Source organism: Xenopus laevis, chromosome 6S, assembly GCF_017654675.1.
Source record: "Xenopus laevis strain J_2021 chromosome 6S, Xenopus_laevis_v10.1, whole genome shotgun sequence".
In the NCBI taxonomy this organism is placed as follows: domain Eukaryota; kingdom Metazoa; phylum Chordata; class Amphibia; order Anura; family Pipidae; genus Xenopus; species Xenopus laevis.
The window spans coordinates 72,155,024-72,299,202 of NC_054382.1; the positions used below are offsets into that span (position 1 = coordinate 72,155,024).

The window sequence follows — 144,179 nt, forward strand, 5'->3', positions numbered from 1 at the left end:
TCTGTGCAGCATAGGAGATGCACACACAAACAAATTATGTCTAATAGAAGCTTATTAGCAAGATCTTGAGATATGTAGGATACCTCTACATTTTCTCCTGAACTGTTTAGTAAAAGGGAGTACACTTTAAATTACAAGTAAAAAATCCTATATTTTTTGAGTGTGAATTGTAGTAAACCTGTTTAGACAGCATCTACCCATTCGTGGGCTGGAAAGCAAATTGCTTTAGTCTTCATCCACTGTGTTTTGATGTAAGGTGCCTATTTGGCACTCTGACAAGCTTTACAAATTATTTATAATTGTGGGATACTACTTGTTAAAATCCTAGGGGGTGGCAATATGTTGGGCATCCACCAGCGAAGCAAATTGATAACTTTTCACATAACCTTGCACCTGCCTGGGGTACTTTCTCCTGGAGCTCACTGCTGCCAGGTTTTGACTTTTTGTCCAGGCATCCCCTGTGCCACTTTAATCCGGGCATATGCACAGAATCTTACCAAAAGTACTATACAGTGTATGCAGCTATCTAATGAAGTGCAGGAGAAGCAGCAGAGCCAGAAACATGACATTTCATTCTCCTTTCATCCTTTCCATGCGAATAACACATTTTTTTTGGGGGGGGGGGGGGGGGTTATACACACACACACACAAACAATTACTTGTGCATAATCTTTTTAATAAATGTTTTAATTTGTATTGGATCAAAAAAAAAAGACAATAGAAAGAAAAGAATAAAAAGTAAAATAATGTGCAGTCACTTCAGTGAAAATATTTTATTATTTTAAAGACAGCACATAAAATTACTGACACCACACATGAAATATCAGAATCCATAACCACCATAAACCGGTTACTTTAAAAAACAAAACCCAACACACACTATTTGTGGAGCAGAGGTACAAGATTAACAGGTATTTGAATAACTGAAGGAATAATTTAGGTATGGGTATTTCTTAGTTTCTAATCTGCAGTCATTTTGAAGTTGGAAAAAAAACATCATCATACTTATGATGATAATAATAATAATGAAGGCTCTCTCTGCATTTCCCTGTGCACCCGAGTGATCTTGTGACCTATGATTGTTAATGACTGCCTATTAATTATCTGATTATTTCCATTTAGATGTGGAGATGCAAATTGGAGGAATCAAGGGGCAATGACTCCCTCGCTAAGCTTCTGTTTTTAAAATACTGGTATTCTCTTAATAACCTACTCAAAGCTGGAATGTCTATGGATTCTAGACTTTCAAGCCAATATGCAAACAAGGCAACAAAACAAGGAAGATTTAGGAAAACATCGGATTTTGTATATCAAAGTCTACGTTTTTTTATTTTTTTATTTACAAGGCACAAAGTCAATTCTGGAAGTGTGGTAAAATACATTCAATGACACTAAGGAATCTATAAATACGTTCAATATTGTTTTTTTTTTTTTTGCTCTTTTTGCATTTACAATGTAAAAGACAAGGACTAAAACATCTGCAGTGCTATAAGATAGATTTCAGCTGTTCTCCCTCTTGCTTTGTTATATATATATATATATATATATATATATATATATATATATATATATATATATATATATATATATATATATATATATATTATATATTGATATTATATTTGCATGTGTGATTGGCAGACTTATAAATGCAAAAGTAAACTTTTCTCAAACAGTATGTAACGTATGTAACATATGTACATAATAAAAAATACAATTGGGAGATTTGTGGTACCCGATTTGGAAGAAAAGAACTACTCAATATAATTTATTTAAAAAAGGGGTTTTTATTACACGCTATATAACAATGTATTATTTTTACTTCCAGAATGCAGGAGAAAGCAACTGAACACCAGTTATGTCACTGTAGATCCCAACATTTAGAATATTTACTGTAGGTTTCAAGATACTGTTCAGACCATCAGGCCTCAAGTGATCTGGAGGCCTGCAGAATTACCAGCAATTCATACTTTTAGAAAGCAAACATTTTAGTCAAATTCCATAGAATAGTGTATTATTGCTAATAATTCTCACTTTGACATGGAAAATCCTAGCGATATATTCATGTCATACTGCACATTGTAGTGATATTGACAGTAAGTACTAGCAGAAATCTATGGTTTGTGGAAATTACAAGAGCTGTGAAAAAAAGGCATTTACATACACATTACTTGAGATATGCAATATTGGCAATGATTTGGTGTGCCATCTATACTGAGGCAAGAATGCCTAAGCAACAGAAGGAATTCTCATCAAAATTGCCCTGCATGGTTTTTGCTTTTTATCCTTCCTGTCCAAAGTCTTCTGTAAATTTCTTTAATTTTGTAAGGTCTTCATCATTCACAGTTGGTTTTGTGTGAGCCAGTGACTTTAACATGTCAGACTGTAATGAGAAGCAAATAAGCAATAAAGAACAGAAAAACTCATACTGGGTGAGACATTAGGAAAACTGCTCTAAACAAGTAGAAAAGCTAACAGTATGGAGACTGAGCAAATTATGTATAGCTTCTAGTTTAATTTTATCATACTGGGGTCACTACAGAAGGCTGTGCACTCATCCACTGGATATTTATGCAGTTTGTACACAGTACACTCAGCAGAAGGAAAAGCAATTAAGTAAATGCTTGTCACTGCTTGTACAGGCATTCCACCCCATTTAGGCTTTGATCCACTGCCAGGAATTAGTACAGTCCAATTACCTGCTCTTTTGACAGAGGACTCAGAGCAGCATTACCTTGAGGTTTTACGAATGTATTCATATAGACCTTTCTGATAAAGTTTACTTAGTTTTAACCATACCTTCTCCTTTAAGAACAATTACTAGATGCAATGTATTCTCTGCAATCTTAAAATATAATTTCCTAAACTGAACTGGGCAATAACAGATAAATAGTAAATCCTAAATAGCTTTTAAAAGAAGGATTACTCCATTCTGCCAATTTAATCTTACACATTATTTGAAATGAATACAGAAGGGTAAATTTTTGCATCTCACCATGCATACAACTGGCTCGAATAACTTGTCCCCAGGAACATCCATCCAGGTCATTTCAACAGCATTTGGATCACCAGGTGAGCATGGGGTAAGCAGATCATCCCGTGTAACATTTGGATCAAGAGGAGATTTCCCTTTTACCTAGATATTTGGCACAAAAACGTATGTTATTTGTAGAAAGCGAATGTCTTAGCGTTGACATGTAGAAAAATATGTAGGGAAAATAAAAGCTAAATTATAAAAAAGATAAATTATGCAGCAATGTAGGTAAAAATACCAACACCCAAGTGAACAAAAACCTTTTACAACAGGGTACTGCAGCTCACAATTGAGTGTCTTATTTTAAAGGATCACAATTTTTCCAGGTTTCCTTAGGCTATAGGCACACAGGCTATTGGCTCCGGCTGTTGTTTTTTGCAGGCTGAAAGTAGCGGATCTTCTCAGTGCCCTGCTCTATTGATTTGAATCCGATCGGCCTGTGTGCAGTCACACACAGGCTGAGGTCAGCCTCAGCTTTGCGGAGTGTAAGTGCACACTGGCTGATCGAATTCAAATCAATAGAGCAGGGCACTGAGCAGATCTGCTAATCTTTGCCCTCACAACAGCCAGAGCCAACAGCATTTGTGCCCAAGGCTTTATTGTTTAATTTCCTTGTTGCCAGTGCAACGTTGGCTTTTCAATAGTGCATTACAGTCTCTGCGAATAGTTATGGCCATATTTACACACACACACACACACCTCATTTTGACTCAAATGTTATTTTAATCATAGCAAGTGCTGTGTAACAAAACCATATATATGTGGGAACATACCCTTTTGAAATGTGTGGCTGATTGAACTTTCCTGACGGGTTGCATCAGGGCATCTCTGACTATTATGCTAATATCAGCCCCAGAATATCCATTAGTCTTCTTCCCAAGGTCTCTGAAGTCTGGTTCTGAAAGGCTATGTGGTGTTGTCCCGAGGTGGAGTTTAAACATAGCTGCTCTTGCATGCTCTTCAGGCAGAGGAATGTAAATTCGTTTCTCAAACCTTTAAAAAAAAGAAAGGCACAGCTGTAGAAAGCTTATTAGGAAAATCACAACTAACAAATGACAGATAAGCATTCACAATTGTGCGCACTGAAGAAATGGTGTATTACAGCACATATACCAAGTAACTCTGCACTTTATTATGTCTTTTAGTTGGAAGGTACAGTTTGGACAATATGAATCTAGGATCTACCTAAAACTAAAGGGAATGGATAAAAATGTCTTTAAAATTTAAAATGAGTCTCTAGGAGATGTTTTTTTTTTTCAATATCAAGTTTTTACCAGAGCACACTATTGGTTAAACCAAGAGTTAAAAGCATGGTAAGCCTCCAGCTACATAAGCTGAACTGGATAAAACAGATATTTGACATATTTTGAAAGAGAAAGGAGATGTAACATTTAATAAATGACTAGCTACAAGTGTTTAAAGAAAGAGGTCATGTGCTACAATTAATTTGTTTACATCAGGGACTTCAAACCTGAGCAAGCCTTTAGTCACATGTAAGGTCCATAGCTGCATAACAGTGCATAATTAAACATTGGTTTGTACATTACAAGACTATTCTTTAAGGTGGTGGAAAAGAAAAATTATTCTGTATGTTTAACCTGTGAAGGCACAGCAATTACAAATTTGCTATCTAATATCTCCAATGAGATGAATGTATAACACCTAGGATTTTCATGCATGGCAGTAAAATGGAGACCAGAATGGTTCAAAAATAGAGAAGGGGGGGGGCAGAGAGAACAGAGGACAACAAAAGACAACTATGAGCATCCAAAAAAACAAAACAAAAACACAACAAACCCCTCCCCCCCAATAAATAAAGCAGTAAAGTCTTTGTTCATACCGTCTGCGGATGGCAGAGTCTAGAACCCATGGTATATTTGTAGCACCCAAAACCAAAATGCCTTCATTATCCACTCCAACACCTACAACAAAAGAGCAAACTGAGATACTGTAGAGGATTTTAAAGTAAAATGAAGTTTAAAGGAGAAGGAAAGGCTTGCAGCACTTGGGGGTGCCAAATGTTACGTACCCCCAAGTGATTGCATCGACTTACCTGAAACCCTGGGCCGGTGCTCCTATCAGCAGAAAACTGCACCAGCCCGGGGTTATACCAGTGAGCACCATGGAGCGATCCACTTCCGACTTCCTCCTTCTTTGCGCGGCTGCACATGTGCAGTAGAACGAAAAGCCAAACTTTTACTAAAAAGTAGGCTATTTCGCTCAACTGCGCATGCGTTTGCCCCAGGAAATTCGAAGAAAGAAGAAGACGGAAGTGGACCGATCCGTGGTGCTCACTGGTATAACCCCGGGCTGGTGCAGTTTTCTGCTGATAGCAGCATCGGCCCGGAGTTTCAGGTAAGATGATACAATCACTTGGGGGTGGCCAACATTTGGATTGTGCTTAAAAAAAAGTAGTGTTTCAGGCAGATTTATTGAATATTTCTGCAAAAACCCTAATAATCCCTCCCTTCTCTTCCACTTCCTACTCCCTGAATTCGCAGGCTGTGCAGGGGAGCCGCCGGTACTCAGCTCACTGCACTGTAGTATAGGAACCAATCAGCAGCTAGCAGGACCGAACAGGGAACTGAAGCCTGTCTTTGCTTGTGTGACTGCACGGCTGTGATTGGCTGTCCCCCTCCTACTGTGCTTCTGGCCGGGACCGTTAGGACACGCCCACCCCTCATTTGAAATAGGGACAGGGACCAGTGAACATCTATAGGGAGCTTTAATAAAGAGACTAAATTTAAAGATAATAATGTTTAATATATGGTGTTGCTTTTACATGGTGCTACTCATAATTGCCTACAAAATGTATCATTTATCTTATATGTCTCCTTTAATGAAACTTCGGAATTTCTGCCAATCAGGGGCAAAGATAAAAAATTTATCAATTAAGAACAGTTTCTAGAGTCTGTGACTCCCCTCTAACCCCCCCCCCCAGCAGAAAGACATAAGAAAATTAAACTTTAATCTTCAATATTAGAAAAATCAGTTACAGTTTTTCCAAAATCTAAGTTTAAAGTTTAATGTTCCGGTCTCTGATATTTCAGTCTGGCAGCTCAGTAATTCAGGTGCAGACTCTCATTAAGGGAGGGGCGTGGGTACAAAACGTTTTTTGGAGTTATGTGTGACCCCCCCCCTCCACACACATAGGCAGGTGAGCATGTGCTTTGGCATGAGGTGAAGTTTTATGTATTCAACCTAGAGCAGCCTAAGGGTCAGGGCACACAGGCAGATTAGGGGAGATTAGTCGCCCCGGGGCGACTAATCTCTACGAACTGCCTCCCCTGCTAAAATGTAAATTGCCGGCGGGATGCACAGACATAGCCGATTACACAGTTTTAAAGGAAGCCATGATACTCCTAAGGACTATTGCTCTAAGTAATGTACCCCAACCCTCACTTTGTTGCATTGTGATGGAGTGTGGGACAAAGTTCCTCTGCCTTTCTATAGTGGGTGGTGCACATTCTCTGGAAAGCAGAGAGACTTAATAGATACCATTACTTTTAAAAGGAATACAGAATAAAAAGAGAGGGGTTGGATCACTCTTTGAACCTAAGGAGGGAGGGAAGGTAGAAATGTTCTCTGTAGAGCAGGCAGATTAATATAGTTTCTGTGGAATCAAATATATCTGCATGAGCATTTCTAAAAAGTTTGATTTATATTTGAAATTTCAGACAGTGTTTATGCACCTATTCTAAACAAGCCCAACTGAACAGGTTTGTGTAAAAAAGGGAAACAATTACCGTTTATACATTTGTCATCAAAAGGTTAAAAAAAATGTATTTCCTACCTTGCATCTGAACCAAAAACTCTGTTTTAATCCGTCGAGCAGCCTCACTTTCATTCTCACTTCTTGACCCACAAAGGGAGTCAATTTCATCAATGAAGATAATTGATGGCTTGTGTTCCCTGGCAAGCTGAAATAAGTTTTTCACCAATCTGAAAGACGCAATTGTAATTATTTGTTTATATTTTGCCAATAATAACATGCACAGAAAGTTTCTGGGAACCACAGCAGTGTGTTTTTTTGGCTTAGGCATCAAAACTTATTTTGGTACCTTTTTGCAAGTGCATTTGTTTTAAAAACTATTATTTGCATAATAAAAGAAAACCTTATTCTAAGCAACTTTGCAATATTCATGAATAACAAATTTTCTAAGGTTTTAATTTCTTTGTATATGTATTGCTATTGAAAGCAGGAATTGTCTGTCCCTTTCTATTCTCTGCCCTGGTGGCACTGGCTTTTCAACAATGTTAAACAATCCAATGGACTGACAGACCTGTCTTGCCGGAGGAGAATAGCTTTTGTCAACATTGTTTAAAAAGTAACAACCACGAGTTAAGCAAGTACTTTGTACTTTTGTGTACAGCGCTGTGTATCCTAACAGCTCAATATAAATACAGTTAAAGATACAATGCTGAGCAAGAGAAAAAAAAATTTAAAAAATTTGCATGGTGATGCGGTCATGCCATATACCTTTAAACCTGTTTTCTAGCATATAACACAACAGAGCCTCTGCTGGACTTCTCAACAACCTCAAGCCAATTACTTATATGTAACCTGGTCTAGCCCTCAGATTGAGTGCTTTTGACTCAACATCTTGACATATTCAAATGATAACCTGCCTTTACAACTCAGATAAGTTGTTTCCTCAATTACAAACCAAGATTCTATTTAGAACGGTTTTATGCTAAAAAAGGCTATACGCTGGTTGTAGCATAAGCCCCCCCCCATACACACACTATATCTTATTGGCTAAACCTTGTTAATAAGATGTTACCTATGATTAAACTTTCCTATGAAGCTAGAAGGGTAGCTGGGAAATTTCAGAGGATTTGGTGTATTTAGGGTGATTGTTATTCTATTTATTTGGATTAACCAATTGTACCGACTGTGCAACTATGCTCACATATACAATCTTTGGAGCTTTAATCTGTTTAAAATACACTTGCTCTATGTCAATGGAACATATTATGTGACTGTTGGGGAATTTAGCAACTCAATGTCTTTCTATTATAATTTTATTTACTTTTGTTATCAAAATTAATATAGACATACTATTAAAAAATACTCCTTTAGCTAGCATGGAACACCTGGCATTCAACTCCTCCTGGTGACACTGGGCTCTAAGAACTAACAGATGTAAATCTCAACAGGTAAACATATACAGAAGCCTAATTATGCTGGATCACAGCAAAGGAAACAATTACCTTTTAAAGCATTGTTTTCTTCCAGTGTATGCTTTTGTATACCCACACAATAAGGAAAGGATACCCAATAAGTGGAATAAGCTGCTGTTGGGTCATCCTCATGTATTTGTTCCTGGTTTTAATTTCACTGCAGTGATCAAGGATTTATTGCAGTCACTGCCAAGTACTGTGCAGCTAGTTGTTTGAAGTAGGACTATAAAAAAACCTTTGTATGCCTTTCAAGAAAACTAGAATTGGGAAACACATTCCAGTCTCGTGTGAACATATGGGCACACTATATTTTTCATGACTATGACAATGCAGTGATAAAACAGCTGTGGCTTTCCAACTGCAAAACCCTAATCTGTCCACACAGTGAAAAAATAGCTGGGTTTGGCCCAAATCCCCCCCCCCCCCGATTTAATGATCTGTAATGAGGTGTATAAAATATATGTTAACAAGGATTTAACATACATTAGGAAAGGCAAAAAACACATTTCTGAAACAGTGCTGCTTTTTAATAAAAACACTCACTTCTCACTTTCTCCTAACCATTTTGAAACGAGGTCAGACGAGGATATTGAGAAGAATGTGGAATTATTTGCCTCTGTTGCTACAGCCTTGGCTAGATAGGATTTCCCTGTCCCTGGAGGTCCAAACAAAAGTATTCCTCTCCAAGGAGTCCTCTTGCCTAAGAAGAAATATAAATTGCAAGAGAAAGCAGTATGACCATTACATATGCTCAGCATGCATTCACATATCATGTGTTTTAACAGATTTCTATTAAGTGAAAATTTGCTAAATAAAAAATGAATAAATAAAGGGAAGTGCTGTAATATAACAATAATGATCGCAAAATGATACAAATAAATGGAACCAATGTAAATTACAATCCTTTACAGGGACATTGTCCGTCACAAAATATCACAGTGCCCCTAAAACAGAGGTTTCAAGATGAACACAATAATCACCTTGTTGTGTGTTTGTGTATACAGCAGAAAAGATAAGTATTGAACAAGTCAACATTTTTCTCAGTAAATATATTTCTAATGGGGCTATTTACATGAAATTTACACCAGATGTCAGTAAAAACCCAAGGAATCCACTCATACAAAGAATTTAAAACAAACAAGTCCATAAATGAAGTTATATGTAGTTAAGTGGAATGACACATGGAATAAGTATTGCGCATGCTTACTGAAATTTATTCAATATTTAATAGAAAAGTCTTTGTTGGTAATGACAGCCCCAAGACTCCTCCTTTATGAAGAAACTAGTGACATGCATTGCTCAGGTGTGATTTTGGCCCATTCTTCCACAAAAATGGTCTTCAAATCTTGAAGGTTCCGGGGGCCTGTCTATGAACTCTATGATCTTTCCATAGATTTTCAATTGGATTCAAGTCGGGTGATTGACTGGGCCATTTTAGTTGCTTTATAGTCTCTCTCTGAAATCAGATGAAAGCTTCCTTGGCGGTGTGTTTGGGAATATTCCTTGGAGGAAACCCATGTTCATATGAGAACTGATAAGTTATTTGATTATTTTTGAAGAAGGCACCCTTCTTCTTAAAGGACATGTCAACCCCTACAACAAAAATGTTATCAGTGAAATGCCTCATAACATTGTTCACATACCAAGAATTCCAGTCCTTGAAAAGAGATCCGCTAAGCAGCTCTGTTGATTTCGGCTTCCTGCTTCTTTCCTGCACTATCTGCGTCTCTCCCCCTCCCTTTGGAATACGCGCTGTAGTTTGGCGATACGCACATGCGCACTTGTGTAAAATAATCTAGCACATGCGCAGTTGAGCTGAATAAGCTTCGGCAAAATCATCAAACCGCATCATCATTGACCTCTGAAGACACGCCTGTGTCTTCAATCCGCCAATAGAAAAATAGCGTTGGTGGTTGCTATAGGGACTTGATTCTGGCAAGCTTTAACTATCCCCTCCAGCGCTTCTAGCACATATTTCTTCATGCTGACTGCAGCGAGTGAGCAGGAGCGGAGACATTAACTATCACACTGCCACCAGGATAACTATGTAAGTTATCAGCAAGTCCAAAACAGCATAATTAGCTTAATGAAATCCTCCTTTTATTTTTGTACAAAGTTGGTATAAAGTTTTATTCAATCTGAAACCTCAGTGTAGAGGTCAGACGGGTGGGACTAATGGCACATGCGCAATGCTAACAGGAAGAGCGCAACCCAGAAAAAATGGCCGCCGGGTTAATGAATGCGCAGGGAGGCGAACATTGCATCAGTGCAGGGAAGTGGAAGCGTTTTTTGAAGCGAAAATAATGCGGTTGAGCTGGGGTTAAGGTAGGCTACACAGGCATGATAAAAGTGAAAAACGGCTTGACATTTCCTTTAAGGAAGGGGATATGTGATGGGGTGAATTTAGCTTTTCTTGTTAATGTTAATTAACTTTACTGGACAGTAATCTGTGCAAATAGATGTGTATAATTTATGTAAATAGTTTGTTTGTGTTGGTGTTAAAAGTGGAAACTAGTTTTGGTTAACAAACTGAGGTCTACTTTGAAGCATGTGTGCATATTTAAAAGGTGCTAAAACAATTATATATTGAAAGCTGTGTTTGCTGCATGTTAATACACAAGAGTGTGCATGGAAAGTTTTATATTATAGTGCAATTGATTGTACAAAGTTTCATGAAGCACTTACCTACAGCTTTCAGAGAAGCCACTTCCTAAAGGGGAGGGAGCCTCTCTTAATTAATATTTATAGGGTAGATGCTGATCACATGGCATAGAGCAGTATGGAAGCTATAAAAGGCTGCAGACTGAATTCATTGGGAGTCTGTGTTAAGCCTTTGTGAGAGGTAGTTCTGGAGCTTCAGGTGTGTGTGCTTGCAGGGTTACTGCTGGCCCCATTGCACATTCTTTCTGCATTTGATTAAAAAATAAAGCACAAATTTTCCACTGAAGATCTGCCTGGCTACTGGACTTGCGCCATGTGACATATGGTGTCAGATTTGAACCCACGCCCCAGAGTCTCCTATGGTAGCAGTAACTATGAGGACACAAGCAAAGCAAGATGTTGCCAGTGAGGAAACCTGAAATAAACTTTTCTCCTTTTCTTCAGATTTGTTTGAAGGACAAGGTAAGCCTGGTAAGGCCAAAAGAGAAAAGAGACTTTTAAAAGGAGAAGGAAAGCTACAGAGGCATTTTATTGCCAATAGATTAGCTGCAATAGTGCAAGCTAGAATGCTATATTTATTCTGTAGAATGTTTTACCATACCTGAGTAAAATGCTCTAGAAACTCTCTGTTTGTTTAGGATAGGAGTTGCAGTATTATCTTGGTGTGACATCACTTCCTGCCTGAGTCTCTCCCTGCTCTTGGCTCAGATTAGAGCAGAGAAGGGAGGGGTGGGGGGAGAGGAGCAAATTGAGCATGCTCTTGCCCAGGGCAATGAGGTTTAAGCTGAAGGCAGTCTGATACAGAAGCCCATGAGTACACAATAGAAGGAAAGAAATGGTGTTTCTTTTGATAGGGGGCTCAGATCAGCATTACTTTGGAGGTTTACTGGTATATTTAGATGGACCTTTCTGATAAGGCTAACTTTGATTTAACCTTTCCTTCTCCTTTAAGGGTAAGGCCACACGAGGAGATTCGGGGAGATTTTGTCACCTGGCGACCAATCGCCTCGTATTTTGAGCGACTATCTCCCCGAACTGCCTCAGCGTTTTTCCCCATGGGCTAGAATGAAAAGTCGCCTGCGCTAATGCACACGCGGCAATGCATTTTCTATAGTTGCCCAAAGTTGCCTCACTGTGCGTTACTTATTGTTTTCTTTGAAACCACTGTAACGGTTAATTCAAGGTCTTTCTGATGTTCTCCGCAACTGATCCTTGGCTCTTGGACAACTCTTCTGATTATTCATTTGACTCCTCTGTCATGGCCGGTTTAGGGTGAAATAGTGTTCTTTCCATTTCTGGATTATGGCCCCAACAGTGCTGATTGGATCATTTAGAAGCTTAGAAATACATCTGTATACAATGTCATCAGTATATTTTGCAACAATAAGGTTGCAAAGGTCTCGAGAGAATGTTTTTCTTTTTCCCATCAGGAGTCATACCTTGGTAATGAGAGTCATACCTTGGTTAATGAGAGTCATACTTGGTAATGAGAAACCTTTTTATAGGCCATCAATTTGGACAAAACCAGCTGATATTAATTTGCACTGATAGGGGCAGGATTGCTTTCTAAATATGGACAGTTTTCAGCAGGTTTCTTCATTTTTTCAATACTTATTCCCTGTGTCATTCCACTTTATTACACATAAATTATTGATTTATTTGTTTTGAGTTTTTTGTATGCGTGGCTTACTTCTGTTGTCACCGACATCTGGTGTACATTTCATGTCAATAGCCTGATTACTCAGTTGATAAAACCGAAGTCAATAAATAGATAATATATAATTTCAGGGAGTGAGCAACCATAAAATCCAATTCCTTCCAGGTAGCTTGAGTTAAAATAGTTTGAGGAGGGTGTAACTAGTGCAGTAGAAGAAAGGCAAATGCAAGTTGCACTGGAAGTGAAAACAACAAATGTATCATGAAGACGCTAAACAAACATGGACCTGTATGTATGCAATACACTCAGGGGCAGATGTAGCAAAGTGTGAGGTTAGAACTTGAAACAATAAAACTCACTAAATTTCTATTCATTCCTATGTGATTTTTGAAAGCATTTTTTCAAATAGATATCCATTGATAAATACAATTCTAAAATCCCATAGGATTGAATCTCACATTTTGATAAATCTCCCCCTAAATATAGTTCACTGCATTCACTGAAGAGTACATAATTCTACCACTAACCTTAGAATTTGTGCTGTAAGTGTAAGATCAAAACGGACTTCCTATGCTAGCAAAAAGCCAAGGTATAGCACAATGCCAGACAGGTACAGAATAAGATCTAGTGAAAGGGATCCCTTTGCTACTTAATAGGGGAAGTGAAGAAAGTAAATATAAATGATGTAAATGGAAAAGTGGCTTATGAGAGATCACACCAGCAAAACATTATATTTTACCTGTGAACAGATGTGGAAATTTTATTGGTAAGATTACAGCCTCCTTAAGAGCTTCCTTTGCTCCTTCTAACCCAGCAACATCACTCCATTTCACGTTTGGTTTCTCCATCACAATGGCACCTTTGCAAGACAAATGCTAAATTTCAGCCACATTTACATGTCTCCTTGAATCTAAATACTTGTATGTCTCTGTGAATCCTAAAATACTAAGAGGGCTCCAAATAAAACAATCATAAAAAATCTAATCTAATATAAGTTGTACCAGCCCATATATGCATACATCCAATATGCTAATACTTTTAAGAATCTTTTCACAGAGAAAACATCTGTTAAAAAACAAAAAGCTTTATGTAAATGCCACTTTGTTGTTTCATGAAACAATACCTTGCAGCTGACTCTGTAATTTCTTTTTTTCAGGATCTTCTGAATCTTCATCACTCTCATTTCTAAGAGCAAAATAAATAATGATATATTTTACTGTAACCTGCAGAATTATGTAGCAATTAATATTAGAATATTAATTGCAATTAAAAGCAGCATCTTTAAATGTGTTTCTTGCCCTGCATGCAGCATTAGGTTACAATTTTAGTGGCTTTAAAGATTTTTGAAACCACTGAATTTATAATAAGATCTGAATATGAAAAGCGTGTACAAAATGTACTAGGTCGGAAGTTTTTGTGGGAGACAAGGTGACAGATATCGGTAAAAAGCCTTGGATATTGTTCATCTTGCTGTTTGGGCAGGACTGAAAATTTTGATTGGACACCTTTGAAGGTTCCTGAACATTGTAACGTTAATGCTGAATCAGATAGAACTAAATAATTATTTTTGTTTTTACCTGCATATCCGACGGTTCAGATAGATTAGTAGAGTGGACGAAAGATCTTTTGTACTACCAATGGTCATGGTAATTGTAGCATGTATGACCACCTTTTATAGGTGCAAAAAAAATAAATAAAAAAAAGTACATGCTTGCTGTAATCTTAATCTAGGCGGATTCCCCTAACATGGCCTCCATACAACTTGATAGTACAACATTGTAATATAAAGTCTGCTCAAGAAGAAATACATGGAGTAAGAGAATATGTATTCTTGGATATTCTGTAAATATGCTTGGAAATAGCACAATAAATTTGTCCCTCTGGCTCTAGGAATATTTTCAGTCTAATCACACTGGATAGGCAAAAAAGCTCTCCTGAACGGTATACAAATATAGTACTTTTTTACCTTAGAGCTATTATAGCTTTAAAAGTTGGCTCTACAAAATATTAAATACCAATGGAAACAGTATATTTCAGGTATACATATATAAAGATATAATTTATTAAAAGTATATTGTAGTCAAGATTGTAGTATAATCTAAAATTTGCACAGTAATTGTACATGTGTTAATGCATATATAATTTATTCCATTTGTGGTTTGCCACTACCAATATTTACATTTATAAGGTCAATTCCAAAAAAACAAGGAATAAAACTTAAAGGAACAGTTCAGTGTAAAAATAAAAACTGGGTAAATAGATGGCCCCCCTTCAAGTTGTTGACTAACTCAGAGTTAGTGAGTTGAAAAGCAGGAAGTAGTGTTCTGGCTATTATATTAGACATCCAGTCACTCCAGCATTTATACATTACATTTTTGGCCAACTAACCATATTACAAACATTTTTTTATTTTGCACAGCAAGCAATCTATTTACCCAGTTTTTATTTTTACACTGAACTGTTCCTTTAATCTTCACTTCTCAAAAACACCTACCCTTTGTCATCAGCAGATCTAGGTGCTCCTTCTTTGACTGGCTTTGCAGGAGCTTTTTCTTTTTTCTTTAGGTATGCTTTCAGCTGCTCTGCTCTGTCCAGGTATTCTATGCACTTTGCTCTGATGCTCGCTTTAGCCTTTTCTCCTTGTGCATCATCTAAAAACAATTTAGGATATATACATAGTTTAAAAGCTCGAGCTGCAACATCGAATATAAATTATAACTAAGCTAACACACTTACTAAGTTACTCTGTTTATTGGTGCATAAATGACCTATGATGTCTACTACATATTTGATCTTTACCTTTGTGTTTTTTGAAATCAAGGAGAATCTTCACACAGGCTATGTTCGTATAAGTGAAGGTACAGGACCAGTTATCCCAGATGCTTGGAACATGGAGTTTTTTTTACATAAATTGCATTATCATACCTTAAGTAGTATTTAAGAATTTAATAAACCCAATAGGTTTGTTTGTGTTTTCTGGAGAACATATTTCCATATAAGGGATCCCATACCTGTACTGTCATTTGTTTTTTTTATACAAACGTATTAATTTTATAACATGTTAAATACGGAGTACACAAAAAAAAACAAAAAACCTTACATTTAACCACATGGAGAAAATACTGCACAGAATGCTGGTATAAACGAAGAGCTTCTTCATAGTTCTTTGCTTTGTCTTCTTGAGATGCCTTGCTGGCAAGGTCAATAGCTTTCTGTAACACAAAAGACAAATATTCAAAATTATAACATAAAAGATAAACATCAAATCCCCAGAATGGCCTTTACATTAGTGTTGTCACATGTTTAGACTTTATCCTTATTTGAAGGATAAAAATTCTTAGCCATTTTAATGTATGGTTACAGGTTCACATCTAATAAATGCACGTTCCATTTAAATTAAATTACATTCAGTGCATACTGTGTAGCTGAATTTTTTAGATGTGTCCCTCATTTTTCATGTGATCTGTTAACTCTGAAATGCCTAAGTTAACACAAATATGCTATACAGTGATTGGTAATATTTTACAAAATTTTTTTCACTTTACTGTATAATTTTTGCTGCACTATAAAACTCATAAGAAACGTATGGCATATGGCTTAACAGATCCATTCATAGAATGTCACCTTACAGAAACATTTCCCAAAGTGTTGGGATGCCTTCACTAAAGTGACAACATATGCGTTACATTTGGTCTCTAAACAAAAAAAAAATTTAAGCAACCTAAAAAATAAATAAAAAAAAAAAACAAAAATAAAAAATCCATTGCGTTATACATTTAAATTAATTACATTATTCTGGGATTACTTTAAAATGCAGTGTATTGTTTTTCTAAATAGGAAATTAGAACTAATAACCGTGGACCTTATACCATAAAGTCTAATCAACCAGTAGATGTCCTTTAACCACTTAAATTCTGCAGATTATAGCTTTCTCCATCTGCAGAACTGCTGGGTGCAGAGGCGGATCAATTGGTGATATGCTTCTTTCCCTGCACCCAAGCACCTTGCAGGGTATGTAATAAGTGTTTTGGTTTTAAATACTTTCTGTATATTACCAACCCCCATTTCCCTTTCTTGTGGTATACAGATGGACAAAATCCCATTATACAGGGATTCTACTGGTCGCAGCTACTTGTCACAACTTCAAAATAGATAATAGTAATAACTATTACATGTATTTTAGTAGAAGCAATTCTCAGTATGGTCTATGGCAGGGTATTTTCTTGCCATTCCTGTATATCATCACCCTTAAGCATGATGTACCTAGCCTTATTCTAATTCTTTGTCTAGCTTTTGAAAAAAACAATACGAAAAAAGCAATTCTAAAGCTAACCTAATATTAAATCCACTTTTCTTCACTAGCCCTAGTAAAGAGTTTTAACGAGTTGAAGGGAAACTTTAAAGGAAAACTACACCACCGATTAATGCAAGTCTCTATAAAAATATATTCCATAAAACTGCTCATATGTAAAACCCTGATTCATGTAAATAAATAACTTTCATAATAATATACTTTAGTAGTATGCGTCATTAGGAAATCCTAAATAGAAAATTGGTATTTTAAGAAAATACCATGGTGCACACAAACAAAGGATACATGTTAGGTCACATGAGCCAATTAACAGACAAAGTTCTGTCTTTTGCTTTCACACATCTTCCTGTTACAGTTTGAGCTGCAGTATTTCTGGTCAAGTTATGTCTGAGGCAAGGCTGCAACTCGGGGTAGGCAGACGTTGCACATGCCTAGGGCCCAAAATTACTCTAGTTCTTCCTTTTTCTGCCGCCTTCCCGTGGATGCAGGCGCATATTCGGAGCATGTGCTCTTGTGCTCGCGAGGAGGGGCGACGTGGTAAGCTAGGATGCCTAGGGAAGGCACACGGACGACTCAGCCAGGCACTGCTCTGAGGCAGCACAGAGAATATTATAAAATGGGGGCTCAAGGTAAAAGAGCAATATTTACGCTATGTATATATTCCCATTTGGGAAGATTCTTTAATATGCCACTTAATATTTGTTGCTTAGGTATTCATTTTGCGTGTATAGTTTTTCTTTAAATTAATATGGCATCTATTTACCAGTTACAATAATGTTTAGATCAGCTGTTGTCCAGCTGGGGGTTGTGGGAACATGTAAAAAACCAAGAAGGGTGGGGTGTGCAAGTCCTGGCAATAAGAACACGCTACAGATAATGGAAACATCTTCTGCCACGTGTCCAGACAGCACGCAACTCTCCCTCCTGCTTGTATGAAACATCTGGGAACTGACTTGAATATAACATCACATATCCACTCAGTGAGCGGCTATTCTTCTTAACAGTTTTAACAGCATAAGTAAGCCAACAGGTAAGAAATATAGAAAAGAAGACAAGTTTAATGTTAAAGGGATCCTGTCATCGGAAAACATGTTTTTTTCAAAATGCATCAGTTAATAGTGCTACTCCAGCAGAATTCTGCGCTGAAATCCATTTCTCAAAAGAGCAAACAGATTTTTTTATATTCAATTTTGAAATCGGACATGGGGCTAGACGTTTTGTCAATTTCCCAGCTGCCCCAGGTCATGTGACTTGTGCCTGCACTTTAGGAGAGAAATGCTTTCTGGCAGTCTGCTGTTTTTCCTTCTCAATGTAACTGAAGGAGTCTCAGTGGGACATGGGTTTTTACTATTGAGTGTTGCTCTTAGATCTACCAGGCAGCTGTTATCTTGTGTTAGGGAGCTGCTATCTGGTTACCTTCCCATTGTTCTTTTGTTTGGCTCCTGGCGGGGGGGGGAAGGGAGAGGGGTAATATCACTCCAATTTGCAGTACAGCAGTAAAGAGTGATTGAAGTTTATCAGAGCACAAGTCACATGACTTGGGGAAGCTGGAAAATTGACAATATGTCTTGCCCCATGTCAGATTTCAAAATTGAATATAAAAAAAATATGTTTGCTCTTTTGAGAAATGGATTTCAGTGCAGAATTCTGCTGGAGCAGCACTATTAACTGATTCATTTTGAAAAAAATGTTTTTCCCGTGACAGTATCCCTTTAAGAGTATTCAAAGGAGAAGTGGGAATGGGAAAGCAGATTAGGCAAGCAATGAAGAGGTAAGCAAATGTGATTTTCCAGTGTGTTCTTTCTCCTAAAGTAGGCATTTGGTGAAAATGACAACCAGCATGGAGAATGGTTGTGGTATCATCACAGGTGAGTACAACCTGCTGGTACTATAATTAGTGTTGCAAACCTCCCCATAAAAACAAACTAAAGCACCATGATTTTAGTTGCCTTTACAATAGACAGCAGGTTAAGCCTTATGATTAAGAGTGAAAGGAAACCATAATTCAACCATTTCCCAAAGTCTTTTAGATTCACAGTGTTATGCAAACCCTTTCCTCTCCGTGTTCCATTGTGAAGTGATGGATTCTGGACTTGATTTCTCTCTACTTTCTAGAGAATCTGTGCACAATTCACTATAAAAAGCAGAGACTTCAAGTCCCAGAATTCATCACTTCAAATAGGAATTGGAAATTAGTTCTTACCAGGATCATGATTTACTTTCAATCTGTGGACACGAGTATTTCAGCATAAAATTTAAAAAAGTCATACCTATTTTTGGAATAAATATTAGTGTATATGCACCTTTTCTACATGAACTGAATATCATGTAAAAAAAGGGGGTATTTTGTTTTCCCACCTTTAACAGTAAACTGAATCCACATGGATTATTAAAGGGGTTGGTTACATTTAAATAAACTTTCAGTATGATGTAGAAAGCAATGAACTGAGACAATTGGTTTTAATTTTTTATTATTTGTGGTTTCTGAGCTATTTGCTTTTTATTCAGCAGCTCTCCAGTTTGCAATGTCAGCAGTCTGGTTGCTACCCTAGATTACCCTAGTAACTATGCATCAGTTGAAAAAGAGAATGGGGTATGAATAGTAGAGGGACTAAAAAGAGTAATACATAACAATTACAATACATTTGTTTATAAATGGGTCAGTGACTACCATTAGAAAGATGGAAAGAGGCCAAAGAGCAAGGCAAATAACTCAAACTAAAATGTAAATAATGAAGCCCAATTGCAATGTTGCTAGTATCTGGACATTCTAGAACATATAGAGTGAATCTGGGCCCACATTTGTTTGTTTTTTGTTGTTCAAACACACACACAGGTTTCGCCACACCCAGTTAACCGAGGAAAAAGATGAACAACTCGAAAAAGAGTGTGTAGGTGTATGCGCTGCTAGGAAACCCAAGAGCATTTACGACAATCATCTACCGTAAATAAATGTACTGACACAAGTGTCAGTGTAAAGTGTTCGAGTACGATGTGAACCTTACGGCAGCCCTATGTTCAAGCGTACGCTACACTTCAATATATAACAGAATAAGACTTGATATAATCAACAAAATATCACATTTCCTTGTTACCTGTAGATTGTTCCCGTTGGCAGCCATCACTCACAGGGGTTTCACCCGGAAAACGCGGGCGTTTCTCTATGTCAGCCTGTCTAGCTCCGTCTTTCAAGCTGTCTATAAACAAAGTTTACACGGTAAACCAGGTATCATACGATCTTCCGGTTACTCTAAATGTTCGGGAGCCGTCTTACTTCCGTATTACGGACATGCTTCCGGGTTACGTCACAAAAAACAGCCAATCAGCTAACCAGTAGCGGCTTAATGCCGCACCTCGATTGATTTAGGTACCTACTCAGTAAGTTTCGAGCGGAGGGATGCTGCTGCGCAAGCGCAGAAATAGAGAGGTTGCTAATGCTGTTTCTACAGATCACTAGCAAATGTAGTCACGGTATTTGTGACTCACCGGCACCTGACCTTCCTTTATTGGATTCTAGTTGGTATAGGTTGGTTGTGAGGAACTGACACAACATTGAAAGGGCTAATACCCATTATAAGAGTACAACATTCTCAAAAGACGTTTCGGACATTTCGGCAGGGTCGGGACTGGAACTTATATTTCGTTCCTAGTGATGTAGTAAGGTATAAGGTGTATAAACATGTAGGGTACTAGTCCCTTATCTCTGTGCAATCAGAAGCTGGAGTACGTGTTACGCGCCAGGACTCTACTGTTAGTGACATGAAAGACTCTTGTCCCGCTGTCAAACTCTATGGTACAGGTGTAACTAAGGGAGACCGGTATTAGCTCAGGCTGCAATCTCAGCACGTGCCCAATGCAATGGCAAAGCAGTGATTAGTAAGTAACTGCATTACTGATTTCCTGTTCTTACGCGATGGAGTTATGAGGAAAACGTGATGCGGCTGCCTGAGTGCCTCCATCCATCTCCAGGAGACGAGACGAGTAGCTGAGGAAATGTCCCCGAGCCATTGGGCCGAATGACAGGAAGTAGCACTTAATTATTTCACTAATTGCACTTGTTGCGCTGAGTTAGCCTGGTAGGGTATCGGCAATAGATGCAGACACTGGCAGTGGCCTCACTACTTCCCCAGGAGACTCTATGAAAAGTTAGTACCGGGCTCCCCTCACGCAAAAAGCTCACCCCCCCTGGGCCAGCTAACCCCGCCCCCCGTATCGTCTCTCCCCTCTATTCCCTTATTATACTTGAGTTACGGCCGGGACTTACATTTGGGTTGTGTTATCTGAGGTCAGCCACCTGTATTGCTGTCCTGTCAGTGTGGCTAAACTGTACCGTGAGCTGCTGGAAAGGGGGGTTGGCATGACAACCATTGGAGGATATTTTTTTAACCCCCTGAAAGATTCATGTCAAATATTCTGTCATTCCCATAAAGCTATACCAGGATTATTAAAAAAAACCGAGCGGCCGTCAGGGAGTGCAGCCGGGAGTTGTGACGTGGTCAAAGATCGTGGGGCCAAATTATCATTATTGCTGAACAATATCTGAAGTTTTTAATAATGTATGTGCAAATGTATTATTATTATTATTAGTCAATATGGTGTGAGCTGCAGGAAGGGGGGAAGCCCGAGGGAAACACAACTCGCTAGACTCAGGGCTAAAATGTATTTACTAAGACTTTTTAACCTGCTGATTAAAAAAAATATCCAAGTATTTAAACTCTAGAGAAACACACACATAGCCATGATCACATAATCCATGGTCACATGACCCAGATAACTGCCGTTTTTTTGTCAGTTAGGCGAGCCGATCAGCCGAAGAACAGGTGATTTTCTGTGCAGTTTTGGACCTGACACGACACGTCAAAAATTGGAAGAAGGAGATGAAAGAGAGAAGATGACAAAGGTAGGGAACAAGGGGAAAACACTGGGTAGAAAAGAGAGGTCTCTGTAAAAAAAATCATGAAAGCAGACGAGCAGGCAGGAGAGGGAAGCAGGTAAGATTTTTAAATGCTGATTTCATGCATATGGTGATTTTTTTTGTTTGTTTTTAAATCTCGTTAATTAACTCTATTGTGAGTTTGCAGCAGCTTTTTTGACAACATATGTTTTGAGAATAGTTTTTTTTCCATTTTCTGGTGTAAATCTTGATTTAGCAGAAGGGTTGTTTAATTAACTAAATTCATAAAGCATATAAACCATAGAGTTCTTGCTGCTACACCATTAAATTTGTCAGAGAAATGTGGGAATCCAGCAAATAGGCAAATTTCCAATTATGTATGCTAGTAAATATGTCCATGCGTTGTTATCATGGGATGTTGTATGCAAAGTCTAGTGACAGTTTATAACTGCCACAGAGCTGCCATATTGAGTAGGTGAGTGAACAGTGTAAGAGAGACTCCTCACAAACAGAATTGTTTTAGCTAATTTGGGCCCATGGCCTAAATCCTTGCTAAAAGAGATGGAAAAGAAAGGAAATAAAAGGTTTTGTAAGAAGAGCAAGATATTTTGCAAACGTCTAGAAGATATGAATGGGCAGGGGTGTGAAGCAAATAAGTTGCAACTTTAAAAAGCAGGTTTTTTTGCATTTGGTAATTTTTTTTTGCTTCTTGTTAATTAACTTTATTGTGTATTGTGAAAATCCAGCGAATAGGCAAATTTCCAAATATGTATGCTGGTAAATATGTCCATGCGTTGTTATCATGTTATGTTGTATGCAAAGTCTAGTGACAGTTTATAACTGCCACAGAGCTGCCATATTGAGTAGGCGAGTGAACAGTGTAAGAGAGACTCCTCGCAAGCAAAATTGTTTTAGCTAATTTGGGCTCATGGCCTCAAACCTTGCTAAAAGAGATGGAAATAAAAGGTTTTGTAAGAAGAGCAAGATATTTTGCAAACGTCTAGAAGATATGAATGGGCAGGCGTGTGAAGCAAGTAAGTTGCAACTTTAAAAAGCATATTTTCTTGCCTTTGGTAATTTTTTTTAGCTTCTTATTAATTAACTTTATTGTGTATTGTGAAAATCCAGCAAATAGGCAAATTTCCAATTATGTATGCTAGTAAATATGTCCATGCGTTGTTATCAAGGGATGTTGTATGCAAAGTCTAGTGACAGTTTATAACTGCCACAGAGCTGCCATATTGAGTAGGTGAGTGAACAGTGTAAGAGAGACTCCTCGCAAACAAAATTGTTTTAGCTAATTTGGGCCCATGGTCTCAAACCTTGCTAAAAGAGATTGAAAAGAATGGAAAAAAAGGTTTTGTAAGAAAAGCAAGATATTTTGCAAACTTGAAGATATGAATGGGCAGAGGTGTAAAGCAAGTAAGTTGCAATTTTAAAAAGCAGATTTTTTTGCATTTGGTAATTTTTTTTCCCTTCTTTTTAATTAACTTTATTGTGTATTGTGAAAATCCAGCAAATTGACACATTTTCAATTATGTATGCTTGTACATATGTCCATGCGTTGTTATCATGGGATATTGTATGCAGAGTCTAGTGACAGTTTATAACTGCCACAGAGCTGCCATATTGAGTAGGTGAGTGAACAGTGTAAGAGAGACTCCTCGCAAACAAAATTGTTTTAGCTAATTTGGGCCCATGCCCTCAAACCTTGCTAAAAGAGATAGAAAAGGAAGGAAATAAAATAACGTTTTGTAAAGAGAAGAACAAGATATTTTGCAAACTTATAGAAGATATGAATGGGCAGGGGTGTGAAGCAAGTAAGTTTCATTTTTAAAAAGCTGATTTTATGCATTTGGTAAAATGTTTTTATGCTTCTTCTTAATTAACTATATTGTGATTTTGCAGCAGCGTTGGTTTTGAAAACACATGAGAATAGAGATGTAAATAGATTTTCTATTTTATGAACCAAGATTTAATTTGTCAGTGAATAGGAGGGTTATATATTCATCCATCTATATATACTCTACAGATATATATATATATATATATATATATATATATATATATATATATATATATATATTCATCCATCTATATACACTCTATAGATATATATATATATTTATATTCATCCATCTATATACACTCTACAGATATATATATTCATCCATCTATATACACTCTACAGATATATATATTCATCCATCTATATACACTCTACAGATATATATTCATCCATCTATATACACTCTACAGATATATCCATCCATCTATATACACTCTACAGATATATATTCATCCATCTATATACACTCTACAGATATATCCATCCATCTATATACACTCTACAGATATATATATATATATATATATATATATATATATATATATATATATATATTCATCCATCTATATACACTCTACACAACTAGATATATATGTATATATATATATATATATATATATATATATATATATATATATTTATCCATCTATATACATTCTACAGATATATATTCATCCATCAATATACACTCTACAGATATATATATATATATATATATATATATATATATATATATATATATATATATTCATCCATCTATATACATTCTACAGAGATATATTCATCCATCTATATACACTCTACAGATATATATATTCATCCATCTATATATACTCTACAGATATATATATTCATCCATCTATATATACTCTACAGATATATATATATTTTCATCCATCTATATACACTCTATAGGTATATATATATTCATCCATCTATATACATTCTACAGGTATATATATATTCATCCATCTATATACATTCTACAGGTGTATATATTTTCATCCATCTATATACACTCTACAGATATATATATTCATCCATCTATATACACTCTACAGATATATATTCATCCATCTATATACACTCTACAGATATATATTCATCGACCAATATACACTCTACAGATATATATATATATTCATCCATCTATATACATTCTACAGATATATATTCATCCATCTATATACACTCTACAGATATATATTCACCCATCTATATAAACTCTACAGATCTATATATATTCATCCATCTATATACACGCTACAGATATATATATTCTTCCATCTATATACACTCTACAGATATATATATATATTTTAATCCATCTATATACACTCTACAGATATATATATATATATCCATCTAAATACACTCTGCAGATATATATTCATCCATCTATATACACTCTGCAGATATATATTCATCCATCTATATACACTCTACAGATATATATATTCATCCATCTATATACACTCTACAGATATATATATTCATCCATCTATATACACTCTACAGATATATATTCATCCATCTATATACACTCTACAGATATAAATATTCATCCATCTATATACACTCTACAGATAGATATATATATATATTCATCCATCTATATACATTCTACAAATAAATATTCATCCATCTATATACATTCTACAGATAAATATTCATCCATCTATATACATTCTACAGATATATATTCATCCATCTATATACACTCTACAGATATATATATTCATCCATCTAAATACACTCTACAGATATATATTCATCCATCTATACACACTCTACAGATATATATATATATATATATATATATATATATATATTCATCCATCTATATACACTCTACACAACTAGATATATATATATATGTATATATATATATATATATATATATATATATATATATATATATATATATATATTTATCCATCAATATACACTCTACAGATGTGTATATATATATATATATATATATATATATATTCATCCATCTATATACATTCTACAGATATATATTCACCCATCTATATAAACTCTACAGATCTGTATATATTCATCCATCTATATACACGCTACAGATATATATATTCTTCCATCTATATACACTCTACAGATATATATATATATATATATATTTTAATCCATCTATATACACTCTACAGATATATATATATATATATATATATATCCATCTAAATACACTCTACAGATATATATTCATCCATCTATATACACTCTGCAGATATATATTCATCCATCTATATACACTCTACAGATATATATTCATCCATCTATATACACATTACAGATATATTTTCATCCATCTATATACACTCTACAGATATATATTCATCCATCTTTATACACTCTACAGATATATATTCATCCATCTATATACACTCTACAGATATATATTCATCCATCTATATACACATTACAGATATATTTTCATCCATCTATACACACTCTACAGATATATTTTCATCCATCTATACACACTCTACAGATATATATTCATCCATCTATATACACTCTACAGATATATATTCATCCATCTATATACACTCTACAGATATATATTCATCCATCTATATACACTCTACAGATATATATATTCATCCATCTATATACACTCTACAGATATATATATATTTATCTATATACACTCTACAGATCTATATATATATATATATATATATATATATATTCATCCATCTATATAGACTCTACAGATATATATATATATATATTCATCCATCCATATACAATCTACAAATATATATATATATATATATATTCATCCATCTATATACACTCTACAGATATATATATTCATCCATCTATATACACTCTACAGATATATTCATCCATCTATATACACTCTACAGATATATATTCATCCATCTATATACACTCTACAGATATATATTCATCCATCTATATACAATCTACATATTTAAATATTCATCCATCTATATACACTCTACAGATATATCTGTATATATATATGGGCATGGTCAGTAAATTTCACTCAACAGCCGCTACTCCTAAAGAGAAGTGTCTCATTTGCATGTGCACAAACTGTGAGATAGTGTATTATTCATTAATCCCTCCCTTTGTGTGCTATTTACATACTCAGATGTGATGTGATGTGATACAGCCCAGGAGTCGTGATCCAATGAAAAGCGCCGGTAACCCCTTCTTACTCCTTCAACCTCGCAACTTGGCTATGTTAGGTGCAAGCTCACTGCCGGTATACACCGACCTCCACATCAGTCCCCATCACAGGCCACGCCCTCAAGTTTAGGTTTAGGTATCGCTCACGTCGTCCGTGAGCCCTGCAGCGTCTATATGTCATTTCTTAGCTCTCTACAACCGCTAGTCCAACATTCTCATAGTCCTTTGCGCCAAGGTGCTAGAGACAGAGTATGGTAAATCACCCACCCCACTCACATCTATTTGCGCATATATGTGTTTCTTACTCAACATCTGGTCTCTGGATGGACATAATAGCAGTGTAGTCAATTCCAATTAGACACGCTGTTCGAACCGCACACTGACCTGAACTGGGACCAAGGAGGGAGCAACCGCCTTCATACATATTATTAACTAGTGTTTACTATGGGGTATTCAGCATCTGGATACATCTTCCCTGTCATATGTGTAGGTTCTGCTGCTCCTCCAGTACCTCCAGGTGATCAGAGCCTAACAAGAAAATACATAAGCTCTTGTTTGCTGTGTGCGATCTGATACTGTGAAATAAAAACAAAAACAACCATGCGTTATCAGCCCGCTTGAAACAATGTAACATTTTAACTTTCTTGGTTACGAGATAGTATCCTTATGACACAATGTTGCTATTATATACACAGTAGCAAACCTATCTCAATATAACTATTGTTCTGGTCTTTATGAAATGGTAACTCTTACACAGGTGAATAGACTACCGTTTTAGAAAAAGTCTCTATTACTAAACAAAAGTCTCTATATACTGCCTTCAAATCCCTGGATTTTAATAAAAAGGGGACATGGGTAGAGTCTCATTTATCCCCTTCGGGGCTAGTGTGTCCAAAGTGAAAATCAACATACTCTCTCTCCTCAATAATAGGAGTTCCCTATTGCCTCCTCTCTTAGGGGCAGGCACGTGATCTATTATCATATGCCTAAATTGGGGGAGCGTGTGTCTCATCTTGAGCCAATGTCTGGGAACTGGTTGTTCCGCCTTTCCTGTAGCTAGTGCACTTCTAATCGCACTACGATGATTATTCATTCGCTCCCGGTTTGTAGTAGAAACTTTGCCTATGTAATATAGTCCAGAAGGACACCAAGCCATATAAACAATGTGATCAGTGGTGCAGGTCACTCTATGGTGTATCCTATACTTAACACCAGTTCTTGGGTGTGTAAAATGGGTGCCTTGTGACATTCCTCCACAGGTCAAACAACTGCCACATTTGTAACATCCAGGCTTCAACGGTCGGTCTAGCCAAGTGGTGCCTGTCTTAGAGGCCTTAGTCAAGTTCTTAACCACAAGCATATCACTTAAATTCTGTCCTCTTTTGTAGGCTACCATAGGTTCCTTCTTCCCATAAAAGGGTAGATCCACATCAGTCTTGACTATTTCCCATCGATCCTTCAGAGCCTTTTTGATCAGTGGACTAGCATCCGTCCATTCAGTTACAAACCCTCCTTGGGTGGTTTCGCCTGTTTTTGCAGTAAGTCATCCTGACTATGAAGTCGAGCCCTATCCAATTGTTCCTTTATGAGGGCATCAGAGTAGCCCCTAGAGGCGAACTGTCTTGCTAGTACGGTAAGTTCTGCCGTATCCCTGTTGGAATTATTCCTAATAACTCTTAGGAATTGTGAATGCAGCACCCCCCGGGACATGTGAGGTGGATGATGGGACTGCTTGGATCAGACTATTTTTTATCTCTTGGCTTTCTATATAATGTAGTATATAACTTATTGTCTTCTATGTAAATACTCACATCAAGATAGTCTATCCTTTGTCCATCGTGTGTCATCGTCAATTTAATAGAAGAGTCTATGTCATTTAGGGTTTTATGGAATTCAATGAGCTCTCCCTCCGTCCCCTGCCACAGTAATAGCAGATCATCAATGTAGCGTTTGTAAAAAAGATCTTAGTTCCACCCATGGGGAGTAAGTTTTGCTCTTCATATGTTTGCATAAAAAGGTTGGCGAATGACGGAGCTACATTTGAACCCATTGCTGTCCCTGACACTTGTAAGAAAAAAGCATCATTGAAGGAAAAATAGTTATGTGTAAGGACCAGGTCGAGTAGAGCTATCAAGAATTCAGTGGGAGGTGGTTCCTGGTGGAATCTTCGCAAGGCCTCTCTACAAACAGCTATCCCACTATTATGTGGAATGATAGTGTACAAGCTCGAAACGTCCATTGTCACTAAAAGGCAACCCACTGGGAGATTCACCTCCTTGAATAAAGATAGTAAATGTGTGGTGTCTTTTACATAGGAGCTCATCTTTTGTACCAGGGGTTATAAAAAAGAATCTAGATATTGTGCCACCGGCTAGAATAGAGAACCTATTGCTGAAATAATAGGTCGCCGGGAGGTGCACACAAAGATTTATACATTTTAGGCAAAGTGTAAATGAACTGAGTTTTTGGATAATCGGTAGTTAAAAAATGACTTGTATTAGCATCAATCCACCACGCTGTTAGGCCCGCCTTTATCAAAGAATCCTATTTATTTTTGTATAGTATAGTGGGGTCTCCTCTTAGGGGGGTGTAGGTTTTGATATCAGACAATTGCTCACTAAGTTCCCTTATATAGTACGCTTTGTCCAATAGAACAATAGCACCTCCTTTGTCTGCTTGTCTTAGGATGAGTCCATTAGCCTCTTTCAGTTTTGAAAGGGCTTTCCTTTCAATAGTGGACAGGTTTGAAAAAAAACTTTCTCTTTTTGTGATATATTTCCCTGGAGACATTGGCCAATAACTGGGTAAAGATAGAGATGGCAGGGGCTGTATTGGGGAGTTCAAAGGTGCTCTTACCCCTAAAGGGTGAAGGTTTTCCAAATTCCTTGTCTTTATAATAGTCTTGCAATTTGAGCTGCCTCATAAACTTATGGATGTCCTTATGGACCTCAAAAGGTGTTGAATAGGTTATATACAGTATCCTGGTTACTATGGACGTTAAAAGCCTCTATACCGTCATCCCACATGCACAGGGTATCCAGGGCTGCCTGCGGGCTTTATCCATTACACCCGCAGAGGGGTACCAGTCAATTTTCTCATTCACTTATTGAAATTAACCCTATCCAGGAACTTCTTTAGGTTTGAGAAACGATTCTATCTACAGGTCTCCGGCACAGCAATGGGAAGTGCGCTGGCACCATCTTATGCCAACATTTTTATGCTTGAATATGAGACGACTAACATTCTTCCCTTTCTTGGGCATCAGATATTGTGTTATTTCCACTACATAGACGATCTGTTTATGATATGGACGGATACTGAAGAGGCTCTCCTTGCCTTTCACCAACAACTTAACAACCATGACAGTCCCATTAGACTGTCATTGTGTCATAGTACAAGGGACATTGACTTGATCTTAATATTTTCATAAGTAACTCCACATTGGGGACCCGTCTCTTCAGGAAATCAACAGATCACAATTCAAATACTGCATGCATCAAGCTTCCATCCACCAGCTACGACCTGTGGGATACCATACTCACAGTTTCCACAAAGCCAGAAAATCCATTATGGGCTACAGAAGGGGCAAGAATTTGAGGGATTTAATTGTCAAGACAGACTTTCTGGGGCTGCCTGATTCAGAACCAAACTGGCTATCTAAACAGAGTAAACTAGGATGCTAGAAGTGTCCAGACTGTGTGACATGTAGGTGCCTGCTGACGGGCCCAGATTTCCCCCATACACACACGGGGAAGAGGTACAAAATCCTTCATAGACTTGGTTGTACCTCAATGTTTGTTATATACATCATCACATGCCCATGTGGCATGTACTATGTGAGGAAAACATGCACCACACTCAAAGAACGGAAAAGTAATCACAGGTCAGCAATCTGCTCTGAAAGAAGGCAAAGCCAAACATTTCCTCCAGAATGGGCACCTACCACACTAGCCTCTGAATCTCATTTCTGCACAACCACAGGGAAGCAGGTACAAGTGCAACAATAACTGGAGGGTCGCACACGCCCCGGTCAGGTGACAGGAAATGCCTGCAGGGTTGCTCGGCCCTGTAAGTGAGGGAGGATCGGGCCTGCAAGTGAGGGAGGATCGGGCCTGCAAGTGAGGGTGGATCGGGCCTGCTACCGCCACACTCCTTTAAGCTGCTCCCTGTCCCCAGTCGCAGGCCTTTGCTGCGCGCCTGCTCTTACCTGGGTTTGATCCGGGCGGCGCTCTGTTCGTAGGCCCAGGCAACGGGGAACGCAGGAGCCAGCGGGTCAGTAAAGGTGGGGGTGGGGTATTTTCCGTCCATCCTCCCGGATACTGGGAGCCTGCAATTTCTCACCTCCTGCCAGCCCCTCACATCGTCTCAGGGAGGCGGCGGCGGTGTTGGTGGTGACGCGGGCGGAGGGAGGGATGGTTACCTCAGAGTATATAAGGTACTTGTTGGTGGTTTGTATTCCCTGATGAAAGTTCCAGATAGGAACTGAAACATTGGATTCTAATAAACCTGCTCTTTCTTCACCTTTAAACTTTGTTTAAAATCCTTTAAGTGCTTTAAGTACTGCCGTTTTTTGCCTATATATCCTCATTTTGGTTCAAGCACCCAGGTTTTGGCTCATGGTGTGTGCTCCATTTGTATTTTATATATATATATATATATATATATATATATATATATATATATATATATATATATATATATATATATATATATATATATATATATATATAGTCAATTTGTAGCAACCACACTCTAATCCGAATATATTCATCTAAATTCGGGTGCAGGGTCCAAAGTATTGTATATAGGATTGAAAAGATCCGCACTCCATTTTGTGAAAAAATTCAAATGCCTTTTATTCTGTACATAAACACAGTAAAAGGCATTTGAATTTTTTCACAAAATGGAGTGCGGATCTTTTCAGTAATCCTATATATATATTCATACATCTATACACACTCTACAGACATTTTATGCATACTGCTACTGAAAAATGCCTTACCCTTTAAACAAAGCAGGGATTGTTTGTCCATATATTGCAATATATTTAAGCTGGCCAACTACGTCAAAGTCATCCCATATCTGGCCAGTCCTATGCTCAATTTTATCTGATTCATTAAGAATTCTATTGCTTCATTATACATTTTACAAAGGGACTAAGTTTTACCTGCAACTTACTAGCTGCTTTCAAAGTAAAACTCCCAAACTTGGCTGCCCTTTTATTAGACACCAGTGGGATCACCTGACTATAGTTGGAGAGGGTGGGAGCTACAACATGGAGCTGGTCACTGCTCCTGTATAACTATAACAAACAAGGGAAAGTTGTGCTCACCACTAGTTTTTAAAATCATTAGGCGGGGGTGCAATGAGGGTGTGACCACAAAATACATATAGACAAATACAAGATTCCTCTGCACTCAACCCATTATCAATATATTTAAGACAGAGACATTTTGTGCATACTGCTACTGAAAAATGCCTTACCCTTTAAACAAAACAGGGATTGTTTGTCCATATATTGCAATATATTTAAGCTGGCCAACTACGTCAAAGTCATCCCATATCTGGCCAGTCCTATGCTCAATATTCATCTGAATCATTAAGAATTCTATGGTTTCATTATACATTTTATAAAAGGGACGAATACGTTTTACCTGCAACTTACTAGCTGCTTTCAAAGTAAAACTCCCAATATATAAAGTAAAACTGCCCAATATATAAAGTAAAACTGCCCAATATATGGACAAACATTGCACCCCGCCTAATGATTTTAAAAACTAGTGGTGAGCACAACTTTCCCTTGTTATATATATATATATATATATATATATATATATATATATATATATCCATCTATATACACTCTACATATATATATATATATATTCAATCATCTATATACACGCTACAGATATATAATATATTCATACATCTATATACACTCTACAGATATATATATATATATTCATCCATCTATATATATATATATATATATATCTATATATATATATATCTCCCATCGGTGACGGCACGCCACAAATAATCAGGATACACAGGTCATCTAGTCATTCAGAGATTTATTAGTGGACCAACGTTTTGATTCCGTACTGGAATCTTCGTCAGGGTGAGAACAGTGCCAGAACACAAACAGCCAGTTTAAATGTACAAAATGGCGCCAAAACCCTTGTTGCTAGGGTGCCTAGCAACCACCATAAGGGTAAAAAGAAATGTGCAGTGAGAAAAAGAAAAAGACACGCATAGCCTTACAGAGCCCCCTTACCTTGTGGGGAAGTGTGCCAGTTAATGCGATGAGTCTTAGCAGTAAAACCTGGCAAGATAGTGGGTTAACTCTGATCTGCCCCATCCTTCAGGCTAGCAGCAAGGAGTCGGCAACCTGGAAGTTGCTAACAGGGTCAGTGACACTGAGCGATGTTACCGTTGCTAGGCAACCCGTGCGGCTTACATGGAGAGAAGCGCTTTGCTAAGGCAGAGAAGTAGCCGGAAGCTGCGTCCCTGCGAAATATCGCAAGCAGCTTCAACCGGTACCTGCCAATTCTGACTTGTCTGACTTGTGTGCGCAAAAGAATCTGTTAGTGGTAGCCTAGTTTGATACGAGCCCATATTTACATATTCATCCTAGGGATGCACCGAATCAAGGATTCGGTTCGGGATTCATAGTTACATAGTTAAATTGGGTTGAAAAAGGTCCATCAAGTTCAACCCCTCCAAATGAAAACCCAGCATCCATACACACACCCCTCTCTCTACTTTTAATTAAATTCTATATACCCATACCTATACTAACTATAGAGCTTAGTATCACAATAGCCTTTGATATTATGTCTGTCCAGGATTCAGTCTTTTTCAGGAGGATTCTGATTCAGCCTAATCCTTCTACCTGGCCGAACTGAATCCTAATCCTAAAACAATATACAACAAATGTGGAATTAGTTAGCCATTTAGAATGTCTCTCTCCTGTCGTTCTTTTTCAGTCTCTTAGCTGCATACAAAAATGTCGCAAAAAAGAAAAATATTGCTAATAAAAATATATAACAATACTTTCTTGTGGAACAGTGCCTAAAGGAAACGGAGAAAGCAAAAAACAGGGGTAGAATATGGTGTAGTATTTTTGATTATTCTTATAACACCCTGTGCTGGAAAAACAGAAAAAAAATTCAAAAAAGTATTTTGCTAGTATGAGTTCCCCTTTAATGAGACTTTTTCTTTTTGTCCCAGAATGTGCGCAATTAAGTTTGGTGTTTTCTGGATCCTTCACCAAATTTTAGTAGAAATGCCTACTTACAAGTTAATGGTGGTTATATTGCAGGTAGTAATAATTCCCAGTATCCTCCTCTCCTCTGCCAACCACTGTTAGGCTTCAAGGTAAGGATACAAAATTTGCCGCCGGTTACACGTCATCTCTATTGAAGCTGTTTCCCTGCCAGTATGTAGTTAAAAGGCATATTCTAATGTGTATGTGTAATTTTGAGGAAGGCCTCAAGGGGGCCGAAACGTCAGTCAGTAGCTTGCATTAATAATAAAAAAATTTTACTTTTAAGTTCTGAGAGTGAGGACTCTATTCGAAGTTTGTGTTATATTTACTTGATTCTGCACCCAGGCATATATATAAAATGTGTTTTCATATTACACTATATAACCAGAAAAAAATCAATAAACATGATATAAAAACTCAAATGAAATGAAAATAAAAATGTTTGCACTTATTGTGATATCTTGATAAAGGCCCGTGAGGGTATATAGGCTTCTCACCCCCCCATATGAGACCCACATAATCATCAAGAGATGGTAGCAGCCCAATTCAACCGCCCTATCCACCAATTGTGACTATCAAGTGATAAGTGAGAAGAAAAAGAAAAAAAAAATTTGACCCTACCCTATTGATCCAGGAAGAAATATATTTGCCTCTTTTAAATCACTAAGGCACTTACTCATTCCTTCTGGTTAAGTTCACTTTGGCTTTGATATTTTTCTGTTATTATAAATACTAATGTAAACAAGAACACTGGAAAGGGATTGGTTGGCACAGAGACTCTTAAGGGGCCCAGGGGATGATTTGGAAAACCCTTCAAGGGTGTCAGATGGGGGGGGGGGGTTGGAGTACTTATGTACTGGAGTACTTACTGTATGTACTGGAGTACTTATGAGTGGTCCCTAATAGTGAATAAATCTTATCTGATTTCTTTATCTTGTGTGTCCAGGTGGCATTCTTGAATGGGACCTTTTTTTTTTTTTTAAAAGGTGTTCTTTTTATTGTTTTAAAGTGTAACCGGGAAAGGGTACAGAAAGAAAGAGGGAAGGGAAGGGGGGGGGAAAAGGTACACCAGCAGCGAAAACAACATAAGTATGAGCAAAACATACGACAGTGCATTTCTCAAAACATACAGTATCATCATGGTAATGACAACAAATGTGCTTCTAACCAAACACCCCATATTCTCTCAAATTTTTTGGGGTGACCCCTAGCTTCATATGTCAATTTAATTAACGGGAGCATCTTGTTCACATACCCAATCCAGCCCGGTCTTTGGGGAGGGTGGGGGGCCATCCAGTGAATGATCATTAGTTTCTTGGCATAAAAAAGTAGGGATCTTAGTAATATTCTGGTACTACTGAGTGGCACCATATCGTCAACTACACCCAGTAGGCAGATTTCGGGGGTTCGCAGCGGGGGGAGGGACAGGACCTCAACAATATACAGTGTGATATCAGACCAATATCTGGAAATAACCGGGCACGCCCAAACCATGTGCCAAAAGGTTCCATCCGCCACCCCACATCTTTTACACGTGGGACGGGGTAGTCTTCCCATTTTGTGGAGCCTATTAGGGGTGAGATATATCCGCATCAGAAATTTGTATTGTATCAACCTGTCTCTCGAGCTAATCAAGAATTGGTAGAGCCTGCCCGTTGTCTCATCCCACTGGTCCTCACTCAGACCGGGCATGTCTACCTGCCATTGCTTATAGGCTGACTGAAAGGGCGAGGCAGTGGATGCCAGGAGGAGTGAATATAAACTCGAGACCATTTTAGCCGTTTCCTCCTTACTTAGTTGTGCTAGGACTGTTGGCACCACCATTTCTAGATCTCCTGAGCCAAATTGTGCCGCAAATATGTGCCGTAACTGAAGATACCGAAACATGGGTAAATTGGGAGTAGCAATCTTATCCCTCAACGCTACCATGTCCATAAACCTCGAGTTGACTACAATGTCCCCCAAATATTTGATGTTCTTTGAGGTCCAGTAGCTCATGGCCTCCACATTATCAAACTGCTGTAACTGGGAGTTCCTCCATAAGGGCAACAGAGGAGAAAGTATTGGCTGTTTGGTTTTAGTTAGTCTGACCATATGCATCCAGGCCGTATAAGGGGCTTTCATACAAGGGGGTAATGTTGGATAATCCCTAGACTTTCTATACACATAGTTCCTTAGGGCCTCCAGTGAGCCCAAGAGCCTGGCCTGCAATATAACATTGGGGTTATCTAAGTCCTGAGTCAGCCACCAATTGACATAGCTAAGCTGGGCCGCAATATAGTAGAGGAAAAAATTGGGGAGACTCAGGCCCCCCTTGGCATACGGGGCCATCAATCTAGCAGAAGAGATTCTGGCTCCTTTGTTGTTCCACAGGAAAGGTGTTATCATTGCTTGAACAGAGGTGCAGACTTGCTTGGATAATGGGGTCGGAGAGTTGTGGAACAGGTACAGATATTTCGGCAGGAATACCATTTTTATGATATTTATTCTACCCCACAGCGTTAGCGGGAGGGGCCCCCACGCCTGTATAGATTTAGATAGTTGCTGATTAATTGGGATTATATTTAAGGGAACAAACTGTTCGGGGTCAAGGTGAATATTAATCCCAAGATACCTAAAGCTTGTAACCCACTTTAAGCGGGGGTCCACTGTCTGAGTCTGCTCAAGGGAGGGTTCTAGGGGAAAAATGACTGACTTAGACCAATTTATGCGAAGGCCAGCATAGCTCGAAAAGTTGGAAAAAATATTTAGCACCTCTGCCAAGGAGGGGCCCGGGTCCGCCAAATAAAGGAGGACATCATCCGCATAGAGGGATATCCTTTCCTCCACAGGGCCATATTTTAAGCCTGAGAGATGCGGCGACAAGCGGATTTTGGTGGCCAGTGGTTCTATTGCCAAGGCAAATAGGAGCGGAGACAGTGGGCAACCTTGGCGAGTCCCCCTACTCAGCGGAAAGGTGGAGGAGGTAGTGTCATTTACCCGAACTTGTGCCGTGGGATTGCTATAAAGCAACTGGATCCACTTAATGAATTGCTTGCCAAACCCATACCGCTCCAAAACCGCCCATAAGTAAGGCCACTCTATCGAGTCAAATGCTTTTTCTGAGTCCAGGGAGACCACCACCCTGGACCCCGAGTTGTCATGTGGTACCTGCATGTTATAGTACAAGCGCCTTAGATTAACATCAGTGGACCTCTTAGGCATGAACCCAGTCTGGTCAGGATGGATCAAATGTGTGATTATTCGTTGTAGTCGAACCGCCAATACCTTGGCCAGAACTTTTGCATCCACATTTATCAGGGAGATAGGGCGGTAAGACCCACAGAGAGCAGGGTCCTTTCCTTCCTTATGAATTAGTACAATTAGGGCATTGGCAAAGGATGGAGGGAGCCTACCGTCCTGATTTGACTGTGACAGAATGTCACTCATCGTACCTGCCATTTTAACCCCCAGCGTACGGTACCACTCTATGGGAAGGCCATCAGGGCCCGGAGATTTAGAAGGGGTCATGGTCGCTATCGCCTCACTTATCTCCGCCGCCGTGATGGGGCTATCAAGTAGAGTGGCATGCGAGGCATGCAGCTTAGGAAGGGGAATATCTCCAAGGTAGTCTGTCAGTTGGGCATGGGTATATTCCACCCTAGAGTGGTACAGGGTGGTGTAATAGTCTGCAAATAAGTCCGCCATCTGTTTCGGATCAGTTATGGAGTCCCCTGAGTCTGAGGTAAGTCTATGTATAATTGTTTGTGACATCGAGGCTTTGGATAGATAAGCCAGCAATTTCCCGGATTTTTCCCCTTGTTCAAACCCTCTCTGGGAGGCATACAATAGCTTTTTTTGTGTGGCTTCTGTTAGTTTACATTTCAACTTGGTCTGCGCTAGGACCATTTGGTCATATGTTACATCCGAAGGCGACTCTACATGGGCCCTCTCTGACTCCTCAGCTTCCTCTGTTGCTAGTTTAACTTCAGATTGGGTCCTAGCTCGCACTGTATTAATAGCCTGTATCAGAGCACCCCTAGACACTGCTTTAAAGGCGTCCCACAGTATCGGAGAGGATACAGTGCCTTGATTCTCAGCCCAGTATTGATCTGCGGTCAGTTGCACTTTGTCAGAGATTTCCTCTTGAGCAAGCCATATGGGACTAAGCCTCCATCTCCTGGGAGCTGAATAATCACAGGGCTGTAGGGAGATAATTAGAGGGGAGTGATCCGATATAGAGCGAGGCCCGTATTGAATATGACTAATCTTAGCAGCCGCCTCAGGTGTTACTAGGGCTAGATCAATTCTAGAAAGTGTCTGGTGGGTGGCAGAATGACAGGAGTAAGTTTGGGTCGTGGGGTACCGAGCTCGCCAGAGGTCATGAAGGCCCATAGACTCCGCCCAAAGATACAGTTTGCTAGGTTTGTCATCCGTGGACTTAAATTTGTCAAGCACTGGGTTCATACCACAATTAAAGTCTCCCACCCAACACTGTGGAAGAGGGGGTAGTGCAGCTACTTTAGCCAAGACAGTACTCAGGAGCTCAGTTGAAAAAGGAGGGGGCAGGTATACATTGATTAACACAAATTCAAACGTGATAAGAGTACAGTGCAAAATGAGAAATCTACCATAGTGGTCAGTATGGATTTGGTGCAGGGTAAAGCGGATGCCCTTTTTCACTAGGATCGAAACCCCTCGTGCATGAGTGGAGAAGGTGGCATGATAGGCCTGCGCCACCCACCCTCTCCTAAGTGCTAAGACTTTCTGACCTGTAAGGTGGGTCTCTTGGAGGCACACTATTGCTGGGGACCATTGCTTAAGGGCCTTGAACAGGAGGGCTCTTTTGAATTTGTCATTGAGACCCCTGACGTTCCATGACACTAAGTTTACATTAGCCATTATCCTTTATGAGATTTCGTGACTGTTTAGTTGCCTCACTGCTGCATAGGTGAGGGGGAACCTGGGGGAGGGATATGAGGAAAAAGTGGGGGAACCCGAAACTCCCTAACCCGCCCTGTCCACCCTGAAACCGTGGGTGGGCCTTTACCCTTAACAAAACTTTTGCATCGTCCGCTTGGGACATGGCAACCCAACTGTAAAGCATTCAAACGTTATAAACTATAATTAGGGTGCAATAAGCCCCTCTGGAATCCGGGTGTATACACAACCCCCCCATAAGTTCACAGTCATATGAAGGTGCATCCATGGAAATAGTGGGAGACAAATGCCTCATCAGTCCAGATAGATGGTATTGTGGAGAATCATACTCACAGACCCTTCAGATAATTGAAAAGGATTTCTGCTTGACGGAGTCAGTCAGCAACACTGGGAGTAGGGACCAGATATAGAGCTAGCGTCTCTCCAGCCAGTCCAATGCATCTTGAGGTGTCGTGAAGAACTTGGCAGACCCGCCGTCGACCACTCTCAATTTAGCAGGGAAGACCGTCGAGTAGGCAATTCCTTTATCTCGCAGCTTTTTCCTGACGTCGGCATATTTAGCTCTTTGCTTCTGCACCTCCATGGTGTAGTCAGGGAAGAAGAGGACTTGCGCATCTCCCAGGATTAGGTCCCCTTTAGAGCGCATCTGACGCAGTATGACATCACGATCTCTGTAGTTCAGTATCTTCGCTATCATTGTGCGGGGGGGGGGCACCGGGGGGAGGCTGCCGCATCGGTATTCTGTGTGCGCGCTCAATCAGGAACATTTGAGACAGATGCGTTGCACCCAAGTGATTCCTAATAATATTCTCAAGGAACAGCTCTGGCGCAGTACCTTCCTGCCCCTCCGGGACCCCCACGATCCTGATATTGTTCCGTCTTTGCCTCCCTTCCAGGTCATCAGCGTGTGCTTTGCACTGTTTCAGTTGTTCACGGAGATCATTAATAGTTTGCGGGAGGCTTCTTGTATTATCCTCCAGGTCGGATATCCTGCGCTCCGATTCCACTGTGCGTTCCCGCAGTCTCTGGAGGTCTTGTCGGAGAAGTGCCAGGTCGACTTTTACCTCCTCCACTCTCGTATCTATTTTTACCTCCACCGCCACTCTCGTATCCCGGATTGCATTAAGCACTTCATGGAGCGTAGGTTCCGGCTCAGATTGGGAAGCTGGTGGCGCGGGATCCAGGGCCTGCGATGGCGGCGTGTCGGATCTGCTTGATCGGGCGCCATCTTGGTTTTGCAGCCGCACAAATTTGTCGAGCTTGTTGGCAGCCGGCTCGCTCGCTTTCTTGTGTCCCCCCATCATAAGTTGAAGGGTAAGGGAATAGGCACCTTTTGAAGCTGGTTTGGGTCAGCAGGTTGCACAGGATCAATAGTGTCGGATCGATTGTCCCCGGAGCACTAGAGAAGCGCGTCTCACTACATTGGTGGTTAGGCCACGCCCTGAATGGGACCTTTTTTAATATTTTTCTGTCAACCTTTGCTGCTCTATAACAGCCACCAGGACTCCTGTAAGGTACTTGTGTGCCAGAGTAGAGATCTTATTGGTGGCCCACACTGCTTAATACACATACACAGGGCCAGATTTCTGTGGCGGGCACCCCATAGGCCACATGTTCCAAAACCGCAATTTCCCCCCACCCGCGAGCGTGCATGCACACATGCGCACAAGTACCGGCGAAGTGTGGATGCACATGAAGCAGCTGTGCAGCATGCCACCCCTATTTTTTTGCCGCCCTAGGCCCGTGCCTTTGTGGCTTTGCAAGAAATCTGGGCCTGCACATACATATTTGTTATTCAAATGCTAGAGATGGTTGTATATACAAGGACTTATAAAAAAAATAAGGTGTGAAAAGGAATAACCACACTTTGCAGAATATTCAATCTGTACTATTTTAGTAAATTTATTATTATTATGAATGATTATTATTATAGTTTTATCTTTATAATTTGTAACAAAATACAGGCGCGGTGTGCTCAAGGGAGAAAAGGCAGTCTTCCCACCTCAGGACTGTTAATACTTGGTTCCTGTATCCCTACAAAGATTGCACTGTAGGATTATTGAAGAGATTTTAAAGTGATACTGACACTAAAAAACTACTTTTCAAAATATTAGGGTACATTAAAAGTTGCCTATAGATCATGTCGATGATTTATTGCTAGTAGGGCTGCTACAAGAATTTGTACATTAGGTTCAACAAAGGACTGTATATATATATTTAACAACTGCTAACATCAAGATTACTGGTGCTAAAAGAAAGGGTGGATCCAGGAACTAGTCTAACTGCTACTTTTTTGAAGGAAAATATGTGGCATGTATCTGTAGGAACATGGGATATGGCTTGAAGCAGGTTGTCAGGGGCAATTCATAGCCTGTGCAAAGAGATACCATAAAGCTATGCCAGCATAGATATTCCCTTGTACTATGCAAGAATATTTTAGAGAAAACTGTAGATATTGTAAAAACTCATATGAACACATCTTTGTTCCATATGAGAACTATTCATTTTATTTATACAGGTTTCGGTAGTCATATCACATTAATTTTCAGTTAAAAGACTATCCATGTATAATTTTCTTCTCAATTAATTAAACTCATTAGGTTTGCTTCATTAAATAAGAATATAATACAGTATAACTCTTTTAGATATTATACTTAGTAAATGCTTCAGTTTCTAATTGAATTGACTCCTTGGTTAAAATCACAATAATAACTTTACTGTAATTACTTTCTCACACCCGTCCCCTTTTGCTCATATATTTTAATTAACATACTCACAGTTTAGCACTATAAAAAGCCTTTGACATTGTTCTTTATAATATGCTTTCATACAAAGTACATTCACAGATTTTGCCTTGGTTTGTTAATCTAAACTCTGGCTGTGAGATGAAAGTTTATATACTGTACTTACTTTAGATTACAGCGCACAAAAGCTATAATTATCTTCCTTATACATTTGGCTGAGAATTAGTTATCAATCTGAATTATGTGCATTTCCAATTTGTTACTTATCTGTTAAATGGATATTGCACTATAGAAAATGTAATTCTACGCAACTTTCCAGTACATTCATTACAAATGTCTACTGGTTTTCAAATAATTTGTAACTATAACTGATATAACTGGCATTACTTGCTACAACTAAGGTGCCTATTTATTATGCTGTGTAAAATTAAATTTACCAAAAAAACAGGTGTAAAAAGCTGTGCAAATTAAATTTTTATTTATCAATGTGTGTCTTTTTTACGCCATGTGAATTCCAGATTTTCTGCCATTTTTTTACACTGCTTCAAACCTTTGTAAGTAAGTTCCAGGGGAAGTTGCTAAAAGAAAAAGCATGTAAAAAATTAACCATTTTTTTTTTACCAGGCCGTTTTTTTTAAATAAATAAATCTGCCCCTTAGTCTATTGTCCACAAGAAAGCCTGGGTCCTTTTCCGTCAAAGAATTTCTAATGCAAGGATGACAATTTGCCTTCTATACAGCATTGTACCTTAATCTGTCTGGGTCCCCTTCAGATGGAACACTTATAGAGTATTGTATGCAGATTGCAGAAGACTAGAGGAAGGTATTGAGACAACGTCATAGTCAAGTAACTCACCAGTGTTATAATGTGGTCCGTGTTAGTTAGATAGGCCTATGATTAAGTGCCCTCTGGTCACAAAATGTGTAAGGTTGTAGTGATCATGGCATAAATAATGTTTTTTACAACTTTTTCACTACTTTATTTTTGATGCTCTGTTTTTGAGGATATTCAATATATCCTATATTCAGTTTCGGGCCACCCAGGCTTGATAAAAGGCCCAGGTGGCCTGAAACTTTACCTTTTTTTGTATGTTTTTGGGGTGAATAAACCTTGCAATTTTCAGTGTGTATTTTTCTCATTGTAACTTGCTGACCCCTGTGGCAGGTGTGTGTCTCCCAATGTAGTAACTGGTACCACAAAAGATATATGTTCAGGGATGTAAGCACTCTGCCATTGCTTTTGAATTTGATTCATGACATGAGTGGTACTGAATGCAGGGATCAGGATATGTAGCACCCAAGACATTTACTCATTTCTGAGTAACTATTTTTTTGTTTTTCTCATCAGATCCAGAAGCTCCCTATTTGTCCTCATTTCTTTTGACCTGCAAGATTTAAGCACAAATAAAAACATGACTGGATATATTTTCACAAATAGTATAGTCATAGTCTATGAAAAATTATCCATTTACATGTTCTTTGATTGTCAAAAAAAAGTTCAGTTATATTATGCCCTTCGAGAAAAAACCCAAAAAGAAAGTCAAATTTTATCTGAAGACATTTCATTTTCCAGTATGTTTTGGGCTGTTGCCAACAGCAATTCAATTTAAACAGTAACCTAGAAATTAGAAACTAAAAGCAAATATTTGATTGCATGCTACGGGCAATATCTCTGGTGATATTTATCTCCAATGTTAGTAACACTCCCAAATGATTATATATCTTTGCCTGATTGTGTCCCAAATGGGTTGCTGCAATCATTTAGACCTGAGCCATCAATCTGATCAGAATGTGTGCTTATGCAGACCACTTAGGAAAGGACCACATACAGTAAATAGGACATTGTGGTCCTCATTCAATGAGATTCTGTAACCAGTCAAATATTGGTTAGGCATGCCATCAGACAGGTCCCATACTCTGGCCAATAAGGTGTGAAATTGTCAGCTCATATCAGTACATGTTTGGTTAGCTTAACTGGATGGTATTTTTATTGTGGTCTCCTATATGCCACAAAACACGACTTGGACCCAAGAAACATGTAAAATCAAGTCTATCAAATCAAAGATTTAACAGAAAAGCAGGCTGTCCGCCAGATGTAATAAAAGGAAAAAGAAGTATGGCCAGGTGCAGCAACTTTTAGCAACCTAAGATATGTTTGCTTTTAAACAGGTGACCAGTAAATGTGTCCAGATAAATTGTAGCTCTGGGTTACCGCACTAGGGTAAACATGGTGCCTTACATGAGCCTATGTATTAATTACCATAAAACATTCTTCATTTTGTTTTTTGTTACTGGCCTCTTTTAGAAAGCTATGGCTAAACTACTTAGTCTGGTGTCAAACAATAAACCCGGATAACCATGAAAATAGATACATGTAATTAAATCTAATAATCTTGGTTTGAAAAATTCTCCTACAATTTCCCTACCCTTGTTACTTTATAAAACAGTTTTAAAGCAGAGATTTGTGAAATACAGGAATTGTACTGCAATCCATTACAATTAATCACCAATGTTACTTAAAAGTAGCCCAAATCTGAATTTAATATGTTGTGTGATATAGGAGCAAGGGCTCAAAGTGACTCCAGAATCTTGTAGAGGATCTGTTACAGGAAACATGATAAACTGTATCACAAAATGCATTTAGACATGTCAAGGAATAGGTAAAGCTGGGACAGACAGGAAAAGGGCAGGAACAGGTTGACAAGGGCAATGAGTCAGACTGGAACAGGTGCAGAGCAGAACAGGATGGAGGGCATAGATCAGGACTGGACTAAACAGGAAGAAGAGGGTGAAGGTCAGGACTGGAAAAGACTGGATGGGACAGGACGGTCAGGGCGTAGGTTGGGAGCAGACTGAAAGGATGGGACAGGACGGTGTGGGCCTAGATTGGGGGCAGACTGAAAGGATGGGTCAGGAAACAGGAATCAAGAACAGGCAGGGTCAGGTCAAGGCAGGGAAAGGTACTAGGTAGGGTAAGCAAGGCAAGACAAGTCAGGGAAAGACGAGGCAGATCAAGGCAAGGTTAGAATCAAGGGAAAAGGGCTAGATCTGCAACCCTTAGCTAGGGGCTGATGCCACAATGCTAGTTTGGGAACCAATGCTCAGGCAAGAAGTGTTTTGAGGGCCTTAAATAGGGCAGATTCAGCCTCATTGGCTGACTGCAAACCAATCAGGCTGCTGCTGGGCTGGGGCTGCAAAGGCCAGGTAATATAATGTGAGTGAGCAATCCTGCAGGTTGCTCACCTGGCCCAGTGGTTAAGACATTGAGCCAGAAACCCAAAGGTTCCTGGCTTGAATACCAGCAGAGCCTGACAGTATCCCCCCCCCCCCTCACAAGGCGACTTCCAGGCTCCACAGGGACCAATATTTTCATACGCCTGGGGAATTGGCAATGCTATGGGCAGAACCACTTTTGTGGGTGACTAGGGTTCTGGCTGTGATACAGGTAAAACTACCCTTGCTGGGGCCCAACTATAAGGAAATACTATGGTCAGAGCCACCCTGGAATGTTGCCTGGGTCTCGGCAGAGCCACCCTGGAAGGTGCCCTGGAGCTCCGCCGAGCCACCCTAGTAGGTGCCCTGGGACTTGGCAGAGCCACCATCGCGTGTGCCCTTGGACTTCGCAGAGCAAGCCTTGCGGGTGCCCTGGGACTCGGCAGAGCCACTCTTGCGGGTGCTCTGGGACTCGCCAGCAGTATAGGCAACTCCACCCTCATTGGTGCCTGGGGTATTTACAGCTGTACAGGCATCTCCACCATTGCGGGTGCCCTCCACATGGGTGCCTGGGGTACTGGCAGTGGTACAGGCAACTTCACCCTTGCGGGAGCCCCCCTCGTGGGTGCCTGGGGTATTGGCAGCTGTACAGGCAACTCCACCCTTGCAGGTGCCCCCCACATCGGTGCCTGGGTTTTGGAGGTTATTTTTGGAGTGGTTACAGTCACAGTGTTAACACATGGCAGAACCCCCACTCCTGGGGGCTCAGGACACGGCAGAATCCCCACTCCTGAGGGTACAGGACACAGCAAAAGCCCCACTCTTGGGGGCACAGGACTCGGCAGAAGCCACTTTCCTGGGGGCACTAGACTCGGCAGAAGGCCCCCCTGGAGCTGTGGACAGCGGATGCTGTGGGGAAGGCCCCTCTGAGGCTGTGAGCAGCAGATGCTGCGGGGAAGGCCCCTCTGGAGCTGTGAGCACCGGATGCGGTGGGAAAGGCCCCTCTGGAGCTGTGAGCAGCGGATGTTGTGGGGAAGGCCCCTCTGAAGCTGTGAGCAGGGGGTGCTGCGGGGAATGAACCTCTGGAGCTGTGAGCAACGGATGCTACGGGAAAGGCCCCTCTGGAGCTGTGAGCAGTGGATGCTATTGGGAAGGCCCCTCTGGATCTGTGGGCAGTGGACACTGCCTAAAAATCCCCTTTGGAGCTGTAGGTAGTGGAGGCTACTGGGGAACCCCCTTTGGAGCTATAGAGAGTGGAGGCTGCTGGGGAACCCCTTTGGAGCTGTAGACAGCAGATGCTGCTGGGGAAGCTCCACTAGAGTTGTAGGCAGCGGCTGCTGCTGAGGAACCAGTTGCTGAGGGGTAAAAGGCCTGGGAACTAATGCAAATAGCTGAAGGGTAGCTGGCCCGGAAACTGAGGCAGACAGCTGAGGGGTAGCTGGCCCAGAAACTGAGGCAGACTGCTGAGGGCCGGCCCGGGAACTGAGGCATACAGCTGAGGGCCAGCCCGGGACCTGAGGTAGACTGTTGGGAGATAGCCGGCCTTGGAACTGGAGCAGGCTGCTGGCGGATAGCTAGCCCTGAAACTGGAACAAATTCATCTAGAAATGCCAGCAGAAACTGAGCAGTATTGAAGATTAAAGGGGATCTACTGCACAGTAAGTTCTCTGCACAGGAACAAGCTTTACCTACTAGCAGGAAGAAAATGATCTCAGAAACTTGCTTCACTGGAGGAGCACTCAAATAGTGTTCTTTCTCTGAGAGGAGCAGAACTTGCTCTAGGAAGATTGGAATTTTACTTGGGGAGCCATCACAGTATCTGCGGGTCAAAATAGAGTACAACGTCTTCTTGGAAATCAGGTCAGAAGGCACAGGAACAGCCTTTGCAGACTCTGGCGCTGAAGCATTCTGTCACGGATTAGGTAGGGGTACTATGGAGGCAGCAGGAGGAAAGTGAGTCTTTTAGGCAAGAGCTGGCTGAACCCAAAAGACACTCAAGCAATCATCCAGCACTTTAGTAATAGGTGCTTACTTACAAGGGGTGCATGCAGAACAATGTGTTCACCTTCACATCCTGGAACAGGGTGACGAGGGCAATGAGTCAGACTGGAACAGGTGCAGAACAGGACGGAGAGGGCAAAGATCATGGCTGGACTAGACAGGATGAAGAGGGTGAAGGTCAGGACAGGAACAGACTGGATGTTACAGGACGGTGTGAGCAAAGGTTAGGAGCAGACTGAAAGGATGGGACAGGACGGTGTAGGCACAGATTGGGAGCAGACTGAAAGTATGAGACAGGAAGCAGGAATCAAGAACAAGCAAGGCAGCATCAGGTCAAGGTCAAGGCAGGGAAAGGTACTAGGTAGGGTAAGCAAGGTAAGACAAGGCAGATCAAGGCAAGGTAGAATCAAGGGAAAAAGGCTAGAGTTGGACCTTTAGCTAGGGACGATGCCGCACTGCTAGTTTGGGAACCAATGCTCAGGCAAGGAGTGTTTTGAGCTCGGGCCTTAAATAGGGCAGATTCAGCCCTGATTGGCTGACTGCAAACCAATCAGACTGCTGCTGGGCTGGGGCTGCAAAGGCCAAGTAATGTAAAGTTAGCAACCCTGCAGGCTGCTCACCTGGCCGAGTGGTTAAGTCATTGAGCCAGAAACCCAAAGGGCCCTGGCTTGAATCCCAGCAGAGCCTATCAAGACAGCATTCAGAACGTAAATTTTATTATGGGAGCACTAAGCTGTAAGACATTGTTTTAAGGGGAATCAGTTTGTGTGGTAAAAGAAGTAAAAAGAAAATGGTATGCTATATGTATAAAATATAATATTGTGTATAAAATAAGTCTTAACTGTAACTGTAGTTATACGTATAATGTATGTAAACAAACTTGCAGAGATACTATAGAAATGCTGTTCTATTGCAAAGAGAACTTTTTGTTACTGCTCAATCGGTTAATCATCACAACAAAATCCAATGAATAAAATCTAACCATCTGGATTAACGTGTCTGGTACTCTACAATGTATGCATACATATATGTGTAACAGTTCTTTTTTGTTATTGCATTGCTTATAGTTTTTAATGTGCCCAATAAATTCACTATAATACAATTTTGACTCTTAAAGGAATTGTTCAGTGTAAAGATAAAAAAAAATGTTTCTAATATAGTTAGTTAGCCAAACATTTCATGTATAAAGGCTGGAGTGTCTGGATGTCTAACAGGACAGAACACTACTTCCTACTTTGTCTTTATAGATTACATTTTTGGCTAACGAAATATATTAGAAAAATTTTTTTATTTTGCACAGCCTATCTGTTTACCCAGTTTTTTTTTTTTACATTGAACTATTCATTTAAATACTTTCCTAATGAAGTATAAAGCAGTATTTATGGTTCAAACATCAAACGAAAATAATAAAAAAAAGCCTGTTATTTCCAGTCATATCAATGGAATACCTAGAACTGGGCAGGTCTGGACTGGGATTCAAGATAGGCCCTGGCATATCAAGAACATAAAGAACAAAACAGGTTCCACAGACCTAATAAATAGTGGCTTTCTATGGGCCTCTTGCCAGAATCCTTTTGTCAGCCCAGGCCTGGAGCTGGGAATGCCCTTAGTGGTTTTAAAGAAGAAGCAAAGCTTAACATTATACCAAGCCCACTTCTACAGCCATAAAAACCACTGTACAATCACTTAATTGTATACGTCCAGGATCCTGCTCTCTTAAGAAAGCTTTTGGCCTGATGTAACTTCTGCTACTATTGCTCCACCCTTAACATAGAGCATGCACAAGACTCCACTCTGAAATCACATTAAGACATTCTTTCTCCTCAGCTATGGAAATGATCCCGGATAATGTGGCTGGACTGTACATGACTGATGATATGGCTTTCTCAAGATGGCAGCAAAGGTGAGAAACAGGGTGGGAAAAGGGTCGAGCAAGAGTAAAAGCTTTATAAGGGATTTTGGAGAGGGGTAGTGCCACAACATATAGCATGGCAAAACAGTTTGACATCCCTCAAAGATGAACCTACCACATTGCAATGAAATTGGTATCTTTACCAAACCCAATGGATTTAGCAGACATTGTACACAGAATATTTAGATATAATTTAACAAACAAAAGCATATGTGGCCGGACATAAAAATATGTATCAGAACATGCTTTTTTTTCTTTCTGGCAGTGCCAGCTCACAGAGCTCTACTTACATTTCATGAATTTATTAGAACGGAAAAGGAGCCTTGAAAGAGTCTTGAAACATGTCTGATTTTCTTTTCTAAGCTGTTCAATCATGTGTATATAATATGTGCCCTAGACCTGTACCTAGACCTTCTCTGCACAAACATCCTTTCAGTCTAGTATACACACACATTATCAGTTATTTAAAATCCATGTGGGCCACTGCAATTTAAGGGTAAAGGCATACGGGCAGATTCGGGGAGTTTAGTAGCCCCGGCAACAAAACACCTCTACTTCGGGGCGACTATCTCCTCAAACTGCCTTCCCCTACCTTCCCACCGGCTATAGTGAAAGATCGCCAGTGGGATGGCACTCGCGTGCTTTGTTTTCTGAAGTCCCAAAGTTTCCTCGTGAGGCAACTTCAGGCGACTTCGGAAAATGAAGTGCCAGGCCATCACACATGATTGAAATCATCTTGAGTATTTGATTATACCTCTATGAGCCAGCCTATAAATCATTTTAACTAAGTGTAGTCAACCATAGCTTTTCTCAATCTATGCCAACATAGGCATTACTAGTTAAACACAATTGTTCTGGATATATGAAGGCATAATAAAAGCATTTATATGAAAGGAAACCTGTACCTTTCACAAGAGTATTTCTCCAGCCAAATGTTGCTCTAATACAACTAATTTTTCAGTATATTATCTAACGTTAAAGAATGATAGGAGGCATAATCTGGCAACCACATAGATGTATTCTTAAATTAACACTGCACAATATTTTTTTTCAAATTCATGCAAGGATACTTTCCAATGCAAATTCTGCCTGCTCTGTATACATTTGACCATCTGTTTTTGGTTTTATGTAATCTTTGTCATAGAAATTAAAATGCATGTTTTCTAGATAAACATATTCAAACATCTCTATATATGCTAACAGTGTAATGTTGGCAATATATCTTTATATATAGATAAGCATCTATAACTAACTTTGTGATGCTTAGCTGCTAAGGGGAGCAGAAGAGTCCATTTTAGGGAAGGTATATGTGCCTTTACTTACAACAAAATTGATATAGGATTGTAGTAAATACTAATCTGTCCCTGTCACCAATAACCCTCATTCCCTGCATGTAGGATTGCGAGTCTGCCCTTTCATACAATAGTTTTTTTATGTGATAGAAGTCATAAATATGTTTGTTGATGTGTTCCCATTAAGGCTCAGTGAACTCAGGGCCCTGTGATATAATGTGGGGCACATTTACTTAGCTCGAGTGAAGGATTAGAAGGAAAAAATTGAATTTCAACCATCAAATTGGCTACTTTGACCTTCGACTACGACTTAGAATCGAACGATTCGAACTAAAAATCGTTCGACGATTCGATAGTCGAAGTACTGTCTCTTTAAAAAAAACTTTGACCAACTACTTCGCCACCTAAAACCTACCGAGCACCAATGTTAGCCTATGGGGAAGGTCCCCTTAGGCTTTCTAGGCAATATGTGATCGAAGGATTTAATCGTTCGATCGTAGGAATTGCGGTAAATCCTTCTACTTCGATATTCGAAGTCAAAGGATTTAACTTTGATAGTTGAATATCAAGGGTTAATTAACCCTCGATATTCAACCCATAGTAAATGTGCCCCAATGTGTGTCACTTTTTTATTTACCCAATTTATTTAAAACTTCATTGAAAAAAAGATAACACTATATAATGAAGAAGTGCTATCTATGTGTGATTTGTAGATGCACTGTAATAAGTATTTGTATCTAGAATTCTCCTGTTTATTCACAAACACAATTTAGTCTATATTAATATGGGAGGTGTATGTTTCCTATTAATAAAATACTAAAACAAAATCCTCAACAGTTAAAAAAAACCTGCCAGTTATCACAGGCAAGAGGAGTCACCCAAAGCAATTTGTTATATTTTAGCCTATGAAAGAATACTCACTTTCATAGTCTATTATTACATATCATTATTATAGATTTGGCAACAAAAACACAGACATATGGCCATATTGCAGTACTGAACTATGAACTATAATCATAAAAAGATAAGGTAATTTAAAAGAGTGAAATATTGTAAAAATATTTTAAACAATCAAAATAATACATCTATAATGCAGCAACCTAACCTAAAGAAACTGCTTCCAAGTCCAGAACTGAAATTATAGCATCCAAACAGGGGTGTCTGCCCTACCCCTTTAGAGGAACATTGATATATTAAGAAAATTAATCTTGTGGAAGGTGTGGAATTATGCTAAAAATAAAACTTATTCTGTGAAGTTTGAGCACAGAACTCTGAAATACCTAAATAAGTCTGCAATGGTATCACACAATAAACCTTAGGTATTATGCCCTCTTGCCTTACTGTAAGATGAGAGAATGCTGTAGAAGCAGAGACATAACTACAGATGAAGTAGACCCTGCGCCCACAGGGGGGGTCTGCGAGTAACATGGGGTGGGCATGAGTAACATGCGGTTCATGAGCAATCGCAGGTTAGTCACGATTTTTTCACAGGTCACATGCAATTTCACCCAAGGGGAAAAAATTTAGCCTTGGGGCCTCAACCCCCATAGTTACACTACTGTATATCAGGGCTAAGTGAGCCAGTAAAGAAGACTGTGGGCACTTGTATGATGAAGCATATGCTTATTTACTAAGCTCTATATTTCATTGTGCTTTTCAACAGATAATTTAATGCTATTTTTTGCTCAAGTAATTCCTTATTCTTGGAACAATTTCTTTTAGAAACACAGCTGTCAAATAATATATTATATTCCCACTATGTACAGTAATTATATTTTACTGTAATATTACTACAGCTGAAATAAGGCTGAGAATCTCAGTTTCCTTTATTATTCTTAAAGTATAGTATAATCACTGGGAATTTACATGCCACCATTATATATTAATTTTAGATAATCTATGTAATAATAGGATAATACAGCCAGAATTTAACAGAACAAATCTGCACATAATAGGTAGAGGACTGTTAAAACTACAACTTCAGCAACATAACACACAGCTATCCAGCATAAGCATTTGACTCATTCTACTGGCCTGACTTCCCTCAAGTGGAAGGAGGGTGTTTTTTGTTTAGGAACTAGGTGGCTACCTTTGAAATTGTTTCCATTGATAGCTTAGCTATCAATGGATCTGCTAACCATTTCAAAGGTAGCCACCCCAGTTCCCAAACAAAAAACACCCTCCTTCCACATAATATATTTATTATGTATTTATTATAAGCCACCACTTAGTTTCAAAGACAAAAAACCAAATCTCTGGCTGCTATATTTAAAGGGGACCCGTCACCCAAAAAATTATTCAAAATCCTATTTTATTACATTAGTCAAGCAAAATGAACTTTAATTACACAATATAAATTATTTGAATCTTCTTTCTTCAGTCTGGGAATTCATAATTATAACAAGCAGGCAGAAGCCAATTTGTTATTAAAAAACGCCTTGCATCATCTCAGAATCTTGTTTGTGCACCAGAATGGGGGACCCGATGTCCATCCCCATGCCCTGGCTACATAATTAAATGGTGAAGAGAACAGGAGAGTGCAGTGACATCTAGGAAGTGTTGAATGGAAAGTGAAAGTAATTGCTTGCCCCGCCTCTATGCCTAAGGCATAGAGGATGAGCAGACAATATTTGATTGACAGCTGAGATTTTTAAATTAGTTTACAACAGCTATGAATGCTTTAATAAAAATAGAAATTGGATTTTATGTTTAATTTGAAAAGGACTTTTATTATACAGATTTTTGAGTCTGGGTGACAGGTCAACTTTAATGAAAACTTTTAATACTATGGTGCAGTTTAGAACTAACACAGGAGATGAACTGTAGTGTATTAAATCACCAAGTAGCTTTAATTGACTAACTTGCAAAAGTGTAATCAAAGCTAGCTTCTATGAGTTACTGCAACAGTGTACCGTAGAACCTATATTACAAAATGAGTTGTAAGCATACCAATAGATCACATAGCATTTGCACGTTAACATGGTTTTAATACATTTTGTGTTTACAGTTGTTACCCACTCCAGTCACTAGATGGCACCATGGGTCAGGGAGTTTCCCTACTGGAAAGTTCTTTTAGAATGTGTCCCTCAATGTCAATCAGGAGGGAGAATATTCACTTCATATAAGGAAATGAGTAGTCGGCCCACCCTTCTGTGGCTAATGAATGGCTCACCTTAGTTGATGAGAAATAGGAATATGTCAGCTAGTTTAGCAAGTGAGGGTCTACTTCACTCCACTCAGGAGGAAAAAAGTGGCTAGCACTTCAACAGTACCATTTTAGGGGCAACGGGTGAAAAGGTTCCTTGATCCACATTGAGGGGTACCTCTATGACATGAGAGTCGGCAGCTTGCACGGGAACCTACTGTGATACGATTGAATCAGATCAATATCTGCCAAAACAAGATGGCCATATCGTGCAAAAATCTGCTCATTTAGCAACCTTGATAAACAAGCAAATGTTTAGGTGTATGGCCAGCTTAATACATGTAAACAGCTGGCCACATTTAACAGAAAGAGCATGGTCTTAATTTTGGAGACTGTTTTTTTTTTTTTTATGTTGACTGAAGTCCAAAAAAATAGGGGTCATTTAATTAAAAGAAGCCAGTACACAAAGACAAAAAATGTTCACTTTTCATGCTAACTTTTTGAGTCCCTAAATTGCCACAAGTAAAGTCTCTGTACTATAAATACATTTCTGCCTGCATACTGAAGCACTATATTCATAAGAGGAAAGGAGGAGGTAAGCACATAGACACCACTACAGGACACGGGCTGAAACAAGTCCCTGTGGTCTTGCGCCCCCATGAGGCTGCGCTGTGCATCTTGCATCAAATTATTTTTCTGGAGCATGGTGCCCAGCACAGCCATTCCCCCAGGCAGAAGTGTGGTGGCATAACCATGGCATACCTCCTAACTGTCCCGTTTTTAGAGGGACAGTCCCTCTTTTGACAGATCAACCTGAGGCCCTCTTTTGTACTGGAAATTCCTGTTTTTCTCTGCACTGAACAGCCAGAAAAAGAAACAAAGTTTCTAACTCAATTGGCTTTTGGCAGAGAGCCCAGAACAGCCACAGCAGGAGATAAGATAATGTTGTAACAATTTTGAGATACGGAAATAAGTAATTGTAACAAGATAAGATAACCGGTACCTTGGGAAAAGTTAGACTGACGGCTTAAAGGGCAATTCACCTTCATTGGCAAAAGTAAAAACTGAAAAAAAAAAAAAAAACACAGAGATATGTTTAAACTTTCATAACCTGCCAAATGTTGTAAAATGAACATGGCAATTAGGGGGTGTGGCCACAAAATGGGCGTGGTCAATTTCAGCACTTTTGTCCCTCTTTTTATTTCCAACATTTTTGGAGGTATGGTTTTTCTGCCATTGATTTTCCTCCATCGGCAGAAAACTGCTGATTTGACCCTCTAGCTCCCTTTCTATGTGTGCAGTTACAGATATGCAATCCTCCTGTCACTGCACTCACAGGGCAGATCTCAGCCAGAAAATGCATACTTGCTGCATGCAACATTATCCTAAGGGCAAGGGCACACAGAGTGTTGCCTCCACTGCTCTCAGCCTGCATTTTTAGGTAGACAGAGAGAAGCAGATCCGCTCTCTTCTATAGCTCTGTGTATCTCCATTGACAAGTACTAAGAATGCACTGAATTTGTCTAGATCCAGTGCTGGGATTCAGCCGAATCCCAAATCAAATACGCAAAGCTGTACATTCTTATAAAATACTAAGGGTTAATTTTTGCAGGGCATCATATACTTGCCCTTGCCACACAAAGCTTGATGACTGCTTAGGCAGAGCATTCTTTAGGCAGGCGGAAAGAAGCAGATCCACTCTCTTCCACAGCTCCACATATCTGCACTGACAAGTACAGCAGGTAAACTGAGCAGAGTTTAGCCCTAAAAATATTCTCTATGTATCTGCACTGACAGATACACGTAGCAGAGATCAGCCTGAAAAAACACAAAAGCAGGCATTTTTGGGCCGATCTCATGTACCTGCAGATTTGGTTCTGTTGAAAACTTAAATTCATGTGCCTTTAAAGCTCTGAACAACTGAATAAAACAGCTTATGTTTCAGATGATGGATTCAGTGCATTCTTATTTCTTTTCTTTATAGCTATTTATAGCTATATATTTTTAGGTATCTTTAGGTATTTGTTTGTTCTGTGGCTCTACATTCCCTTTGGTAGGTGGAGTATAGAGATTTTATAAGCACTTTTATAAATAAATGTTTTACAGCTTTTTAGTCCATCTCAGAGAACACATAGTGCTGGTTGTGCCATGTTTTTATTGTATTGTTTAGCTGTCATTTACTAACTGTGACATGCCACTGGCCTGCACATGCACTTTTATGGGGGAATTAGCGTTTGGTAGACAGGTAGCGTAGGATTTTTGAGCTTAGAGACAGGGACACCAAGGCTTCAGACAAAAAACACAGGTTTATTAAGCACTGGACATTCCAACGAAAAGGCAACAGAAAAATGTTCAGGTTACAGTTCAACTTCACTGTAGAACATGCAGGGTACAGTTCAGTAAATACACTGCAAAACATTCAGGGTTTTCCCACCTCTGGTCGCTCACCATCAAGGGAAACTCTCACCCTCTTGCACCTTGAAGTATTTGGGCTTCACACTCAGCCCTGCTGGCTTACCCTCCTGAGACTCAGACTCACCAGCCTCTGCCAGTCCTTTTCTCTTTCTTTCCCCACAAGGGATTTAGGCTCCAAGCTCTGGAACTCTCTTGCTGGCAGCAAAGCTGCTTCTGCCCAGCTCTGTCTCTCACAGCCCCTCACTTCCCTGGAGAGCCCTGAACTGTGCTCACACAGCCCTTTTACATTGCCAGGTAGATCCTCTCTCAGCTGCCACTTAATTACCTGGCTGATAGGGAATATTAACCCTACCTGAGCCAAATATTCCTTTGCAGCACATACAATGCAGTTTAAATGCACTCTTTTGTGTGTCTTTTGCTCTAAGACAGTGGTGTTTCCCAAACACCCTGTCACATAACCTAGATGCAAATTTGTACAAAGCAACCAAACAACAATGAGTTTTTATTGTTATTTGCATTTCCAACTATAGAGATTTTATAAGCACTTTTAGAAATAAATGTTGTTACAGCTTTTTAGTCCATCTCAGAGAACACACAGTTGCTGGTTGTACCATGCTTTTATTGTATTGTTTAGCTACATTTACTAACCTTGATGCAAATTTGTACATAGCAACTGAACAACAATGAGTTTTTATTGTTATTTGCATTTCCCACTACAATTATATTGTTCTTTCTCTTTGAAGTCACCAGTTAGGTTGAGGTCTCCAGGTGAGCAGCTCTGGGACTCATGTTACCACCCACATTCTGGTTCAAACTGTACCGATCAGTTCATTGGCCCTGTAGTACTGAATTTTGGATAGTCAACAATAACCCATACACGCAATGGGTTAACAGATATCTGCCTTTCCATCAATGGCAACTGTGAAGGTGCAAGCCTGGACAACAGTCATCCTGCCATAAAACAATCCTTGCAGCTACAATAATGTCCATATCAAAGAGATGCAAATACCTGGACATACTCGTGTGGGTGCAGGGATAGCAAGAGTTCCCAAGGGAATGACACTCTGCTGGATCAACAAAGGGACACCTGGAGCATTGGATTATGGGATTTCTTTCACAGTGCATCCTTGACTTGATTTCAGTCCCTTGTCTATCTAAGAAGAGATGAACCATCTTCAAGAACAGCTAACATCGACCTGATTGGCTGGGACTGTCTTTTGGGTGTGGCTGTTTTGGGAAAAGGGTAGTATGTTTGTTTGAATGGTCTTCCTTATGTGTATATAAAGAGCATTGTAAATACCTTGTTAGTTAGTCACTTTCCACTCCCCTCCATTGCATCTTTCTCTATCCCTTTCTACCTCCCTCCATCTTAGTTAGTTTCCTTTTTATGTTATACCTTTTAGTTCCTTTGTAAATAAATACCACTTATTTAAAGATCAGTCTGTGTGAAGTCATTATCCTGGCACCCTAAAATAGAGCAGATCCAACAGGCCCCTAGGGCCAACATTCTACACATACAGAGGGGCAGGGCCAGAACTAGGAGTAGGCAGAAGAGACACCTGCCTAGGGCGCAGGGCAGGTACCTTTTGAAAGGGTCTTCTGCCTACTCGTAGTCCAGCTTTGCTTACTCCCCCCCCACAACGTCATTGAGCATGCAAATGTACGCTCGTACAGGGGCTGATTAGGGTGCCGGTCTGCTTGATCCACCCCTGCAGAGGAGCCTATGGATAATCAGACAAGGACAGAATCAATGTGCTGGATGTACTCCTGCCTGATTGATATCCGGTCAAAAATCAGTCTGCAGGCACATTGGTGGGCACCATACATGGGGCAATAAAATGCCAAATCAGGTACTGATTAATCATCAAAAATGGATTGCAATGTGCATAAATGTTATGAAATTACCCATGTTTTACCCATAATCCAAAAACATAATAATGTATGCAGTGTATAGATATATGCAAGTAAGAGTAAGCACATTATGTAAGGCAGTTTAATAGTTGTAGGTGAATTTCTACCTATATGATCCCTATAATTCTACAGATGTAAATTCCTAAAAAAACTCACAATGGTACTACAGCAGAATATTTCTCATACAAGTTTTAGTAATATATTGCAGGAGTAAACACTCTATATACCTGTTCTATCTATTACAGTTATACCTTAAAGGGAAAATATAAACCAAAAACAGCACGAAAACAAGATTTATTTTGCCATTTTTCTCCAGGAGCATTTGTTCATGAAATGAGTATCAGTCTTGTCACGTTCTTCCATAGCTGCTAGAATGATTTCTTTTTACATGGAACCTCATCTGAATTATCAGACTGTACTTATTGATCATCTTTATAGTGCCAATACTCGATAACCTTTGATTTAACCCTTTGGTTTTATTATACTGTTTTCCTCCTTGGGGGCCACTCTTTTATCATGCTCCTTCCGCCTTATACTCCAGCTGTTTATAAAGCTATTCATATAATGTGTTGTCTATTCAGTATAAGTTTAAAAATGCAAATTAAAATCATTGAAAAGAAACAATCATCAGTCATTCAATCATAGCTTTTAGAATATCTAGGACTGAAAATAAAGGAAACAATTTCCCTCTAAATAATCTTCAGGCTGGGCTTTCACGTTTATCTAGAAGAGCAAATAGGCATTCTCCTCAAATCTTACCCTAACTGGACTTCAGGCTAATTAGCTACTACCCCTGGGGGTGCGGGCTGCAAGTAATTCCAGTTAAACCGCACTTACTTTTTTTAGCCCACAGTCTTTTTGGGTGCATGTCATTAAGCCTGTTCACAAGGGCTCCGTCCTCCATAATACACGAATATATATCCATAGACAGCACTCCAATTTCATTAAAACCTGCTTTAATGTGGGCTGCAATACAGTTTGGGAACCAATGTCATAGATCAATGCTTGCACCACTGTTAATCACTTCCTAATCATACAGTCTAATTACCCTAGCACCAGCAGTTTTCCCAAGTGATAATTAACCTGCATATTTTTTTGGCATTCTTGTCTTAAAAGATTATGAATAATATTATAAACTCTGTGCATTTAACATTATTGGAGAAATATAATAAAAGTTGGTAATGTAGGAACAAATTGCAATTTGTAAATGTTTGTTTTTGTGTGAATTTAACATAGCTTTTGCGAACACGCAAACTGTTTAGTGCTCACTTTCGACAGTGGAAGAAAGACTTTTAATTTCATCTTTTACACCAGTGCACAGTGTATGTAATAACACGTCTAACAGGAAAAGTTATGTTTGCTCCAAAAGATTAGGACTGTAAGATGTGCCAGGAGATCTCTTCGTTCCCATACCTCCCTGGGCGCGTCTCCTCTCGGGTCCTTGTGCACAGGCGCGCACTTCCGGGTTGTGCGCATTAGGACTCCTTGACGATGGGCGTTATGACGTCATCCGAAGGCGCTAAATTCAAACTTGGCGCCAAATCCTCCTTAAAGAGCCTGCTCGCCATTTTGTATGTGCCCAAGCTAGGATTCAGTTTACATGTACCTGCTCAAGCATTTATTTGGAATCTTGGATTCCTGGTTTTGACTTCTGCCTGATTTTTGTCTACGTTTATTGCCGCCTGCCTTGAACTCTTCGCCTGACTCTGATTATGCCTTCTCTTCATCCCTGCCAGTACCCCACTTACGTTCCTGCTAGGCACTTCCTTGTTGGCTTCCGCAGCAGAAAGCCCGGGGCCCCAAAAGGGCGTTGGTGAACACTGGAACCCACAGGGTTCACCTGTGCATCCGTGGTAACTTTCGCTGGACAAGGTTCCTGATAACGTGGTCGTTACAAGGACCCACTTTGGACACCAAGCACTTCTTAAAACTGTACAGTGTGCAATTAAAATTTTCTGTGCAATAAGAGACTAATGAGAGTATTACAATATGAAATGCAAATTTTTATTTATGTGAATTGTTTTTCTCTTTGCGACTTTTATCACATTTCCCCGTATGTTTCTGCAACCATATTCCATACTTAACAACTTTTATTGCTAGACCATTTTTGAACATTTTGCAAATTTCCAAAGCACCGCTCCACAAAATGGCATACTTCTGATTTCAAGGCCAAACATTCCAGTAACAGTAGGTTCACCCCAGAAAACCATATATTTTCAGAAAGTACACATTCCCCCGAATCTAAATTGTATTGGTATGCATGTCTTTCTACCCCAAAGTACAAAGCCGCAAATCTTTCCTAAATTTGGCAATTTTGGGGACATTTCCAAAAATCAGCTCAAAACTTCCACCCTGCAGCATCTTATATCGAACATACCATTAGTAATCAAGACAAATGACCCCAAATATGAAAGCCTGGGGTCTGCTGAACAGTTAGATGTCCAATATTTATAGGTGTACCTAAGCCCGTGGAATGTAGGGGCCTCAAATGGAAGACCCCCCATTTGATCTATCATTTCGGGTACTGCAAAATCAACACATTTACATCATTTTGGGGTGGGCAAAGGTAGAAAAAAGTACGTTCACCCCAGAAAACCATATATTTTTTAGAAAATACACATTCCCCCAAATCTAAATTGGGTATGCATGTCTTTCTCCCCCAAAGTACCAAGTCGCAAATCTTTTGGCAATTTTGGGGATATTTCCAAAAATCACCTCAAAACTTCCACCCTGCAGCAACTTATATTGAACATACCATTAGTTATCAAGACAAATTACCACAAATATGAAAGCCTGGGGTCTGCTGAACAGTTGATGTCCAATATGTATAGGTGTACCTAAGCACGTGGCATATAGGGGCCTCAAAAGGAAGACCCCCCATATAATTTCGGGTACTGCAAAATCAACACATTTACATCATTTTGGGGTGGACAAAGGTATAAAAAAGTATGTTCACCACAGAAAACCATATATTTTCAGAAAGTACACATTCCCCGAATCTAAATTGGGTATGCATGGCTTTCTACCCCAAAACACCAAGCCGCAAATCTTTGACAAATCAAAGACAAATGACCCCAAATATGAAAGCCTGGGGTCTGCTGAACAGTTTGATGTCCAATATGTATAGGTGTACCTAAGCCCGTGGCATATAGGGGCCTCAAAATGATGCATGTCTTTCTACCCCAAAGCACCAAGCTGCATATCTTTCCTAAATTTGGCAATGTTAGTGACATTTCCAAAAATCACCTCAAAACTTCCACCGTGCAGCACCTTATTTCGTACATACTATTAGGTATCAAGATAAATCACCCCAAATATGAAAGCCTGGGGTCCTCTGAACAGTTTGATGCCCAATGTACATAGGATTATCGAAGTACATGGCATGTAAAGACCCCAGAATCTACCTTGTGCATACTTAATTGATGCCTTACATTTACACAAATTTCCAAACATTACCAGTTTTATATGGGATAAAAGCTGCAAAAAGTTATGGTGACCCCTAAAAGCCATATATTTTTGGAAAGTACACATTCTGACGAATCTTAAATGGGTAATTATGTCTTTCTACTCCAAACTAACTTACTGCAAAGCTACGCTAAAGGCAGCGGTTTTTATGATATTTCTGAAAATTGTCTAAAAATATTGCAATTGGCCACATTTATCTCACCCAATTTCTTACATACAATTGTAAAACACACTAAATATTGACACCAGGGTTCTACTTAGCACTTTGATGCCCAATGTGCATAGATATACCATAGCAGCTGGCATGTGCGGACCCCCAAAAAATTTGTGTATTTGAATTTTCTCCGCTGTCTTTTTGCCTTCTGTGAAGAATGACCCATGACTGCGTATTATTTGCCAAAAGACCCTCCTAACAGCACATAGACCCCCAAAACCAAATATTTTTGGGAAGTACACATTCTGACAAATCTAAAATGGGTAATTATGTCTTTCTACTCCAAACTACCTTACTGCAAAGCTTCACTTAAGGCAGCGGTAAAAATATTGCAATTGGCCTCATTTATTTCACCCAATTTCTTATATACAATTGTAAAACACCCTAAATATTGATGCCAAGGGTCTACTGAACAGTTTGATGCCCAATGTGCATAGATATACCAAAGCAGCTGGCATGTGCAGACCCCCAAAAAATTAGTGTAATTGAATTTTCTCCACTGTCTTTTTGCCTTCTGTGAACATAGACCAGTGACTGTGTATTGTGCCACAAGACCCTCCCAAAACCATATCTTTTTATAAAGTACACATTCTGACAAATATAAAATTGCAAAAAAAAGCCTGAAAAGAAAAAGAATAAAGCTAACTTGGTAAAATGTGTATTGTGTACATGGATGTTTATGTAAATGAGTGTATAAGTGTTACATAAAGGCCACCTACCATTCTGAAGTCCAGGAGGGTCCTGGGCAGCCAAGGGGGGTCCTATAGCAAAGTCCATGCAGCAGGAAGTCGCAGGCTGGCTGGAACAGGCAGAGGAGACGCAGCACAAGGAGCAGACACGTGTCTGCATAATGGAAGGCGGATCCTGCGACGATCGCGTCGCAGGACCCACGTGACCACCCTCTGCTGAAGCGGCAATCCTCTGCCGCTGATGTAGAGAGGAGCCCTTTACAGCCAAGAACGTAGGTACTACGTGCTTGGCAGTTAGGGCTTTTCCCTGCACGAACGTAGTACCTACGTTCTTGGCAGGTAAAAGGTTAATGATTAAAACCATAAATTCACTGGGCCATGCCCACACAGCAAACCAGACTAAGTCAAATACAGACTCATTGCTATTAACCAATGTTGACAGTGCAGGACTTTTGCCTTAAAAACATACATTTAAAAACTGACAATAGGTGGAAGATGAGGGATTGTTGGCACCGCTAAATCTTGCGAACTGCCTAAGTACTGATGCGCAATTGCATAGTTAAATACGGTAAATTCCGTGACAACCCACTCCCTTTTACCAAGCCTGCTCCCCTGTGCCTAATTCTACCTGTCTACGCGGGGAACGGATGGGAGCTAGATCCCCCACCATCCACCTATGCTGCCCTACGCATTTCACTGCAAATACGGCTTCTTCAGGGGCATAGGTGCTTACAGCATAGGTGGACGGGGGGTGATCTAGCTCCCATCAGTTCCCCACGTAGACAGGTAGAATTGGGCACAGGGCAGCGGGCTTGGTAAAAGGGAGTGGGTTGTCACGGAATTTACCGTATTTAACTATGCAATTGCGCATCACTGCATCGGCAGTTTGCAAGATTTAGCGGTGTCAACAATCCCTCATCTTCCACCTATTGTCAGTTTTTAAATGTATGTTGATAAGGCAAAAGTCGTGCACTGCCAACATTGGTTAATAGCAGTGAGTCTGTATTTGACTTTATAGTCTGGTTTGCTGTGTGGCCCAGTGAATTTATGGTTTTAATAGTAATCATTAAAGGTGAAGTTTTAAGTGTGTATCTTAATGTTACTTTGTATTGGACTTTGTCCGTCTGCCTGAACTGGTTTGCAAGAGAGTGGGGGGGAAGGGGCTACGAGACTTCATAGCTGTCCCTGACTGGCAATCTGCCAGGGAGGCTGCTATAAGGTGCCATAGAAAGTCAGTATTTAGTGGGCTGGTGGGGGCTGTTTAGGCCTCTGTATGGGCTGATTGTGCCTCTGTGTATCTGAAATGGCAGGGCCTATTTTAATTCTCAGTCCGGACCTGCTTCAGAGCCACAAACTCTACTTATCTCAGTTGTCTTCTTTTTGTATATACAGTGTATCCAAACCTGCGGGCATCTTTAAAATTTCTTTTTATTTGTCAAGCTCTAATTTTTTTGTTAGATTGGAGACGATCCAAGGGCTAATCTTAAGGGTATTACAAATTTACCGGCAACTACATTGCCGGTAAATTTGGAATATCGGCCGTGGCCGGTGTTTTACCGGCTAGGCCTATAAAATACCAGCCAGGTGGCAACCCTAATCATATAAGATCTACCCCCTTTTTTTTTGTTAGATTTTGGTTCATAGGAGTAATTTTGTTATCGACTGTACATATTAGGCTTTACTACTGGGGATCATTACATCTGATTTTGCACAAGAGCTTTGTATTACTTAATGGCAGGTGGAATTTGAAGTATTTTAGCACCATTTGTACATAGCCATAGTAACATTTTATGAAATATGTAGGTTGTTGGAATATGGAATACATAGACATACATACATATAAAATAATATAATAGGAAATCCATATAACATAGTTTAATATAATGTGAGCATTTTTATTTACCTTGAAAGCTCTGGAACCTGTTATTCTTCAAGAGTGCAGGCAGAAGAGTTGTTCTGCCCTAAAACTTGGCAAATACATTCAGGGAGTGGTTTGACTTTGCACTTTTTTGAAATGCCCCTCCCCACTTTCTAAGAAGCCAAGAAAGAGATAAATAGCAGACCCTTGACAGCATCATCTGATTATTCCAGAGCTTCCTACAGAAGAGGAGCAAAAAGTGGACTGAGCCGATCAGAAGGTTACACCAATAAACACTAGGCAAGGAGAAGAAACTGTGACTAAAGCCAAACGTGAGAAGAAAGGAAATTGTGAAAACAATAGCACAAGTTTGGAAGATCTGCTGGGAAACATTCTCTTACTGAATAAATCTGCTCTATAGACATCTAGTGAAACATTTTCTCCCTGAAGGACTGCCTGAGTTCCAGTGTTTAATAACAAGGTATGTGTGTGAAACTGTACTGTACTCTGAAATGTTAAGCCATATCCTTATCTAAAGCTATAAATCAAAAGTTCATACACAGTGCAGTCAGGTTAGAAATATCACTGAAACTGCATTTCTTTACTAAGGTTAATAATTCAATATCAGCAGTTTTCACCCCAAAATTACCTCTAATATCTCCAGACTTATTTATTGTATGACTGGATAATAAGAGTTTATTTTTTTTTTAAAAGTTGACCTTTCCCAATTCGCTCAAAACTTTTTCTCTACACCTTTTACATCACGGTCCGCCCCTTTTGTTTCCACCCCCACCACTGGCCGTTGGAAATTTAATAAAAAGGTGGCAACCCTATGTCCAGTGTGTGAGTGACCTCTGCACTCACACACATGCATACTGCAGCTATTGACGGCGGTAGCTCTATGGTTCTCTTACCTCAATAGGTGCAGCAGCTCTGGATTTGGAAGGAGGGCAGGAAGGACTGAATGGTGTCAAGGGCAACTATACAGAAGTTTAAGGAGTGTATTTTGACACAATTGACCCCGGGGAATTTATGGGGACCACAGTTGTGGATGTAAATAAGCCCTAATGAGTATGCTGCAGCAGCACATTCCCCACAGGAGACAGTACTGCTTCTGTATTTCTATATGTACAGTATGTGTTAGATACAGGGAACCTCTGGATCAGCAAAATTAAAATGTATTTAAAGGGATACTGTCATGGGAAAACATGTTTTTTTTCTTTTTCAAAACGCATCAGTTAATAGTGCTGCTCCAGCAGAATTCTGCACTGAAATCAATTTTTCAAAAGAGCAAACAGATTTTTTTTATATTTAATTTTGAAATCTCACATGGCGGTAGACATATTGTGAGTTTCCCAGCTGCCCCAGTCATGTGACTTGTGCTCTTATAAACTTAAGTCATTCTTTACTGCTGTACTGCAATCTGGAGTGATATCACCCCGCTCCCTTTCCCCCTCCCAGCAGCCTAACAAAAGAACAATGGAAAGGTAACCAGATAGCAGCTCTCTAACACAAGATAACAGCTCCCTAGTAGATCTAAAAACAACACTCAATAATAAAAGCCCAGTCCCACTGAGACTGATTCAGTTACATTAAGTAGGATAAATAACAGCCTGCCAGAAAGGAGAAATAACAGCCTGCCAGAAAGTAGTTCCATCCTAAAGTGCAGGCACAAGTCACATGACTTGGGCAGCTGGGAAACCGTCAATATGTCTAACCCCATGTCATATTTCAAAATTGAATATAAAAAAATCTGTTTGCTCTTTTGAGAATTGGATTTCAGCAGGCCCGGATTTGTGGAAAGGCCACCTAGGCCAGGGCCTAGGGCAGCAGGATTTTAGGGGGACGGCATGCTGCCCAACCACACTGACACTGGTTCAAAAACACTGGGGATTTTAATTTCCTGTGCCCCAATCCCCATTGCTCCTGTCCACCTGAAGGGGACATGGGGCGACAAACGGTAGTTGGCCTAGGGGCGCCCACTATGCAAATCCGGCCCTGGATTTTAGTGCAGAAGTCTGCTGGAGTAGCACTATTAACTGATGCATTTTGGAAAAAAACATGTTTTCTCATGACAGTATCCCTTTAAGTGTTGGCTTCTGTGTACCCTTTTTAACATTTAACAACCAAACGCCAAGGCCCTAAATTACATTTAATAAAGAAAAATATAATAAATGATACAAACAGTGTTAAAAAAATTGATTTCAACTGACCACACAAATATCAATGTGAACTGAAGAACATAAGAGATAATTAATCACAGATTTCTGCCCCCACACAACTTGACCTGCCAAAGGCCAGACTGATGTATTTGTATCAGGAAAAAGGAAACCTATCAGTCTTAAGTGACACAAATGACAGGAAGTTGTCACGCATAATTAGCTAAGGAAGCAAAAAGATTTGATAGATTAGTGCCACACACATACAAACTGACCTATGTTCTGGAGTAACAGAATTATCAAAACCTGGTCTGCCTCAAATCAGTTTCAATCACAATACCCTGTGAGGTTTACAATATTATAGGATGTTTTGTCATGTAAGGTCATTACCCTAGACTGCTAGGCCATGTCCCTGTCTTAATGGGTCTACAAAAGATTAAGAGTCATATGCTGGACTATAAAGATGCTAGATAGATAGTACAGTCTTAATGTAATAATAAAAAATGAAGGTGAAGTCACCACTGGTGACTTTTCGAGAACATTAGTGTTTGTGCCTTTAGCTGGAGTCGTTTTTAATTAATGCCACTGATGGGTTTGGATGTTTTCCATTCCTTTAAAATACACCACATGGACAGTTATCTAACAGAACATAGTGTACAAAGTACAAAAAAACGGCTGCAATCAGCCTTTTTTGCACTTTGCATGCCACAGACCTCTGTGCTCCATTTCAGAGCTGCTATTAAGATGATGTTCTGAGCTTATGGAAAATACAGAATTCAATTTTCCCCTACCCTTTCTAGCACTTTAAATATACTATAAAGTCATCAGTCACACAATTTTGACCTGTGTTTTAATTAGCCTGGATTTAACAATATATATGTTGTATGTATGTATGTATGTATGTATGTATATATATATGTATAGAGAGAGAGAGAGAAATTTACAGATACTATTAAATCACTCACTATAGTCCATGTTACAGTTTTACTAATCCTCACACAGGCATGTACGCTTTATAGGGTCAGGTTAATCAGGAAGCAAATATCCTGCAAGTATGCTTCTGGATTGGGGGAGGATATCCCATGTGGAGACCATATAAATTCCATGCTGATAGGGTATTGTTTGGAATCTGTCCAAGACCTCTGGGGCCACTATCAATAATGCTAATCATTATTGAATTGTATGCTTTTGTGCTTCTAATCTGTTTCACCCCCACCCCTTGTTTTTTATTCATCTTGGAATACTAAAAATACATTTCAGGTACAGACAGTAATTCTTGGAGATCTATAAGTCATAAACATAGGATTCACACTCCATCTTATATATATATTTAGAGTAATACAGACTCACTGAATGTCATACTACAACAAATACCAAATCACTATATTAAAATAAAATCATATTAGTGTATTATTGTTGTGATCATTGTCCCAGAGGTTAATATGGCAAATTAATGGGGGAATGTAATTGAAAAAATATTAGCAATCTGAAAAGTTATGCCTTTGTGCAAAAAAATGTCCTTTGTGTAAATTTTATATAGCTGTTGCGAACCGACAGTGAAATGTTTGCTAATTTTATAGTTTGTGCCAGTGCACAGTGAATGTAATACAAGCTCTTAATGAAAAAGTTCTGCTTACTCCAAAAGATAATAGACACATTCAAGCACTTCTTAAAAGTGCTCAATTAAAATTTGCAATGCAATAAGAGTTTAAGGAAGAATATTACATTGCAAAATGCAAATTTTATTCTTATTTGTGCAAAGTGTTTTCTTGTTTGCAACTTTTATTACATTCCCCCCATAAGTGTTTTGACGGGCCACAGATAAATATATAGTACAGCAGAGATGTTAGCCTGGGGGAGACACTTGTCTGGGGGACCACTGCTGAAATTGTTTTGCCTGTAAGTGAGGTCACTGCATATGCGTGCACAGTCTTCTGAAGCCTTTGAATGCTAATTGCTAGTGGGGAGAGAGAAGAACCTGCTCCTGCAACTTTTATGCCAGACCAATGGTAAAACAGAGTGAGTTTATTGCCTGGTCACTGTGCGAATAGAGTGGGATAAGGGGCATGAGTGTTAGCACAGCTGGCATCACACACACACAGCAGCAAATGTACCAATCACTCACACACACAGTAACACACACACACAGTAACACACACAGAGTTTAGAATTAGAAGAGCCCATCCAGGCACGCCTCTCAGACTGAAGCACCACTGAGCACTCTGTAGGTTCCCCCCCCCCAAGTGATGCTGTGGAGGTTAGAAACTTTTTTTTCTAGCTGCTCAGAATGTCGGGAATTTAAAGTGCCTATGCGGGACAGCAGGTTGAGCTGTCAGAAACAGAACTGTCCTGCTAAAAATGGGACAGTTTGGAGGCATGCTTCACTTATTTATTTCTGTGAAATAGCATCTCCTCAATGTGGATGCAAGTTTTGAATCCCAGAACTTTCTTTTGCTCCTCTCTACTTCTGCATGCAAATACAATGCAGCGGTAAAATATAATATAGTTAAATGTATAGAGGATAAAAAGAGAGCAGTGGCGTAACTACTTGCTGGCGGGCCCTGGTATAGGATGGGCATCAGAGCCCCCCTGTAAGGCCCTCCCCCTATGAATCGCGCACTGGAGTGCTGCTGGGATGCACTCTGTAAAATTTCCCCTGCCCAGCCACCCACGCTAACTGTTATCGCAAATCTGGTGGGCCCCAAGGGGGCGCAGGCCCATGTGCGATCGCACCCCTGGTAGTTACGCCACTGAAGGAAAGAAAAGATTGCAGGGAGACAAATAGAGAAGAGATAGAGAAGTGTTAAACAGATAAAGAAGGTGGAGCATCAGAGAGAGATATAGAGAAAAGGAGAGAAGAAGAAAACAGAAGAAACAAAAAGATAATATGAAGGTATTAAACAGCAGCAGAGTAAGGAATAGTGAGATAATGATATATATATTAAATAATCTTGGGTAATGTAGAATATAATGGGGCTGTTATGACACAATACACAGGCAAGGAGCCAGGATTTTAGGATGGCAGGATTTTAGGGGGGCGGCATGCTGCCCAACCACACCCACATTGGTTCAAAAACACAGGGTATAATCATTTTTTAAATTTCCCTTGCGACAATCCCCATTGCTCCAGTCCAGATGATGAAAATTTGCACGAATAAAGGGGAAGGGACAGGGGCGACAAACGGCAGTGGGCCTAGGGGCACCCACTATGTACATCCAGTCCTGCAAGGAGCTGTGTTTGCAGAAGCTGGACTGACAGCCAAAAAAAGTCATATGCACAATTTTCATTTTGGGGTCCCTACAGGTCACATACGTAAATCTATGCATACTGGGCATCAAACTGTGCATTAGAAGGAAATAGCAAAATGGAAATAGCAAAATGGTTTTGCCTCTAAAGTGGATGAAACCAAAAAGTATTGGTGCGTGAGGCTTAATATAACAATGGGTGTGGGTTGTGGGAGTGGCTTGTTTTAGCACCCTCACCACACAGAGCATCCATCCACTTTTTTCACTCCAATTCAAGCACTGTATGCATGTTTGTGTGCACTAACAGGAGGCGGGGGGAGGGGGGGCTGTCCTGTACATTGACCAACATATCCTGCCAGCTCAGCATCTTATTTTTCCTCTGTAAAGGGTGCAAACCATGAACCCGTCTTCAAATATCAGTCATATATACTGGCCAGGAACACTGGAACCAGTCTCCTCCTGATGAGTCTGAACACAGCACAAATATGATCAGATAGTTGGTCTGGGGTCAAATAATCATATCCGCCCAGTCTGGCCCCTCTCCTAGGTTGCCATATTAAAAAAATGAAACACTAATGTGGCAGCCACCCAAATTATTGATTCTGCCAGTCACCCCCATACTCCACCAGTGTATCAAAACTTGAAGTTTGCACATGGACACATTGAGGCAGATGTATTATGTAGTGTAAAAAAAAGGTAGAATTTTTGTATGTGCTTTATCTGAGCAGTCTAAAATAACGCCGTCAAATTTGGCATTCACATGGCATAAATAAAACACATCTTGGTAATTTCAACATTTATTTTTCCAAAGCATTTTACACTGTTTTTTCGGCAAATACATAGGCCCCAGTGTGTATCTTTAAAGGACATCAATATGTATGTTGATACTTGTAAAATTGTCATTTTGATACATAGTAGGGCTTTATTTCAGAAGAGGAAGTACAAAGTGTAAAAAATGGCACTATCTGCTTTTTGTTTGCACTTTGCACACCACGTTCCTTGCTCCTTAATTTTTGGAGCACAAAGACCTGTGGCTGTTCCAGTGGATACATCACTGCCTGAATTTAGCAGTGCTGACTTCATGAGGCAAGGGAGAGCCCAGGGGGTTAGGGGTTATTTATTAAAGGGATACTGTCATGGGAAAAAAAAAAATTTTCATAATGAATCAGTTAATAGTGCTGCTCCAGCAGAATTCTGCACTGAAATCCATTTCTCAAAAGAGCAAACAGATTTTTTTATATTCAAGACATATTGTCTTGAATATAAAAATATTGTCTTGACATATTGTCAATTTCACAGCTGCCCCAAGTCATGTGACTTGTGCTCTGATAAACGTCAATCACTCTTTACTGCTGTACTGCAAGTAAGAGTGATATCACCCCCTCCCTTTTCCCCCCCAGCAGTCAAACAAAAGAACAATGGGAAGGTAACCAGATAACAGCTCCCTAACACAAGACAACAGCTGCCTGGTAGATCTAAGAACAACACTCAATAGTAAAAACCCATGTCTCACTGTGACACATTCAGTTACATTGAGAAGGAAAAACAGCAGACTGCCAGAAAGCATTTCTCTCCTAAAGTGCAGGCACAAGTCACATGACCAGGGGCAGCTGGGAAATTGACAAAATGTCTAGCCCCATGTCAGATTTCAAAATTGAATATAAAAAAATCTGTTTGCTCTTTTGAGAAATGGATTTCAGTGCAGAATTCTGCTGGAATAGCACTATTAACTGCGTTTTGAAAAAAAAACATGTTTTCCGATGACAGGATCCCTTTAAAGTCTGAATGCCAAAAACTTTATTAAACACAGATGATGTTTAAAGTCCGAATAAAAAAAGTACTCCAACTCAGACCTGCTGAGTTCTTGTAGAAGTCAATGGGAGAAGTCCCAAAGACATCCTGATCTGGGTTTCATGCTATAATCCAAAGATTTTGTGGTTTTCGAGCAATAATATGAAAATGAATATGAGTTTTTGAGCTTCAGATCTGAAAAACGTGTACACTTTAAATTTATTTCACGGTTTTATCGAGTTTTTTTTCCAGCACAGGAAATTTTCGGAAAAATGTATTGATAAATAAGGGGAAAAAAAGTGCGGATTTGTTCGGACTATTTTAAAGAAAATTATCAAAAATTTTCTGATTTTGATAAAAATTCCCCCTCTCTTTAACTTCTGTCATTCAGATGAGAACTGCAACAGAGCCTTGTCCTTACTGCCTTCATTTTGCAAGGTTATAAATTGGTCATTTATTTTCCCATCCATAGAGGATAAATAATGTTAACTGATCTCTACAGTGGTTAATTTGCCAAACCAGCCTGACACATTTATTATGCACTTCTGCACATATAAAACCATATACAATGAATGTAATAAACAGCAGATTATTTCTATATACATTCACAGAATTTCTTTTCCTTTTCCTTTAGTCATGTCATGCGAGAAGAAGCTGCTTCTTATTGATGTGGACTGTGGTACAGATGATGCTCAGGCTATCATGATGGCAATTGCTGCTCCCCATGTAGAAATTTTAGGGATCACATGTGTGGGTGGCAACACTCCATTGGACAACGTCTGCAAAAATGTCCTTCGTGTTCTTCGAGTGTGCAATCGTTCTGATGTAAGTACTTGTTTAAAGAAATAGTATGCTAATAGAAAACAAGCGCTTTCATAGCAAGTTTAAGATTTTAAGTCTATATATAACCTGCCAAACTGCTAGTTTATCCAGAAGAAGACAAAAACCCCAATTTGAATCCTCTCCAATTAGCCTTAGAGGGGGAAAATATCCTTCCTGACTCCAATTGGACCAGTCCTTGGATCAACTTGTACTATGAGCTATCTTCCATAACCCTGTATTCCCTCACTTGCTAAAAAGCCATCCAATCCCTTCTTAAAGCTATCTAATGTATCAGCCTGTATGACTGATTAAGGGAGAGAATTCCACATCTTCACAGCTCTCACTGTAAAAACCCCCCCTTCCGAATATTAAGATGGAACTTCCTTTTTTTTTTTTTTCTTATCGGAATTGGTGCTCATGTGTCAGGTGGAAGGACCTCCTGCAGAAAAAGCATTCAAGAGATTATTATATGATCTTGTTTAATATTTATACATAGTTATCATGTCTCCCCTTAAGACATAAAAATTGCACATATACAGTATATCCAGGTCTTTTATTCCTGAATATTAAAATTGTTGTTTAAGAAAAGATAAAATTAACTTTTGCGGCTTCGCTAACAATGCCCTCTAAAAGAATAAAGTATTGTGAAAATGTCCCTAGCCACCTGTTACTACTTGTAATAGATATGAAAAGCACTAGCCTTAATGCACATGGTACATTTCATGTGTATCGATAAATTAGATTTTCATTCATTACCAGGGCCAGGCCAAGCTGGCCAGGCATCCTAGGAGCAGGAGTTGTGAGAGTGGCAGACAGGGGGGCAGAGGAGGGGAGCATTGACAGAGGGGAGAGCAGCAGAGAGGAGGGGAGAGCGGCAGAGGAGAGCAAACATGAGTTAGGGGTAGGCAGAAGATCCTTTAATATGTACCTGCCTAGCACCCCCTATCTTGGAGCCCTAGGAAGGTGCCTCTTCTGTCTACCCCTAGTTCCAGCCCTGTTCATTACTATTAGGGAAGCACAGAACCCTCTAATTCCCAAATCCTACTTAACGGATTTGGTTGAAATCAAAATCCTGCTAAAAAAGGCTTGAATTTTGCCCATTCCCGACCAAATCTGGGATTCAGTGCATCCTTAATTGGGTTTGGTGACAAGTAGACAGGGACATTTTGCCCAGCACTGTTTTTTGAAAGTGGTGAACAAAACTCCCTGTGTGCCAAGATCTCTTAGGGGGTAAGTTACACGCCAAAAAGCAAAAGTTATCATATAACCATGAAATAGCTCATAACTAGTTTTTAACCAATTAATGAAATATTATATTCACCAGCAATGTCCTACCACAGTCTAGATAACATTGGCTAGATTTAGGATACATTATAAAATCAGGGCTGGATTTCAAAATGCCTGTGCCCCTATGTCCCCTCTTGCACTTCACCCCCCCCCACTCACACCAGACCTCCCCTACTCTAACCCCTCTTGCACCGCCCCTGTACATTGTAAACTCTTGACTCTGCCCTAGGCCTTTGTGGCCTGCCCACAAATGTGGGTCTGATTATAATTAAAAATGAAAAAAAAAAAACAACATGATGACCAGCTTCTGTAAAACAAAAGTGTCAAATCACACAAGTATGCAGTTGGTAATCTTAAATGGGTTGTTCAACTTTGAAATAACTTTTAGTATGATGTAGAGATTGATATTTTGAGACATTTAACAATTGGTTTTCATTTTTTATTATTAGTAGTTTTTGAGTTATTTAGCTTTTTATTCAGCAACTCTTCAATTTGCATTTTAAACAATCTGGTAACTAGGGTCCAAATTACCCTAGCAACCATGCATTGATGAGAATAAGAATCTAGAATATGAATAGGAGAGGCCTAAATAGAAAACTGAGTAATAAAAATTAGCAATAACAATACATTTGTGGCCTTACAGAGCATTTTTTAGAAGGGTTCAGCGACACCCATTTAAAATTTGCAAAGAGTCAGAAGAAAAGGGCAAATAACTATAAAACTATAAAAAAGAAATCATGAAAACCAATTGAAAAGTTGCTTATAATTGGTCGTTCTATATCATACTAAAAGTTACTTTAAAGGTGAACCACCCCTTAAACAGAAAAAGAAGCAAAACCAATGTAAATTTTTAAGGTGCGTGATGTCTGAGGGAAGCGTTTGGACAAGTACCTTGACTGTTGTGATACTGAAAGGTTTCAATATGCAACTTTATTGTACTTGTTTGATCATGATAACCAGCTACAGCCACATTACTAATCTTCTTTACTGTATATAGCACTTATATATTGTTTATACATAATAATTATATTATTGATATATTGGTTTATCCAGTGTCTGACTAGGGTGCCTGGGGCCCACCAGGAAACCTCATCTCAAGGGCCCACAGCCCCCCCCAGTAAAAAAAATAGTGCCCACAAATAAATAACAAAATTATTTAAAAAAATATCGGGTTGCTAGGGTCTAAATTACCCTAGCAACCAGGCAGTGGTTTTAGTCAAAATAATTTGAAAAGTATACAAAATAAAAAAAATTACATTTTTAAATGGCAATTTCTTGTATAACACTCACAGAATTCATAGCAGCATGGCATAGTGGGAATTTCATGTATAAATAACCCCAGAATTCATAACAGCATGGCACAGCAGAATTTACAGAAGGATGGCGAGGTGGCAATTTAATGTATAATAATTCTAGAACTCACAGCTGCATGAACATAGTAGCAGGTATATGTAATACCCCCCAGAGCTAAAAACAGGATGACAGTGGCAGATTTACAAATGATACCCCTGAACACTGTTATTTTTTTTTTATACAATAATTTTAGCAGAGGCAATGGTAAATGACAAGAAGGAAAGAGTTAAACTCTAGATAAATACCACCAGGCAGAATGAGCAATAAATAAAGCTTGAGTCCTTACTAGTTTTCTTGCTGCTGTGATGGGGTGTGGAATCTGGAAAGCAGCCAGCAACTTTCTCAAGTGTAGATAAGCCAGCATAAAGACCTACTTGCACCTTATCTACAGGACCCAAAATGTGTGGGGCGGGATATTCAAATAATTCACTTTGTAATGTGACGCTGCAGCTGTTTTGCTGTTCTTCAAGCTGCCTGCTTGTTTTCTTCTTACGCAGCCTTGTGAGGGAGCTACGTTGAATTGCAGGCAGGTGGTGGGCCACGGGATGGGATCCGTGATCCGTGAAGCAGAGTGATGGACGTGGGCAGTGGGCCCACTGCCAATCATTTACTGGATTGCTTCAGATTTTAGTGGGGCCCACCGCCCTTGTGTCACTCACGGACCGTACATTTCAAAATTAATTATTACTATGTGATGGCAAGGTAACTAAGGCCTAGGGGCCCACCAATGCCGGGGCCCATCGGGTTATTTCCCGGGGCCCGGCAGGCCAGTCCGACCCTGGGTTTATCTGGAGTCATGTTTCTTGTAGATTTTTAGATTGTGGCATGAAACCTATGCAAACACAGGGTGAACATTATATTCCTTAAAGGACATGTCACCCCCAAAAAATGTTGTTGCCAAATATAAGAGAACATAATTCTAAGCAACTTTGCAATATTCATGCATTATCAATTGTCCATGGTTTGCTATTGAAAGCAGTTTTTGTCCCTTTCTATTCTCTGCACTGGTGGCTCTGGCTTTTGAAACAATGTAACACAAGCAAGTAGTAACAGACCTGTTTTACTGGAGGAGACTGTTTTCAATACCAATTACATTTACAAATAACTTTGAAAGCACTAAGAATTTTTAATAAAATTCATATTAGAAAGTTGCTTATAATTGTGTTTTCTTTTATTAGGCAAAAATCATTCCTTTAAATTGGATTAGTAAATTTGATAATTCTTTTATCTACAATAGTCACATATTGTGTTGCCCTTTTTATTTTATAATTTCACTTCATTCATATACTCTCAATACGCATAGATATAGGGGCAAATTTACTAAAGGGCGAAGTGGCTAACGCTAATGAAAATTCGCCAGCGTTACATCATTTTGCCACTTCGCTGATTTACTAATGGGTGCTGGCATAAATTCTCTAGTGGACCTACTCTAGCGCTACTTCGCACCCTTACGCCAGTTGTGCTCTGGCAAAGGGATGTAACTACGCTAATTCACTAAGTTGCGGATTTTCGTGAACGTTACCTTTTGCACCAGACTTTACTTCGCCACCACATACCAGGCAAAGTGCAATAGAGTAGATAAGACTAGCTTAAGTCCCAAAGTCCCAAAAAACGCTGGAGTCTTTTACTTTTTTAAGGGTGATAGGCTGAAAAAAATCATAAATTTTTTGGGGGTACCCTCCTTCCCCCCTAGATTTCCTAACATATGACACCTAAACGATACAGTGGGCACATTTGTAGGGCAAAACAACAACTCTATTTTATTTTATGAAGCTTTCCCAGGCTTGTGTAGTGTAATGTATTTGCTGCGTCATATATGTCCATTGTACTTTAACTTGGTGCTATATGCAAGTGCAACTTTGCAAATGATCAGTAGCTTGTGCGCAACTTCGGATTTTCGTGAATTTGCACAGCCCTGGTGAATCTACGTCTGGCGAAGTGCGGCGAAGTCAAAGCTGGCTCAACTTCGAAGGTAAGTAAATTTGCCCCATAGTCACTAGGGGAAAACATATACTTTTTTATATATTTATATAAGATGTACAACCATGTTTTCCAAAATTACAGGGACAGGGAAAGAAACACTGGAAAAGTTGTGTAATGCCAAAAAGAGTATCCCAGAGAGGCTGGGTGTAACAAACTTAGAATAACATTTCTAAACACAAAATTGCAAAGATTTTGGGATTTAATTATTCTAGCACATAATATTATTTAAGGCATAGTTCAGCTTTGAGTTATTTATACTTGCTTACCTCTTCTGCCTATTTCCAATTTTCAGAAACGATTGCTCTGTAAGGCTCTGGTTTTATTCTTACTTTTATTACTTAACTTCCTATTCTTTCCCTTAACTATTCATTTTCCAGTTTCTGATTAAAATGACTGTCCTGAACAGAAGGCTAAATAATTGGAAAAAATGAAAATAAATAAAAAACAGTTGCACATTGTCTTCAAATATCATTGTTTACATCATACTCAAACTTAATTTAAAGGTAAACACAACATACGCATACTTTTTTTTACATATCATTTGCTTTTCAGATCCCTGTTTTTAGAGGAGCATCCAAACCAGTCCTTGGAGAAGCAATTCATGCTTCCTATTTTCATGGAGTAGATGGTCTAGGGGATGTTCCTGATCCAGATGCTCCAGATCTAGAACAAATTCAGAAGGAACATGCTGCTGATGCTCTAAACAGAATTGTATCGGAGCACCCTGGCCAGGTAATTCTTGAATTATAAGGCACTCTGTTTTGTAATAAAACAAAAAGGGGAAGTTTACTTTGCAAATCTCAGTGTCAGTGGCATAACTAGATGTTACTGGGCCCCATAGCAAAATAATTTGAGGGGCCCCCAAACTCTCCAGAGGTTGTCCTGTTTTACCAATATATATTAAAATGACTCATTAATTCTGCCTTCATTGGGCCCCTATACCCCCTGTGCCCCCTGCAGCCCCAGGGTCTACTTCCTCTTTAGTTACACCCCTGCTCAGTGTGCAAAGTTAAAAAAAGATAGAATGGACCATTTTATTTTACACTTTGCACACTGAATTTTGTTCAGAATGACTGCAGGTTTCTGCATTCCTGGGAACACAAAAACCAATGGCTAGTCCATTGAATACAGCACTGCCTGCATTAGGCAACACTCTATCTAAGGGGTGTGGATGGAGGCATATATACGCTTCCCTCGCACCCTACACAGCCCCTACCTTGCACAACTGAAGGACATATTCAGATGTGCAAGTTAGGGAAAGCCAGGAGGCACAGGTAGCAAATATTTTTCTGCAAATTATTCCTCAGTGATCCACCAATTGATTTAGTTAGTCAGACTCTTCCACAGACAAATGGAGTAGCCATCTCCACCTCGGTAACATAAAATAACAAGAAAATCTGGAGAGTCTTTGCAAGTATGTAGTTTTATTATCGCACTACATGTTTCCGAAAACTACATACTTGCAAAGCAAATATTTTTCCTCCACCAATGGCCCCAATGTGGCCAGTATAGGAGAGGTGCATCCATGTAGAAACAAGACAGAGTTATTGGAGCAGACTTGTATCCGTGTTTAACAAATGCATAATGGCAGTATAGCAGGTAATAATATGGTCAGCCTAATGGAAGCAATGCTCACTTTATACAAGGAGTGAAAACAAAAGAAAATGATTAAGCTAGCCCAGTTAGTGTTACAAATATACAGTACGGTACATATCTGCGACACAATTACACAGCGTTATCACACAGATGTTCTGGCTGTGGTCTGTCTGTGAAACCATCCATTGGAGGTTAGGCAGCTCTCCCCATGTATGTCTGGAGCACCAGGCTTTACCTGCAAGGAGTCCTCCTTTCTGCACATAAGGCAAACTATTCAAAGCAAGCCACTCTCTTCAGTCCCAAAAACAGAGGTTCCTCCTTTTGCTAGTAAAGGATGCTGCTCAAATGATGCAGCCCTCTTTAATATTCAGAGTATCCCTGGTACATGCCCCTTCTTTTGCAATAAAACGCATGGTTTATATAATGGAAGTCTTCTTAAAGTATCTGAACCCATGGCACTAACTTTCAATGTTGCAATGAATTCTACTATTAATATTGCTGTGGAATTTAATAGTTATGCTGTCCTTGCTTATTTGCAGATCTCCTTGGTGGCTACAGGCCCACTGACCAATTTGGCTTTGGCTGTAAGGATGGATCCAAATTTCCCTCAGAAACTTAAAAGCTTGTACATAATGGGAGGGAATATGGAGTGTAAGTGTCTAGTTAGTTTTGGGTTGCAAGACTACCACAGTCTGGCTGGTGTTAGTGGTTATTTAACAAAAATATTAAATTATTTTTTTCTTTGTAGCCAGAGGAAATACTACGGCTTGTGGAGAGTTCAACTTCTTAGCAGATCCCGAAGGTGCCTACATTGTTCTAAATGAGTTCACTTGTTTAATGTACATTGCTACCTGGGAACACACATGTCGTCACAAACTCTCATGGGTATGTAAAGATCTTGTTATAGTAAGAAAATGCAAAATTAACTTAATATAAATAAAATATAAAGTTCTATAAAGTATATAAAGGCAGGTGACAGCTAACATGTAAACAAGTTGTAGTAAAGCAATGTATCACAAGATGTCACTCTAAACTAAATTTTGTAGTACACCTTTAAGTGAACCTTTATCATGTTATAGAATGCCTTTATTCTTAGAAACAGTTGGGTGATCTTCATTTATTATTGTTTCTGAATTATTTGCCTTTATCAGTTTCAAATGACCCTGGGATTTTAAAAACTATTGTTCTGGGAGGCTAGAATTTAATTGTTATTCATATTTCCTTCTCTTATTCAAATTTCGGGTTGCTATGGTAATTTGGACCCTAACAACTATATTCCAACCTGGAGAGCTGCTGAACAAAAAGATAAATAAATTGTCTCAGAATTTAAAGGTGAACTACCTATATAAATACTTATAAGACTATACGCTAGCAATATAAATTATTAAATATAAATGATTACATGGTATATTTATAAATATAAATGATTACATGGTAAAGAAGTAGCTCTGCCAAGTGGGATAGCATGCCTAGTATTGTTAAAACTGCAACTAAAGGCCACCAAACACAGACCAAGTCAGCAGCTTTTCAGCCCATGTGTAGAGCCCCCCGATGGGCTTTCCCGATCGATATCTGCCTGAAAGTCACCCAGATGCCGATCCAGTAGGTTAGAAAATCCCGTTGGATCGCGGCCGCATCTTTTTGTTCATGCGGTCCCGCGATCCGCCCGCCCATTTGGCCTCCGTTCTGATCCGATTGTTGGGCCCTAGGGCCCACGATCAGATCAGCCCGATATTGCCCACTTCAATGTGGGCATATCGGGGAGAGGTCGGCTCGTTTGGTGACATCGACAAACGAGCAGATCTCTACATCTATGGCCACCTTAAGGCTCATACAAGAGATTGGTACTTGTAGGCATACAGGTACATGTGCTGGATATTTTTAAGCTACCATATTGGTTATGGTTAAAAAAATGTGCCAATTCAGTAATCAGCACCAATTATTCAGGTTTAGTGATTTGACCCATTTCACTTCACTGAAAAATTAGCGAAATGCGAATTTTGACGCCCGTGTTAGTTTTGATGCCCGCCTCGATTCTGACGCTCGTGTAAATTTTGACACCGAGGTTAAAGTCAACGGGCATCAGAATAATGTTAGTGCGCAACGGTTTAAAGATGTGACTTTTCCCCCACAAATCTAAATGTTTTTGACGCTGGCGAATTTTCGCAGCAGTTAAGCGAATGTATTCGCCCATCACTATTCAGGTTAACTTTGACCAGTCTAGTGTTAGGCCTACAACACACATGCACTTTGTTTACAATGGTATTTTTGGGAAGAACTAGAGCACTCAAAAATCCCTTCCGAACAAGCAGGTTTTTCACATTAAAGTAAATAGAATACAAGTTGCCTATGCCAGGTGCTGTCAAGCAGGGAACACTTACAAAGTGATTCCTGAGTTCCAAAGTCCTAACAACAATTGGATCCCTCAATCCTATTACAAGTAAATTATAGAAATTCCCTGGATTACAGTCCAAATATGGCCTCCTTAATAGACACATCTTCGCATATTTGCAAGTTAAGAGCTATGTAGAGTTGCTGATTCGGGCCACAACTATCAAATAACCCATTAGACACTAAAATATAAAGGCAAACAAGGGACAAGTTCTCAAAGCATCAAGAGTATATGCCATAGTTAAACCGACTATAGATCATAACCTATGTACAGACGGGATGTCAAGATGACAAGAAAACAACAGTCTGTAGTGCTGTAGTGTCAGTCTTTTCCCTGTCAACAGCTGTTTCTGATCCCTGCTTGGAGCCTGTTTCCATTTAAATGGATTAAGCAGCTGCAGGCAGGGAAAAAGTATTTTCACTTCCACAATTCTCACTGATGGGCCCATGGCAATTTTCCATAGGGCTTAGAAGAATGAACGCAGATGTTTGCACTATCTCAGGTCACAATGATTTAAGCAATAGACTATTGTAAAAAAAAAAAAAGCTGTAGCATAAAGTCAGAGACAAGTTAGGCGAGCCATTGGCAATGGATAAGGGATTGGTATCTCATCTAGAGGGGACAGGGAGTTACATTTATTAGGTTGTGGTTCAGCATGAGAGTCACAGGATAGAGATCCTTAATGTATATACTAAAATAACTAACAAATGTTATTTATTATAATGTTATTTTTTTCTAGTTTGGGGGCACCTGCCCTACTCTAAAACCAGCTGGGCACAGGTCTGTCAAGTTAACAATAATAACCTGCAGCACTTTTTTGCTATTAATTTGTAAATTGGTGTTGGAAATGTCAGAGGATCCAAAGCAATGCTTGCCATAGACAGGCACTTTCTATGTTTATGTATGTTACAGGAGTATTGAGTATCCACAGTTCTTCCGAGGTAGTAATTAAACTGTACCATAGGTCTAACATACAATTAGGGAAATAGAGCAACGTGGAAACTTTTGTTGCTTGATGCATATTTAGGAACATTACATAGATAGTAACATGACATTGCACTTGGTTAAAGTTCTCTTTTCTCACTTGCCCGTCAGGAATGGTATGATCAGTGGGTCAATAGGAACACAAAGAAAGCAGACTTTATAAAGAAGATCTATGCCCACAGTTTGCAGTACTCGAGATATAATGAAAAGGAGATTAAAGCTTTGGTGGGTGGACCTGGATTTGTTTCCTGCGACTCTTATGCTATGGCGGCTGCCATTGATGAGACCACAGTGACCGACTTTGTTGAGTGTGCAGTGACAGTTGAGCTTTCTGGAAAATTTGCTCGTGGAATGATGGTGCTGGATTTGATTGATGACCTTAAGAAAAAAAGTAAGGCTCGTGTCATGACAGGATGTGATATGGGAAAGTTTGTCATCCTTATGGAGTCTTCTGTGCAATAAAAACATTTTTTTGTAACATATAAATAAAAAAAAAGTGTATAATGCAATTGAATATGAATGTAATGTTAATCTGGTAAGAATTCATCTATTTTTATACTCACGTTGCTGTTTTTACAACTAAAACTTCATTTTAATCCTTTCATTTTACAACAGAAGACTTCTATGGAAAATAAATGTGTTTTGAAACAAATGACAGATTACAATTTGTTTTTATTGCATTTCACCAAAGAGAGAGTTTTCCTTTTGTCATGTGCCAATAAAAAGAGGCTAGGAAAGAAAGGGATGAAGCAGTCACATGATTCCATATTAGATCCAGAATAAGAAACTTAATTTGATTACACAGTCAAGACTCAAGTTTAAATATATAAGCAGGGCGGCCATCAGAAATCGCAGGGCCCCCATACGACAAAATTTCCTGGGCCCCCAAGGGCTGCGCCCACAGCAAGCCCCACCTACAAGTCCACCATCCCCACCCCACAGGTCTACCCCCACCACACAGTAAAAAAAAAACATTGGTGGTTATGGTTCCCACATTAATAAAAAATTAAAAAATATTGGTGGTCAGGGCCACCCATAAAAAAACATGTGGTCAGGGCCACCCCAATTAAAAAAACAATTGTGGTCAGGGCCCCCCTATTAAAAAATATTGGTGGCTAGGACCCCACATGGTAAAAACAAAATTGGTGTCCAGGGCCCCCCCTCACATTATAAGAATAAACGTTCATGTAAAAAAAATTGCCCCCCCCAGAAGTTTAAAAGAAATTGGTGCCCAGGGTCGTACCACACAACAGGGACCACAAAGGGTTACCTTTAGGGGGGCCCTGCCATGTTACACTTACTTCATTAGCAGAGCCCACCTGATGTCAGTGAGCTGCCAACTACAGAAGGGAGGAGGGGAGCACAGGTGGCTGCATCTTTTTCCAGTGACAGCATTTTCTTCCCTTATTGGTCACAGAATTTCAAGTCCCGGTAAAGCTGCATGGTGATTGGATGAGCTGGAGGGGAAGTTTAAACCTCAGCTATCCAATCCCGGAGCAGTTCAACCGGGACTTAGACGCAGTAACCAATAAGGGAAAGTAATGGACAGTAGATACCTCCCCCTGTGCTCCCACTATGCCTTCCTGAAGTCGGCAGCTCTCAGAAAGCAGGGGGGGCCAGCTAATCAAGTAAGTGCAGCGTGGCCGGCCCCCTTACCCTCGGGCCCCCTACAACTCTCTCTCTCCTGTCCCCCCCTGATGGCGGCCCTGTATATACGATGAAAGCCCAATTTCAATACCCAACTCACAATGGCTGATATATTTGCAAGTTAGCACTGCCTAGATACAGCAAAATAGTCAAAAAAACCAATCACAATAGCCCCCTCGCCAATAGTAGAATCTCTACAAAAGCCCATGCTGAGAGGTATTCTCTCCAAGCTCTACAGGGAGCTAATGAAAGCTAAGGTACTTGCAAAACCCCTAAAAAGCAGAGAGGCATGGGAAAAATACCTGCTCTATACAATGGTTGACCAATGGAAAGAAACTCTACAAGTTCCTAATTGAGATGTATTCAGGAACTCTACAAGTTCCTGAATACATCTCAATTAGGACAGACTACTACAACTGTATATGTTAACACAGAGCCTATTACACTACGGACAAGTTAAAACAATATACATATGTACTTACCCAATAATGTTACATTTTTAAATTTACCCTCTCTTTCTTTTATACACAGGACACTTTGCACAGGTCTGTACATAATTAGATGGGTGTCCACACACACACCATTATTAAAGCTTAAAGGGGTGGTTCACCTTTAAGTTAACTTTTAGTATGACATAGAATGGCCAATTCCAAGTAACTTTTCAATTGTTTTTTGTTATTTATTTTTTATAGTTTTTTATTTATTTGCTTTGCTCTTCTGACTCTTTCAATCTTACATATAGGGGTCACTGACCCCATCTAAAAACAAATGGCATGTAAGGCTACAAATGTATTGTTATTGCTACTTTTTATTACTCATCTTTCTATTCAGGCCTCTCCTATTCATATTCCAGTTTATTATACAAATCAATGCATGGTTGCTAGGTTAATTAACCCTAGTAACCAGCTTGTTGAAACTGCAGACCTGAGAGCTGCTGAATAAAAAGCTAAATAACTCAAAATCCCCAGACAATAAAAAATGAAAAACAATTGCAAATTGTCTCCGAATATCCCTCTCTACATCATACTAAAATTTAACTAAAGATGAACTACCCCTTTAAAAAACATAATTTATTTGTTTGAAAAAACTGTAAATGGTAATAAAGTATGTTGTATTAAAATACATCAAAATCATGTAACCCTTTAATTTAGTTTTAAAACAGCAGGGGATTAAAGGGATACTGTCATGGGAAAACATGTTTATTTTAAAATGCATCAGTTATTAGTGCTGCTCCAGCAGACTTCTGCACTGAAATCCATTTTTTAAAAGAACCAATGGATTTTTTATATTTAATTTTGAAATCTGACATGGGGCTAGACATATTGTCATTTTCCCAGGTGCCCCCAGTCATGTGACTTGTGCTCAGAGAAACTTCATTCACTCTTTACTGTACAACTAAAAAAAATACACTTGTTGGGTTAGCAAATAAATGTTACAAGGTAGAGTGAATTATTTGCAGTGTAGACTGTGTAATTTAGAAATAAAAACTACACCATAAAAATCATGACAGAATCCTTTTAAACAAGCTAGAACAAAATGATCTGCCCTTTCTGGAAATATGATTAGGGTGTTACTGTATAGCTCCAAGCAAGCAATAACTTGACAGATTGCCAGAAATTGAAATAGAATGCTGTCAGTATACCTTATATATTCTGTATTATCAAAACAATAATAGGACCTTTATAAAGCAATCTGATTTCAGAATCACTGCAAACTGCACAGATTACAAGAATAATTTTCACAGAAATCATACTTGTAAAAGGGCCAGGCAAATACTGCACCAATAATATCGTAAGAGTTTTTTTATAATTACAAATGTCACATTTGTGGTGGTCTAACAGTAATATATACCAGTGCTGTCCAACTTCTGTGGTACCGAGGGCCAAAATTTTACTGGCCTATGTGGTGGAGGGCCGATAATTGCAGTCAGTGTTGGCCACTCCCCCTTTTAAACCACACCCACTGTAAACCACACCCATATATCCACATTAACGGTGGCAGCACACCAAAAAACCAAATAGTTGGTGCTCACTGCAGGGAAATCCCTCATCACTCATATGTGAAAAATTTAAATCATGTTAAAACATACCCTTAAATCCATATGCCTCATCCTCCCTGTGGATAATACAACAACCTCCCCCACATGATTAAACACCTTAGGGGCCCTTAACAACAATTTCCAAATGCTAATAACCTCAAGAACAAACCCCTAACAGACTTACATTCCATAGGTAGCGTAGGGCAAGCAGAGAATGGCACACACAAGCAACACTGGGCAAGCAGCAAATGGCACACACAAGCAGAACTGAGTAAGCAGAGAATGGCACACACAAACATCACTGGGCAAGCAGAGAATGGCACACACAAGCACCACTGGGCAAGCAGAGAATGGCACACACAAGCAGCACTGGGCAAGCAGAGAATGGCACACTCAAGCAGCACTGAGTAAGCCTTACACAGGGAGGGAAGGCAGAACAGAGCAGGAGACAGGGAAAGCTATCAGTCTAATATGTACTACATACAGTGACACAGTGCTGGTGCCCCATTAGCATTTGAATAAAGTGTGAACAGGTGAACAATGTGGGCAGTTTCAGTCTGGGTCTCAGGTGTGAACAGTACAGGACTTTAGGGTGTGAACAATAGAGGTGTCACAAGTGTGAACAATGCAGGGGGATCACAGGTGTGAACAATACTGGGTATTACAGTCTGAATTTGAGGTTTAAACAATGCAGGGGCCAAATAATCTCTAGTGATACCTTTTAAATCTTACATATGGTAAACAAACACAGCATGTGGGGGAGCCACAGAAGGGGGGGGGGGTGACATGCAGTTGACACAGGGATCAGGCTTGTACTTTGTTAATGAACAAGACAATACTTCAGCACCACTCCGATTATGGTGAAAAAATTGTTGCTTTATTCGTGCCTCAAGCTAAGTGACGTTTCGAGCTTTTCCAGCCCTTTATCAAGCTTATCAAGATAAATTTGTTAATGTGGCACAGCTGCATGGATACTACCATTTGCAGTAAAAGTATTTAGATCCTTAGCCTACTTTCTAATTTTTACTGAATAATCTTAAAAATATTTATCATGTTTCCATAAGTATTTAGTGCCTAAACTTTAATACTTTGTAGAGTCTCGTTTTGCAGCTTTAACAGCTTTAAATCCCTCGGAGAAAGAAAGTGTATGTCCTGCACAGTTTTTTTGGCAGATCTGCTCAAGATTGTTTAAGTCAATAGTCAGACACTTATGTACCTCTGTTTTCAAATATTGCCACTAATTATTTGTATTGAGATCACTGGGCTTTGGCCAGCTATCACCCTGGGCCCAAACAGCCCCCCACCAGCCCACTATATAGTGACTGTCCATGGTATCTTAAAAAGCCCCCTGGCATTTACCAGAATACACAGATTGCCCGTCCAGGCCTGTCAGCCATTGACAACTTTACCCTTTTTGTTCTTTAGATTTCCAGGTGTTAATTTGGACATACATGTTCAGATTTGGTTGTGCAGTTTGGCTGATTTCAACTATCTTCAAAGGCATGTATGGCCGTCATGGGGTTGCTCAGACTGATAATCTTTTTATCCTGGTCAGCCCAAATGAACTGAACGATGCAAAGGTGGCCTTGCACCTATGGCCCCTTGTCGGGCCCATGAATGGCGATCTTTGTTTGTCCTATTGTTTGGGATCACTGAAAGATTAAAGGGATACTGTCGCAGGAAAACATATTTTTTTTAAAAATCATCTGTTAATACTCCAGCAAATTCTGGGATGAAATCCATTTTCAAGAACAAACAGATTTTATTAAATTACTTTTGAAATTTGGTGTGGGGCTAGACTCCTTAGCTCCACCTGGACATAGACATGAGAATAGCACCCAAGCAGGAAATACCCTAGCATAGAGTCATAGAGACCTCTTGCAGCCAGAAGCGAACCATTCTCCCGGGCAGGCTCCCTGTCTAGCACCACTACCAGGCCAGCCTGCTTTCTTCCTGCTAGCCTGCAGCCTGGCTGGCTTCTACCTGTCCTGTACCTGACGCCTGGTGTCTGTCCACCGGCCTGCCTATGCCTGGCTCTGCTATTCTCACTCCATGACACGTCTCTTGCCTGCCTGCCCTGCCTTGCTCAGGTCGTCTCACACACATTGAGTAAGTAAGACTAGTAAGTAAATTCTGAAATACTATGACTTCACTAGTTCACTTCACTATGGCGTATTATTAAAATCTTTGGGTTCATTTTCACTCTACCAAATCATGACTGTACCAGCCAGCATCTGTATTGAGTGACTTGTTCAGTTCAGAGACAGAGAGAGACTCAATAATATATAGACAAAATGGAGAAATATATTTTGTTTTACAGTAGGGGGGTGCATTATTCCTTATAATACATAAGTGATACTCACTTCCCTGGCCTGTATAACTCAGCCTTCAGCTGTGTCTTTATATGGTCACAGAACCCCTCAGTGACTTCTAATATCCTTATCATTTACAGTAGGGCCTTAATCCATAATAGTCTCAGAGAGTTCAGTTCACTATAAATCAGCCTGCAGCCTTGTGGCTTGTGTGTCTTTATATGGTCACAGAACACCAACTAATATCCTTATAATTTATAGCAGAGGCTGGGTACATTTGCTGGCCTGGCCTAGGATGGGACCTGCCTATCCAGCTGCCATGACATGAGACCTCCCTGCCTGACAAACTCTCTCCATCGTTCCTGCTGTGTGTGATGATTGTACAGACAACCTCTGCATTCTTATGCATGCTGTGTGTGTGCAGCCATGCACTGTTGTGCTCTGCTTAATAAATGTGCTCCTCTCTGTCCTCCTCCAGTCCAAACCAAACAAGTCCAGTCTGCAGACCTGCACCTTCCTCTGCTCCCGAGTCCTTGGCCTGGCCCTGAGGAATTGACACGTGCATTAACACACCTCTTCACTCCTACTTATTGCTCACTCCAGTTCTAGTCCTGAATAATATTAGGTGAGTAATTTCTTGGCAGTACTAGTAGTCTGTCTACTCATATAGTATTAAAAAAAAGCTAAAATGTGCTTAATTTTTTTTATTTTAAGACAGAATATACAATACTGTGTCACCTGCCCTGCACTCCTAGTATCTACACAGGCATCTCTCTACACAACAACTACTGTGTTATATTATTTGTCATATAGTTAGCCAAAAGCTAACAGCATGTCATTGACAACACCAAATTCGCCAAGTGATAGAAAGAAAATTAAAGAGGGTGTGTACCAGTTAATAGATTATCCCTCAAAAAAAGAAAATCCGATGTCTGGAAATCTTTTGGCGTAATTTTTACTGATGAAAATGTGCAAATAATTGGATATGTGACATGTAAAGAGTGCCAAAAAGTCATGGGGGCAAATTCACTATGATGCGAAGTTGCGCCAGGCGCAACTTCGCCGCACTTCGCCAGGCCAGGGCTCCGCAAATTCACTAAAATCCGAAGTTGCGCACAGGGGTAGCGTAAGGTTGCGGAGTTGCGCTAGCGTTGATTCGCTATATAAAGCGAAGTTACGCTAGCAAAGGCTAATTTGCATACGGCGCGAAATTCAAATTTCAATGGAGGAACACGTATCTGCACTACAAATGCCTAGAAAACCTTCAAATCAGCAAATAAAAATTTTATTTTGCCCTACACATGTGCCCACTGTCTAGGTAAGTTGCCATGAGTCAGGAAATGTAGGGGGGAGGAAGGGGAGCCCCAAAAAAATTTCGATCTTTTTCAGCCTATCACCCATCATGTAGAAAACACGCCAGCGTTTTTTGGGACTTAGAAAAAAAATTGACTTTTTTTTAAACAATCCCTATCTACTCTTTTGCGCTTCGCCAGGTCTGAGGTGGCGAAGGAAGTCTAGCGTAAAAGGTAGCGTTCAGTACACTGCGCAAGTTAGTGAATTTGCGTAGTTTCGTCGCTAGCGAAAATCCGCCTGGCGTAAGGTTGCGAAGTAACACTAGCGAAACTACGCCAGCGTTCGTTAGTGAATTTGCGCAGTAGCGAAAATGCCCAATGCTAGCGAATTAACGCTAGCGTTCGGCGCTTCGCGGCTTAGTGAATTTGCCCCATGGTCTATGATAGTCACAAAACTGGCACATCATCTTTAAGAAAGCATTCCTGTACCCTTTCCCTCCCTAGGAGAGCTATAATAAATAATTTGTTTCCAAGGAAAAATTTCAGAGCTCCAACCACCCAGGATAAAGGAAAAATTACAAGATTGGCAGTAAAGTATGTCTGCAAAAATATAAGGTCATTTGAAACTATTAATGGTGATGGCTTTTAAGAGTTAGCTCAAGGATTGGTTGATATTGGTGCTTGTGTGGGACGCTTTGATGTGAGAACACTGCAGCCTGATCCAACTACTGTTTCCCGCAATACAAATAAATATGCTGATGAAATTAGACAATCCTTAATATCAGAACTGAAACAAACCCTAGGCAAACATGGTCAAGGAGCCATAACTTTAGATATGTGGATATAAGATACCTCTGTGTAAAGGTGCACTATATTAACAGTGACTGGCACTTCAAGATAGAGTCTTGTGTACTTCAGAATGGGATCCCACCTTGAGAAAAACTGCAGACAAAATTAAGCCTGCAATTATGCAGATGATATGTGAACTGTGACACAGCTGAATTGTACAGCACACCTCCTTAACACTGTGTTGTAAAATACACTTGGATGTCAGCTAAGTGAAGATGAATCAGGATTTGGACATGAAGTCTTAAGTGTTATCAATACTGCGAAGGAAGCATTATCTAAATCAGGTAGCACTGTTCTTTCCTTTATTAACTGTGTTTAACTACTAACTCTCTTTAAGTCAATCGTTCATTTACAGGGTCATTGAGTGAGTGACATGCCGGCATGTGTCAGTCAGACTGTTAATAACAGTAACACAAAAAAATAAAAAAGTTTACTATATCACAAATAACTTTACTTTTTTGGTGTTATACTAGTGAGTGCAGACCAGGCAGGCACTGCATCTCTATCTGCAAATTGAATAATTGTAATGTTCTCTTATCTTTTCAAACTGCCTCATCATGCCTGGATTACAAAAATTACTACTTCATTTACATACTCAGTAGGTCTACACTCAGGACAGGAGTCAGGACAGGTCAGGGACAGGCACTTCTTCTGTCTTAGATGTATAATCATACAGGGCAGGGCAGCACTGGCAGACAGTTCTAATCTTGTAGTTCTTCTCTCATATGTGTAATCAAACAGGCAGCATGTCTCAGAATCTGAGACCTGCTGCTGCTTGACTGCTTGTTTGATTACACATATGAGAGAAGAACTACAAGATTAGATCTGTCTGCCAGTGCTGCCCTGCCCTGTATTATTACACATATAAGATAGAAGAAGTGCCTGTCCCTGACCTGTTCTGTGCCTGTCCCTGAGTCTGAGACCTACTTCTTGGCTGCTTGGCTGATTACACATAAGAGAGAAGAACTACAAGACTTGTAGTTCTTCTCTCTTAAGTGTAATCAAACAAGCAGCCAAACACTAACTGTTAATTCTGAATTAAACATTTATTAACAAACACAGCAACAATGACAATGATGTGAATGTAACCAGAATATCTTATTTGTTGTTAAATAAATGTGGAAAAGACTGTCTGCCAATATATGCCTCTTTCTCCATTTTATTTTAATTTTTTTAAATGTAATTGTCTTGGAATAGTAACTTTTGAAATTCCTCCAGTAGACATCCCTGCAGTTCGGGTGTGGGTAGCGGGAACATGCGGGTTGAATTGCGGGTCCGGGTCCATGAAGGAAGTACGCAGGTCGAGTGCGGGTAGCGGTTACATGTGGGTCAAATTGCGGGTTGCTGGTATGGGTCCAAAAATAGGACTCTACCCTAGCACAACCTAGGTTGTGGCAAATAAAATGGTAAGGGGAGAAACTATAGCCGTCTCAAAACAGTTCAATCCTGAAGTGCTGGCTTCTTCTCAAAACTCAGAATCAGGCACAAGAGATGGTTGCCTCCACACCAATAAAAAATTTGTTGGTTCAAGAATAACATTTTCTCTTGCAGCATAGCCCTGCATGGGCAGGGAGAACACGTCTTCTTTGGCAATATAAAGAAGAAAGAATATTTGTTACATACATTTAATAAAGGGAATAGGATTTGCACAACAAATAATTGCTTTCATGCTTGAGCACGTTTTCATTAATACACATTTTTTTTAGCTCCACTGACTTTGTGGCAATGGGAATATTTATTATTTATCAAGAATGCAGAATGTCTGGGTCAGACTGTGCCTTCACAAATGTTATTGGGTGCGGTTTTGTGTGTCGGTAAATTTACAGAAAATTTCGTAAGAACGTCAATATAAATATAAAGTTTTTCTCTCTTTCTTGTTTTTGGTTTGTGTTTGACTAAGGAGAAAAAGGTAAGGAGACTTGTTAGAAATATTTTGTTGATGGTAGCAATCTTTTAAAATGTTTTATGGTACCATGTGTCAAATGCTGTTTTATGGATATCAAAGCTAGAAATAACAACACAATTAATGATAAATAATATCTATCATAAATGCACCTCAAATCCAAAAACAGTGCTGTCATTTTTATCTACCAGTCATCTTTTAACTTTTTGTTGGTAGCTCCAATTAGAATAATGTCTTAATAGCTTATATAGTTTAAGTTGTACATCATTTGTTACATTTTACACCTACCATACATTTTTAAAAATGTGCCCCAGGTACAATCATATATGTTATGGTTGTAAGGATTGACTCATGCCATGTCGTATATTGGGAACTTCAGGATTTTTTTGGGGAGAGTAAGAAGTTGCTTGCCTCGTTTTTTTAATATAAAGACTTTAAAATGGATGTCAATACAGAAAATTAAATGAAAAAAAATTATATTGTAATAAAATGTTAAAAGTCTTGGAAAGGTGCACGTATCTTTCCTAGAAGTAGGGGTTATAACAATAAACAATAGATTATTGCAAGATGATGGTAATAACTAGTACAATGGGTGAAAATCTATTTGACGTTCCAGATATCCTTGAAATTGTGCCTGATTGACTGATACAGGTATGAGATCTGTTATCCGGAAACCCGTCGTCTAGAAAGCTCAGAATTATGGAAAGGCCATCTCCCACAGGCTCCATTTTATTCAAATAATCCAAAATTCTCTGTAGTAATAAAACCTTGTAATAAGTACCTTGTACTTCATCCAAACTAAGATCTAATTAATCCGTCTTGTAAGCAAAACCAGTCTATTGGGTTTAATTAATGCTTACACGATTTTCTAGTAGACTTAAAGAATGAAGATCCAAATTACAGAAAGATGTTATCCAGAAAATTCCATGGCCCGTGCATTCTGAATAACAGGTCCCATACCTGTACTCTTCTATTTTCCTACATCTGTAGCTTTGTAAAGTGCTATGGGGAGCCCTGGCCAAAGGTCAGACCTTCAAGAAGTGTTTAATAACATTTTAATACAAAATATTAACACAAATTCTCTTTTCACTTAACCCCTTCAACTCCCTAATATTTACTAATCTATCCAGGGCAGGTTTGCAAATCCGGATTGAATTACAGGTGCACGAAGATTCTCCAGTGATTTTACCAATGTCACTCAGTAATCCACATAACAAAGCAGGAAAATGTAATCATCATCATTTATTTATATAGCGCTGTCAAGATACGCAGTGCTTTTTATGTAATGGATGTAAAGAAGGGTTCTCAATGCGAGGATCATCTAGCACTCTTGTTACTGGCTGTGGAGATCTTACAAGCTTTAAGAATCTATGCGGCAGTATCATAGGAGTTGCAAAATTTGTTGGAATATAAACTATGACAAACTGGGATAACTGGTGATGAGTGAATCTGTTCTGTTGTGCTGAAAGATTCAGAAAACTGTGGAGATTTTGCAAAAAACATTAAAGTCTATGGGAAATAATCAAGGAAAGAAATACAAATACAACAAAATACAAATATAACATTTTCATTAAAATAAAGAGGAAGTTAAGCAGTACTTTTAAAAGGGTTATTCATGCAGTTGCCTGAAATTTCCAAGAAACTGAACTTACATATTATCCTCAAGCTTATGGAGACTTTTTCAAATGGAACTCATGAAACACTGTAAAACAAAGGGACACTATATCCTCAGATTTTCCATAAGCAGGGAGTTGTCCCTGCTTTTAAAAGTCACTATTCTGTCCTACCCAGTTGTGCAATACCACAGTCCTTAACTGTGGTCACACCACATTCTGGTTTCTAGTACTGGGTTTATAAGTCCTATAAAAGAAGTTTGCCTTTTTAGAAGCTTGGGGGAAATAAGCTTATACTGTGCTGTTAACATTTCCATTAAGCAAACCCTCAACAGCAATAAACAATGAAAATACAGTGGTCATATAAAAAAACAATATAAACTCATGTTCAAAATCTGCAGTCTTGAAAAGATGGATATTACCTACCAGCTGGGATAAAGGGAGTAATCATTATTGGAGTGGGGGTCCACTGAACTTCACCAGAAGTGCAGGATAATAGTCATTCCTTACCCTGGGATAAAAGGGTATTGTATGATTAAGGTGCATGTAGCAGTTTGTGGGAGAGAGTCTTATTTTTCTTTCTTAGCTATGGCATCCAAAAAAATGCTGCTTCTCATCCATGTGGACTGTGACATAGATGATGCTCAGGCTATTATGATGGCTATTGCTGCCCCCAACGTACATATTTTAGGGATCATGTGTGTGTGGAAGGCAACACCTCATTGGACAACATCTGCAAAAATGTGCTTCCTGTCCTCCAGCCGTGCATGTAAATGATACTCTAACAACGTGATTCTCTTACAAATAATCACATTGACAATTTAAAGCACAGATAAATCTTAAAGAAGCACATCTAATAATATTCATTCTAGCCTTGTATATTATTTGGCTCTCTCTGAATTTCACACAAAGCATTTCCTCCACCTGGGTCATTAAGATCCAGGGCAGGTGCAAAGCAGATTTTAGTGCATACATTTGCTCAGCCTTCAGCCTATTACCTTTTTGCACAAAAACTCAAGTGGAGAGATCACCTTGTGTTTCCCTAGTCTAAAGCTAATGGCACACGTGGCATTTTCTCTGTGATTAAAAAAAAAAAACCTGTGGAGGGGGACTTCAAGTGAATAGAAAAATATATTAGAATAATTTTTTTTTATTGTATTTTGTGGAGCAGGCAAACCAGTACTTGGAGAAGCCATTCATGCATCTGATTTTCATGGCTCAGATGGTCTTGGGGTTGTCCCTGATCCAAATGCCCCAGGACTGGATCTGATTCAGAAAGAACATGCTATTTATGCCCTTAATAGACTTGTATCAAATCATCCCGAACAGGAGTGCAGCAGTTTACCTTAGACTTTAATAATAAATATTGTTTTGAACAGCAATGAGCACCAAATATGATATAGCTAATATTCTATTATTTATTGCCTGAAGTGAGATTAGGGGGATTGATTGTAAAGAACACATTTACAGTATGTTGGCTTGCTTGTCAGTACTGGGTGCCCTTGATGCTGATGATAAAGGTTTTTGTGTTGTGGCTTTGCAGTGCATATTTAATAGTTGTAAATGAGTTCAAACATGCATGTATTTTAACCCAAAATGTGCTAAACTAGTTCTGGGGGTTTCAAATAAAGCAGTGACCAAATGCCAAGGGTTTATGAAGAATCCAGAATTGTTAGTCAACAAAGTGCTGTTATTAAAGCAACAGTTCAGTGTGAAAATAAAAACTGTGTAAATAGATAGGCTGTGCAAAATAAAAAATGTTTCTAATATAGTTAGTTAGCCCAAAAATGTAATGTATAAAGGCTGGATTGACTGGATGACTAACATAAGAGCCTGAACACTACTTCCTGCTTTTCAGCTCTATAACTCTGAGTTAGTCAGCGACTTGAAGGGGGGGCCACATGGGACATATCTGTTCAGTGAGTTTGTAATTGATCCTCAACATTCAGCTCAGATTCAAAAGCAACATATATGACCCATGTGCCCCCCCTCAAGTCTCTTATTGGTTACTGCCTGGTAACCAGGGTAACCAGTCAGTGTAAACCAGGAGAGCAGAAAAGCAGGAAGTAGTGTTCTGTTATGTTAGATATCCAGTCACTCCAGCCTTTATACATTACATTTTTGCCTAACTAACTATATTAGAAACATGTTTTATTTTGCACAGCCTATCTATTTATCCAGTTTTTATTTTTACACTGAACAATTCCTTTAATAGTCAAACAAGGACCAAAATTAGTAGAGCTTATTGAAATGTAACTGATGTTGCTATATAGGGCCCATCAGAAATCCTGACATCCAGGCTCATTCTCTCAACTATTAAATGTAGACAGTGCTAAATATTTAAGGAGCTATAGAAGTCTATGTGCAAAGTAAGACATGGCTGAGAGGTCTTGGTCCTATTGGGAGATCCTCTGGACGATGCTCTATAAACAGGGCATACTAATCTGTTTTGCAAATTCTGCAACATCTGCATCATCCATTTTTTATTTATAACTTAACTTTCTATTTAGGTCATACCTTAACTTTCTTAACAAAGCCACTGCCTCAGTAATAACAACTTTCACTTGCATTAGGTAGAAATAATTAGCGTCAATAAAAAATGAATAAACTTGAAATTTTGGTGCTACTGATTGGTTATTATCCAGGTGGAGTTAGCGCAGAACTAAAGATGTCAACCCACAGCCTCAACAAGGCATGCATAGGGGATACAGCACAATGTGTATTGGGAGTCAATACAACTAGCAGTGGCGGTGGGGCGCAGTCACAACTCTGCTTTTTGGCTAACTGTATTTATTTTACTGAAGATGCAAAAGATATTCCCATAGTAGAGAATACAGAAGAACCCCCATTTTACATTTTTCTGGGGACCAGGAAAAAAGTTATGTAAAATCAGGGAAAATGTAAGGAAATTTGTTAAAGGAGATGGAAGGGCCTATTTAATTGGGGCTGCCAAAAGTTAGACACCCCAAGTGATTATATATACCTACCTCACTCCACGACTGTTGCTGTTTTCTCCTGATAGGAGCACTGGCCCGGGGGTTCTTACAGCGAGTAGCACAGAGAGATCTGCTACCTTCTTCTTTCTTCAAATTTCCCGGGGCAGACACATGTAAAATAGCTGACTTTTTCATTAAAGTTCGGCTTTTCGCTTTACTGCGCAATGGTAAATATTTACATCACTTGGGAGTGCCTTACTATTGGCGCCCCTGAGTAAATAGAGCCTTTCCTTTTCCTTTAAAGCTATTTATTCTTCAAGGTACATAAAAGGTATAAGCATAAGATTAAGTTTTACTTTGAAATACAAGATTTACTCTGTTTCTGGCAAGGCTTAAGCAGTACAGCATAAGTGTTACATTATGGGAGGCATGTGCAAGGCCTTTCTGACATGCACAACCTAAAGCAATACAGTATATGATGTGGTGTATGGCTGTATAAGGTGCAGACTAATTGGACTTGACTACAGACAGAACCATAGCAAAATATGCATCTGGTTAATATTTTAAACCTTTATTTCACAAACAGCCATTTTTAGAAACATCAGGACAATTTTATGTAAAATCCAGGAAACATTAACCAACTTGGCTCTGGCTGTAAGGATGGATTCAACCTTCCCTAAGAAATTTAAAACGTTGTTTATAATGGGAGAAATATGGAATGCAAGTTCAGATGTGGTTGTTGTATTCATAATAGCTTTGTTTATACTGTATCTTACAGCTCTAGCAAATGTGTATTTTAGAAATGTAACAATATAATAATTATTCATTAAAGCTACATCAGGCTAGGCCTTATAAATTAAATTTTATGCTCTGACTTGAAAACAATGCAGAATGGTCAGACATCCATATTGCTTCCCGCAGTGTATCCCCTATGGCACATATTTCATACATGTGTCTTATGAGATATAACCCCCATAAAAAATACAATACATACCCATAACAGCAAACAATATATTTGCTTTTAAACAGGTGAGTAGTAGATGCAATCAGCTGTAGTGAGTAGATCTATAGCACACTTTTATTATCTAACCACATTTGTGTCTAATTTGATCAATGAAAATGCTACATAGCCTCATCCTCAGTAAGCACAGCATTATGAAACATTATGTTTGTGGGAAGTTTGACTTCCTTGCAGATCCGAAGCAGCCTACGCTGTTGAGAGAATGAGTTCACATGTAGGAAAATACATGTCGGTCCAAACTCCCATGGGTGTGTGTTGCACATCAATCCTTAAAAGGAGAAGCAAACCCAAAGGTTAAAATCCCCTACACCCCTACCCTACATAGACCCCCTTCATCCTCCCCCCAGCCTAAGTGTTAGCCCAGGCAAATGCCCCTAACTCTTTACTTACCCCTCATGCGGATTCTGTCGGCGGAGTTCATGAGCGCCATCTTCTTCTCTCCGGTATTCTTCGGAATGGGACCTGCGGAGCAGCGCATTCGTAGTTGGAGCAATTTTGTGATTCGCAAAACTCTGCGCATGTGCCAAAAATTGCAGAATCGCCGGTCTCATTCCTAAAATTACCAAAGCGGCTGAAGATGGCGCCTGTAAACTCTGATGCCTGAATCTGCACCGAGGGGTAAGTACAAAGTTAGGGGCATTTGCCCGGGGTAACACTTAAGCTGGGGGGAGGGGGGACTAAGTAGGGTAGGGGGGATATGTTTTTTTTAACTTTTGGGTTTGAAAGTGTCCTAACGTAATGAAAATAAAATGTACTGTTGTGCTGCAGCGCACAATTATAGTTTATATAAACAGGCTGCTGTGTAGGCATGGGGGCAGTCATTCAAAGCTGAAAAAGGAGAAAAGGCACAGGATACACAGCAGATAACAGATAAGACCTGTAGCATACAGAACTTATGTTATCTACTGTCTATCCTGTGCTTGAATAGTTGTCCCCATAACTCACCTCATTGGCGCAGCTCCCCTACATACACACAGTATACCAGTACGGCTTCATCATGTAATAAACATCAGCTATTCCATATTTATTAATGAAATACATAATAATTATAATTTTATTGCCTGGATTTGCTCTCCCTTTTTTATTCCCTTGGTTATGTACAGTGCAGAAAACTGAGCCCAGGTCAAGCATACAGAGGCAAATGCCAGATGCAGATTCAGCCTTTCTTGACAAACTGACAATTCATTGACCTGTGTATGGGACTCAATAATGTTGAGTAACTCAAGGGCCAAACGATTAGAGCAGCCCAACACACAGATAGCCAGATCAGACAAAAACCTGACCAGATGAGCAGGTTTTATATAGCCAGATTAACTATTTCCTAATCACAACCCAATAGTGCATTTATTCACCTTTGGTTTTGAAAGTTGAACTTGTATTGATGGGTGCTTGCTTTCTCTTCCACGTGTATATGTACAATTAAATCATTCTGTGTTATTTATTTAGCAAATAAACCTCTTCTGATGATTGTTGCATAATCAATTTTTTTTAGCAATAATAAAATGCTAAATGACTATAACTCTAATGGTAGTGGGTTAATAGAGGAACAAATAAATCAGACTTTATAAAGAAGAGCTATGCCCACAGCATGCAGTACTCCAGAAATAATGAAAAGGAGAATAAAGCTTTGGTGGCTGGACCTGGATTTGTTTCCTGCGATGCCTATGCCATAACAATGGAAATGTGTGGACAGTTTACTCTTGGGATGATGGCGCTGGATTTGATTAATAGTTTAAAGAAAAAAATAAGGCCCTTATCATGAATGGTTCTGATATGGAGAAGTTTAAGGTGCTGATGGAGGCATCTGTCAAATAAAATGCCATGCTATGTAATATATGAACAAAACAATGCACATGATAAGAATGGTGAACTGTGATACAGTTGACCACAATTTTTCAAATAAAGGTGATTGTTTTAAACATAATAATGTACAGCAGCAATAAAAAAAACATTGAAACTCTGTTCCTAGATTGCATCATTTTGTATGAAAAGAGCATCTTACCCCAGTTCAGCCATGTCCCATATTTCAAGAAACCATTACTCCCGGGTTAGTTATGTGCCCATGTGACACTTCACACTTCAGACTGCTCTTCATCATATGCCATTTACATTGTCTCTGTTGTTTTTTACAAAGTAGTAAGAACAACTTTTTGGAAGCTTCTGTAACCTTTTCTTGGCAGGAATATCCAGGGCCACACTGTGGCGCTAACAGTATAGATCCCAAGCCTCCGCTAAGTGGGAGATTTGCGGGGTTTGGATAAGTTAAGTGCCTCCACCCAGGGCTAAAACCAGATATTGGTGGCATTCAACTCCCTGGGAACTGCAGTAGCAGTGATTTTGGTACCAATTGTAGCAGACAATAAACCACACAATAGGCAGATATGCAGTAATATGTAATATTAGAAATGCAATATATTCAATGCAATAAGAACAGTGAAATAACAATAATACAATGACTATTAGACAATATAAGTATCACCCTATGTATGAAAATGTCTACTGTCACTTTAAGTATGGTGAGTGTGCACACTAGGGGTCTGCAGGATATAGCAAAGTAGTAAGATCAGAGTTATGTGTTGCAACACTAGATTGATGCACCCCGGGGTGTGTAAAGTGAAGGTCTCACCAACTCCCAGTGATAATGAAACAAGAAAGCGATCCTGTGAGGCGGAGCAGTTTGGCAGTTTTAATCCACACTGAGCTTAGAATGCTGATGTAGGGAAAGGCTTCCTGAATTCCTGAGGAGATCCACTGCACGTGTCACGGAGGCTGATGGGAAATCCACAGTCCAGATCCAGTGTACACACTGGCAACTCACTGCAGGGCTGAAGTCCTATCTATCCTACAGGGATTACTTCCCTAGCAATAGTTCGACAGCTGCTCTAGTTCCAGTCAGTATAATGGCTGACTGGAAAGGGTTAACTAACTCCCTGCACTCTGACTATGGGATTCCCTATATGGGTAAATATTCTATAGGTGAAATCCCTAGCTTCCTACTCAGATAAATCAGCAGGAACACTCACAGCAGAGAGGAGAAATCTCAGGCTGGCTCTTAGTAGTTCTGTGCAGAGACCATGCTTTCTTCTCTTTTTCGTGGTTAACCTTAGCCTCACTTTTATTTTGGCTCCAAACTTCTTTCAGAGAGGTCACAAGATCAGAAGCAAATCCTTCTTGCTGATTGGCCAGGCTGTGGCTGAAAACGGTCTCACTGCAGTGCAAGCAGCAGCCATGCTTTTGGTGGCTCCAGTCACAGGGTTATGCAGTTAGGGAAAGGGCAAATAACAATTCCCTACACTTATTTATGGAGAGCAGAAGTATCACTTTTATTAACTAACACTTTGTAAAGAAAAATAATTTGTAATAGTGGGTTACACAGTGTGCAGCACAGTCAGGTCTCCTGTAGCACTGGCCTACTTCTCCTCTTTTTCTTTAAGAAATTGTACTCTCCTAAAAGAAACTTTATTTGTTACACAAGCCATAAACACAAAATAGGGCAATAACATTGCTGAAGCAACTTCCTGTTTGCCCTGACACACACTGCAGGCATCATCGTTGTGTTCCCCCAAGTACTGTAACATCTGCAGTTTCCCTCAGTGCTGCATTCTGTGAAGTACTGCAAATAGTGTCCAATCATATATTAAAAATCTCTTTATGTGTGTAGGGGCCCATAGGGTTAAAGGAAAACTATACCCCTGAACAATGTAGGTCTCTATAAAAATGTATAACATAAAACAGCTCATATGTAAAACCCTGCTTCATGTAAATAAACCATTTTCATAATGATATACTTTTTTAGTAATATGTGCCATTGGGTAATCCTAAATAGAAAAATTGCCATTTTAAAAAATAAGGGCTGCTCCCTGGGATCCTAGGATTCACGGTACACACTAACAAACCAAACAAACCATACGTTAGGTCACATGAGCCAATTAACATACAGCGTTCTTTTTTACTCCCACACTTCTTCCTGTTAAAGTTAGAGTTGTAGTATTTCTGGTCAGGTGATCACTGAGGCAGCACAGAGATCAACACAAATTGTGGTTCAAAGAGAGAGATGGAAAAGGGCAATATTTACTTAAATATATATATACCGGTTTGGTAAGATTCTTTAAGCATTACCCTGATTTCTGACGATTTTCCACTATTTCTGACGATTTGTAATAAAAATCTGATGTGTTCATGTGCAGAACATTTCAGTGACGTCAAAGGGAGCGATATGTTCAGCATTGAGTTTTTGGCTTCAGGATAGGTTTGTGCAGATGGCATGTCTGGGTCGCATACATTTTTTGCTGGTCCCCTGAAGAAAGGTATGTTGAGGATGACAACTCGTAGAGACCCTTGATGAAGTCAGGGAGCAGGGGCCCTGTGAATGAGGTGTAGTCAGGACAGGGTAGTTCTCTGTAACAGCACTTTGAAGGAAAGTGAGGCAGATAGAGGGTAGCTCTCCTCTCAGGCAAGACTGGTGCTGGGACTGGGAATATAGATTATGTGTATTCCCTGATCCAATCTCTGGGGATTCGGGTCATTACCCAGAGATCCTGAGGGTGTATATAGAATTCTGTAAGCTGTCTCCACAGGAATGTCACATGGTGCTGGCTCTGAATTGCTGCGCTGTGCCTCATACACGTTTAGTACTGCCTCAAAGGAAAATAAACTTTTCTTTGTTTTCCTTTATTTTTGGTATAGCAGTGAGAGAGGAGTAGTTGAATAACACCCTCACCTTCCTCTTCCAAATAGCAAAGGGCGATTCTGGGTAAGAGTTTCCAGTGTAATCCCATGTTCTACTGAAATATATATTTAAGTAAATATTGTCCTTTGACATCTCTTGCCTTGAACCACCTTTGTGTGATGGTCTGTGTGCTGCCTCAGAGATCACCTGACCAGAAATACTGCAGCTCTAACTGTAATAGGAAGAAGTATGGAAGCAAAAGACAGAACTCTGTCTTTTAATTGGCTCATGTGACCTAACATGTATAGTTTGTTTGTTATATATGTGTACACCGTGAATCATACGATCCCAGGGGGCTGTCCTTATTTTTTAAAATGGCAATTTTTTATTTATGATTACCCAATGGCACATACTTCTAAAATAGTATACTATTATGAAAATGGTGTATTTAAATGAAGCAGGTTTTTACATATAAGATGTTTTATGCAATATATTTTTATATAGACCTACATTGTTTGAGGGGTATTGTTTTCCTTTAAAGAATGTCTTGTCAGTTGCTGTTTCCTTTTTCCTTCAAGTACCTGAGAAGCCTGTCACATTTCAAATCATTTGCCACTACACTCTGTATAAATTATATGGGTTATACATTTTAAAATTCCCTTCTTATACTTTAATGTTATCTTGCTAATGAAAGCATTGTTAAAAGGATTTTTCGAGCAAGTTAGAACAAAATGCTTTATGGAAGGATCATTTGGGTGTGTCTCTGTATTTTTTTTACACAATATATTTTAATTAATATGCAGACTGGCAGACAAAGCCAAACAATGATTTAAAGTATGCATAGTAAGCATGTACCCTCCAGCTGTTACAACTCCTAGCAGGACAACTCCTAGCACTTACAATAGTCGAAAGATGGAGCACCAGAAATAGCGTAAGTCGTTTAAAAAGTGAAGTTTATTCCATCATCATTAAAAATATATTGCATGCCCCATATGTCCCATGGGCTTCACGCTCGACGCGTTTCGTGGCCACCTGACACTTCCTCAGAAGCACTGGATGGCTGAGGATTCTGGGAGCTGGATTTCACAAAAATCTCTCAGTGGCTTAAGGACATTGATTCTGATTTTTGGTCGGGCAGTTTGACCACAGTACCTTACCGTGTAGGTATGTATAGCCAGTCGGGGAGGGGTTGCGTGGGAAACACAATGATGTGGTCCTTGCCTCAATAGATATATACAGTAGGCTATCTTTCGACATATATTGGTAATGCAGGCTTTGGGCAGAGTTATCAGCCGGTGTATGGCCACCTCTATTTTCCTTCTTCCTAAATCTGTTAATCACAGAACTTGAAAGGCATTGTGGGAACTTGTAGTCTTGGCTGAAAGCAGTGGCGTAGCAACAGTGTGCCGAGTCCCCTGCAAAATAAAATCAATGGAGGGGCCCGGGCGCACAACAGCAGACCCTACCTGAGCTTCCCATCACCTTCTCACCCTGCTTGTGACAGCCACTCGCTTTGAAAATGATAAGGAATGGGGCTGGGGAGAGGGTATTTCTTAGAACTACAGAGGAAGCAGACCCTGCAGTCCAGCCCCCCCCCCCCCCCCCCCCGGGTCTACTTCCTATCTAGTTACACTACTTGCTGGAAGTTGACTGCTGGAATGTGTAAATTCAAAATCTGTAATATAGAGTAATCAATAGTAATTACATTTACAAATAACTTGAAAACCGCTGAGAATGTTTACTAAATGGATATTGAAAATCTTCATAGAATTACATTGTCTTTTCATTATGCAAAAACAGTTATTGGTGATAATATTTAGCTGCATCTGGTGAACAAACGTAGCAAAAAAAAAAAATCAAATTTTTGCTTAAGTAAGCTTCTTTGCATTGCTGCAGATATATTAAGCAACTTCTTTAGGGTAGCAGCTGCCAATAATAATCATTTTTTGGAGCACTGGATAATAACTGACTCATACTTGCTTTCCTACATGTTACTGGGTGGGGCACCTGGTGAAGGTAATGTTACTGACGATCTGAGCTCTTTTAAGGGCTTCAGCGTTAGAATAAAGTTCTTTCTGCTCTCTTGCTCAATTTGTATTGTTTCTGCAGAACAAGGTAAGGATTTTAAACAATTATTTTTGACCCTGCATGTGCAAACTATATAATTCCATATGTTATAAATACTGCAATTACTTAAATGAAGGAAACTGTAACCATATAAAAATGTGATAGGATTCCTAACCCATTTAAGAGAACAGTAAACTTTTTGTCTTTAAGTGCTCAAAATAACTATGTAGCAATGACTGTTCTATCCAGTGCAGCTAATTACAAAAAAATTAAAAATGGTCAGGTGTGCTTTTAGGGAACAGGAGCTTCAGGATCTTTTTAGGCCTTAGATGGGGGAACTAATGGAAGGGGTGCCAACCCCTCCAAGTTTTTTTCCCGCGCCTCATAATGGTAAACAATTTAAGGTATTTGAATGCATACAGTTATTCTTGAACTGCTAGTACAAAACTGGTTATTATGGAACCTTACATTCAAATTTGTGCTATTTTCAGACCAGACAGTTTGTTAAAATTGTAAAATCGTTAAGTTTCTAGCAAATTTGTATTTATGTTTATCTATGTTGGATGGTGCTAAAGAAAAGAAAAAAGATTAAAGCTGCCCAACAGTGAATAATAAAACGAATTGCGTATAATTAATTAGAAGGGCATAGACAACAGTCTCATAATCTATTGTATAGTTTACAGATTAAAAACATGATATTGGAGATTCATATGTTTAGGATAGTAAATGAATCGTTACCATGGCTAGCTTCTATGTCATGAGCAGCCATTAAACTGTTTACAATCATTTTCACTTTTCTTAATATTTTGAGATATCTTTGGAAGAGATAGAGATAAATGTAAATGCGATGCTTTTTCATAGATCTCATTGCCCTTCTCACCAGTTTTCACCAGTTCTTGTCTGACTATTGAGGGATATGTGGGGACATTGAGAGAAATATATGTATAGATGCAGACAGTAAATGCAGGGTTTCATTTGATATTATTCCTATTTTCCTACAATATTTCCTATTATAAACCTTTTGTAGACATTTTAAATAATATGAGCAATGGCAGTGATCAGAACATCCCAGAACTATGTATGAGCTTGAGTAGGACCAATAAACTGACTCATCATTGATATTTAGTATCTTATCATCACTAGTATTTGTGGCGATGTACAAAAATCAGTTAGTAACTGTTTTGACCTGAAATGTACAAATTAGTTGATACCGCATTCTATGTTTTACCTTTGTTCATGGAAACATCCACCACTTTCGAAATGACCAAGAATTGTTTACAGATGGTTTGTTTATAGTTTCTGCATTAGCACTGTACATAATCCCTACTAAGAGATATTAATGTTAAAAAGGAGTAGTAATTACTAGAAACTGGTTATGTGCACATTAGTATTTGTAGAGTCAGCATTTGTTGTTTTATAAAAGTTTCCTGTTGTCAGAATACTATGAACAACAAAAATCTTCTTAACATGACGTACATTATGTTGTTAAAAAAAAAGTAGATATAAAAATGCAAAGAGTGCTGTATGAGCAGTCCAAAGCTAAGTAAAATAAGAAAATATACACAAAGGGAATTTAATATCACTCCTAAAGTACAAAGGAGGGCCAAAGTGCACATGCCCCAGATGCTTTAGCTTAGGGGAAGTGGCAGAAACTGTTAATTCATTGTTAGCAGGCTGGCACAAGATTGAACAGTTGAAGCCAAAGTGGTAAAGTTAAAAAAAAAAAAGTTTATTCAGAGGAAAAGCATCCTAATAAGGAATTCTAAGAGGCGCCTATGGTTAAATGTCCGACACAAAAGGCTTTCATTGTTGAGATGCTTTTTCTTTGAATAAAATTGTTTTAACTGCACTACTTTGGCTTCAGTGATCCAGTCTTGAGGCAGCCTGCTAAATATAAAATAAATAAAATAAAAGTTACATATAATGGAAGTGTAACTGATATGACCAAATTTACTACTAACATACAAAAGAGAGTGGATTTGTTTTTGCACATGCCTTGTCCCCCCTTCATATATTTTCAAAGGTGCTGGTGGGGGGGGGGGTTAGTTACCAGATGTAATCACAAAGCTGTCAAGCCACCACATTAAGTTAAACCCTGTATGGTGGTCCTACTTACCTGTGGTCTAATTTTTTATAGGTTGGTAACTACCCTTCAGTTTTTCCCATAGACTTCAATAGAGTTTTGAGATAACTTTTTCTGAATTGAATTGCACCTCAAATTGAATTCAAATTGAATATTGTCCATGAGTCTTCACGTGATAAACATTTTTTTCACTGAACTGAATCAGGCCCGCTGTGAGACACATGTCTCAGTGTGAAACTGGGGAATCCTAAAGGAAGCCCAGCTGTTTGACATTTTCCTATTTATCAGGACATTTTTATCAAATGAACACATTTATGAAATAAGATACCTGTGCAATGTGTTTGACTGCTTTGAACAGTTGAACTCCAATCAATGAGGTGGTAGTGCCATTAATCACTAATCCACCATCTGAATTCTTCCTCCCTGATGCAAATATTCAGACAATGGTTATATAGGAAATGCCCAATATTATTTTACCAAGTGTTAAACATGGTTACCATTTGGTAAAAAGTATTGGAGTAATAAAAAACAAAATAAGCCCATGTACTAAAAAGTGTAAGCCTAAAAGGCTTATTAGGCACATTATATTACATGGCAACACAGGACCCATTACAGTCTGCATACAGTATTCTGACTATTGATCAGTCTTGCTGTATCTGCTTCTATGGCAGATCTTATTTGACTTGTGTTGTTTTGATAATTTATGATGATCCCTATGCAGCAGCCCAGACCAGACCACACTGAGCATGTGTGTTTAACAAAGTTACAAGACTTCTGGTGCAGTAAGTTCATGTTTATGTTTAGTATACAAAATACAGCATTTCTAGCATTATTCTATTTTAGACTTTAGTTTCCCTTTAAGGCTTGTAAGTAGATGCCATGGCTCACCAACATAATTTCCAGAATGTCCCTAGGACTGTTCCGTTTACTAACAGGTGCAAACTTTGCTGTATATTTTTCTCCTAGAATTGTGCATAAAAATTTGGTGTGCATTCACGCTTATATATTCTGGAGAAAATGTTGCATTGTATTAAAGTAATGTAACACACCAACTTTTGTTGCCTAGGAGTTTGTCCCATGGGTGAATGTATCTGTCAGTACTAAATCGCTTTTTCTTCCACTTATCAGATATGCATCAAGCAGGCTAAAATCATTTTTGAGTTTTTAGGTGTGATGTGTATTATATCTCCAGGGCAGGAACAATTAACTATTTAGGTGTGTCCAACATCGCACAAAGAAAAATGGTTTACAGATTTTCACAGTCACACCTTGCTAGCTATAATTGCTGACTCTTATATTTAAAGCAGGTATGATGCATAGTATACTGTACATACCATATGTACTTATATTCCTATTCTTGTTTTCTAGCTGTTATTTCATATAAGCTGTGATCAGCTTACACATACAGATAATATATTGTGGCTATTGTATACTGCAATCCAAGACACACTTCCTCTATTCTCGTGTAGCAAGAGGCATGCATATCTTTGGACTTTATTCCCTAGTAATTTCTATTATCTTGTTTCAAGCACTGTTATATGCACTTCTTACATTCTTAGAAATACAGGAATCCATTCTAGTCTTTATCTGCCCTTATACACATCATGGGTTGCTTAAGGCTGCATAACAAAGAAAAAAACACTGTTTCTTAAAGGTAAACTACTTTCATTTCAACATATAGCTGGGTAGTTGGACAATGTTTCAAGTGGACCACCTAAAACCTGGAAAGCTTTTTTTTTTTTAAATACTATTGTGAAAACGTATAAGAAAAAAAAGTAAACACGAAAAGCAAGGACGAGCATGTTAAAGAACTCAATCAATCATAAATCATTTTTTTTTTCCATTTTACATGTATTTCACATGTACAAGTTTAGGATCCATTATCCAGAAATCTCCAAATTATGGGAAGGCTGTCTCCCATACACTCCATTTTATTGTAGTCGTTTCCTGTACTGCCCTCACGGCAGGGGGGATTAACCCCTTCCTGCCCACTGGCATGTGGAAAGAACAGGAAATAATTCATTCTTATTAGAACAAAACCAGCTTATTGGGTTTATTTGATGTTTTCATGGTTTTCTTAAGGGTATGGAAATCCAAATTACAGAAATATCCCTTATCCGGAAAACTCCAGGTCCTGAGCATTCTGTATAACAGGTTCTATACATGTATTTTAAATGAATGTAAAAGGTTGGCCTTTTACTTTACTTGTAACTATAATTTATATTATGTACAGTAAATGTAATACTAAATTTTCCTATGTCATTTTAACTTTTGTGCCTGTCTGCCATTTTAGTATAGAAATGTCTTGAATTTCTGGTTTTCTAAATACTTTCCTCAGTGCATAGAATATAATTTTTTGCTGTTTCTTCACCTGAAGTACAGTAACTGCTTCTACCACTTATATTTTGGACTTTTATAATATAGTTTACTACAAGTATCTAAAAGCCATTGAGCAAAAATGCACCAATCAATGCAATATTTTTCCTGGGCTATTTTGTGTTAAATAACTTTATCTCTCTTTGAGTTTTAGACAATGGATGCGCTACGTCTAGCAAATACTGGCTTGGCAGTAGATATTTTCAAAAAACTGTGTGAGAAGAGCGCAACAGATAATTTTGTCTTCTCACCAATATGCATCTCCACCTCTCTGGCTTTACTGCACAGGGGATCACAAGGAAACACAGCAAGTGAACTACAGAAAGTAAGAGACACTACACCTCTTATAATAATGCATAATGGCTTTGTTTTATTTACCAGATCACAAGTGTAGTAACTGGGTTTTCTTATTTCATGAGAAATGAAAAATCAAATTGCCAATGTGTGTGGCTAAGATTGTGGAACTTTATTCTGTTATATGGTTTATCACACAGAATGCTATGGTCCTATATTTTGCCCATTTGTAACCATACTGCTCATTTATGGGCACATTGCAAGGCAGGTTTAATGTTATTGTAGTTAAAGACCAAGTATGAATATTGTCGAACTGCATTTTGCCTTCTGAATATTCCACAGTATGCCCTTGCACATACAATAGGTTACAATGTTGCATTGCCATCTCATGGCACGTGAGAAAAAGTAAGCCAGGCCCAGCACAATAGATGTCTTGCTGTAAAACTACGTAACAATCCTTGCAGCTAACACCTCAGAGATCTAAATGACTGGATTGACTAATACAGGTGCAGAGATATACACAGTTTCCAAACAAAGGAGATCCAGCTGAATCAACAAAAGGATACCTGGTATGTTGAGCTATATGGGATTTGATTCACAGTGCAAGCTACAATGCAACTGTGATTTAACTCCCATACCTGACTGAGAAGAGATGAATCATTAGAAGCAAAACCATGCTATTGGGTTTACTTAATGTTTACATGATTTTCTAGTAGACTTAAGATATGGAGATCCAAATTACGGAAAGATCCGTTATTATTATTAACATGTATTTATATAGTGCCAATATATTGCATAGCACTGTGTTATCCGGAAAACCCCAGGTCCCGAGCATTCTAGATAACAGGTCCCATACCTGTATATACTGTATAATGTACATACTAAAGCCTGAACCCCTTTCTGAAATAAGTAAATAAAGTCCCAGTCAATTGCACCTGGCAAATATGTAAAGTGCATGTGTGCTATTATGCATATACATGTTGTAAAACTTAATTTGTTTGCACCCAGGGCCGTCCCTGCCATGAGGCAAGGCGAGCACCTTGCCTCAGGTGGCAGTGAACATCCAGTTACAAGGGGCGGCAAAAAAGCCGCCTCCAGTAACTTTAAGAGCTGAAGTTCTGTTTTTTAAACTGGAAATTCGGCTCTGCTAGTGCAGAAAGTGAAGTACGCTTTTCTGCGCTAGTGATGCAGCCCCTTTTGACCCACTCCAACGCTAAACTTTTAAGCTCGGAGAGGGGGACAGCATCGGGGTTGCTGGCCCAAACAGTGAGATAAGATTTTCTTATTTATCTGGTCTATGAGAAAATCTGGAATTGAATTATGAGATACGCTTTTTTCATCTAATTGAATCTGGCTCTTTGCATCAGAAGGAGCAGTTCAATGTTCAATGTGTATTCCACTCTTCACTATGCAGTACAAGTGTGAATCCAGGATGGACTTGTGCACCACGTATTCCTCTGTCTTTTGAAATTGCATATTTAACTCCAATCCATGTAGGATTATGAAAAATGTGCAACTTGAGTGAAATATGACATTAATAATAATAATAATAATATTAATAATAATATTAAGCATTTTCTTAAAAATTGCTTGAATTATTGAGAGTGCATTTTAACATTTTAGTTTAATAAAATGTGAACAGTTGTGGCAAATCTAATGAGTTTCTTGTTGTTTTACCAAGATGATGAAATTATTACTATGTTATTACAATCCCAACACCAATTAAGTGCCCTTGATATCCATAATTTTGGTCTATAACCATAACTTATTGCTATCATTGTGCATGGTGCACCCATTTTAATACAGAGGTTGGGTAGTTATAAGCTTGGCAGATATTCCTTCATGTAATCTGAAGTTCAATGACTGTCCCTTAAAGGGGACCAAAACAAGACTGGTCTTTCAGTGTTCTTGCTCCTGGTCAGTAAGCACTGACTTGTAGCCTCAAACAGGAGGCGTCATGCCCAAACAAGGCAATTGTCAATTCTGCTAAAATGGCCTACATTTGGCACAAGGGTACAGGGAAACATTTAGGGGTTAGGTTTATGTAGTTCAGGACAGGGAAGGGGTACCCATGGAGAGACCAATACCCTTTAAATCAATGATATTTGTCCATCCACAAATGTCACCAAATTGTATGTTATCCAATATATCAGCACACGGGCTAATCAAATTGATAAATCAAATATTTGTACATATGTAGCTGCTTTAAGTTATAAAGTTAGTCCATACATTGGCCACTGGCCAAGTTTGAATTATAGCAGCATGAAATGTAAAGTAAGATCAAAGAACCAATCTAGTGTAATAATGTCCCTAATACTATGAGTTTAAACAAATGCAAATCATTTGATACAATATGTAGAGCAATGACATATGGGGAGATTTTGGGTGGTTTACATTGTGCCAGTGACATTATTAGTAGCCCAAATATATGAGCCCAAAAACACTAGTCTTCCTCCAAGTGACTAAATTGTCCCAGAAGTACTGTACTGCAGTATTGCCTTTCACAATCTTTTTCTTAGTTTTAATTTATGAATCCATGTGGCTGCAATGTATATCTATTCTGAATATCTTCAAAGGTTTTTATTGTTTCAGGAAATTCTGTTTCGGTAGCATATAATCCAGGTCCTAATATAGAGTGTTCTATTGGCTTGTACACTTAGGGGCAGATTCATTAAGGGTCGAATTTCGAAGTTAAAAATACTTCGAAATTCGACCCTCGAATTGAAATCCTTCGACTTCGAATATCGAAGTCGAAGGATTTAGCGCTAATCCTGCGACTTGGTAGTCGCCATTGACTTCGGTAGGTTTTACCTGCCGAAGTAGAGGGTCGAAGTTTTTTTTAAAGGGGAAGTACTTCGACTATCGAATGGTCGAATAGTCGAACGATTTTTCGTTCGATTCGTTCGATTTCGTTCGAATTCGAACGAATTTAACCAATTCGATGGTCGAAGTACCAAAAAAATACTTCGAAATTCGAATTTTTTTCATTCGAATCCTTCACTCGAGCTTAGTGAATCGGCCCCTTAATATCTTCTGTGAGTCATTTTGTGACATTCTGTATCACTCTTAAAAATCTGCACTTTGTAAAAATAAAAAGATACAGGTTCTAACTGTAAAAAGAATCCCATTGTTTGTGTGTGAGTGCAGGGCATCATACGAATCAAAGTGATGGGAATGTAGTTTTACAAATTGCAGTTTACCATTTTGAAATAATAACTTTTTTCTTAACAGGTTCTTCATTTTGAAAAAGTGAAAGATTCAGATTTTGGATTTCAGTTACTCTCTTCAGATATCTCCAAAGTAATCTCAATATACTCATTAAAGCTATTGAAGCGTGTCTACGTGGATAACAGCATTGAATGCAAAAAGGTGAGAATAATAGTTGTTTAATGGTTCAACTTAATTCTGGTTCTGTTTAAAAAAATCCAAATAATTGGAACTCTAATCAGTTCTGTATTTTTTTAAAAAGCTACAAAGACCTGGGCCTAGGAAGGCATGTTGCCTTATGGCTGCATCTTCAGTGGGGGCTGAGTGAGAGACCAGCTGTTTAAATCTCTGCCCAATGAAGTGATAACAATTGGGTTGTGGGAATTGGCAGTGCTGCTGGCTATGTAAGTGCAAGGGAGGAGAGAGGCACAAGTGTTTGTATGGGGCATACTACTGAAATCAGCCCCTGACAATAATCTGTATTCAGAGAAAATAAAAACACATGCTGTCCTGAAATTATCTTCTGCTCATTATCGCCCCTCTTTAACTTTTGATCATCTTATAGTTTCATGTTGTGTTGTTAAAGAACAATATAAAGAGAAGAGCTTTCTTGATAACCCCTCTTAGTAAGGATATCAGGAACACTTGCCCTCTGTTGCCTATATTTTTTATACATTCTCTATTCATTTTCTTTCTCAAAAAAATTCACGAATGGACTATACTGTATATTAGGTATTTTTATAACCTCAGAAATGTAATTATTATTATATATTATCTGTAATTTAACACAGGCATATTTACATATAGTTATTCAGAGATTGTTTATCATCTATGCCAGTCCATGCTGTAGATTGCAATCTAATTGCTATCTCCATTTTTGTCATCCATCTACCAGCTGCCCTCTAGTGGTGCTTTTGGAGTTGTTCACATATTTGACTCTTACTGGCTGCAACATGTAAAAATGTATGTTTATTTCCTGGTATTTATATAGTTCTCAAATATTGCTGCATCGCATTTACAGAGACGAGAGATGATATATTATTCACATTAGTCCCTGCCCCAATGGAACTTACAATCTAACCTCCCTATAACATTTATTTACACACGCTATAGTAAATGCTATTAGGAGCCAGTTAACCCACTTTGGATCATTTTGGAAAGTGGGAGACAAATGGAGTATTTTACACATTAATATTAAGAAATTATAATACATTGGACTGCAGACCAGCACACTGGACCAGGCAGGGGCATAGCTTCACTTACCTGGATCCCCTCCAGCTGGATTACTGCATTGCCTTCCAACCCTGTTTGGCTCCCACCAGTGACATTATTGCAACACCTCCACCTTCTCACCCTTCATACATACATATTGATCAGACACTGATATATACTATATACTATATACTTTTTTTTTTTTAATCCTTCTTCATTTTTACAGCTTTTAAATTGGGGGTCTCTGACCCAAGCAGCCAGAAAAATTAGCTTTTTGAGGCAACAATTTATTTGTTAGGTTTCATTACTTGTTTTCTATTCAGTCCTTCCCCAAATAAGCTTTTAGTCTCTCATTTGTCTTACTAGGTTACTAGGGTTAGTTGAACTCTAGCAACTAAATAACTAGATAACTGTCAAACAAAAAGGTAAATAATTCAAAACCTACCAAAAAGGTAGAGCAGCAGCAAGCTATCCCCCTATAGCTTTTCTTCTCGTTTGATTTTTTTTTTTGTTCTTGGATAAAAACAACAATTTCGCCATCTAGTGAGCTACTTGGAAACTTCTACAGTTCGAAAACCTACAGCGGGAAATCGACTTTTTGTCAGTTGCTTTCCATGTTTTATTACTTACTGTTTTTCCAAAAATTTAATCTAAAGTTTAATTTTTTTTTTGTCTGGTGTCTGGCAGCTCAGTAATTCAGGTCGGAGACACTGAACAGTTACAATTTGTTACATTAGTCAAACTATTGTATCAATTATAACAGCTGCCTTTAATAAAATTCAGAATTTTGATTGTATCACTAACAGTTTACAGAGTAAGTGACAACCTCCCAGAGCTGCTTCAGAAAGACAAATAAAAAGTGGAAAACTGGTTCTTTAAATCCCACTATTAGAAAATGAAAAGTAACTGAAAAAAGACTTTCTGTGAACAATTTTAAAACTAATGAACTACAAGAAAGTGACTGTATGCCTGACTTTTAAAACACTCAAACTATGAATTAACATGAATTTTGGTTACAATACTGCTTAGAAATACTGTCATCCCCAGGGAATCAAGGGAGATCTTTATGGTTTTGAAGTGCATTTTTATCCATTTAAATCTACAGTGAGCTGTGAGATCCACATGCACAAAAGAATGTCTGTATGAATCAGTGATCCGTCTCTCTTTCTAATATACTGTACATCTTCATCATCTTTCGAAGTCAACTCCACTCTCATCTCCTCTTACATCTTCATACATTTGGAATTATATAAACATCAACCGATGGAACCAAAATTATATGAAATACAGTACGAATACCGATGTTAAATTTCCAGGGGTCCAGAAAAAATGGTATAAAAACCAGGAAAATGTTTAATCATGGAAATGTTTTTCCTTAAACAAATAGGACATTGCTCTGTTAATGACAAGGTTTAAGCAGTGCAGCACAATGTTATGCTATGAGACAGCACCACGCTGAAAGTCAAGTAAGTCCATAATTGATTAGTGAATGGACATAGCAAGTGCAAATCACCTGAAATTCAAAGGGTCTCAGTGCAAAATATGAACGTGATCAATAAATAATTTATTTTAACTTTATTCTAATATAAACAGCTTTGTTTTACTAAAAAATAATATTTACAGAGGACAAATATATATTAAATGAGGAAATGTAAAAAAAAAATAAATCAATAATAAATTAATATATTTTTACTTTCAAGTGATATCTTATTTTATTTTTGAGCCATCTGCTACGTTAGAAAATTAAAGCAGAGACCTCTAAATATGTGCAATTCATCACCTTTGTTTATAACTCAGCTCTACCACTCAAACTTATATTTTTACTGTCTTTCCTTACGTGTCATTTAAACTTCACATAAATTAGAATTGTTAATAATAACAATTTTAATAAATAACAGCAGGCTTTCAGCTCAACATCTGAAAATTGTAGTAATACGTCTGGTATCTCCATTCTAGGATTTTATCAATTCAACCAAGAAACCATACCCATTGGAACTGGAAACTATTGATATTAAGAGTCGACCTGAAGAGGCAAGATGTCAAATCAATTCCTCAGTAAAAGAGCTAACTGATGGTGAGTAACAAGGTTCATAGTGATTTTATTGTATATCTCTAACAAACATTTTCCTATAATAATTTTTAAAATCTGTAACTTGTCTGTGGCTAATTGTACACAGTGGTGCTGAAAATTTTTAGTAGAGATTGAGTCATTTCTGGTGTTCCGCATTAAAATGACCTTTGCAGGTGATTATTTAGTTGTGAGTCTTCTGCACCTATTAACACAGGCCACAGTGGGACCCCTGGAATTATTACCACTTTCAATAGGTGCAATGACATTCATTGTTCATGTTTGTAGCTGCAATTGCAGCTACACATTTAAATGAGTCCTTATATGTTAAAGGATCATTTTGGTAACTCATTAAGAAAAGTGGCTTTCCTATTAACTGTAAAATTTTGCTTGACAGCACAGTCTCATCTAAGACTTGTTCTGATGAAAGGGCAGGCTTTGCCATTAATCACTTTTCAACAGCTCTAATAGGAAATTCTGGGTATAGCCCTCAGCCCATTATTGGCACCCTGAAAACACCCAATGTCACTTTTTTCTTACCTCCCAGGCACTTGCCTGTATCAACATTCGGTACCAGAGCAGAATATTCTGGGAGGGCCATGGTATCCCTACCTTCCCAGTGCCAATGATAAGATACCAAATACCAAATAACCCATACCTTAGGCATAGGCCCTTGGGTGCCTATATATATATGGCCCTGGGTACTTCCATTGCTTTGTCTTTGTACCATAAAAGAAGGTGTGTAAAGAGGCAAGGAGCAAAATGGGCATGCATAGTAAAGTTCAACTACATATTAGTGCCCCATTATAATAATTATATATTCAATAAGTTATTAAGTGAGAATAAACAGAATTGATTAATTTCTTCTTCCTTTTTCCAGGGAGAGAAAGTCAAAACCAGACACTGTCTTTGTAAATTAGTAAAACCTGGCACTTGACACTGATGCCACAAAGTAAAAAATGAAAGAAAACATTACTGTGCAGACATAAAATAGTATTTACATATGCAATTTCTTTGTGTCACTTCTTTCTATTAAAGTTTCAATGTGATGAATAACAGTCCAACAATGCACTAATATTATATTTTATAATATATTATATCATTATATATGTAATGTTTTTTGTTGTACTTCACCTTAACATAACTATATAATTGGTATTAAAGTTTCATAAGACTATATTACAAGGTTTATAAGAAACAGGTTCCAGGCTTATATCATATCCTCTTCTTCCCTGATGTTGTCAGTAGAATTTATAAATGTTTGATATATTCAATAATGGGCATATTTATCAAGGGTCGAATTAAAAATTTGAATTACAAACTCGATTTTGGAGTTCTTTTTATGGCCAAAACTGTCAAATTTGACTAGGGAATTATTAAAATTTGATTTGAGTTGTTTTTAAAAAATGTAATTAAATTTTCGAGATTTATCATACACTTGCCCTTAAAGAACTCAAATTCGACTATTTGCCACCTAAAACCTGCCGAATTGCTGTTTTAGTCAATGGAAGACATCCTGGGATCAATTTGGAGTTGTTTGCAGCCTTCCTTACATTCAAGTTTTTTTCAGGTTGATCCTAAGTTTTGAAAATGTAATTTTTAAAATACATTTTGGTTGGTTGAATTTCGAGTTAATGGGAGTTTATGGGAGTTTATGGGAGTTTTCAAAATTCGACTCTTAATAAATCTGCCCCTAAGTGTAACTATAAACATGCAAATAAATTCCTCTTTATTTACTTTTTATTTGTTAGGGATTATTAGAGGTGCAGGGCAGGCAGTAACAGGTATTCCCAAGTTTTTATTTATTAAGATATTTTTTAAATATACAAACAGACAAACCAGAGCAGACAGTGAAGATGAAAGTGAGATAATGAGTAAGGTTATTAAAGGAAGAGATGAGAAGTGGTAAGAAGAGCAAGGGGCTGGTCAATACCTACAGAGAGCTTGAAAGGGTTCATGTAACTGAAACTATATGACTGATCTTAACATCACATTGAGTGAGGAGTGGAAAATTAGCTAGATGGGTATGGGTCATTCAGTAGGTGTAGAAGGGGGTCTTCGCCGTATGTGTCTGTTGCTACATGTGTCATGTTTTCCCAAACTTGCTGGGAATCCATTGGCCATGTTGGTCAGTTTTTGACTGGGAAGTCTGTTGTTACCAGCTTCTTCCAGTAGCTCAGTGTTGGAAGCTGCACTGCTTTGTTTCGTGTTTGGCATGCAGAAGATATAGAAGGCTCAATCTGTTCACTGTAAGCCTTCAGTATGTCCCAGTAGGCAGAATATATGGTGCCCCATATTTGGCAAACCTATGGTAGAGTTGGGTTTCCATAAATGTGTGAGTATTTCAGTCCAAAAATGTTGTTTCTTAGGGCAATCCCAACATACATGAAAATAGGTTCCCAGATTTCAATTACATCTTAAGCATACCAACCTGTGTAACGTTAGGTAAATGTGTGTTAGGTAGTGTCCCTAACTGAAATGTTGAAATATTTCATCCAGTATGTTATTCCACGTGCCCTCATCCAAGTGAGGGGGTCATGGGTCGACTTCTGACTGAATTGGGTGAAAGGTGCATTGCAATTGGATGGTGTAGAAACAGCTAAACGTCTGTGAGATCTTGTTCGCATAAATAACTCTCAAGAGTGGTCTTGGTGATAGTTGGCAGACCATCAGAGATTTGGGCATCAAAGCATGCCTTAGTTGAAGAAACATGTGGGGCAAGAAATTTTATTTCAGATGGGCACATTTTTTAAGCTACCCTGTATAAGTTCCCCATTATACTTCTGTGAAAGTATTCATAGAGTAGATTTGTGTATACAGTATATGGATGGAAGGCCTCTGCGCAACTGATTGCCCGAGGAAATTACTGCTGCCTCTAATACCGCGGCCTGGTTGTAAGGAAAGTATTAAAACAATAATGTTATTTCCCTAAACCTGAAGTTGCTAGGTAGCATTATGCGACTGCATAGAAGGCCTAGGGGGAAATTAACTAAAGGGTGAATTTTCACCTCTGAAGGCTTCACCTCACTTCCTGCTACTTCAGTAGATGTTAATTCCCAGGCATTTGCTATTTCATCAAAATGCAAAGTTATGTCTTTGCATATGGATAAATTTATGCACTCCTTCTTACCTGCTCTTTAAAGTAATGCTTACTATTAGTGATGGGCGAATTTGCGCGGTTTCACCGAAAAATTCATGAATTTCGCGTGAAGTTCACAAAATGGTACTGGCGTCTCGTTTTTGACGCCAGCGTCCATTTTTGACGCCAGTGTCCGTTTTTTCGCAAATTTATTTGGCGGCGGGGAATCGCACAAATTCGCAGTGAATTCGCGCCTGGCGAATAAATTCGCCCATCACTACTTACTATTATGCCGTTTACCAGACTACAAGCAATATAAGACACAGGATGGCCAGGCCTTCCAATAGTGTTGGTGTAGGTTTAGCTATGCTGCTAGTATCTAGGGACTTTCTTCTAGAGTCCTTATTGTTTTTTGTCAGTGGTTTCCTCCCTGTGGCACTCAGTAAGTAAGTAAGTCAGAAACGCAATTTGCAAAAAGAGATTTATTTAAAGTTTTGACGGTTGTTTTACAGGAAACTTTGAGGCTGTCTTGAATGAGGGTTCATGTGATGAGAAAACAAAAATCATTATGCTTGGTGCAGCCAGTTTCAAGGGAAATTGGGTTTATAAATTTAATGAATCTGAAACAAAAGAAATGGATTTTCATATAAATAAGGTAGGTGAACTGTTATGCAAGATTAATTATATTGTTGATTTTAAGGCTACCTATGGTGCTCCAGTAATGTGCTGTGTTGTAGAATAGGAACCAGTATACAATGCAATGTGCAGCTTTAGGGCTTTTACATATTTTCTTTTTACACTTTTTTCTTACATTTTTTGCCCTGTGTTCCCCCTAAAGTGGGCCATACAAGTCCTTTCAATCAGGCAAGCTTGATTTTTCGGTCAGATCGAGGACCACATCGGCTCTTTGATGTGGACCTTCCTCCGACTTTTCGTATCCCCTTCACTGTAATGCGATGATTTGGCCCTAGGGCGATATTTCCCAACCAAGGTGGTTCCATTACGAGAATGGCGTTCACCTAATGAGTGTATCTTAAAGTGTATGGCCACCTTAGGAGTAGACCTCTCCTAAGTTCCTCTGCAGGGATATGCAAGAAATTACATAGTCCATTCTTCCAGATCGGGTTGTACTTGTTCAGATGCATGAAAGTGTCAAATGAGAATGGGTTGCGTTTCTTCTCTGCATTTTGCCCTTTGCAAAAAAACGACCAGGTGGTAACACTAACCACAAAGGAACAGAGGGTGAAATGCGTGTTAAGAGCCCTTACTCTCCCTCCCTCTCCTTTATTTCTCAGCTGTTCATAGAATTTCGGCAGAAATTTATTATATATATATATATATATATATATATATATATATATATATATATATATATATATATATATATATATATATATATATATATATATATATATATATATTAATCCTTTGCTAGCCCATATTATGTTAGGGTTTTTAGCTCTAAGTGGTAGATAGCACCAACAGCCAAACATTGTAAGTTTCATGCATGATATAACTTTACTTTAAAGCATTCTAAATCTAATTTAATCTAATTGTATCAGTATTAAATTGATAGTTAACCTTTATTTTAACTGTAGGTAAAGTGTACACAATATTGTTACAAGACTATCTATTTTTTTTTGTAGCTTTTAAATTACTTGTGTTTTTGTTATGCAGTGATCCACCTTGAAATTTGAACTTCTGTTTGGCTGCTGCATTAATTATTCTAGTGACCAGGCAGCAAGAAAGGAAGGTTAAGTGGAAGATGAATAGGAGAGGGCTTGCATAGAAAGCAATAAGAATAACAATAAAGTTAATACCTTGATGTCAGTCAGATATTTTGGTTGATAGGTCAGTGACCCTGAAGAAGAGAATACTAAGGTTAAAAATCATAACCCTACAAATTGAAAAATTAAAACTAAGAATTGCTAATTAGAATATGTATATCTATAGCATAAATAAGTTAATTTCAAGGGTGAACGTCAACTGCTGTAGACCTGCGATACTCCTGGCGGCAACATTCCTGAAGTTTGAGTAAACCTATTATAAAATGGTTATAAAAGAGTTTAAGACATTCAGCAAGTACACGTGCACCCTCTGCAGCTACGGTTCCATGTGATACAATGAAAAAACAATAAAGGGAGGTTGCAGTATGAAGTCAACCTCAAGTTGTCATTTACTTTAGAATAAAGGTGTGGTGCTACTCCTACAATAATATGGAAATATCTGTCTTCTTATTTTTCATACAGCAGCTTTCAATTAAAGGGCTAGTTTACCTTAAAATTAATTATTAGTATTCTAAGACACTTTGAACTTACATTGCTACATTAAGTAGTAAATTTTGTAGGTGGTAAAATGCTAGATATTGTACAGTGTGCTATTAAACTTAAACACATGCCCCCATGTGTAATAAAAGGCACTAAGTTTGCCCAGGAGCAGTAACCCATAGCAACCAATAATATGTTTGCTTTTGAACAGGTGACGAGTAAATGCTTCCTGCTAATTGGTTGTTATGAGTTACTGCTCCTGGGCAAACGGAGTGCCTTTTATTACATAACCCCCATGGTCTGTTAGCAGGAGGCATCCCATTTGAGTTGTGTGTGCACAATATACTCCCCTATAATGTATAAGGGTCATGTCAGACGAGGGCAGTTCTGTTTTTTCCTACCCCAACATCACTATGCTCAGATAGGCATTGCATTGGCTTGTTAATGCACAGATTTCTGCCTAAAGTATGCATTTTCACTCTAAAATCTGCCCCATCTGTTCACTAAATTCCAATGCACTTCCTTATTGAGCACAGTGATGTTGGGGTGGAAGGAATGCCAGTTGTGAAAACGCCTTGTTTCATATGGCTTCAAGCCATTGTGCAGCAGCCATGGGAAGTAATGCACGAGATTACAACAGCCCAACTAGTCTATATTATACATATTCATAAATCCTCTTGACCGGCATAATAAGAGATGGTAACAAAATAGGTCAGGTTTGGTCCTTGCAAAATATAATTGTGTTTTTATATTTGCATGTAACAAACTGAGCCTCAACAGAACTATAACATAATCCTTTCTACTTCATAGAAATAGTCATTTGGTGAACTCATCCAAAATTATCCTCTGGAGAAATACAAATATAGAACATGAGAACAGAACTGGAATATGTCGTCTTTGAACTTTCCCATACTCATCTTACTATATTTCTGTACTTTTGCTTACTTCACCAAATTCAGAGATCCTAATGTGAAAGCTGAAAATCATTATACACAAAGAATGAACTTGCAAACTAATGCAAAAACAGTTGTGCTCAATGAACGAAAATAACATTTTCTAGTGTACGTTAATATTTCAATGTTATTTGTAAATGTAATTGGTTATCCCTTTCTGTTGTCTGTTTTTGAAATATTGTAGCAGAAGTCAGTTCACCTCCAGGTCTCATGGCTGGCTTCTGCTACACTATTTCAGAAGTTACAGCCAGGAGTGCAGAGGCTATAAACAGACAGATAGTTTTCAAAAACAATTACATTTATTATCGGAATATTGGAAAGTAGCTTGGAATTACATTTTTAAACAGTTTTTGGGTGGATATCCCATTTAAAGACATACTTTACCCCCTTGTTTAACACTGAGTTAATGAACATACTTTATAAGCAAAATCTGAAATTGAAATTGTCACATTACTTCCTCTTTGCAAAAGAAAAACAAAACAAACCAGTGGTCCACTGGGAAGCCCCTATGCATTTATATAAAAAGCCCAACAGTCTGCAGATGGGAAAGGAGGAGTTTGTTTATACAGATGACTTGTGGATTGGTTTAGGTTGAATGTGCTCATACTTACAGGAAGTAGAATTTAACTCTACTTTTATTTTTAGAATGTTTAATGCAAGAAATAATAAAAAAATAGTTATTTCTTGATTAAACCAGGCAAAAAGTTTAACACAATTCCTATTCACTGAACTAAAGTTAAAAAAGCTATTATACTGTCCATTTAATTGACGAATAACAGTTTCTCTCATTACCGATTTAAAATAAATAGAAGTACGCACTTAATAAGTTATAGTTCATAGACTCCAAATAGCAGCATTTTATTTATCTAAAAAAAAGATTGTTTGGTGCATAATGTTATATAGTAACATATTATTACAATAACATATCCATATTTGCCATCTACCAGAATCGTCAAGGTAAGAAAAATAATATTGTATTTTTGTCTCCATTAGAAAGAAACTAAGCCTGTGCAGATGATGCATCTAGAAGCTCGCCTAAGCATTGGATATATAAATGAGCTGAAAACAATGGTATTAGAGCTGCCCTTTACCAGCAAGCACCTAAGCATTCTCATCTTGTTACCTAAAGATATTGAAGATGATTCAACTGGTCTAAAAAAGGTATAAAAAAGGGTTTATCATTCTGTACAGAACTCTTTTAAATGTAGCATACAGGCATGAGGGCATTGGTAGTCTTCTAGAATGTCAACAGCATCCCCCTGTAACCAGTTTCATGGGCTGCTCAGGTTAGAAGATGAACAACTTTTACTGGGCCCCTATCTGGCCATCAGTAAACTACAGTCTGGACAATAAGCTGTTTGATAGTTTCCATTACCTTAATAATACGGCCCTTGTTTACCAAGACAAATGCAAACCTGAATGTTAGCAGTCATTCAATGCACACCTCCTTGTGGGGTTTTCTAGTAGTGTCCTGAATTATTCACATAATCTGATAACCAGACCCATGTTTGTCAGTATCACTTTCACTATCACAGATACAGCGAATAGCTACTGAAAGTAAGACCTATCTATATGTTTCCAGTATTCTGTCTATAGAACAAAAATGACAAAATCACTAAAAAAAAATGTTGACTTTTATTTACTATTATTATTATTAGCTCGAACAGGACATGACTTTTGAAAAGTACGCTCAATGGACCAATCCAAGCATGATGGCTAACAGCAAAGTAAAAGTGTATTTGCCCAAATTCAAGCTGGAAAGCTCATTTGATCTTAAGGATATGCTGAAAAGCTTGGGAATCAATGACGCATTTAACGAAGAAGCATCTGACTTCTCCGGGATGACGGAGAGTAAAGACACATCTATCTCTCAAGCGATACATAAAGCCTGCATTGAAGTGAATGAAGATGGCACTGAGGCACCAGATGTGACCATGGAGAGGCGTTTAATGAATAAAGAGGAATTCTGTGCAGACCGCCCATTTATATTTATTCTAAGGCACAATAAAACACGCACTATCATTATGTTTGGCAGATATTGTGGCCCTTGTGAGGCATCTTCAACTGCTGATTAAACTTCTAATACCTATCATAAGCCTGATTCAATAAAAGCTCTGTAAATAATAAAAATGTCTTCATAATTTTAAATTTCAATTTATTTCCTCTTCTGGCTGTCAGTTATAGGACCATTAACACCAACATGTGATAATGGCCTAAATGCTTTTACACAAAACATCAAAGGGGTTGTTCACCTTTAAATCTACTTTTAGTATGTTGTAGAGAGTGATATTCTGAGACCATCTACAAATTTTTGATAAGGATTCGTAGAACAGTTTATTCATCTATAAAGATCTATAATTTGCACTAAAGTTTGCAAGCCAAGAAGCAGTTCAAAACGGTTCAGACTGGCACATAAGCACCCATTAAAATGGACATGATGGCAATTCAGCCTTTTGTAGCCAAAGTTTGACTTACAGCATTGCAGCTAACTTAATACACGACCACACTATATTTATTGTTATGTAGTTGTGACTGTGACTGTAGAATTTAGAATTCAATTGTTGCTTTTTGCGGAACTTCATTTTTCAATGAACCAAGTATGTTACAGATAGAATGAACTTTAGCTCCTGTCTTATTTTTTTTATTTGGCATTTTTTTAAATCTACCCTCTATTTTGTTTCTCCCCAAAGTGAAAAATAAATGCTCTGGTTGCAAGGTTCAGCCACCAAGCAACCTAAAAGCAGTCTGATAATAAGCACTTTTTAAAATTGCTATTTTTCTTCATTATTGTCCATTGCTAAATAGCAATTAGGTAATTTTATTTTCATTGCTCAATACATACATAACAACAACAATCTTGAAGGCACTAAAGCAGAGGCAATGTTAAACCATTTTCAATTGTTGTCAACTTAGCATAGCTCAGTTATGTGGTTGACAACATTTTTGAATCTCCTCAGTTTCCAATGGCTGCTGCAGGCTCTCTGCTTATCAACTTCACAAAATGAACGCTACTCCTCCTCTCACAACATAGACCCAAAATATTCTACCCATCTCTGCATGCAGGTTATGAATCCTGTAAGATAACTAGACTGATTTTGATATGAATAGCATGTGAATCACCAAAGTTTCATTCCAATTTGCATTTTTTATTTTAACTTCCTGCATCACTTACTCCATAATTGCCCAATGTTTTGTTTTTAAATTCCACAAACAGCCCACTGTTTTGATAAAAAAATTTTTATATTGCAACAAACGTGCTCAGTACAATTAGTGTACATCAAAGACAAATAAAATCCATAATATGATTAACAAGCATACCCCCACAGTGTAACCAAAATGCACAAGCAGCACAAGAAAGTGGATACCCACACCCAAGAATCAGGGATAATGTAGGTGAACAGGGGCGCATTATCCATAGGGCCAATTGGGCATCTGCCCAGGGCCCACTGATCTGAATTTAGCATAAGCCGCCACTGCCTTTGCTGTGCTCCTTTTGCTTTCTCTCCACCAATGCTTTCAATCTATCCACTGTTCTTACTCGCATGTATGGAGTTAATGGAGTGCTTAATGGGCGATTTATCTGTGATCTTAGAATGATCAGGGCCCACCAAGGACTTAAAAAGGCTCCACACGTGAATATACCTTTAGTAGCATAATGCCATATAATTAGGTTAAATAGCACAATATTACACATCACACAATTAAAGTTTCGAACAGAAAGTAATTGTTCTATGACTAATATGTAACTAAGGGCAGAACAAAATGTATTGTTATGTAACTGAAACAAGTTTGTATGACAACACTTAGTTGCAGATTTATCAAGGGTCGAATTATCGAGGTGATGGGAGTTTTTTTTAAACAGGGAGTCATGAGTTTAATTACAGCTTAGTCACTATCTGCAAGGAATTTATATGTTCTCCCTGAATCTGTGTGGTTTTTCTCCGGGTTCTCCAGTTTCCTCCCCACTCCATAAACATACAGACAGGTTTACTAGCTTCTGATAAAACTGACCTTACTGTGGTTGAATATGATAGGACTTCAGATTGGGCAGGGACTGAAATGAATGATGTATAATCTCTGTATAAAAGATCGGTGTAACTGTGTTGGTGGTAAATTAATACCAGAAAAGGAATATTTTTTTTAAAAAGCGGGAATAAAAGTCTAATTAATTAAAAATTTAGTTCAGCAAGGCATTAGTTACAATTGGAATTAAAATTCATGCAGGGCTTACAACCAACATTTAAAAACCCTTCAAGTGCAATTCAGGGTATTCACTTTAACCCTTAACTGTACCAACATCAGTCCAAAAATGGCAGCTCATGCCTGGGGTGATAAAAACTCTGCTCTTCTTTTTGCAACCTCTGACTGCTCTTCTAAACACCCTAATCATTCTCTAATTCCTAGATTGAGTAGACTACAGGATCTAATCTACCACTAGCTAGTTTGTTTTCTTTCTCACTTTGGCCTCTTCTAGAACCATACACTCCTCTCCATGAGTTGAGTATAAGGAGACCTAACCATCTACCATATATTATCCTAGGAGACACCACCTGACTACACTGTACCAGTGGTTATTTCTCACTTTCCAGTGAGCTGCATCTGAATTGGGTACACCTCCTCCCACTAGCACTATGTCTAGCACAGACCTATTACTTGTTCTAGGACCATTACTCTATAGCAGAATTCTATCACTCTCTTGTTGTCAAGATGATGACAAGAAATGCATTTATGCTTTTGAAATGATCAGTAATTTTCCTTCAAACAAGTTTAGCAGTGATGAGCTTGATTTTATAGGTTACAGATTAAAAATCTTTGAAAATTTAATGTTTTCAACATTTTTTTCAAAGATTAATTTTACAGGTTTGTTAGGGAACTAATGGGACATGTAAACATTTAAATAAAGAAATCTACCAGTGTTACAACAGCCTCCTAAAGTACAATACACAATAGGCTAAAACTAAAAAAAAAAGAATACCTTGCATGTATATTTATACTTCACGTTTTTTCCTCTGTTTCCCTAAGTAGCTGCCATATTTAATTTGCATCCTGCACAGAAGAAGGAGTGTCTCCCTGTTGCAACCTTATGGTCAACCTACGGTATTACACTATCCTCGGTTCCTATTTCTAATCCGGAGTCTGGCAGGAGCGGTGAATTGGAGGAGGGATCGGAAAGAATTCTTTTGATATGCACAACGCCACAGTAGTGGTTTGTAAGTAGGCATTTTATACATAGTGTGGAGGCGCTTCACTATCGGATTGCACCTTTTTTTACAAGGAAGGTTACCTCTTGTTTTTATATTCACTTGGATCCATCTTTTCTTTCTCTTTTTTCGAACCAATAGCTGCCCAAAAAAAAGGGGGGCACACCTCTGAGAAATCTTTTTTGTATACGCACAGGGTGATATTCCCTTTAATTGAACGTATTACGCTATGCTTGTTTCTAATTTCTGTTGCCACAGGCGCTGATCTCCTTATATATATCCCCTAGGGGATACATATATATTTGCTCTGGACTTTCATTTACAGCTGAGGGACTGTGAAGGGATCGGCAAGGAATACCTAAGAGACTGACATTTTTTACCGAGTTGCATGTGTAAGCAATATATGTTTTATTTATCCACTACATGCAGGAGTGACTTGCTCACCTCATTGGCACCGCTCCCCTGACTATGTGTGACACTAGCCTAATGTCACAGAATGTAACATCTGCTGCAACCTGCTAACTATTTCCAATAGTCACACCAATATACAGAGTTCCTGTATACTCTCCTGTTTACAGTATTTATTTCATGGTGGGTGGCGCTTGAGATCTTTGATGTACTCACTCTTATATAAACATATATTAAAACATTTTCAGAATTCAGTAAGTGGCTGGTACATTACATACAGTTTTATTAAGGGTAGTAGCAGAGTAACACCAGTTAACGAGGATCCTCCAGGCTTTTGCTGGTTTCTGGAATTAACCAGAACAACATGCAACACACAACATGCTTGGGGAAAAAACTGTACAGCAGCCTCAAATGTCAGTTTAAAGGGAGCAAGAAGTAGATGCACAATGCAGTCATATGGGAACAGTGGCTGTTGTCACAAAGGGAAGCAGAACAGCATTGAAAAATTGTTGTCTTTTAGCTATTTTGGTAATTGTTATTCACAACTAGTGCAGCCTGCTGGATTATCAGGGGCTGGCTAGAAATAATATTACAAGGCTTTGAAATGACAATTGTAAGGATATTTTTGACACAATGTAATTGGTTTATTACTGGTTTAATAAACAAGTTGTGGCCTTGCACCCAGTGGCATAACTAAGTAGAGCTTTGCCCCCCCCCCGCAAAAAAATCTTTGGGGTATGCACAGCCAACTGTACCCAGATCCACTTCTATGCTCTGTTGCTCACAGCTCCCCACCCCCTCTCAGGTATTAGAGCAGCTAAGAAGGGGGATGTCTATACTATTGAGGAAGCCGATCTGATCTGGACCCCGCCTCATCCCTGGGCCATCCTGTAACTGCAGGGGTTGCTTCATATATAGTTACGGTACTGCTTGCAACACAATATTCATGTGTCAGTCTGATTATATAGGGAATGCAACATACCATCCACCATTGTCATTAACCTGGTTAGTAACTGAGAGAGTTTCTAAACATAAGTTAAGTTTGCAGTATAATGATCTGACCTACCATTCAGTGTGATGGTGGAATAGAAAATATGAGCAGGGGTATCTTGGATCCACCATTTGCCTGTGATCACCACTTTTCCCCACCTCAAACCTAGAGTGGTGGGAGAAGAAGTACAGTGTATAGAGGACTCCTGTAATCATGTGTGAGGGAGTTTCTGTTTAGATGGTTTTGTTAGTGAAAGGGCAGAGCAACTGACTTTCTAAAGATCATGCTACAGTACTTAAAAATATGTTAAGAAAAATTTGGCACCGATTTTTGCAAGCATTTAAAATTTTTATTCTTAAACCAACAGGTTTGGTGAATCAATCAGACGTGGTTTACTTTGGTCTACCTGCAATATCTCCAAGTAGTACAAGCCCAAGTTCAGCCTATTAACATTTATATTTTAAGACTCTCGGTGTGATGTCTCATCGCCTTTTCACTGGGTAATTTCAATGTGAAGCAAAGATTTGGAGAGAAGCCAGGGGAGTGGTGAAGTATTTAATAGTAAAGGTAACTTTGGGCAGCTCAGAGCTTCAGAACAACAGCAGGAAGCAAACAAGGTAAATAGGATTTATTTTGGAGTTTTGATGTTAATGATACATGAATTGCAATGGAAATCGAATGGGTTTTGTATACTTGCCTTTTTTATAATACCCTTATTTTGACATAATTGTTTTTCATTTTCAAATCAGAAATGTTGTTTAATGGGCACTTTTGCTTGATCAATTTTCTCTTTTCAAAATTCTTTCACAGATATTTAGGGGCAGATGTATCAAGGGTCGAATATCGAGGGTTAATTAACCCTCGATATTCGACTGCCGAATTAAAATCCTTCGAATATCGAAGTCAAAGGATTTTGTGCAATTCGTTCATTCGAACAATCAAAGGAATATTCATTCGATCCCCTTAGTGTATTTGGCAGTTTATACACATTACAAAAGCATGTTGTTAAACTAAATTGTTGTCAAACTAACCACACCTGGGTATATTGACATTCATGGATCAGGTGGGGGCTGGTAGAAGCTGGACTATCCAATGATACCTGCACCATACCAGGTCATTGGTTCATGAGTTTCAAGTCTTGTTTGGTTATATGTGGTAAGACTTATTACATAGCAAAAGTGCACCTGAATGGAAAAGCAATTGATTTTTACAGCAACTGAGGCCAATTTCCAAAAAAGCTACCTATGTTTCTGGAAAGCATATTAATTTTCAAGAAGTTCTAAGATTTCCATAAAAATGTTGACTCTAATCCATTATGAATAAGCACATGTATTCCTAAAACTAATTGTCAAGATATCATAAAATGAGTGACCAGCCCTTGAGCTTTGACGGCTTCCACATAATGAAAGGAGCACTACACAGTGTTGGACTGGGACACCAGGGGCCCACCAAAAAACTTTAGACAAGGGGCCCAATTTTTTCTTCCTCTCCTCACTCAACCTCTATTGTCCTCTTTTCTTTACATACTATATAATCTATTATTCCACCTATTTAGCCTCTTTGTTCTTATAGAAATAGGGAATGGCTATGAAATAGGCCAAAAGTTTAGCAGCATGAGGGCCCACTGACACCTGGGCCCACTGGGAGTTTTCCTGGTATCCCTGTGGGCCAGTCCGACACTGGCACTAAAGCATGAATTGTATTTAAACCCCCATATAGGAATTTTAAATTGATTCTACTGTTGCAGTACACTGTACAGTGCTACTGTAGGATATCAGAAACCTTCATAAAACAGTGCCAGGTTTCACAAATGCTTTTTTTTGGGGTCAACTGCAACACCTGCAGAGATACAACTCACTTCAGTGGGCTAGAAAAGTATAACAGTAGAGAATCTGTAAAGAATAAGTAAAGAGAAAGTATAAAATATAAAGGTATAAATATTAACCATTTATATCAAAACAGACCCAGCACAGACCCTTAGAAACTAAAATATGCATAAAGTATAGTCCCAGCCTAAGCCATAAAGCCATGACATCACCATTGAAATGAAAGGTAGTGAGAACACGTGTGCCAGTACCTGCCCAGACATGGGAAAATACATTTATATTACAGCCCAACCCATTGAGTCTTTAACTGCTTTAACAGTAAGCAAGTAAAAAAAAAATTGGGAAACTACCATTTAAATGGAACAGAATAATCAAACGTTAACCAAAATTATATTTAACTTGGCCCTTCCACTGGACAAATTTGTCTCAGATGGCAATCATAGTACAGAGAGACTTATGAAATGCATTGGCTTTGATGGCCTTTACCTGACATTATTTTAACACACTGGAATTTTACAATATAATCAAGCAGTAGCATAATTTCAGTCTAAAATGTGTAACCATTGCTAGCAAATGTGTAGCAAAAATTAATCTTGCCTTACTTTACCTTGAATCCAGATATTAGCTGTGCGTCACCTCCCACCACCTTAATGACATAGGTAATTTAACTCATTTGAGATGTTCTTAATGTGGAAAGCTAATGGCTACTTTCATCCATATGCTCTGTTCTTTGTCCACAAATATTCCATTTGTGGTGGGATAAACAAGGCAAGTCAGGCTTTATAACGCAAGGTCCTATGTTAACTTAAAGTTGGGTGATGCTTCACCTAAGTGTTTCACCATTCTCCTTTCTCCATTTTTGTAGCACAAAAGTGTACAAGAAGATTAACAAGAGTATAGTATTTGCATCATGTATTTTTTGTGGTGTTTATTTCTTTTGTATCTTCTTGTATTGTTTGGTTTGGAAAGGCCCAGGACACCAGGAATTGGGCAGAACTCAGTCAGCAGAAGTATTCTAAACATTTGCTTGTTGATAACATAGTTTAAGATTTATCAGGTTGAAATACAGACACAACAAGGCATAAATACAACAATCTAAAGATGACTTTAAGACTCAGATAAAATGTACTGCTTATGGTACCATAATTTAAAAGAAAACATCTAGAGGCCTAAAAACGCAAAATGTTGAACAATATAAATGCTGTATGGAAAATCAGCAATAATAAATCTTTGAAACAAAAACATTTGGAGGCCTATTTATTAGAGGTTGAATTTTAGTGATTTTAGAGGTTTTTGAAACTATGATTAAACTCTATTGGGGGAATTTAATATATTTCATTAACACAAAAACGCGTGCAAAAACCATTACGAATGTGTGCGACCTTTTTGACTGATTACAGACCTCAACTACTTCCTTGCAAAGTTTGTGACCAAATGACTTTTGGCAACTTTCGCAGTGTATGTAATAAAATTTTGCAAATGCAAAGCGTATTTTGCAACTAAATATTTTTCAAAACTCCAAAGCAAGTGTTAAGTCTAGCCTTTGCTTAGCAATGTAATATTCACCAGCAGATGATCCGGATATAAAAAGTACAAAAATAAAAAATGCGCTAAAAATACAAAAACCTCTAAAAATTCTAGTTTTTTTAAATAATTGCTAGCAAAAAATATTACAAAAATCCCTAAAAGTCCAAATTGATTCAACAGTCTTAATTAGCGCAGTTTTGTATTAGAGTTTTTCTTGCTTTTTACACTTAATAAATCTTGAATGTTTAGTGTTTTAGAGAAATTTTAAAAACCACAAATTTTTGGAGAAAAAATGTGATTTGTGAATTAAATAGAAATCTAAATTTTAGTAAGTTGGCCCCTTAGTAATGAATGCATTATTTATTTTAATAATAAAATAGCTTTTTCAAGCAAGTACGAGTTGTGATGCTTTTGCTAGCAAGACTGCTTTGTGATGGTACTGATTAGTGCACAGAGTGGGAGTGAATGGGAAGTAAGTTACATAGTTACATAATTAGATCTGGTTGAAAAAATACCTAAGTCCATCAAGTTCAACCCCTCCAAATGAAACCCAGCATCCATACAAACTGACCCCTCCATCCACTCACATAAACTATATATACCACTACACTTTTTTTAAAAAAAATATTTTATTTTATTTTCAAATTAAACAAATAAAATCAATATGACAACAAATATGCAGATGAAGAAAATATGTTAAATTTTTTTAGCCTTGGATATTATGCTTGCCAAGAAACACCCAAGCCCCTCTTAGGGCTTTAGCACACGGGCAGATTTGGGAAGATTTAGCTGCCTGGTGACTAATCGTCTCTAAAGTTCTTTTCTTCTAGTCTAAAGGGGTGGCCTCTGGTACGGTGATCCTCTTTATGGGTAAAAAGGTCCCCTGCTATTTGTCTATAATGTCCTCTAATCTACTTATAAAGTGTAATTATGTCCCCTCACAAGTATCTTTTTTCCCAGAAAAAACAACCCCATCCTTCACAGTCTACCCTCATAATTTAAGTCTCCCATCCCTCTAACCAGTTCAGTTGAATGTCCATTCACTCTCTCCAGCTCATTTATATCCTACTTAAAGGAGAATTCAACCGTTTACCAAAAAAATCCTCCAAGGAAGCTTGTAAGGAAACATGGTTACTGGGTTGGTGTGTGAGTGTGTTTGTATGTGCTTTGGGTTTATTTAGAGTGGTTGAAATTGATGGATTTTTTCAACCCATACTAAAAGTATGTACATTTAGAGTTTTTCTTGAAAATGTTTCACCACTCATCTTTTTCAGTTCAACTGAGGTGGTAAGGAATTCCGTGGCATTTAAACCCTTGAGGGTAGTAACGTCACAGACATCCAATCACAATCGTTCCATTGAACTTCAGTAAGGTGTTGGCCGAAACTCACAGATTTGTGAAAGTGTGATCCAGTCATAATGGTACCGTGATTTTCATTGAGGCAGGTGTTCATTTTTCAATGTACATGACTGGAAGTGAGTGAATTGTGAAGCCACTAGGGTAAGGATGTCAAAGCAGCATTGTATGTTGATGGATAACTGTGTCGCAGGCCCCTTTCTCTGTTCAGGGTTGGTTTTTCCACTTTGGCATAAATGGCCTCTTTCACACCTCTTTCAAACCATTATTTAAATTGTGCATATTGTTGTCTTCAAAGGATGTAAATAGATTGCTGAGTCTAGTCCTGAGGAGTTAGCCCTTCAATTTCAGGCCATTCTTTTACTGAACAGTTGCTTTGTCTCCGCAATTTACAGATCGGAGCACTCCTCACTACATTGGACAGCATAGACCACATAGCTCTTCCTGTGCCTCAATTTCCAGGTTTTATTCCTCCTTGATAACTATTGCACAGTCCAAAAATGTCAGTTTGCCATCTTTCACATCTTCCTTAGTGAACTTGATATTTTTGTCCACCTAGTTTATATGTTGAGTGAATGCTGGAACCTCATGTGCTTTAATTTTGACCCAGGTGTCATCTACATATCCGAACCAATGACTTGGTGCTGTTCCCTTAAGGTATTCAGGGATTTCTTTTCAACTTCTTCCATGTAAAAGTTTGCTACTATTGCAGATACAGGCAAACCCATGACACAGCCATGTTTGAGCTTGAAATAAGTGGTATTAAGGCATAGGTCCAGTAAGGAACACATTTGTTCTGGGCTCAGCTTTGTTCTGCTGCTGACTCTGGTGTCTTGTATCAGTCATTCCCTCACTGTTCCAAGTAAGCATAGAGATGTAACATCATAGGACACCACAGTCTCATTGGTCTCCAGTTTAACCTCACGCACTTTGTTGACAAAGTCCATGGAGTTCTGAATGTGGTGTACCATGTTGCCAACTAAGGGGGTTAAGATGTTGGCCACATATTTTGCAATGCTGTAAGCCATGGAGTTAAGGCTGCTGACAATCAGCCTTAGATGGGCTCCTTTCTTGTGTATTTTTTGGAGTCCATAAAGGCATGGAGTGGCTTTACCTGGGTAGAGGCCTTTCTGCATTTTATTTTGTGATAACTAGATGAGTTTATGCACTTGTACTATATGTATTTCAGTGAAAGGTGTAACTGTTAGTTTACATACAGTTTGCACTTTATTATAGAACAACTAAAAGTAGTTGTTAAACTATCACTATCTGCATGGACTATAGAGTATGATGATACAAATCACATAAATATATGATTATAAGTCAGTAAATCAAACATACTACATTATATTTTTCCTTAATTCCTTTTTTAAAATTTTCCTTTCTTACTTTCCATCCCCCATCAAGCTCTGGTTTATCTTTCGATTGCTTTGATGTGAGGTTTCTGTGGAAGAACTTTTTAAACCGGCTTGGGAGAAAATAATCTTTTGTTAATATTTTCTTAAGGGGGGTGGACTGTACCTCTTTTTTTCTTTGGGGATGTTGAACCATACAACTTTTGTACCATTCCCAATACCCAACACCCCTCAAGAAAAGAACCAGAGCACTTGACCAAAGGAAGAAAAGTAGACCAAAGCACTAAACATGATGGGGCTAGATAATTTGACACCAGGTGGGGGATGGACCACACCATTTGACACTTATGAGGGAGATAAATTGTACTAGACATCTGGACATGGCACCAGAGGGAGATGGAACATACCACTTGACAATGGAAGGGTGTTTGGACTGCACAATACCACATCCACAAGGGGAACAGACCCTGCCATTAACAGTTCAGTGTAAAAATAAAACCTGGATAAATAAAAATGTTTCTAATGTAGTTAGTTAGGCAAAAATGTAATCTATAAAGGCTGGAGTGACTGGATGTCTAATAAAACAGCCAGAATCCAACTTCCAGCTTTTCAGCTCTCTAACTCTGAGTTAGTCAGTGACTTTAAGGGGGCCATATCTGTTCAGCGATTTTGCAATTGATCCTCAGCATTCAGCTCAGATTCAAAAGCAACAGTTTTGGCCCATGTTCCCTCCCTCAAGTCACTGATTGGTTACTGCTTGGTCACCAGGGTAACCAATCAATGGAAACTAAGAGAGCTGCAAAGCAGTATGTAGTGTTCTGTTCTGTTAGAAATCCAGTCACTCCAGCTTTTATACATTACATATTTGCCTAACTAACTATATTAGAAACATTTTTTATTTTGCACAGCCTATCCATTTACCCAGTTTTTATTTTTATACTGAACAATTCCTTTAAACATAGCATAGGGGGATGGACCATACCACTTGATATGGTATGATGGACTGTACCATTAAACACAAGGTGCTGGACTGTACCACTAAACACGGAGGGAGGGATGGAACAGCTTTCAAATGGGGGCCACTGACAAAAAATGGTTTACTGTACTTTTGCAATTATCTTTCTATCCTGTCCCTGTCCTATTCATGGTCCAGTATTTCATTCAAACCACAGCCTGGTTGCTAAGGTAATCAAGACCTTAGAAACCAGATAGCTGCTGAAATTACAGACTAAAGACCTGCTGAACAAAAAACAAAATAACCAAAAAAACATAACATGAAAACTGTTGTTAAAAGTTAATTTAAGGTGAAAAGCCCCTTTAAGCAGGGGAAGATGGCAGATACCTGTTTGGGCTTAACACTATTTATCCTCTTGTGCTGCATTTCCTTTCATATGAATAACCTTTATTGCTGGCTACTAGGAGATGTAATGCTCCATTTTCGACAATGGAACAGCAACCCCCATATGGTATGTTCTGAATATGAACTGGCACCTTTCTGTCAGTGTAATGGATTATTTTTCATTTTGTGTATTTGCAGCTTTTTCATCATGGATATATGTACAGCAAATAATGAATTCACCATTGATGTTTTAAAAGAAATTAGTAAAAATGCTGCTGGCGAAAATATAGTCTATTCATCGATGAGCATCATGATTTCCTTGGCAATGGTTTACTTGGGAGCTGGTGGTAACACAGCTGCAGACATGAGTAAGGTACTTTATCAAAATAATCAAGTATTATCACATAATGGATAATAAGAAAATTGGTAAAATTATGTATTTAGAAAAAGTTTTTAATAACTGTATGGAATAAAATGGAGCAAATTAAGAATACATTTAAAGCCTTAAGCTACTTAAGACATAACCACAATCCACCCAGCCAACTTTCCAGGTCTAGTGTGGATGAAATGTCTCTTTCTCTGAACCTGGAGTATCTATCGAATGACTGCATCAGATGGAAACAAACAATCTTTCTTTATCTTGAACAGTCATCTCCAGGTGTCATATTTTGGAATATAGGCTCATTTAAGAATACACAGATTCAATTGTGGTTTGAAGATCGACGTTGGAGAATCCTGGCGCTACTGCTACCCTGAAGATAGTGGTAATTCCAGGCTTCCCACTGCTGATAAAAATTAGTAAAAGGGGTGGTTCACCTTTGAGGTAACTTTAAGGGCCCTTACACACGTGTGTTCTGGGCTGCACACCCCTGTGGTCCATTTAAATCCATTTGGTCGCAGGGGATCATGGGCCCAGATGCACTCAATTCTTACCTATTGTGCTGTCCTCATGACAACGCATGTAAGTGCTGAACGCATGTTGCATTGCACCTGCGTTTGTCACTTACAGGGGATCGCAGCCCAGAACACCCATGTGTAAGTGCTCTTAGTATGTTATCTTTTATAGTTTTTTTTAATTATTTGCCTCTTTCTTTTGACTCTTCCCAGCTTTTAAATGGGGGTCACTGACCCCCATCTCAAAAACAAATGCTCTTGCTACAAATGTATTGTTATTACTACTTTCAGTACTCGTATTTTTTATTCAGGCCCTTTCCTATTCATATTCCAGTCTGTTATTTAAATCAGTGAATGGTTGCTAGGGTAATTTGGACCCTAGCAACCAGATTGCTGAAATTGAAAAGTGAAGATCTGCTGAATAAAAAGCTAAATAAAAACCACAAATAATAAAATATGAAAACCAACTGTAAAAATCACTCTCTAAATCATACTAAAAGTAAAAAGGTGAACAACATCTTTGAAGCCCCACTGTAATTTGAGTGCAATTGTATCCAGCGCTGCAAAATATGTTGGCGCTCTATAAATACATGATAATAATAATAATATCTGATTCATAGAAACATGCATTTGGATACAGAAATCCACTGCATCATAAAAAAATGGCAAATTGCATTTGAAATTACACTTTGCACTTCCCCATTGCACTTGCTGCACTGATGCCTTCTATCACGCATACTCATTAAGATAATTCCTCTCTAATTGAAACTTCTAAACAAGCAAAACAACCCCTAAATGAACAATTAGCAAGCAGTTATGTAACAAAGACTGTAACACAACGATATGATACTGTTAAAAAATATTTTTCAATTTACATTTTAAAGGCTCTTCATTTTGATGAGGTTGAAAATGTTCACACTCAGTTCCAAGTTCTTCTGAAAGAGATGATGAAAAATGAAAATGATTACACCCTGAGCATTGTCAACAAACTATTTGGTGAAAACAAATACAACTTTCTTCCAGTGAGTATGGCTGGCAACATGATTTTGTTTAAAAATACAAAAAAACAGTGGGAGGCAGGATAGCAGGAGGTGTAGTCTGCCTTATTTGGTAGAGTAATGGGTGGTCCAATACCATAATTGGCACCTAATTAAAAACCTTTATTTTCCAAGGAAATATGTTGGCCTTAATGATATTTTTTGAATATAATATAGAAATAATTAAAAGCATACTAATATAATGATGATGATACATTCAGTCCTTGAAAATAACACTTTTTCTATCTTATTTAATTTCATGTTGCAATCGAAGTCTTTTCTAAAAGCCATTAAAGCTTTATATGGTGCTCCTCTGGAAAAGGTTGATTTCAGTTTAAACCCTGAGGCTACACGGAGCTACATAAATTCTTGGATTCAGCAGCAGACAAAAGGTACTGAATAAGTCTTCATACATTAGAATCAACCAAAGTGTTTTTCCAATACTAATTAAGTCAAACAAGGTAAACAATCAGTAAAACTCAGCATGTGGCTTCTCTACTCTCTGGTGGGATTGGCAATTTACAAGATTCCTGATTTCAAAACAGCATATTACTATCAACTAAATTCCTTTTTCTGTAAAGAAAATAAAAACCAGGGACAGCACCCATAGTGTAATTTGCCTTTATTTTTTAAAAGGTTTTAAAACTTATTGCACTTACATAAGTCACACTTCTGAGTGTATATCAAACAATCCAGTCTTATAGTGCAGATCATGGAGGTGAACCTTTGCAATACAAAGAGATGGAATTTGCTGGCGTCTCCCTCTCTTTCGTGTGTTCCACCTGTACATCCACTCACTGCCACTCACCACTAAGACCGGAAGTGATGTCACACCTTACGTGTTTCGCTGAGGTCGGCTTCTTCAGAGGCCCTCTGAGATGCTTGTAATGTACTTGTGATTACACAATAGAGGACATTATAGACAAATAGCAGGGGACCTTTTTACCCATAAAGTGGATCACCGTACCAGAGGCCACCCCTTCAGACTAGAAGAAAAGAACTTTCATTTGAAGCAACGTAGGGGGTTCTTCACAGTCAGGACAGTGAGGTTGTGGAATGCACTGCCGGGTGATGTTATGATGGCTGATTCAGTTAATGCCTTTAAGAGTGGCTTGGATGATTTTTTGGACAGATATAATATCAAAGGCTATTGTGATACTTAAATCTATAGTTAGTATAGATATCAGTATATATAGTTTATGTAGGTATATAGAGGGGTCAGTGTAAGTGTGAGTATGTATAGATGCTGGGTGTCGGAGGGGTTGAACATGATGAACCTGATTTAACTATGTAATTATGTAACTATGTACTATGGTTATATATGCTAAGCTGATTGTATGACTATCCATAAAATACCACAGAAATTGTCCTGCTGTAGCCGAATTTATTGTATAGCAGAAGTGCAAGAAACAAACCATCCAGAGGGCTGTAAGAATCAACAGAGAATTTGCTGTTGATGAACACTGGACAATAAGAATAAAATCTAGCATTAGACGTAACAATATACACCAAAATGCACCTTTGCTTAAATGCACAATAAATGGGGAATGTGTTGACAACCTATTATTTTAAGTAAAAAATAAATCTTTTACTATTTTCTTTTTATTCTAAATCTAAATTTGGCTTTTTTTCACTGAACTTCTCGGAATTTAGTTTTATCAGGCCTTTATCTGCTCTTTGACATCAGGAAGTCACTGGAAATGTTAAAGGGAAATTGGTAATTGGATAATTTTCTGGTTTAGTGTCAGAAATAACAAAAACAATAGATAGGTCCTATATTCAACTCAAGCCACATTCATTAAGCTTATCCTGAAAATGAATGTATACTGTACCTTTAAGAACCCACTTTGCTGAAATAGGAATTTGAGAAAAAAATGCGTTGAAAAATTCTTCCAAAAACAACTTCCCCTGATTTTTAATTATTTTAATATATATATATATATATGTATATGATTGTCTCTTGAGGAATTTTCTGAGCTTACATAGCCATTTCCACATAGATAAAATATTCGCCAAAAACAAAAATAAAACAGATGAAATGCAGTACCACAAATCCTATAAGGAAGAATACAAAGCATTGGGAAATGCAATGACTTTCACATGGTAAACATATTAATATTAAAATAAATGAGACATATGGAAAATATGGATTGGTTGTATAATCTATTTTCTTCATTTCTCTGCAAAGGAAAGATCCAGAATCTGCTGCCTGAAAATTCTATATCATCAAATACTGCTTTGGTGGTTACCAACACATTATACTTTCTTGCAAACTGGACAACACCATTTAGGCAACAAACCACCAGGAAGGCTCCTTTTACGCTAATAACGGTATGTTATGATAAAAAAGATGTTTTAATAAACTGTGTCATACCATAAATGCTTACTTTTTGCAGAATGGTATGTTATGGTATGGTAAACCATACTTGAATTTTATATCAATGCCATTCTGTAATGGGCTGAATCCAATTTTTACAATCTATTCTGCATAGAAACTTCAGATTTTGCCAAATCCAAGAGCCTAGCCAAACCATACCCTTAAAATCACAAAAGTTTGAATCACATGATTAAAGAAATTGCAAAAATGTATGGTTTGAATTTTGTTCAGGATTCAGCCGAATCCAAAAAAAAATGGAATCAGTGCATAGACAGTGCTAATATTAATAACTTCTTCCTACAAAGGTAATCACAAGTATTTACACATACAATATACAATATTGCTTGACTACAAAAACTAAAGCCATAATGAATCCATTTTCACTTGACGCCGTTCCATTTGTTCCAGAATGAACAAATCCAGGTGAATATGATGGCTACAATGAATACATTTAACATGAACAGGATAGAGAAATTGGGAATGAGTGTTCTTGAGCTTCCATATGGGGACACCAAAGATCTCAGTATGATCATACTGCTACCTGATAACAACACCGTTTTAACCAAGGTAAGCAAAGGGCACTATTTTTTTTGTTTTACAGTTTATAGCAACCTAAAACCGTATAGCAACCGTATACACTGTAGCTTGGATGCAACAATTCATCGTTTTCTCATTTGTCATGATGCTGACTATCCACAACATTTAGGTAAATACTGCATTGAACCTGAACCCTATTTGCATATTCATATTTGAGTGATAAAATTAATCACCTATGAATTCCAAAATCTGATGCCAAGCAATGGGATTTGGTCTAATCTAGAACATAATACTGAATTCAGAGTATTCCTACTATTAGGTTAACTCAAATTAGGTTAATCTACATAATGTAAAACTGCTCTTCTAAGAACTTTCACTATTAACTTTTTTTTCTAGTTTATACACTGCTAATACAATGAATATAATGAACAGCACTGATGTCTTGTCTAATCAAAACAGTCATCTAATTATCTGTTGTTTCAAATTCATTTTATAAGCAGTGTAAAATGTCTTATCCTGTGAATATCTTGGAAAAAAATGCAAATTACAAAAGTTCTTGAAGAATGCTCTGAAAGGTTTTACTTTAATGTATTTTTACAGGTTTTACACTTCCTTTAAAATGTATGTTTGATAAAGGAACAGAATGCCTCCCTAATAAACAGAGGTGACCAGTCATAAAAAATGCATTTTCGTTATTTAATAACATTTGTAACATTTGTAACTTTTGTCTTTTATTTTCAGGTCGAAAGAGAGATTTCATATGAAAAGCTAAGCAAATGGACAAGTGAGAATATGAGACCAAACTACATAGCAGTGTATCTTCCACGTTTCCGAATGGAGAAGAGTTTTTCTCTCAAGAAGGTTCTATCTTCCTTAGGGATGTCAAGTGCATTCAATCAGGCCAGGGCCAATTTCTCAGTAATGGGAAGGCAGCAGAAGCTCTATGTATCGGATGTCCATCACAAGACATTCCTCGAAGTAAATGAAAAAGGCACTGAAGCTGCCAGCGCTACTGGTTCGGTAATGTCAATGCGCAGCTTAGCATATGAGGAGTTTAAGGCAAATCGTCCTTTCCACTTTTTCATAAGACACAACAAGTCCAGTTGCATACTACTATATGGCAAGTTCTACAAGCCTTAAAAATACCAAAAGATGAAATCCAGATTCATAAACTTTAATAATCTATTTTTATATGAGTGTGTGCATTTCTCTTCCATAATAAAATGCTAGATATTAACCAAAAGAACAGTTTTATGATTTGAAAAATATTATGCTCAAAAGAATTAAACTGCATCAGTAATTTCTTGATCTTTCAGGTAGTTCTCCTTTTTATATATAATGATAATATCAAGAAGTTCCTTGAAATTAATATTAATCCTGAGTCACCTCATGACATGTAGCATTTAGGCTTTCTAAAACATTGCTCTTGAATGTAAAAAGGTGCATTAGCAGGGAAATTATTTTCAAAATAGAAATTGGGAATATGCTGACAATTAAAGAGCCAGTTTAATATATTTATATTGGGTAGGTGCTGACAATTAAAGAGCCTATTTATTTATTACCAGAGCAAGCGTGGACAGGATTAAAATATAGGCTATATTATGCAGACAGTGTCACATTTCTTCCAGCACAGAACAAGGTAATTTGTGTATATACTGTAAGTTGGTATTTGAAGAGAAAGGTACAAGTGAATTATTAGAATCCAGTGTAAGGTGAGGATCTCAGAGCAGTTATACAAAGTAGAGCCCTGCGCTTACTGCCTTCCATAAACAAGTACTAAATACAGGGATCTACCACACCTTGCAGCACTTTCCTGAATGATGTTCAAATTATGTTCATATGACACTTATCACTCTCCCTTTTTGAATGCAGCACTTCCACTCACAGGTAGTGCTACATTTTGAGAAAAGAGTAGCTGTTTGGCTTCATTCTAGGATCACAAATTAAATCCTACAAAAGCAACAATAAGCCCTCAGTTCTCAAGTGACATTGGAGCTTATAGATGTTGCTTGATACAAGCTTGCAAGAAATGGCTAATGCATGTATTTCTGAGATACCAGTCGTATTCCTTTTGTCTGCCATATATAAGTTTGGCAATGTGTTCTTCCAGGATTTAATCAGCGATAGAAAGCTCAAGGTTTGGTTAGGACCCCCATTAACAGATAACAGTAATTTATAGCATATATGAAAATAATTTACACCAGTCATAGTTCCAACAAACAATAAATCTTAATTTGTCCCAGGATTCACACTAATATGACTAAAAGCAAAATAGCCAAATGTCATACTAACTGGAGTTAAGGTTGAACCAAGTGACATAACCCCCCCCTGCAAAAAAAAATTGTGAGGGAATGCAACAGTTTCTCCATTTGTTTTTTAAATGTGTTTCACATAAGCCCCCAAGGAAAAAATCAGCACCATCTATCTGATAATTAGTGGGTTAGCTAACTTCCTTAGAAACTGCTTTACCCTACCAAGTATGCCAAAGGCATGGCAGTCACAGTGATAGTTTAATGTATATTTTTTTTAATTCTAAATTAATCCAATAAGCTTTTTCTTATGTTACTTCACAGTTACGCAATGCAGTGTTGTGGGCTATATGTATATTACCCAGAGCAATCTACAAAGCGAATTGACAATAGACTTACTATGTATTATTCTAAAGAGATCATGACTACAAGACAGAAATGCTATTTATTGCATCGGCAGGGAAAATACGAAGAAATACATTTACTTTCAACCCCTTAGTACAAAGATCCCCAACCAGTGGTTTGTGAGCAACATGTTTCTCACCAACCCCTTTTATGTTGCTCCCAGTGGTCTCAAAGCAGGTTCTTATTTTTGAATTCCTGAAGTGGAGGCAAGTTTTGGTTGCATAAAAACAAGGTATACTGCCAAACAGAGCCTAATGTAGGCTGCCAGTCCACAGAGGGCTAACAAATGGTCAATTATTTTGCACCACGCAAGAAGATTTTTTATGCTTGTGTTGCTCCCCAACTCCTTTTACACACGCAACATTCAGATATATACCTGTATATCTGTTCAGGTATGGAATGAGTATACATACTGTAACCTACATTAGACTATTTCATAAATTTGCATTAAGTTTGATCAGTGGCATCTGATTTTTTTGTTTAGATTGATATATTTCAGTTTAAGTCCTTTTCCTATCTAATTGAAAAAAGTTGCACATTTAGGCACGCACTTTGTGCACACATTAGATTTTTCTGTTGACGCCTCTGCATCCACTGCAGAAAAGTTTGGATTCAGTTCAGTATTTGGCCTAATATGTAACCATGCATTCAGGGACTTGGCCAAACCCAAAAGTGCAGGGTGTAGTGCACCCCTTATTTTGATTGTTACATTTAATATATTCGAATCATTGCCTAATGAGCTAAGTTAATTTGTTTTCTTTAACAAATGGATATGCAAGCCAGGTGAAGGCACTGCCCCCAGCAAAAATCTCACCTCATGTGACTCAGTTGCCCCCCCACTAGTTTTGCTGAATAGCCAAGTTCAAGTAGAAGATTGGGTTTGATACCTCAAAAAGTCCTGATTCTTGATGGTCAGTGGGTCCGGATTGCAGTTAAGGTACTTGCGGGTAGGGTAGCGGTTCCAATCGGGTAAGAATGCGGGTTTCTGGTCCGAGATGTGGATTGCAGGTTGTGGGTACAGGTCGGGTACGGGTCCCAAAAAATGGACTCGCGCAGGACTCTGAAGCAAGGTTTTACATATGAGCTGTTTTATGCTTTAAGTGTATATAACAGAGGACTCAGTGTTCTCAGGGTTCACTTCATAGCTACACTGTTCATAAAGCTTTAATAATAATGTATGTAAGCCAGATGGCATACACCCCCAGGTTCTAAGAGAGCTTAGTTCATTTCTATTTCTGATTTTATCAGATTCACTTTCATCTGGTATGGTACCTATGGATTGGAAAAAAAGCTGATGTCATTCCAATACAAAAGGGATTCTGATCACAGCCAGGCAATTATAGGCCAGTA

At 38.5% G+C, this 144,179-nt stretch overlaps 4 protein-coding genes across 6 annotated transcripts; 3 read left to right on the plus strand and 1 right to left on the minus strand.

The window, feature by feature from the left end:
* Positions 1–1,421: 1,421 nt before the first annotated feature.
* On the minus strand, positions 1,422–20,137 carry vps4b.S (vacuolar protein sorting 4 homolog B S homeolog). Its single transcript, NM_001086640.1, is given in 12 exon segments — positions 1,422–1,548; positions 1,612–2,383; positions 2,996–3,136; positions 3,808–4,027; positions 4,875–4,956; positions 6,828–6,976; positions 8,762–8,918; positions 13,276–13,395; positions 13,660–13,721; positions 15,031–15,187; positions 15,637–15,748; positions 19,944–20,137. Coding segments are annotated over 11 exon segments (1,329 nt in total). The 5' UTR covers positions 19,971–20,137; the 3' UTR covers positions 1,422–1,548; positions 1,612–2,281.
* A 1,533-nt stretch (positions 20,138–21,670) lies between these two features.
* XB5872372.S (pyrimidine-specific ribonucleoside hydrolase rihA S homeolog) lies at positions 21,671–82,093 on the plus strand (the record flags this gene model as incomplete). The annotated part of the gene is given in 8 exon segments (NM_001086001.1): positions 21,671–21,748; positions 48,755–48,830; positions 64,062–64,172; positions 71,659–71,849; positions 77,022–77,201; positions 78,605–78,716; positions 78,814–78,950; positions 81,553–82,093. Coding segments are annotated over 5 exon segments (969 nt in total). The 3' UTR covers positions 81,904–82,093.
* A 20,479-nt stretch (positions 82,094–102,572) lies between these two features.
* serpinb5.S (serpin peptidase inhibitor, clade B (ovalbumin), member 5 S homeolog) lies at positions 102,573–123,457 on the plus strand. Of its 3 annotated transcripts, none has more exon segments than NM_001092801.1 (7): positions 102,573–102,885; positions 108,402–108,572; positions 111,773–111,910; positions 114,917–115,034; positions 118,620–118,762; positions 122,321–122,488; positions 122,986–123,457. In NM_001092801.1, coding segments are annotated over 6 exon segments (1,152 nt in total). In that variant the 5' UTR covers positions 102,573–102,885; positions 108,402–108,404; the 3' UTR covers positions 123,403–123,457.
* A 4,912-nt stretch (positions 123,458–128,369) lies between these two features.
* On the plus strand, positions 128,370–141,440 carry serpinb10.S (serpin peptidase inhibitor, clade B (ovalbumin), member 10 S homeolog). Its single transcript, XM_018269464.2, has 7 exons — positions 128,370–128,544; positions 135,529–135,703; positions 137,109–137,246; positions 137,536–137,653; positions 139,450–139,592; positions 140,047–140,205; positions 140,917–141,440. Exons 2-7 carry the CDS (start codon positions 135,539–135,541, stop codon positions 141,313–141,315), a joined length of 1,122 nt encoding a protein of 373 aa, XP_018124953.1. The 5' UTR covers positions 128,370–128,544; positions 135,529–135,538; the 3' UTR covers positions 141,316–141,440.
* Positions 141,441–144,179: the final 2,739 nt, after the last annotated feature.

Coding starts and splice junctions, on each gene's coding strand:
- serpinb10.S (XM_018269464.2), top strand. CDS start 135,539: ATGGATATATGTACAGCAAATAATGAATTCACCATTGATGTTTTAAAA. Junction 135,704..137,108: donor CAGCTGCAGACATGAGTAAG/GTACTTTATCAA, acceptor TACATTTTAAAG/GCTCTTCATTTTGATGAGGT. Junction 140,206..140,916: donor ACAACACCGTTTTAACCAAG/GTAAGCAAAGGG, acceptor TTTTATTTTCAG/GTCGAAAGAGAGATTTCATA.
- serpinb5.S (XM_018268708.2), top strand. CDS start 108,405: ATGGATGCGCTACGTCTAGCAAATACTGGCTTGGCAGTAGATATTTTC. Junction 115,035..118,619: donor AGTAAAAGAGCTAACTGATG/GTGAGTAACAAG, acceptor GTTGTTTTACAG/GAAACTTTGAGGCTGTCTTG. Junction 118,763..122,320: donor TGGATTTTCATATAAATAAG/GTAGGTGAACTG, acceptor TGTCTCCATTAG/AAAGAAACTAAGCCTGTGCA.